This window comes from Talpa occidentalis, unplaced genomic scaffold, assembly GCF_014898055.3.
Source record: "Talpa occidentalis isolate TD23 unplaced genomic scaffold, MPIMG_talOcc4v2.1 talOcc4.6, whole genome shotgun sequence".
Classification (NCBI taxonomy): Eukaryota; Metazoa; Chordata; class Mammalia; order Eulipotyphla; family Talpidae; genus Talpa; species Talpa occidentalis.
In genome coordinates, this window is record NW_023604972.1 from 25,415,222 (window position 1) to 25,559,400 (window position 144,179).

General features: G+C 35.5%; 3 protein-coding genes across 7 annotated transcripts; 1 reads left to right on the forward strand and 2 right to left on the reverse strand.

The window, feature by feature from the left end:
- Window positions 1-18,403: 18,403 nt before the first annotated feature.
- YIPF7 (Yip1 domain family member 7) lies at window positions 18,404-50,041 on the reverse strand. Of its 2 annotated transcripts, none has more exons than XM_054688241.1 (7): window positions 49,942-50,041; window positions 45,271-45,362; window positions 38,512-38,628; window positions 32,922-33,086; window positions 26,096-26,240; window positions 20,633-20,814; window positions 18,404-18,789 (listed from the first exon to the last, which is right to left on the reverse strand). In XM_054688241.1, exons 2-7 carry the CDS (start codon window positions 45,339-45,341, stop codon window positions 18,627-18,629), a joined length of 843 nt encoding a protein of 280 aa, XP_054544216.1. In that variant the 5' UTR covers window positions 45,342-45,362; window positions 49,942-50,041; the 3' UTR covers window positions 18,404-18,626. The 2 variants fall into 2 exon arrangements, with proteins under 2 accessions (XP_054544216.1, XP_054544217.1); XM_054688242.1 differs by lacking the exon at window positions 49,942-50,041 and adding an exon at window positions 45,644-45,785.
- GUF1 (GTP binding elongation factor GUF1) lies at window positions 50,041-73,007 on the forward strand. 3 transcript variants are annotated; one of them, XM_037529435.2, is made up of 17 exons: window positions 50,041-50,084; window positions 51,850-51,961; window positions 52,117-52,265; window positions 52,527-52,607; window positions 53,595-53,672; window positions 55,368-55,451; window positions 58,109-58,173; window positions 58,664-58,867; window positions 60,457-60,596; window positions 61,696-61,819; window positions 62,150-62,282; window positions 64,250-64,393; window positions 65,449-65,582; window positions 66,580-66,681; window positions 66,775-66,894; window positions 68,365-68,401; window positions 69,134-73,007. In XM_037529435.2, exons 2-17 carry the CDS (start codon window positions 51,862-51,864, stop codon window positions 69,269-69,271), a joined length of 1,833 nt encoding a protein of 610 aa, XP_037385332.1. In that variant the 5' UTR covers window positions 50,041-50,084; window positions 51,850-51,861; the 3' UTR covers window positions 69,272-73,007. The 3 variants fall into 3 exon arrangements, with proteins under 3 accessions (XP_037385332.1, XP_037385333.1, XP_054544215.1); XM_037529436.2 differs by lacking the exon at window positions 50,041-50,084 and adding an exon at window positions 50,091-50,271; XM_054688240.1 differs by lacking the exon at window positions 50,041-50,084 and adding an exon at window positions 50,364-50,395.
- On the reverse strand, window positions 69,333-91,452 carry GNPDA2 (glucosamine-6-phosphate deaminase 2). 2 transcript variants are annotated; one of them, XM_037530713.2, is made up of 7 exons: window positions 91,301-91,333; window positions 88,133-88,271; window positions 86,746-86,847; window positions 85,634-85,816; window positions 80,044-80,228; window positions 78,580-78,754; window positions 69,333-71,089 (listed from the first exon to the last, which is right to left on the reverse strand). In XM_037530713.2, the coding sequence occupies exons 1-7, from the start codon at window positions 91,313-91,315 to the stop codon at window positions 71,028-71,030; spliced, it is 861 nt and encodes a 286-aa protein (XP_037386610.1). In that variant the 5' UTR covers window positions 91,316-91,333; the 3' UTR covers window positions 69,333-71,027. The 2 variants fall into 2 exon arrangements, with proteins under 2 accessions (XP_037386610.1, XP_037386611.1); XM_037530714.2 differs by having other exon boundaries at window positions 70,072-71,089; window positions 91,328-91,452.
- Window positions 91,453-144,179: the final 52,727 nt, after the last annotated feature.

Here is a 144,179-nt window from a genome sequence, read left to right on the forward strand (position 1 = left end):
ATAAATAAACAAAAAAATCTCTAAAAGATAAACAGAAATGGTAAAGTATATGCACGAGAATATCTCAAAACAAGCAGTAGGAAAAGGTTGAATTCGAGAGGTGAGAATTATATCTATATCTTTACATCACACTATCTATCGATCTACCTACCTATCTATCTCTCTTTTACACAATTAAAATGGGAAACACAAGGAGAAAAGATGTGAAAACAATGCATGGGGAGGGGGTACCATCGGCTAGTGGTGAATGGCACTAAAACCATGGTGGTGAATGGGGTTGATATTTTTATCAAGGTCTGAAGCTATACTCCTGAAATTTACATAGTAACGTACATTGTAACTCAAGAATACATCAATGAAAAAAATAATTACTATAACAAAAATATAAGAATAAAAAATCTTTATGACTAGCAATAAATTAGGCAGTTAAAATATTTTTAAAAAATGAACTGAAAATCATGTATCCAATAAACATAAATTGGTTAGGTTGAGTTCAAATCAAAATTATGCTTTAGCACATAGGAAATAACAAGATATATAAGAATGGAAAAGCTAGTTTTTATAAAGTTAAATTTCCAGCTTTTCTAATTCTATATATAATAGATACTTTTTGAAGAAAATTTGAAGATTAAGTAGGTTACTAATAAAATGCTTGTAGTTTTCCTCCAAGAGAATTAGATTTTTTATATTTTTTGCATGTTCTTTACTACCTGAATAATATCAGAAATTTAAAAGGTATGTGACTTTTATCATTTCATATTACCATTTAAGCTGAATCTAAAACTCTGTGCCATTGTATTTGCAAAGAATTGGGACACAATTAAAAGTGGCTGAAGCAAACAGTGGTAAATTTTGGCTTGTATGAATAAAAAGGTTATCGAAAAGGCCAGAAGCAAGCTTGTTTGGGCTTATATACTCAAATGCATTTTTGAAAACCCATCTTTACCCACCTCTTAGTTCTTTTCCCTGTCTTGATTTTATTTTGTTACTTCTTCCCATAAGATGGCAAAAAATCTCTAGAAGCTTTATTTAGAAAAACATTTAGAAATACTCATGGAAAGTTTGTGCCTCTTCAGCAATACTCCCAGAAAGGGTTCTCACTGGGTCCTTCATTCTTCCTAGGGGGATATAGCATTGACTGTTCAGCCCTCAATTGCTTGGGAAATTTGGGAGTCATTGGCAAAAAGCTGAATCTAAAACTCTAGGACTGGATGAGATTACTGCCTAGGGAACAAGCATACATAAAGAAGAGTCCAAAGAATGAGCCCTGGGTCACATCATCAGACTTATAAGTAGGTAAACATTTGGTATAGAACAACAGCCATGGGGTATGAATTCCACAGCCCCAGCAAATCTTCAGGAAGGTTATGGACTAGAAAGTTCATGTATTCCAACATTTACAGAGCTTAGGGTGAGAAAACATATTTTCAGAAAAAAAAATATTTCAATGAGTCAACACCCATCAATATCAGTGGAAAACCAATATCACAGAAAACAATTAAAATAATATTAAATATGTTAAACAAAAACCTACGTTCACTTTAAGGAAAATGATTCATTGCTCTTCTACATGATGACTGTGAATTCCTTCCTAGTCAAACAATGGTCCAAAAACAGCCTGCTCAGCTCCAAAATTCAGTTCAATATTTCATGGAAAACCATGATAAAAGAAGCACTGTCATCCAAGATTAACATGTATAGTTGCACTTGACATAAAGTTGCCATAGTGAAGGACAGGCAGAGTCTTTTGAAAATTTTATCACTAAGAACAAACTGCAGGGCCTCCCTGGTGGTGCAGGGGTTAAAGTCTCAACACCATAAGCTCAAGCTATCTCCAGCCTCTGAAGCATGAGTGTGATCTCCCCTCCCTTTCTCCACTCTGTGCCAGGGAGCTGACCCACATGGCACAACAGACCTCTCCTGTCTAGTCTACTGCTCCCCTCAGCAGCAGTATCTTTCAGTAGATCTGTCTGTTCTGCTCCCCACTCTGTCTCTGGTGAATCCTCTCACCCCCAGCACCTCTGGCCTACACCCCAGTTCTTGTATGCATAAATAAATAAAAATAAATCTTTGGGGGTGACAAACTGCATGAGACCAGAATTTTTAAAGGCAATTTTTATTCCATAACAATTTGCAGTGAACGTGGCATGACAGAAAATAAAATATGAATAACTTTACTACTATGTCCAGCTCATGTTATAGTGAATAATTTGCAATATTTTCTTTTGAATGAATAAAGCAACCTGTATTAAATGTTTTATACAAGTGGTATGTAAATATTCTTATTACTAAGTTTAGAACAAAGCATGATGCATATTCTTTATTATTGTGTAGGAATCCTTAAAATTGTAAAAAGAACCCAATTTTTAAATTTAACAGATTATTAAAATAAAAAATATTTGTATTAGCTTAAAGTCTTGATATAAAAGATCATATTTTAGACCCAATATGTAAGACATAATCAAACTTTCACTGTTATAGAAAAAATGTCTTGAATTCAATTAAAATTTCTTAATAATAGTCTCCTGAATAAGAAATTGGAAAATAATTTTTACATTTATTTTGTATACTTCTATTTTGCAGGACTTTTTCAAAAGATAATCTCCTTTCACAATTATTTGAAAATTATTTGTAGTCTTAATGAAGTATTAGAAAAATAAACCAACTATGTCTAATTCCCAATTTGCTAATTGGGAAAAAAAGACAGATTATTTGGGTCTCACCTTGAAAAGAAATTTAATAAAATAATTCTGGGAAGGGGAGCCAAGATTTTACAATTTAAATGAGCAAATCCAGATGATTCTGCTAAGGTTTGCCATAAAGAATAGTCATATAAAACTGGTTATATGGAATAATTATATAACAGCCTAGACAAGGAGACCTTCCTTGAGCCTAACAGCAAAAAAAAAAAAAAAAAAAAAGATGAATTGACAAGTAAAAATTTTAAAACTAATGTCAGAAAACACTGATCCAAATTAAAAAGCAAATAATATATTGGGGGAACCATTTTTAAATTAAAAAATAGGTTCACTGAATATTGAAATGTTATAAAATAAATAAAAGAAAAATAAACTTCTTAATAGAAAAGATTATAAGATTCTTAATATCAATAATCTTATCTGTTAAATATAAAAAAGAAATAAGCACTTAACTCTGAGAATTAATACTGTTGAGAAGAAAAAGGAGTCGCTTTAAGGATTAGGTGGGGCCAAGAATTGTCTAGAGCTGGAGTGCTATTGTGTCCTAGCAAGTAGAAGTTTGGTGGAAGCAGAGTTAGAAGATCATAGGATGGAAAGAATACAAGTCAAACAAAGAACAGAATACTTCTATCAAGTTCCTGACAATTCATGAACTTCTGTTGCTGAACTTATTAGCAATGCCTTGGATCAAATTCCATTTGTGTAATGGCCAGCTGGACTATGATTTCCATTCTTGGAATCCTGCTCCATCTCTGTCTCTCTAATTGCTCTGAGTGTTTCCTTACTATAAATTCCTCATTATTAAGATAACTTGAGTGAATCTGTCTCCTACAGTAAAAGTTCCTAACTACCACATCTGTGAAATTCTACCTAATATGTGTCTTGGTGACTGAACTAATAAGCATTTGGCCTTGAAAGTCAGAAGTGTGCCCTCACTTTCACTTAGAAATTGATAGTAGTAAGGATATCATCTACTACCATGTTTCATATAATCAGCTAACAAATTCCATTTTATATTTATAAACAAGATTTCATTACATAGACTTTAAGCCTTTTATAGGGAGGCTATGTCTTTTTTTCTTTTAAGCCACCAAACATACATAGTACTATATAGTTGATAGGCTATGCATTTGAATTTTTTGTGATGTCTCCATGTTCTCCCTTTTCCTAGCTTCCCTGGCATCATAAACACACATTATAAAATTGGGATATAAAATTTGCATATGTTCCTTCTCTCTTAATAATATTATTTTAAATCAATTATTTAAATCTTATAGTTTTTCAGTAACATAATCAAGAAGTAACTTGGCTCTATCATATCAATGACATTCTACTTAATAGAAAACACTCCATAAAGTTTTCAATATGCACACTTAATCTTAAACAAGTTTAAAATGTATATATATGAATATATTTATAGTCTAACATACATATCACAATTGGTCATTCATATCAAATTATGCAGTTTCATATCATGGTGCTTTGTAATACTTAGTTACTTCAGCCAATTCTTCAGTATATAATCTTATAAAATGGAAAATTAGATAGATGAATGAATAGATACATAGATGTATATACACAAAAATATTCTATTTACTTGATATTCTAAATTATTGATATCATATCCAGAAATTAAATCAGAAGCACTTGAAAGTGTTTATTTGACATGTTCACCTGATAAAAACAAAGAAACTAAAATAAATCACACTAAAGCAGGTCAGCTTTTCAATATTTGTGTAGTGAATGTTCTTTTTAAGAATCACTTTAAGGAAGTTTATAAAGTGTTTCTCAGGCATTCCAGGTTAAATGCTTGGTGTAGCTTTGTCTGCATTTAAGTCATTTCACTGTGGCATTTTACTGCTGAGGCTTATATGGTAGGATTGTAGTAGATTATCTTTTTCTGATAACGAACTTGGGTTTGTCAAATTCCACTGCTGACACACAAATATAGCCTTCTAGCACGGGGCGGGGGGGAGGGGGGCGGCGAGGAATAGAATCATAAAAAATAAAGCAAGATTTTAGAATGAAATAAAAATGAATATTGTTGGGCCTCCCCTGGTGGCGCAGCGGTTGAGTGCTGGGTTGCAAGGCTGCCCACAGCCTCTACAGCGCCGGTTTGCGCCGGTTTGTTCCCCAGCCGCAGGCAAGGGTCCCACACACACACAAAAAAAAGAATATTGTTTCCATTCTGGAATTTGAGCAGAATCTGTGTTTAAGATAGTAGCTTTGGGGCATACTGAAGAATTTAACATCTATGAACTTATTTCCTAAAAATTGTAAGCTAAAAGCATCTCAATCCATTTTAAGACTGAAGAAAACACTAGAGAGAAATGTTTTAGGGTCTGTGGTTATACGTTCTAAATATAAGTTAGGATTACCCCTCACTTTTATCTCTGTTTCAAGTAGAACTAAAACCTCATGAATATGTGGACTATTGAAAGTATACTTCTTACTAGCACTGTCTGGTATTAATAGCCTGCAGATGATATGAGAATACTTTGGCAGAGAGGCACTATCAATACCAATCCCAAACTTGATTAAGAGAGAGCCCTCTGCATCATTCTCATGAAACACCTCGTGTGACCAAGCCAAATCTACATTCCTAATAAACTCACGGAAATGCCCCCACAAATTAAAGGAGCAGTTCCTCGTATAGGTCTATTCATAATTCAAAGACAAAGATATCTTGCCAACAGGGTCATCAGGACACAGGAAATGCACTCTCTTAAAATGCATACTGATCGATGCAGACATTTCAGTTCTCATTCAGGCTTCAGAAGCTTCTATCAGCATTCAATTTGCAAACTCAGGGGTATTGGTAAATATTCTGCATGAAAGAGAAGCAAATTGACAGTGTGTGCTATTCAGAAAACACCCATCTAGTCTAAAAAAGTCAGAGAATATAATTGTTTACATGGCAGTAGGGCCCAATTATTGACTGTTTCCGACAAGGGTAGATTACTTAGGATGTTACAGTACTTAAATTACTATTAATAAATGCAAAGTGGAGGTTAGTAGGTGACTTTTTTTTAAAAGATTTATTTATTTATCCATACAAGAACCAGGGTACAGGCCAGATGAACGGGAGGGTGAGAGGATTCACCAGAGACAGAGGGGGAACAGAAACAGAACAGGCAGACTGACGAAACACGCTGCTGAGGGGAGCTGGGGGAGCAACAGGAGAGATCCGCCGCGCCATGTGGGACCCTTGCTGGCCGGCCGGGATTGAACCGGCGCTGCAGAGGCTGCGGAGCGCCTCACAGAACTGTGCTCAACCGCCTGCGCCACCAGGGGAGGCCCAGTAGGTGACTTTTTAAAAGAATTTCCCATCATTTTTAAAAAAGTTTTTGGTCCAGGTGTTTGAAACAAACTTTCATTAAAATCATAATGATCACAGAATTTTTATGAAATGTAGTTTCAGCTCCACTCAACAACATTTAATATTGTTAAGGAAAATTAGACTTGGGCAGTAGTTTAAGCAGTAAAAATGTTTTTATCCAGAAACTATTGCAATAGGGGAAAAGAAACCTCAGGATAGAATTGGAACCCATTCTGAATACAAGAACAAATAGGGATTTATAGCCAAGAATCAGGGTGGAGGGCAGTGGACAGAATTCTCGCTGAAGGCAGGTCAAGATGATCAGATATTATCTAGGGGACAATGAGGTTGAGGAATTGATCATATATTGAAAGTTATCAGATATTGTCAATGGGGGTTCTTGGCAGGTTGACCTAGCAGGGTTTTTCTAATGCCAGCAATGCAAAGAGAAACACAGAAGGCCAGAGGTTGGGACCTAGTTCAGAAGATGGCTCAGAAGACCTTGTTTAGAATTTGGTCAAGGGTTAGGGTCAGATACCAGACACAAAGTAAAAAAACAATTCTAGTAAGAAGTTAAAAGAAAGTTATGATGGCTGCCTGGAAGTTTGCACTCAAGAAGGGAAGACAAAACACCCAAATACACTAGATTTCATCCAAAACTAAGAAAGACAACTATTAAAATCATATTATGTCACCATTAATGATACTTCACCTGCAAATTCTACTCCATCGCCACCTCTGGTGTGTCTGTAATGGAGGTGGTCCCTTCCCTCATACTGTGTGAGTTCAGCAGCTGTGAGCACCAGCCTTTTACTGATGGCCTTTAGCAGTTGTGAGACCACATAGCACCTTGTTCTTCCTCAGGTCATTACTGTTGTCACCAGCTGGTTTAGAAGGGGTATGAAGTGCCTTATATCCCCATAGCAGAGCAAGTTCTGACATTTCATGAGACTTAAGAAAGTTTTAATATTAGATGGAGATTTTCTCAAGCTCATAAAATCAATCCGGGCTACAAGCTGGACTAAAAGATTGTGTGTGGCAGGGGCCAGTGTAATCCCACTTCCTAATGTACCAGCACCTTTTGTAAAATGTTGGATCCTACCTCCCACATTAATTTTTCCTACTCAGCTTTGCATTCCAAGTTCTCATTTTTTCTATTTAATTCCCAGGAAAACTTAGAGAGAATATTGTGCACTAGTCAGGGAAAATACCAGTGCTACTATCATCAGTAATATGACCTGATTCTTTATCCACAGCAGAATAATCTGCTCAAAACAGAATGGTTCAATATCTCCTATTTCCCAAAGCTGAGTAATTCACCATATGTAGATTATCAACAGTAAATCCACTTTGAGCTGCTATTAGCTAACTTTCTATCATTTTATTTTTATTTTCTCCAATTATTTTACTTTGAAAACGTCAAACCTACAGAAAAGTTACTAGAAAATAATACAATCACACCAATATACTCTATATTTGGATTACTTGTTAGCATTTTCCACATTTTACCTATTTATATACATTCTTTCACCATTTTAAAACTGATCATGGGCAAGACATAAGACTTCATCTCTAAATATGTTGGTATATACCTGCTAAGAACAAGGGCATTCTCCTTCATAATCACAATGAATTATCACACTTGAAAAATATAAAGTGCATTAAATTTGTCTATAATTTTCTTTATCAATTTTACAATTTTGATTCATGATTTCATTCATGACTGTTTCAGCACCATGTTACAGAAAGATTTTCATTGTGATGGGTGCTTTAAAACTGCTCAGGAAACTCATTTTGTTAGTTAACAACTTCTCTCTACAATATTCTTCAATAATTTATGATTACCTTCAAGAGTAAGCCCAAACTCCTTATAGTGTATGCATTACAATTGTGGGCCACTGCCTCATTTCCAGAGTCATTTATCTTTTCTCTCGGCTTTTACACATTTCTGGTCAAACACCCATGGCTGCCTCTATACATTCAGCACTTCTCATTTCTTTATCTTGACTAAATATTTCCCATCTCCTTTGTCTTTTCCTACTCTCCTGCTTCCTATTTTTCTCAACCTCAAAACCTGGACAAGCTTCCATTTCTATTTAGCATTATTCAACTAATTATTGTATGATTTCTTTTTTTTCTGGGCCAAACTATCCCCTCTACAAATACTTAACTACTAGCTAGATTTAGTGACCTTCTTTATCGCATCCTGGGTCACTTCTGTGTCCATTTGTGTCTTGGGGATAAAACAATGAACAATTTGAGAGTAGGCTAACTTTTCATCTTGAGTTCTCAGGAACTGACAAAGTGTCAGTGATGATAACATAATACCAGAAGTTTACTGAACATGTCTAAATGAATGGTTGAATAAATGACTAAAAATATGAATTATTAACCTTGAACAGGAAATGTAATCTTTCTTCTTGGGAAATGGAAGGGAAGGAACTAAAATACTAGATTATGTGCATCAGTAAGGATTCTGTCATAACAAAGGAAACAACTCTAGGTATTTGATGTGGAAAGGAATTTACACAGAGTATTAGAGCCCAGGGGAGCAAAGCTCATGTGTTGAAGCTATCAATTAGGACATCAAGTCAAACAGAAAGTAACAGTCAAATTTTTATTCAGCTGATGCAACAGTGCAAGCAAATGACAAAATGTGACATTTTTTGTTTGTTCTCCTATGATATGGCACTGGGCACAGGTCATTGGTTGATGTGGCTCGGAGGGTATAATCATATCACTACTGACCAGACCTAAACAGAAGACTTCTACCTCTTTAAGTTTCCATGAGCTGGACGGAGGGCTGGGGGAAGCACTAGTGGTGGAAATGTCAAAGTGGAGACAAAAGATGTCTAATATATTTCATAAAAGGAAATACTAAGACACCATTCATCCTGACCCAATCCCACCCCAGGTAGCCTCTTATATGCTAATGATCAGGGCTGGCCCAGAGATCATGACTCTTTGACAAGTCATTCACTCCAGAGAATTTCCAAGCCCTAGCTATGCAACAAGTCTCCTAAAACCAGGGTAACTTATCCCTAGGAGGCCTGCTTAGCAAATTCTTGTACAGGTTTCCCCTATTATATTAAAGTGTAACTTTTCCATTAAATCTTTCCTAAATCAAAATGGCATAAAGAAAAGCAAAGACCAGGAATTTATATGGAAAATATTCCAGCGTTCTCAGACCCAAAACATAAAGAACTAAATCATATCAAAAACATCTAAATTTAAAATAACACTAATATGCAGTAAAAGTAGGAATGACATGGTAAATACAAATCCATATAAAGTAGTTCCTAGCTAGCAGTGTCACCTGCACTGTTGCTCAGAGTACAGATGTGTCTGAGATGCAGGCTGCAAAACAGGCCTGAATGCTATTTTCAGGTCTTTCATTGTAAAGGCAAAAATCCTCTTGAATTCCTTTCAGCCAGTGAAAATGGGTACTGCTAGGGCCAGAAAAGGGACTCTCACATACTCCCTTAGAGGAGTGCAGTTTCATTATTGCCATCTCACCATCCTCCTGTGGCAATCATTTTATTTCAAAGACCAGAGAAGGCCTCGGGTCTGGGAGGCATGGGAAGAATCTTTTAACTAGTTTCCCTTGGACTCCAAAAGAGGAGAAAGTGAGGGGTAGTTTCAATTAGTCCAGGAATCAAACAGGGAGAAGTGATGGGAGCAAGGTATGCATAATGAAAAGGGACCTCTTCCCACCCAGAAATGAAAAACAAAACAAAACAAAACAAAACCAACCCTTAAAAACCCTAGTGCTTGATTCTCAGGGCAGCCCTCCCGCTTTTCTGTCCTTTGCGGTGTTCGGTCCTATTGCTTCTTCATGTTGCTGGCTGTATTCTGGTGTTTTGTGAAATTCTTTTCTCCAGAGACAACAAGGATAGGTCTTTTGTAAAATCAAAGTGGCATAACACAAACTTTCAAAATGCAGGGATGTCTGTCCTTGCCTGTGGTCCCTCTTGAAAGATTACACCTCGTGAGATTTGGGTCTGGAGCTGGACCACTCCTAAGGAAACCTCTCGCTTTCAAAGTTTAACTTCCATGGAAATTGTAGGTAAACACGAATGATAATATCAGCTGCACCCTAGCATTAAGACTGATTGACACCTAGGAATATATCCAGAAACTGGAAAAACTTCTCAGCTGCTGTTTGCCAAAGTCCATGTTTGCCTATCCATTGCTTGGAAGGTTTCTTTTCAGTCTGCTGCATCTCACATGAAAGACTTGTGGGATTCTTTTTTTTTTAAAGATTAATTTTTTTATTTATACAATAGCTGGGGTACAGGCCAGAGGTGCAGGAGGGTGAGAGGATTCACCAGAGACAGAATGGATTGCAGAACAGGCAGTCGGGCCGAAAGCACTGCTGAAGGGAGCAGCAGGCGCGACAGGAGAGGTCTGCTGCGCCATGTGGGAATCACCTTGGCCGGCTGAGAATCTAACCCGCACTGCAAGGCTGCGGACAGCTTCACAGCGTTGTGCTCAACCCACTGCGCCACCGGGGAGGCCCTAGACTTGTAGGATTCTTATGTGGAATTCTATTGGTGGAATTTTGGTAAATATAATTCCCAGGTTTTTACCCATGTGATGCAAAGTAACACATATAAAGGGACATAATACATATATAGGGCTGAGTTGTCAACAAGCAAACCAGCACAGTTTGGTAGAATATGGGGATGGAAAAGAGGGAATAATTTTCCTAGACAGATTCAAAATAATCTAAATATAGAAAACAAAATTGGATAGGTGTGGAATTGTAATGGGTGACTAGTGGACAATAAAAATCAAGAGTGACCAAGAGGAATGTGAGAATGAGAAGGGAGGCAACAGAACACACATTTAAATATGTAGTTAGTTTATAAAATCAGAGACGCCAAGAAATGTGTAAAGTGAAAAGTTCAGAATCATCAGTAATCAAAAAGATGAAATGTACACATCCAATTTTTGCTTACTAAAATTAACACTTTTAAATGCTATCAGTGCTACTTTTATATAATAAGCTACTCAGTGTGAAGTACAGGGCAAAGTAGTTGTTCTTGTTCCACCAGTGGAATCTATTCTCAATTTTCTCAAAGATAACACATCGGGAAACCCAAAACTACTTCTTTAATTATTCATTAGCACACAGGTTCTGTCTTTAGACATTTGTACTAGAGAAAATTTTTAGTAGCTGGTCAATAACAATCTGAATATCCACCAAAAGGGAGAATTAAAATAAACCATCTTTGTCTAAAGAGAGTGTATTATGAAGCCATAAAAAAGTGGAATTGGAAATAAATTCCATTATATGGACTAAGTGCATTATGTAATATTAAGGGACATTTTGTAAAATAATGTGCATGGGTTAATCTATTTTATTTATGGAAATGAGATTGAAAGGAAGAACACCCAAGTCTTAATTGCAGCGTTTCTGTGTGATGGTATTATAGATGCCTTTTCTCCCTGCACTTGAGTTTTCTGTTCGCTTTTGTGAGTTCTAAAATAAGCATGCTTCTCTTTTATAAAAATTGAGTTGCTTTGAGAAACCATGTAATGTTTTAGTTTACAAATATGAAATCAAGTTAGTCAATATAGTTGTGTGATTCTCCAGTTTTCCAGTAGCTTCCATCAGACCAAGTAAATAATTATGAAACCAGAAGTTTGTATTAATCTAAAGTTGTATACAACTCAGCAAAGCAAGTCAGAAGAAGGGCAAAGGGCTAAAGGAGTTGAAAGTGTGAGACATCCAATATTTGGCTTAGATAGATATAAAAGTGAAAAGTTTTAAGATGGGGAAAAGAAAACAGAAAGAAAAGACCTGAGACTGAGAATGTTCATGACATTTTTCTTTTGAGATTGAAAAGTTCTAAGAAACAACAAAGTTCAGAATGTGGTGTGAACGGAGTAGAAATAAAGCCTGTTATAGTCATTAAGGATCTGGGAAAATTAAGTGCAGGACACTCTATCCACACAGATATAGAGGTTTGTAGGATAATCCACACATCCGCTATTGAGGATCCTAAGTCCCATAGAGGAGGGGGATGCCCAAAAAGGGGGTACAAGCATGGCCTAAGAAGCATGTGGAAAGTGAGAGTAAAAGAAAGATGAGAATTTCAGTATTGTTTCCAAGTTTAAAATTCCCAGAATGTTTCTTTTTTTAACCAAAAAAGAAAAACCTCTGATTTTAAACATTTTAAATTATCATCACTCCTTAAAGGAATATGTTCAGATGTAACCAATTTTCCTGTGGTACCTTTATGATTACTTAGCTTCTGAAGGAGAAGAGGTTATAGTATCAGTTAATTTACTTCCCTGGTATCATTACAGTGATTAATGACTGGCCATACAGAGAAGTGTGTTTTTAATTTTTTTTCTCATTAAAATTGTTCAAGGAATGTTGACAGTACCAATTGTACCTTAACAGGCATGTCAGGTTCAAGAATATTTGAGAATCATTCTGTGGATGGTTGCTTCAGTGAATAGATTTCAAATTATGTGAAATTGGTTTTATGTTAGACATGCATGAGTTTGTCCTAAAAATGCATTAATTTTATTAAATTGTTTAGAACTTGGAATTTTCTTAGGACGAACCCAGCTAACCTCTTGGGTAAGAACAGAAGAGAAAACTGCTCTCACTGCCTACTCTATATGCTGGGCTAATGCAAAGTAATTCTCCAAAGTTATAGAAATCTATTCATCCTTCAGATGACAAAATGGGGCAGGGGAGTCAATGAGCATCAAGGTAGTTGCGACCCAAAGGGTCAAGAATGAATGGTGAGATGACATTTCTAATTAGAGTTCCCATCAACATATTCTCAAGGTAGAAACTATCTGTCCAAGACATATTCCTCCCTAACATTTCCAGCACCTCGATGCATGGTGTCTTATTGCAGCAGAAAAGCCTGAACAACTTACACAGCAATCAATCCTCTTAAAGGGTGGGCTCAACTAGTAGACTGTCATTTCCACCATGTTTTACTAGGCAGGGGGAGACCAGATTCAAAAAAGAAAGTGGTACCTGTGCACATGAGATAGTGATATCTTTCTTGATAGATTCTACACAAAAGTGGTAAGGAAAATACTTATTCCTATAGATTGCAGAAGACATTGAAAAATTACTTGGGTAAAAAAGTGGTGTGATAGAAACAAAGCATAACTTCAGCATCAGTTTTCTTTTACTGCATGTTAATACATACCATTTTCTATGCTTGATGGTGAAGATATAAAAAATGATTAGACATGAAGTGTTATGGCCTGAATTGTACCTAAATTGAAATCCTAAGCCATAGTACTTTTAGAATGCAATTGTATTCAAAGATAGGATCTTCAAGGAGGCAATAAAGGTAAAATGAGGTCGTATCCAATATTGACCTTAAGGCAATGTAAATGGTGTCCTTACGAGATGAGGAAATTAGGACACAGAAATGCATACCAAGGAAGGCCTGGGTGAGGACACAGGAAGAAGGCAATCATCTGCAAACCAATGAGAGAGTTTCAGAAGAAAGCGACTTAACCAATACCTTGTTCTTGAAAGTTTTAGCCTGCAGAACTGTGAGAAAATAAATTTCTGTTGCTTATGCCATCCAGTCTGTGGTAGTAAATGTTGGAAATCATAACAAATTAATATAGTCATTGTCCCCAAGACACTTAACTCCACTAAAGGTATAACCAAGTAGACAGGCACCTGCACCAAGGGTAGACACAGGATGCTATGAGAGCATATAGAAAGGGCACTGTGTTCTCTTACCTTACATTTTTTTCACTGATTTAATGTCTCATCCTCTCTGATGGTGAAATGAGATATGCTATTTAAAATACTGAAACATAATAGATGCCTACTACCTATTAGTTCTTCAGACATTTCTTTCATTCCTATTATATACATCTATAAATACATAGTTTTTGTTTTTTTTCTTCTTCTTCTACCTATGAAAAGAAGAAAATTAGAAAACCAGAGTACGAGTCTTAAAAACCATTGGCCCACACCCATGGGCTCACACCCAAAGTCTTGGTAAAAGCCTGTCCCTGGCAGTTCTGGGTCACTAAAAAGAACGGCTACTAGTTCTAAAGTTCTATGACACTTGCATGCAATCCAATATAGTTATGATGATTATTTTAAAATATTTTATGTTCATTCTTAGCTCAAGTTTAAAAATTTATTAAGAATAGGTCCTCCCTGGTGGCACAGGGGTTAAGTCTCAGTACTATCAAGTATCACCAGCCACTGTGTCATAAGTTCGATCCCCAGTCAAGGAGCTGTCTCGCATGGAGCAGCAGACCTCTCCTGTCTCGTCTGCTGCTCCCCCCAGCAGTGTATTTCAGTCAATCTGCCTGTTCTGTTTCACACTCTGTCTCTAGTGAATCCTCTCATACCCCACATCTCTGGCCTAGACCCCAGTTCTTTTATGTATAAATAAATTAAAATAATCTTAAAAAAAGAATTTTATTAAGATTAGCTTAAATTATGATTGAAAGCATAGATCAGTAAACAAAATTTATAAATTTCATATAATAATCTATGAAAACGTAATGTTTATGCAAATTCTCATGGCTATTTACAGAATCTATTTTACCGAAGTATGCTGAAGGGGATTTAACTTGGGCAATCTTCCTGGATGTGGTATTTCTAATAAGATCAAGTAAGTATTGATGCATGTCAGTGCATCAAGGACAAGTTATTTATGGCTCTGATTTATCATTTTAATTAAGCATTGTTTCTTCACAGCACTTATGACTCGGCATGGTTACGTAGGATATAGATTATAGATGTGTAAAGTATTACACTAGGTTCTATGATTCCTTACAGAGGGGCAATTCCAGGGTCATTTCCAAACAGATATAAAAATAAATGCATTTGTAGTCAGTGTTAACAAAAATAATGCATCCTTCATATTTTATTATTTTTTGGACTCACTCCAACAATATCTGTGGGCAAATGAATGAATATCAAACATAGAAACACTAAACAGGATTTGGGGACCTCTATAAACAATCACATCTGACAGAATCCAAGAAATTTGAAATGACTTTATGAAAGTTCCTCTAATACACTTTTGATAAGAGAACAACCTGGCTTGCAGTGGGACAGGCTTCTGTCACCCATCTGTCGACAAATAACTCTCCAAGGGAAGTTCAGAAGGACTTTAAATCCACAAGTTCCACAATTTTTATTAAACAGGATAAATTCTCTGCTGTCGTATCACTTTCTCAGCATTCCAGGTGCTAATAAAAGGATCTAATTGACTGATCCTAATTCATGTGCCACTGGTTGCCAGGTTGCCCAAAGAGAGGGTCTCTTCTTTGGGAGATAAACAATACCTTTGATATAAGAAGTAAGTTTAGATGCTTGGTAGTAAAAAAAATAAAATTTCTACAAAACCACTTTTCTCAAATTCATAAAATTGTGTTAATATTTTTAGAAACACTTTCAAAAAGTTTACTTGGCCTTGACATAACCCCTTTACCAACTGCACTACTAGGCCAAAGTACTTAAGAATAACACCTTCAGTACTCTAAGAGAAAGAAGAGTCAGAGATTGACAATATGGCTTTGCAATTGGCATTCTTCACTTGAAACCAGAGCAGAGTAGAAAAGCATCGTCAAATGTTGCAAAGGCCACTGCCCTACTTAAACTGTTGTGAACTGGGGCACTTGAGTCTGAGTAATTCAGGACTTTTATTTTCAGCACATGTCCCCAATCATTCCTGTAGAAATAAAGGCCATCTTTTGACGCCAAATGTGTCATCTACCCTTAACACATAATATGTAACTTTTATCCAACTTGTAAGGACGGAAAAGTGAAAAATGTTACTTTCTCAGATAAAAGAAATCTTTTTGAGGAAAAGACAAAGTGAAAAAGTTTACCAACAACAACAATAACAAAATACATCTCTATATATTTCTAGTTGTGTGCCCTAAATATGCTTTCTTAACGTTAACATTTGTTCTATTATGTACTCTACTGACCCATAATTAAATTTCACTCTTTACAAAGGAAAATAGTATAGAATGATGTGATGAAAACACTTAGAGATTAAAAACCTCCAGCAGGGCCACCCTGGTGGCGCAGGCTGTTGAGCGCAGCACTGTGAAGCATCTATGGTGAGGGTTCGATCCCCCAGCCCACAGCAGAGATACCCAAATGGCACAGTGGACCCTCCTGTCTCACCCACTGCTCCCCTCAGCAGTGTATTTCAGGTGTCTGCCTGTTCTGTTCCCCACTCTGTCTCTGGTGAATCCTCTCACCCTCTCGCACATCTGGCCTGTATCCCGGTTCTTATATGCATGAATAAATAAATCTTAAAAAAAAAACAAAACCTCCAGCAAATTATCCTACAAGGATGTCCTTCAGATATGAGGGAGAAATAAAGGGTTTTTTTTTGGATAAACAGAAGCTGAAGAACATTTCAATTACTAGATTTCCCACCCTAACCCAAGAAATGTTGAAAGAAGATCTTGTACCTAAATCAAAGAACAGGCTACACACACACACACACACACACACACACACACAAAAAAAAAACTGGACAAGGAAATAGATAGAACCAAAAACTTAAGGTCAAATGGCAGTAGCAGACTATAAAGATCCTGAAGTGGATTAACTTGATGGTTAGAGAAATAGCCAAAAACGAACAAACAAAAAACAGTAAGTAAGGGAGAGAATGGTAGAAGATGTAGTTGGGAAAGTCAAACATGGTTAGATCATACATGCAAGCAGAGGAGACTTCTCTCTCAGTTGGAGTTTTGCAAACTTTGTTATGCATACAAATCATCTGGGATCTGACTATAATGTAGAATCCAGTTAAGTTGTTCTGGGGCAGAGGCTGAGATGTGCATTTATAACAAGCTTGACCGGGCATGGGGTTGGTGGTGCATGTTGTTGTTCTGGGAACCACTCTGAATAGCCAGCTTCCCTGCTTTGAAAAGATTGTTTTTTCTGTCTATATGAATGAAACTCACAGATGGGTCTTGGGCTTGTGATGACACAACTGATTTACATTTTTAAAGGATCACCAAGGCTGCTATGTGTAGAAAAAGTCTATTGTGGGGAGACTATGGAAGTGGAAAACCAGCCAGGAGACTGCTTCTGGTAGGCAAAAGATGATAGTGGCTTGGAGTAGCATTGGCAATCAAGTAGCTCATGAGATATGGTCAAATTTACAATGCATTCTGATTACTGAGTCAACAGGAATGAGTAAGATGTTGGATGTGAAAGTAGGAGTGGTGAAGACAGGCAGATTGCTAGTTTTTAGAATGAACAACTGGGTGATTTGTGCTCCCTGTAATAAAGGTGAGGAAGTCTGGAGGAGGAACAGAATGGAAGTCAAACATTATAGCTGAGCAATCATAAGCACAGATGATAACCTGAACTTTCAATTGGTGTCAGAAGTGGGGAAGGCACTCTCGTGGGACTAAGCCCTTAACCTATGGAGTTTGGACTTATATCCAAGTAAATAGTGTCATAATTGATTTGGGTTGTAGGACACTGAGATGGTATTGGAGTAGTGCATGGTGTGGGTAAAAACCCTTTCATATTGGAATTGGAATGAGAATGTCTATAAGTAGAGGAATGTCTATAAGTAAAAAATGTCTATAAGTAAAAAATAGTCATTAGGCAGGTGGAGGGGCTGGCTGTGAAGGAAGAAAAGATAGTGCATATATGTACATACATCTATATATATGTGTAAATATACATCTAGGATGGTAAGCTGGTCATGGGAATATGAAATGCTTTTCTTCTGGAGGTTTCTACTCTTCCATAAAAGAAGAAGAAAGGTAATCAACTAACTATAAAAAATTGAGGAAGGTATAGTGGGGATTCGAGCAGTGAAAAAATAATGTGACACAATTGTCTCAAAAACTGTGAAAGCAAATTTAATAGGGTAATGCAATAGATTTAAAAGGTAGTTACTGAGGAGCCATTTAAGATATAGTAATATAATTAAAGTGAAAAAAATAAGATTTTCTCTAGTTATATTCATCTACTTAGAGAGCAAATGGTATGATTGCTGAGGATCACACAAGGGAGAGGATAGTAACGAATCATGGTATCTAAATCAAGAAGGAAGTCAGAGCTTTAAAAAGTGGTGAGTTAATGTATTGACCATATGGGACAAAAATACTCTGGAAAATAGTTGCTAAAGTTAAATTGACAGACAGGAGTTCTTTGACTCTTAGGTAAATCAAACCCTATATAACTCACCCCTCTAATTCTCCAGAGGTGCTAGACAGTGGGACATTATTCATGTGCACACAGCTAGAGCCGACATGAAGTTACCTCAAAGGGTTCACCATATATCTCCTTCATCCAGTCAAAATATGGCTTTATTTACTTAAATTTTCTCAGAAATATACCTACTGAGTAAAGCAGGGTTCAACAACTACATCTCTTTTTATTTTAAAAGCATTTTTTATTGTTTTAATGTTCCGAACAAAAGCAAAACATTAGTCAAACACAACAAGCTATTAGAGCATCATCCTTAAGTGCTGTTTTGCCTCTCTGCCTATTATTCTTTCAACAGAAATAAAACAGAGATCCTGTTACCAATTTGAATGCTAATACATTTCCAGGATTATCTAAATAGCAAACAAATAGCTTACAATGCCATCTCAAACACACTTTAGAAAACTGTCAGGAGAGCAAAAAGTCCATAAAGTAAGGCACAAGGGTAGGCAATGAGAAGCTGCTGTCCTTCCATGTCCAAGGCTGAAATGAAGATTTTGGAAGCTGAAAGACTACACCAGCCAATGATAACCAACGCTGACACAGGGCCAAAGGTACCCCTATAGCAAAAACAACAGAGATGATTACCCTACACAAAGAGAAAAAGACATTACTGAATCAGTGCTGTCTTACAAATGTCCTTGGTATGAAATTTATAACTGCTCTCTACATTTGTAAAATGAGACTGAGGAACCATTTGGACTTAAAGGCCAGTTAGAAAAATTTTGAGTAAAATTCACCATTAGAGATACAACATTTTATACTTCAATACAACACAAATAAATAGAAAAAGAATAATTCATCTGCAGTTACTCTCATGTATCAATATTCAAATCACAACTTCTGAAATCCTTTTATACTTACAATGAATTTGAATTTATTAGTTTGATTTATATCAGGGAAAATTTCTAGCGTGATATAACTTAGAGATTTTTGTGAACAAAACATAAAATCATATATGCTTAATTTGAATGATACTGTGATATGCCCAAATGACTTGGTCTTAGGGGCTAGATAGTTTCTTCCCCTTTAGTATAATTTAGATTATATTTCTAGATTATCAGTTGTAATTTCTGATGGAAAAATCTAATGAAAAAGGTCCAGATTTCTAATGATTCTTAAAATCTGGGTTTTCATTTTCATTTTCTTCCTCATATAATCTAGTTATTTAATCTGCCCCAAATCTCAAATTTGCTGGAAATAATGTTTAAAATATAGAATTTTTAAGTGATGGCTCATGATGGTATTCTTTCGCAAAAGCATATTACAAAATCAAAGTTGTAGCACTGAACTCTATTGTCAAACATTTGACAACACAATAATGAAACAAACTGCTAAAGAATATGATATCCAAAAAGTGAAATTTTTCTATAGAAAAGACTCAATAAATCTACCTATTATATATTACAGATATCCCTCTGCATTTGTATTCCTTGTTTTTATATTGAGTACTCATTGATAAAATAAGGGTTTGCTCTGTTATCCTCAAAAAAGCTACTTTCAAAAGAAATCATATTAAAATCAAGAATTTCCAAATACATGGTTCTCAATGTTATGAAAAAAATTATATCTAGCCAAAAATATTAAAGACTTTTCTTAACGTCTATCTTTTGCATTGATAAATTCCTTATACAATATCCTATCCAGTATAGTGTTAATAACCTAAAATGTGTATCATCCAAGAAAAAATGTAAATTTGTCTCCTTTGGATGTGGAAGTATGAATGTGGGTGGCAAATGTTTAATTCTAATTGGTTTTAGGGCATGGCAGGTGACAAAGTACGATGTAATTACTTGGTCCATCCAAAGAAAGTGCAAAAGTGATATTCAAATGCTCTGGAAGAGTCCCCTACAGAAACACATCTACTGTATCCTTATTAACTAATTTGAATTGCAAATACTAATTGCAAATAAAAAGGAAAAAAAATATTGACTGTGTATATATGCTATAAAGTTCTCTAGCATTAATATCCTCATCAGGGTTCCTCCAAATTTTGCAATTCAAGGAGCCCAGCTGAGAAAGAACAGTTGCTTCCTGCCTGGAAAGCAGCATGCCTGGGAGCTGAAGCAATTTGTCAGTGTTCACCAGGCACTTACTCTTCCGAAATCAAACAAGTGAATTTTCTGTAGTTATTTTATTACCCATGACAATAGTTCATATTGAAGAATGTGACAACTTACAAAGTGCTGGTGTTAAAGAGAACTTGGTTTAATTCATTTTTAAATCATTGAAATAGTACCAGCACCTGCGCCAAAACTGTCCTACTTCCCTGAATTTATGTGTAGCTTTTAATAACCATTGTTCTCTAATTGTACCACCAAAATAATGTGAAGAAATAACAAGGTGGAGCAAACCTTAACCATGATAGTGGGCTAGGGTGAATCAGCACATAGAGACACTTACTGCAGTGAAAAGAAGATGGCACAGCTGGACAGGATGACCATGGGCAGCAAACAGTAACCCAGTACACTCGCCACACAGCCATAGGATACCCCTGAAGAGCTCATCAAGTTTAGTAAGGCATGAATCCCAAAGCAGCCAATGGCACTCATGCCATACACGTAACCAAAATGGATTTTTCCTGCCTGAAATGATGGGAAAAAAACAGTTTACACAACAAACATCAAGAGAAAATTGGAATGTCAACAGAACAGAGAGCATTTTAGAATCGATGCGGTTCTATGCTGTTCCCCGTCTTTGTAGTACAATCATCAGGGGACTGGGAATTCTGGAAAAAAAAAAAACAGTGCTATAATGTGAATTCAGGTGCTAAAAACAAAACCAAAAATGGATCCAATTATTCTTTGGATGTCACAAGCATGATACAGAAATGATGAAATACTTCTAGGCTTACACTTTTTATCCTAAATTATATATTGGGGAACAAAGCATAAGAATACATTTCCTCTTTCTCAAAATAGTAAAAGTGATCCACCGCATGATCCAGCAATTCCACTCTTAGGTGTCTAACTAAGGAATGCAAAAACACTAATCCAAAGAAAAACATGCATCCTGCATTCATTGCAGCATGATTTATGATAGAAAAGCTACAGAAGCAACATAAGTGGTCCAAAATAGATGAGTGGATTAAGAAGGTAGCGTCTATATACAAAATTGAATACTACTTAGCTATAAAAAAAATAAGATGGAATCTTGCCATTTGTAACAACATGGATGAAACTGAAGGGGATTTTGCTAGGCAAAATGAGTCAGAAGAAAAACAAATACTGGATGATTTCACTTATATGTGGAATACAGAATAAAAGAACAAAGGAGCAAATGAAACCAAGCCAAACAAACCCTAGAAAATTGGACTGTAGAACAAAGGCTGCCAGAGGAGGAGAGTGGGGAGCCAGAGGGGGAGGGGGGAAGGGGTCCAGTGGACTATGGTGGAGATTTATGGATGTTATGGCGGTTGGTAAAATGCATGTGGTTGGCAAAATAGGTGTGAACCTACACTATTAAATCATACACAGTATTGTAAATCAACATTATCACTATACAAAATAATTCAGTTTTAATAAAAAGAAAGAGGTGGCGCAGCGGTTGAGCGCTGGGTTGCGAAGCTGCCTGCAGCCTCTGCGGCACAGGTTTGATCCCCAGCTGCCGGAGAGGGGCCCACATGGCATGCAGACCTCTCCTGCCTCCCATTGGTCCCCTCAGCAGTGTACTTCGTCAGTCTGCCTGTTCTACAATCCGCTCTGGCTCTGGTGGATTCTCTCACCCTCCTGTGCTTCTGACTGTACCCAGTGCTTGTGTAAATAAATAATCTTTAAAAAAAATAAAAAGAAAGAATATATTTTCCTGGGGCCTCCCTGGTGGTGCAAGGGTTAAGATGCAACCTATGAAGCTGTCAGCAGCCTTTGTAGCAGGAGTTGGATCACTGGCTGCCCAGGGAGCAACCCACATGGCACAACAGACCTCTCCTGTCTCACCCGCTGCTCCCAGTGTATTTCAGTCAGTCTGCCTGTTCTGTTCCCCACTCTGTCTCTGGTGAATCCTCTCACCCCCCACACCTCTGACCTGTACCCCAGCCCTAGTATGCATAAATAAATAAATCTTAAAAAAAAAGAATATATTTTCCTGTAATTGTTGAATAATTTAACAAAAAGATACATTAACAAAAAATACAATTTAGTCTTGGAGATTTACAGGTATATTATCAATATTAGCAAACATGCATAGTATTTACTATGTTAGGTTTAATTCTAAGCTTTTCAAATATATTAGCGTGGTCAATCCATATAACAACCTATGAGATAGGCACCGATGTTATGCCAATTTACTCATGATGAAACTGTGGTGCAGAGAAGTAATTTGTCTAAGGTAAAATAATGCTATGAATTGGAACTCCACTCTGAGACTAGGCAGTCTGGCTCTGTAATTTAGGTACCAAACATCTGCAGAAGCTTGAAAAAGTCCTAAAATAATCTCACCTTTGTTTTCATAAAGTCTAATACCAGTTTAACTGAACCAAACTTAGGAAAAGCTAATTTATATAACCCAGCTACTAATGAATCATTAAAAAGAGACTTTGTTGACGAGAGTTCAGGACACAGTCTGCTAGACTTCTGAAGACTCATAAAACTAACCATCAGCAACAAAGTATTAGGAAGTAGGCGCTGAAGGAGCCCCGCTAAACTCATCCAGACAAAGTCAGAGTCTACTATTAATTCAACAGGGATATTTTAATGTTTGGTACCTGAGGATGCCAAAGCTTCAGTAAAAAATGCATTCAGTTTTTATATTTAAATTAAGCTGATTAGAAACTCCAGATGAAGTTTAAATAGGTTATCTTTTTCATGGGAATTATACAGAAGCAACTAAGGATCTGATAAATTAATCCTGAGAGAGAGCTTTTGGCTGTCATTTTTTCCCCATCTCCTCGATGATTATCCATGAAGCCCTTCTGTCTTAAAGAATAAAGAGATATTTATTTTGCAATTAATTAAGGGTAATGGAGAATGTGACCACTATTTTAATCTTCTAAATTGTCCAACTATTTTTAATTCCTCTTCCTCTGCAGTTGGGGAGGTTAGTTACTACTAACTTCCTTCACAAAATGTCCCTGGGCTATACTGACTGAATTCTCTTCTGCATTAACCATAAGTCCTCACTGAGTAGCTTTGTATTTTTATGGCTATTTTGTGAACTAATCCTAATAATGCTAATGGATCTGCTAAGAGAAACACATCAGTAATACACTGCTCTGGTGAGTGAGTTTGCTCTACTTGGAAAATAGGACAATTTCAAACCACTTAAATCTATTAGAGTAACATTCTACTTAATATTTTAATTGGATGGTATAATTCTGAGCTGGGGTTAGTTTTAATGGTGAAAGGCAACTCCCTTATGCCCAAAGATACAAAGCTGGGCCTTCTGACCGCAAGCATTTTTGCAAATGGGGTGGGATAAATTAAACTAATTTGGTAGTAAAATTGTCCCTTTCCATATTACAGACCGCCTTCTTTATCTCTTTCCCTTGTTAGTTTCTCCAGTTTAATTTGTAATTCCATTTGGCTGGAGCAACTGCCACATTTTAATTTGTTTCTAATTCTAACAAGGGCCTCTAATCAAGATGGAAAATAAGTGTTCCATTTCTTTTAACCTCAAATTTTTTAGGCTCTTTCTGTACCACTCTCATTACTACATCTCAATTTGAATTATTCTTTTAACTATATGCTTTAATGTTGCTCATGCATGTTCCTTTTCCAGGTTACTCTTAGACTAACCAGAAAAAAATACAAAAACTCATAGCTTTAAACTACTTGTCTTTGTTGTTTCTGGGTAAAAAAAAAAAAAAATTACAAGAGGGAAATAAGTAAAAGTAATTTGGTATAAAGCTATTGTTTCTATTTGCCTCCTTCAACATAAAGAAATATCACTAAAAGGTCTGTGCCTTTTTTAACATAAATCATAAATGTGATGTGTATATGACTATGACTTACACTCCAAGATAATGAACATATTTTTGGATATTGTTGCTATATTTAGTTTTGCTTTCTCAAGTACAATGCATATAATAGCATACAGGAGCATTATCCTTTACATTGTAAATCTGGATATCCAAGGCAGGATTAAATTAGCTTCAAATGGATTCTGAGTTAAATATAAATTCATTAATACCCAGTTGCTTTTCTTGCTTTGTTGCTCTAGATTTGTAAGAGTCAATTCTGAAGTAACCACACCCAGTGATATAATTGAAGTTATAAATTTAGCATTTTCACATATTCCCCAAAATTTCAGAACTGGTGGGAATCTTAAGAACCACTAAATAAACACTTTTTGTCTTCAGAATGAAGAAATAAAGGCCTAGAAATATGAAACAGAAGTTTCAAGATGACAGCCAGAAACAAAATTAGGGCTTGATCCAATTTTTTCATGGTTTCTGTTTAATTTTTTCCTATGTTACTGTATACTCAAAACAAAAGAGAGGGTATTTAAATAATTCCAACTAACACATATACCCAAAATAGATATTAATGACATTAATTCTTTCCTTTAAAGAACAATAATGGTAGTATTGTCTGCAGAAGAGCAAACCACTGTTATATTACAAACCACCTGAAAAACAAAGATGAATTAATATATTAAATTGATTATTTATGTTTGATTAACTGAGATGACCTTATTTAGCAGTTTAATTTAAGATTATCAAATTATTGTGACAATGACAGGAGATGAGAGACTAAATTAAAGCTCTAGCTGATGTTTAATTTATAGAGTATTTGCATTTCTGTGGTACAAAAGAAGTTAGATGTTATCACTAAATACTATTACATTGGATAAATGTGATATAATTATTGACCACATTACCATGCACAAACTAGATTACTATCAGTATTTTGGCTGGTATCATGTAATTAATAAACAAATGGTGAAAATGTATTTCATTTCAAATACATTTTACAGCTATTTTTGAAAATTGCAACACATTAGGAAATACCAGTTTTGTTATAGGCAGTAGGTAGTTATAAGAGGGGGAGGTGGGCTAAATAGTCATTTTAAGTACTTTTCCTAACTTCTTTAATTTCATGTATCATTTCTCCTGACAAGATTATCTCCTTGTGCTTAATGAAATTATACTTTTCAGATTGAATTGACTATCTTCTCATCCTCTGGTTTTCCTCCTCTGTTGTCACTTCCTCCTTCATATAAAACCATAGGCTTTTTCTCATTTCTTTCCTTTTATAAATAAAGAATAGTTTTTTCCTAAACTATAAGCTTTAATATCTTTCAAGTACTTAGGTGGATATATATTTTTCTTTACTTTTTTTGGTGACTCTTAATATTAATACTCCCAGATTTAAAGAATGAAAGAGGTCCATGTACAAGATAAATGTTGAAGGAGGAAATGCCTCCATGAAAAGAAGACTAAAAATAATTGTGGAAACATAGAGGTTGAATAAATATATCATAGGTTATCATTACAAGTCAATTTATTCATAGCAGCCTAACCAGATATGAGAACAATCTCATATTTCATAGGATATGAAAAACTCTGGAAATACATCCCAGCAAAGAGACACAAAGAGAAAGAATTTGTCCAATGTCATTATAGAAATTTCACAGAAATAAGAAATAAAATAGTTTATAGTGCCCAAATCCATGTGTTGCCTCAATTTTTCATATTTACAGTGTGTTATCTACAAACTGTTGATAAATTATCTCCAGATTTTCTGAAAATTTGACTTGATTTTAAAAAAGTTTATTTAAATTTATATTTCTATCTGTGGTAGTGCAGTTTAAATTGAACAATTTTCGCTTTACAAAGTGGTATGCCTTCTTCTGTATTACAAAGATATCTTCAAAAATGGCATTAGAAAGAACACACACTAAAATCTTGTGCTTGCTGCTGACACTTACCAGAAGCAGAGTGGCTCCCAGGGCGATGCAAAACAAAATGGGTCCAGTTAGGTCAGTTTCATTCATAATGCTGCCATCTGCTGGCTTCAGTGGGTTTAATACTGTCAAGGTTTTTTGCCATATGTGATCAAAATTAATTCCAAGTTCTGCAAAAAGAAAAAAAAAAGAAGAGACAACATAAATATAAAAAATTAAATGAGTAATTTTATTTAATAAAAGGTTATCATAGCTGGTTAATTTATTTAGTACTTTAATCTGGTTGTTAGACGATGATAAACTAGAGGTCTATGTAATGTGCAGTAACCTTAAAAAAAAAACAAACAAAATAAATTTTGTTTCCAATAAATTAAAAGAAATATTTTAGAGAAATGATTCTGTCAGGGAAAAGATCCTCTGCTTTATGCTGCAAATAGAAGTGTGAAATCTAGTACATAATAGGAAATGGACAGTCCATATAAAAATTAAAATTATAGCCATGAACTAAAACGTCTTCTTATCCATTATTTCTTTTTCCTGTATATTCCATTTATAAAACGTTTGATGTATTGTCATATTTTGAGAATATGGCAGATTTTTTCCATGATTAGTATTATCTAAACTAAAGATATTTAGCCCTGATGTGGGATTTTACTTCTGCCCTCTCTGATGAGGAAAGCAGTTCTACGTTAACTGACTAAAACTCCACAGGGAAAGAAAGCAAGAAAAAGTAATTATTCTGTGCACGCATATTTTAATAAGGTCACTGCTCTATGTGTCTGAGTCTGTGTATTCAATGATTAAATTCTTGAGGCAAGTTAACCTTTCCCTTTTATGAGTAGTGGTGGAGAACAAAATATGCACAATCAGTCGGATTAAGTGCCAATGAGTGCAAACTCATTTAGAAATTTCTATTTTTTTCTCCAATGCCTTGTTTTCCAAAGAATTTTGTACACTCCCAGACGCTTCTGCTAGATCTTGCATCTCTTACATCTTTTTTTAATAAATAAAATGCTAGTCAAATGACATTCATCCAATTGTATCTGATTATGTTATATGATTTACTATATGACTATAGAAAGGAATATTGATGCCACATCAGTTTCTTTTCTTACCACTAATAGGAAGATGAACTTTAAGATGTATCTTGAGTAGAAAAAAAGACATTTCAAAGGAGAAGAACATAGCTTCACTGTTTAAGAACCAGTAATCAAACTGGTTACCCTCTTCTACCACTATAAGTTTCAGAAACAGTGAGAGAAAAGGTAGAAAACACTGGAGATAATTTACAATAAAGTATATGCATTTAAATTAAAAAAAAAGTGTTCTTCACTGAATGTTTTACTGAATTTTATAGTGAGTCTCACAGGATTTTCGTATGTTGATCATACAAACAAACAAAGAGGTTCGTGTTGCTACTGTATTGCTATGTTATGCATGAAATGACTGAGGTTTTGACAGATTAAGTAAGCTTGTTCAAAGTCACAAAGGTAATAACAGAAAATCTAGATAAGATACTGGCACTGGACAGTCTAAATCAAGAACTCATGCTTTCAAAATAGGCAGGATAGCTTTCTTCATTGACATTTTCAAAAGAGGATGTATAAACTGCCAGTAGGACATAAAAAGGTGGTAACGTCATTAATAATCAGGAAAATGCATACCAAGACCACAGTGAGATATGACCTGACACCTGTCAGAAAGGTTATTATCATCAAACACACACGCACACACACACACGCGCACACACACACACACACACACACGAGATAACATTAACAAGGACATCAAGAAAAGGGAATCCTTGTGTACTGTTGGCAGTAAGGTAAGTTCATGCAGCCACTAAGGAAAACAGTACTGTGATTCATCACAAAATTTAAAATTGAACTACCATATGATCCAGCAATTCTACAACTGCATATGTATAGCCAAAGGGAATGAAAACAGGCTATCACTCCCATGTTCATTACGCATTATTCACAATAGCCAACTATGGGGGAAATAAGTGCTTATAAAAGGATAAATGGATAAAGATTTGGTGCATAATATAGAATGGAGTATTATTCAGTTATCAGAAAGAAGGAAATTATATCATTTGTAACAACATGGATGGACTTGGAGGGCATTATGCTCAGGAAAGTAACAGAGATGGACAAATACTACATGGTATCACTTGCATGTGGCATATAAAATATAAAGAAACTCATAGACACAGAAAGTTGAAAAGTGTTTGTTAGGGACTGGGATAGGGAAAAAAGGAAAAGGTTGTGAAAGGGTTGGAAAAAAAAAAGAACTCATCCTTTTACTCTTACAGCTGTGGTCAAGTCAATACATATTTAATCTAATCTCATAATTTTTTTTAATTTAATTGAGCCCAATTCTCCTCAATGGAGGAATGTCTCCTTAAATCATTTGCATGTGTCCTAGATGAAGCAATCCTCTGTGGTCAAATGCAAAGCATAGTTCAGCTTCTTTTACAGTGGCACATACTATCTAAATACCTTGCAAAACTGACATTCCACACACAGAATACCAGGTGGGCTTTTAATGATCCCATGACATAGAGTGACCTTACTCTAGCAGGGACCTTGACATTTTCAGAAAGTCAGCCAGACATTGTTCTGAACTAGGAAAGTATATTCTTGAGTTTATTTCACATCCAGACTGACAATAAATTGGATTGGCTGAATTAAAAATAAAAAAAAATCCTTTACATTTCAACTTTCATGTTACATCCTTTTTATTTCCAAAATATTTATAAATTTCTTAATGAACATATACTTTGAACAATACAAACAGTTCCCCATGTTTAAAATGGGGTTTGAATGTTTTATGCAATTTTTTAAATTGCAGGTGATTTTAAAAATTGAAAATGCTACAGTTTAAATGGATTTCATTAATGGCTCATTGTTGTTTTTTAATCTTAATTTTCCATTTAAACATTTATGTTAGCAATGTTTTTAGTATTTACCACCATAAAGTGGGCATTTATTCAAAATACCTTTTTTCCTCAAAAGGTATGGCCATTATTCCTCAAGAAACTCAGATGAAAAATTCCTTGTGAGATATTATTACTGATTTCATCAATTATTTTACAGCATAATTAACTTCTGCATGTTTCAACATTGAGTCATGAACCAGTGAAGAACATAACATCTACTAAACAGTTTCATAAGAAAAAGATCTTATGTTTTCTATCAAAATATACCTCCATAAATTTTGTTTTAAAATTTATTATAAAGTATGTAAATGAGATTATAAGTATTTATTAATTGTAAATAGTCTAATTTGACACCTTTTATCTCTATTTTATAGAGATAAAATAAGATACAACTGCTATGAAATTTAAATGTAGAATTTATTGTTTTGCTGTCATCTAGTGGCAGTAAAGTATATGATACATATGCTATAAAGTACATTTGTTTTCTATGCAAATTATGGCACTGGCCTTTCAAAATATAAACATCAGGCTATACCTCAAATACAAATGCCAAATATCCTAATCATTTCTCTGGTCTTACAGATTTGAATAGACTATTGTTTTTCAAGATCTATTTGTTAATATATAGATTGCACATTATCAAAGTTTTCATTTTTACATAAAATCAAATAAGTATTTTATTAAACAAAGTATTTAAGATATAAACAAGCACATTTTCAGTGACATGTTTTGTGCATGAGCCATTATTATAGCTTCATGATTTTATAGGCTGCTTTGGTGTATGCTCAGTAAAAACTAGCAAATGTCATTTATCATATCTTATCCTAGAAATCCTGCTTACAGCTTTTTCATATCTTTTAGACAGATGATACTGGAGGCTTTCACAAAGTCACCCAGCCTGAAAAACATATTGGATAAGAGTCTGGAAATTTCATAACTGCAAAATGCAAAATTACATTAGATCCTCTCTTTTCTAATAAACTATACATTTGGCAGGGAAAAAAATCACAAAAAGAAAAAAACAACCTGGAAATCTTCTCTAAGCTGTATAAAGTGAGAAGGAAATCTATATATTTCCTATTTAAATTTTGGAGGAGGCTGTATTAGCACTTAGAATACCAAAATAGAAACATTTCAGATAAGTAAAAGAGAAGAAAAACCATTTTCAGTAAGTGTCACAGAAAAATCAGTTAATAAGTAAAAAATAAATTTACATTCCTATTTTTCATATTAACCTAAAATAATACTTAAGTGCAAAACAAAAAAGTACTTTAAAAATTTAAGAACCCGCAGGAGGATATAAGCTATAAACTAGAGCTGGAAAAGTATATTCTAAAAGAACATTTGGAAAGAAAAGTTACTGAGAAAAATACTGTGAAGTCAAAAACATAAGTACAAAAATTTCTATATGCCTTAAAGTCCATATGTAAATCAGATGGCAAACATAATCTAGGGGGAAAACGTTGAATTACATATTCCAGACAGTAGTTAATATCTCCACGGAAAGAAATATGTCTGTAAATAAGAGAAAGAAAATCTTAAGATACCACAGGAAATCCGACAAAGAATGTAAAAGATAGTCATGAAAACAACTGATAAACATATGAAAAAAATTTTTGTTAATCAAGAAATACAAAGTATTACAGTTTGCCTATGAAATTAACAAAAACATCACATCTTCCTCCTTGAAGATATAGTGGATCATCTTTTTTCTACGTAAGTCTGACAGTGTAGATACTTTTGACCCAGAAATCTCACTGTTATGGATCTAAGGGCAGACTCTAAATAGATCAAAGATATTATTATGGTAATAGTGAGTTTCAATTAACTTTTATATATTAAAATATTATGATGCCATTACGCATGTTTTCAAATAATATTTAATGACACAGATGTGCTCATGATATAACTTTAAAAATAAAATTCTCTGTTTATACTATAAACAAACATTCATTTTAAGTATTCATAAATAAATTCATATTCGCAGTAATATAAAACTTCATTTTTAAGTGCATAGGCAAGTTGTCTATGTGTACAGTTTGGAAGAAAATATATCAACTTGTTAATTGTAGTCATGTCTCGGAGATAAAATTTTAGATGATATTTAAATTTTTATTCATGTTTCTGTGTTGAATATAGATGACGTTTATAATTAGACAATGAATTGTTCTACAAAAGTACAGAGATGTTGGTGGAGTCAAGAAAATGTTTAATGAAAATAGCTTATAACTTTCAAGTGTTGATTAATTGCACAGACAAAAGTGAACGAATTGGTTAAACATAACCAATTTTAAAACTTTATTGGTTTCTAAAGTGCCAAAAAAATCTTCCACTTTTTAAATTTTGAGGCAAAGAAGTGTTTCAATTCCAATTGCCAGACTGTGTTCCTATGAGGTAAATAATGATATTTTGATGTAAAATATTGGGAATTTTAATCCACCACTTTTCACTTGACTGGATGTAAAGGGTTTGGTTTAATTAATCTGTGGATGTTTTTTTCTTTGCTCTTAAACATAATTCTATTTAAGTTTTTGTTTTCTTGCACCTATGCTTCGAGAATCATCTTAATATTCCTTAAGAGAAAAGGCAGCAGAGCCTCCCCGGTGGCGCAGCGATTGAGCGCTGGGTTGCGAGGCTGCCCGCAGCCTCTGCAGCGCCAGTTGGATCCCCGGCTGCTCCCCGACACCGGCGAGAGTCCCACATGGCACGCAGACCTCTCCTGCCGCCCGCTGCTACTTCGGTCCTTCTGCCTGCTCTGCTCCCCGCTCTGGCTCGGTGAGTTCTCTTGCCCTCTCGCGCTTCTGACTGTACCCAGTGCTTGTATAAATAAATAACTAAATCTTAAAAAAAAAAAAGAGAGAGAGAGAGAGAGAGAAAAGGCAGCAGATGTAGAGTGCCTCGATTAAAAAAAAAAAAAATCAATGAAAGGAATAGCTTGAAAAAATCCCTGAAGGAGCTATAATTGCAAGGGTCCTGGAGTTTCCATGTTATCGGTTGTGCTATTTACTGTGATTCAGATCATATTCCTTCCCTTTTATTCATACCCAGCTAACATGAGAGGGCCAAAATAAATCAAGGAAGAAAAAAAATATTGGCTGTTTTCAAGACAACAAACATTAAATTAAGACTGCTCTTTTTGTGGGAAAAAAGGGGGGGGGGCTGTTATAAGCACTCTGTCAAAAGAGGTCTTCACTGTTGTCTACACAGGATCATGGAGTCCAAGTTTAAGAAACAATGAAGAGCCACTTAGAGCCTGTGAAGGTCTGCTGAAACTAGGACTTCTAAAACAGGGCCAAAGTTTGTGGTCCAAGGCCTTGTTTGCTACAACTAGGGTCTCTGGAACCAGTGAAAACACACTGCTCTTCGAAAACACACTGCTCTTCTTAAAATTGAAGGTGTGTAGGCTCAAGCTGAAGCTTAATTCTATCCAGGCAAGAGATGTGTTTATGCACACAAAGCAAAGGAAGTAATCTGGGGAATGGTAAATTGAGCTGATGGAAACAGTGGCACCCAAAATTCTGAAGGAAACTTCTGCTAAAGCCATAGCACATAGAATGTGCATGATGATGTACCCCTCAATGATTTAATCTTATTGCAAAGTCAACAAATAAATGTGTATTTTGTTTAAAAAAAAAAAAGAAAACAATTTAACAACTGCAGCAATAGCATCTATCTACTGCCAATCCACCTCCTCCACCACCACCACCACCTGTCCACACCAGCACACACACACAACAGGCTTCCAGTGGTTTAAGGGTTTTGGTTTGGCAGCCTCTTGTGTGTGAAACAATCACACACACACACACACACACAAACACTGCTCACAGCATGCTGACAGCACACATTAAGTGCTGATTCTTGCTATTATTATTTGAGCTGTACACATATTAACAGTACTTCCTTAACTTATCTTCTAGTAACGGAGGCTCTCCATCAAAACTGTCAATGTAAGGAGATTGTGAATAATAATCTGGGTTGGACGCTGGTTGAAGAAATTGTCCTGTGTAATCTGTTGCCATGAGCATCTCTGGTGGCACAAAAGAGGCAGACTGAGGCTGCTCACCAGCTTGTTGACTAGAAAAAGGAAAATACTGCTATTAGACATCTAAGAAAGGACAATGACAGAAACTATCATTTTGTTTTTATGAATTCTTCTAGTTTTTATGAGTTTTTACTAATGAAAGATAGAACTTGCCTCGTGTTTAATAATAAAAAAGGAAGTAGTCATTCATAAAAAAACTTTCAGAGTAATGATTCACATCAACCTATATTTCCCGATCATGTACATTGTGCTGAATACTTCCCCACACATTTTGTCATATAATGAAAAATCTACAAGGAAAAAACTGTAGTTTTTAATCCTATTTTACAGAAAGAGAAATAAAGAAGCATGGAAACAGAATGTCTGGCCAGCAGCATAAAACGCTTTTGGTGTTGCACTGGGAACAGAAGTTGTCTCTCCAGAGCCCTGCGCCCTGCACAGATGCTGCTTTATCACTGATTTTCATGGAAAATCACAAAACAGGACAGTCTCTACAAATCTGTGGAAGCAGCACATGCAAACTACAATTTTATATTTATTTAAGTTTTTTAAATACTTGCGTTTTATTTCAGGTCAAATTCCCTCAACTTATTTATCTTTAAAGTTCAAAATACACTGTTATTTATTTTTCTCATTCAGAGGCGATGTTTTTGTTATTGTTTCACATCTTTGTTAATATTTTGACAGCGTAGGATTTCTCCCCTCAGGAGCGGTTACTATGACTACCACCGAAACACCCATAGTTCTCCACAGTCCATTTTGTTCTTCCCCCTCTTAAAGTTCCTCCCCCCACCATTCTCACCCCTACTTTTTCCGTTCTCCTTCCCCTCTTTGATCAGTTTTCAAGAGTTGGTTTTAAAGTTTGTATTTGTCGAATCCTTGCTTGGTTTCTCTACATTCTACATACAAGTGAGATCATTCAGTATTTATCTTTCTCCTTTTGGCTTACTTCACTTAGTATAAGCCTTTTCAGTGCCATCACTGTTGCTGAAAATAAAATGAGTTTATCTTTTTTGATTGCTGAATAGTACTCCATTATGAACATATATTACATCTTCTCGATCCATTTGCCTATTTTTTGGGCGCTTAGGTTTTACATTCAATTAAAATGTTCTTCATAGTGAAAGAGACAGTACGATGTCTCTTTGAAGACACTGAATGGGAGAAAAGATTTGTATACCATAAATCTGACAAGTGACTGACACTGAAGATCTATAAAGAGCTTCTACAACTCACTAGAAAAAAAAAAAAAAAACAAATAACCCAGTTAAAAATGGGCAGAAGAGTTAAACAGTCACTTATCCAGAGAATATACACAAATGTCCAACAGGCACATGAAAAAATGTTTCTCATCACTTGTCATCAGGGAAACACCAATCAAAACCACAGAGAGATGTCACTCATATCAGTGAGAGTGGCCCATATCAAAAAGATGAGAAACAACAAGTGCTGGAGAAGGTGTAGAGAAAGAAACCCTGTTACACAATTGTTGGGAATGTAGACTGGTCAAGCCCCTACAGAAAGCTGTGTGCAGCACAGCTGCAAACTAAAAATATACCTTCTATATGTTCCAGAACATATAGACTAAAAATGTACCTTCTATATGTTCCAGCAACCCCACTCTTAAGTATCTACCCACAAAATACAAAAATATTAATTCAAAAGGAAACCTGTACTTCCATGTTCATAGCAGCACTATTTACAATAGCCAAGATATGGACACAACCTAAGGGCCTCAAAGACATTTTAACAGTATAGTCCATTCATAGGAAAAAATTAATACATAGGGCCTCCCCGTTGGCGCAGCGGTTGAGCACTAGGTTGTGAGGCTGCCCACGACCTCTGCGGTGCCAGTTCGATCCCCGGCTGCTCCCCGGCCACCGGAGGAGGGTCCCACATGGAGAGCAGACCTCTCCTGCCGCCCACTGCTCCCCTCAGCAGTGTACTTCGGTCCTTCTGCCTGCTCTGCTCCCCGCTCTGGCTCTGGTGAATTCTCTCACCCTCCCGCGCTTCTGACTGTTCCCAGTGCATGTATAAACAAACAAACAAACAAACAAATAAATAAATAAAAACATGCCTCTTAAAAAAAATAATATATAAGCTGATTGGTGATCAAATAGACTTTCCAATTCTGATCATCCCCAGACAATTATTATCAATAGAATTGTCTTTGATTGCCTTACCTAACGAAACGTAGTCTGTCATTAGCTCTAGCATGCATCCTTGGAAATATGCAATGTACTGTTGTGGAAACATGACGTTTCAATACTTCTTTGACCATGCTTTTGTTTGATTTTTATTTTATGATATGTGTGAGAAAGATGAAGAGTCACAATCTTTGTGAAAAAAAAAAAAATAAAAAAATTGAGCCAGAGAAAGAAAGGAAGAAAAATGGGTGAGGGACACTCAGGTGGCACGAGGGGTTAAGTCTGCAGCAGCCACTGCAGCAGGAGTTCAATCCCAGCCAGTGAGCTAACCCACATGGCACAGCAGACGTCTCCTGTCTCATCAGCTGCTCCCCTGAGCAGTGTATTTCAGTCAATCCGCCTGTTCTGCTCCCTACTCTGTCTCTGGTGAATCCTCTCACCACCCCTTGCACTTCCGGCCTATACCCCAGCTCTTGTATGAATAAATAAATATGAAAGCTCACTAAAACATACCTCTGAATGATACACAGTGTTAAAAACTAATGCTACCTCCATTTAAAAAAATCTAGAAAATAATATAAAATATTACTCTCTACATTCAAGGGGAGTTTTCCAGTTATCACCTTTCTACAAAAATATCTGTTTCTTGCCCCCAACAATTTACAGATTTCTCATTTCAAAAGCCAGAAACAAATAGTGGGAAAATATAGACTAGTTAACTGACTATCAGTGATTAGAAATAATTCCTATCTGAAAGTCTGGATTATTAAGGTTTTGGGAACTTTTTGAGATATTAGGATGAGAATGCCCCTTCTTATTAATTTTAAAGTAAAAAACTTATTCTTTAAACATAAATATCTTTATTTTCTTACTAAGTATAGTCAACCAAGTTTCATGTCAGTATGCCATTGAGCTAAGCAAGCTTTTAAAACAGGTTTCCATGCATTCCCATCTATTTGGAGATGGGACAGAGGCAGAAGGAGAGTAAATGATTAGAACTATTCTCTAATTCACATGTCTTTTACCAGGATGACCAGCATCTCATTTTGACTTGGTGTATATTTTAATTGAGTATTCACTGTATGAATAAAAGATCAAATATCTGGAGTTTGTCTGATCTATACTAGTAAATCATTGACCTGACTTTGTTTCATGTGCCTTGTTGGGAGAGACCCCACGCAGTGAGCAGAAGGGCCTTGACCTGAGTCTCTAAGGCATGCAAAAACATATGCATCTCGGAGGAAAACCTCTGAGTGACCAGACCTGGTGTTGAGTGCCCAGAAAGTGACCTGTGAAGAGTAATGCCTCAGTATCTCCACAGCCAAAAACCAATCAAGAACAAAACTTCTCTGCTCTTGCTAGTGGATGATTAGATTACGTGCTCTAGCTAATGAGCAATGAGATTACATATAGGAGCTGACCACCTGGCACCCAGAAGTTGGGAGTAGGCAGATATCAGTAGCAAAGTAAAACAGTTAATCATTTAAGCTGTCACTGTATGGTGCACTTTGATGTTATGCCTAATGCACTCAGAGAAAGTATATAATGAGCACTAAGACAATAAAGATTCACTGCATGCTGGACATGACAGTCCCCCATGTCTGATTTCCCTCACCGTCATGTCCCAGGTCCAGGACTCACTAGATGTCAACAGCACCTCATAAAACTACCACAGCTAATATATCCTCTTCTAATTCCTGAGACTTGTGGTATGGGTTGAAATTTAAATGTTACCACATCTAAATTAGGAATTACATTTAAATACTAAATGTCTGAAGCAGGCTAGGCCATCAACTGATACAATCCAATTTTACTTTGGAAGGTCAAGTGCAAACAACAAAAAAAAGTGTTTGAGGTAGTAGCTTGATCATTAAAGATATTGTTGAACAGTAATACAAAATATATAGCCCACAATGAGAGCTATCTAACAGGATTTTCAGCTGTTCACCTATATAACTGAAGGGAACCAGTCACTTAAACCTGTTTCTTGTCTGCAGTGATAAGCCAATTTCACAGTTTTATCTTTTCCCATCATTTTTTAAAAATTTTTTAAAGATTTATTTATTTATGCATACAAGAGCTGCGGTACAGGCCAGAGATGTGGGGGATGAGAGGATTCACCATAGACAGAGTGGGGAACAGAACAGGCAGACTGACTGAAATACACTGCTGAGGGGAGCAGTGGGTGAGACAGGAGAGGCCTGCTGCGCCATGTAGGTAGCTCCCTGGATGGCCGGGGATTGAACTCATGCTGCAGAGGCTGAGGATTGCTTCATAGTGTGGTGCTCAGCCCCTTGTGCCACCAGGGAGGCCCTTTCTTTTATTTTTAAAATCACTTCTATTTGCCTAGTGATAACATTTGATAGATGATTGATTAATAAATACATAGGCAGGTAGGTAGGTAGGTAGGTAGGTAGACAGACAATAGATAGAGAAAGGTATAGGTATAGATTGTTTTTCATAAATTCTTATGGCAGCCTGATTGATACTGAACAACATAGAATAAGTGCATGAATGAAATAAGATTCCAGGTATTTAACTTTATTAGCTTTAAAAACTTAGATACCAACACATTTCTCTACCTCCTTGGAGCAGTGGCTCAGCAATACAAGCTAGAGGGCAGCTTGTGAAAGCAGCATCTGTCTTCCTGTCACTGTCAGTCTGATCAGCCAGTGACAACAGTGTCCAAATTGCCCTCGGAACAACTGGAACAAAGGACCCACTGCCTGTGGTATTTATTTGTCTTTGTCTACTTCCATCTGGGGCTTTTAAGGTACTTATCTGCGCTTTAAAAGTAAACTTCAAACATTTGTGAAATATGCTTGTCTTCATTTCATTTAGGAGTTATCACTCTGTGTTATAATTGCATAATTAATTGCCCATCTCTCTAACATAAACTCTTAAATTTTGGACTAAAAAGAGTATGGATATTTCCTTTATCTTGGGTTTGAGGGTCCTTCTTAATTCCTGACACACAACAAGCAATCAATAAATGTTTACTAAATTAAATAAAATCTGTTTCTAGGGCAGTGTCTTAGAAAATATCAGGTAAAAAATGCTTTCTGTCTGAATTTAGGCTACTGTAAGTGATCTTTTGAAAAGAGGAGAAGATTCACCTTTATGTGGGTGTGAGTTGATAAAACTGAAATAATTCCTCAGCTCTTTTCTGAGATTTTTTCTTGGGTACTTTACTGAGACATGTTATGGGGAGCTTTGGTTTCCCCTAAGGAAATTTCTCCACTCGAAACCCCTTGACATAATATTATGCTTTCTTAAACTATAACACATTTTCTCAATGTAAAGTACTTACATTCTGCATCCATGAAGACTTCCATAGACATTAGGATCATTATGGCTCTGCTCCTGATTATCAATGGTGTAATTAGATTGGTAAAAATCAGAGTCATATTGTCCCAAGTTTGACATCCTGAAAAACAAGAGTGTTTGTTTGTTTTAAGATTTATTTATTTATACAAGCACTGGGGTACAGTCAGAAGCACGGGAGGGTGAGAGGATTCACCAAAGCCAGAGCCTGGAGCAGAACAGGCAGACCAAGTAAATACACTGCTGAGGGGAGCAGCAGGTGCGGCAGGAGAGGTCTGCGTGCCATGTGGGACCCTTGCTGCGGGCGGGGGATTGAACCGGCGCTGCAGAGGCTGCAGGCAGCTTCGCAGCCCAGGGCTCAACCGCTGCGCCACTGGGGAGGCCCAAGAGTGTTTTTTTTTTTTTTTTTAAAGAACTTCTTTTGTGATATTTACAAATTTGAATTGAATTGTGATATTTACAAATTTAATATGTGATTGTATATGGATTCCTACCCGAGAATGAGATGTTCTTTGGTTGAGGTAAATACTAGGGGAGTGTATGCAAATATATGCCAGAAAGTCACTTTTTAAAAATGTGCATCATCTTTTTTTTTTTTAAGATTTATCTATTTACCCGTACAAGAACTGGGGTACAGGCCAGAGGTGTGGGAAGCGAGAGGATCCACCAGAGACAGAATGGGGAGCAGAACAGGCAGATCAACTTAAATACACTGCTGAGGTGAACAGCGTCTAGACAGGAGAGGTCCCCTGCGCCACGCGGCCATCTCCCTGGCTGAGGATAAAATCTGCGCTGCAGTGGCTGTGGACAGCCCCTTGGTTGCGTCTTAGCCCCTTGCACCACGGGGGGTAAAAAGTCTATCATCAATGAACTTTTTGGAAGTTTTCACTCAGGAGGGCTTATGACTTTTACTAAGTTGATTTTAACATTCTTCTTCAAATACCTTATTCTCAGCAATTTAAGAGGTAAAGTTGAAAAATTTTCAGTATACATACTGAAGGTTTTCCTTTGAACAGTATTAGTTCCTCACTTTAAGCACTGAGTATGTGCAAAGCCAGTGTATACTCTTGTTGCAAAGCCAGAAATCAGAAGGCTTCTGATGATATTAAACAAACAAAAACACCATACGCACCACTTTCCTGTTCTAATTTCCAATTCTTAAAAAGTATTTGGGGGCCTCCCCTGGTGGCGCGAGGGTTGAGCAGCCCCGCAGCCTCTGCAGCGCCAGGTCCCACATGGCGCACAGACCTCTCCTGCTGTGCTCACTGCTCCCCTCAGCAGTGTATTTTGTCAGTCTGTTTTTCTTTTTTCTGTTTTCTGTTTTTCTGTTCCCTGCTTTGGCTCTGGTGGGTTCTCTCACCTTCCCGCACTTCTGACTGTACCCAATGCTTGTGTGGATAAATAGATAAATCTTAAAAAAAAAAAAAAAAAAAAGAGTTTTTGGAACATTTCTTTTTTCTCTTGCTCTGCCTGCTGTACCTGGGCTTCTGGCTCAGTCCTAGGAAGAAAGGCTTAATTCTGCCAGTGGGACAGAATCTTTCTTTCTATACACGCTCTATGTATTTTCTGCTTACTCCTGGGAGAAAAGTACATGATCTTGATTTAGAGCTAATGGCTAAAACACCAGAGGGAAGAAGAAAATTTGATTGGAGAAAAAAGTGGGGGAAGAAGGTGGTAGCTAGCTAATAGTAATTCTTCAGATAAAGATTAGAAAATGGAGTAGGGAATCTTTTCAATTGAAGAAATATGATTATTCAGCTCAACATTCTAATCTTTTAGTTTGAAAAATTTTTATTTCCAAAGAGTGAATTTAAGAATCACTAGGAGTAATCCATATAATTACAATAGCTTATTGAATAATTCTTGTAATAAATTTCAAATAAAATTACACAGCCTTAGTTCTAAGAGCCTCCTTAATCAGAAACATTCAAACAAAAATTGTCAAATACATCAAATTATTTCAGTTCAGTAAAAATACAGAAAGCTTTCTAAAATTAGATCCAACAATTTATACATCTGATTTAATAAATCAAGATTTTTCATTACTGGTATGTATAAAATTAGCTATGAATTATGTAAACTAATATCAGGAGCAGGCCAGTGTTCAATTTTTTAACAATTTATAATTTAAAGAACTTAAAATTTAATAATATAACTTTCTCAGTTGAAGAAAATGTTATTATAAAACATAAAGAGTAATTTCATTTCATAATGCACTAAGCTTTCATAACTCAAAAAACTTTATGTAATATGACTATTAATATTGTAGTCCTTACATAACCCAGTTGCTTCACATTTTATTTAGATGCCAAAATTTACAGAAGAATCAGATACATACCTCTATATTATTTTGTGTTGAAAGATCTTCCAACAAGCGTATCTTTGGCTTAGAAATTTGTAACAAATCAGCTGGTGGAAAGATGACCTGGGTCTATATATGTGTGTCTAAATTTATACTCTGACACTCTAAACAGATGCCACAGCCGAAATGGGGTGGGGCTGCTAAAAGCCAAACATATTACTTATGACACTTGTTAAAGTGTACAAGCATAGTGAACATACAGTTTCATAAAGTGGAATAGTAGATTTAGTTTCTTTGTGTGCATGTATCATGAAACTCTGATTTAAGACCATTTATTTGAGGCAAGCAATAGAAAGTAAGAGGTCTCAAAAGTCCCAGCTGCTTCATAATCTATAAGAATATACTCAATTTAGGGCCTCCCCTGGTGTTGCAGGCAGTTGAGCGCCATACTGTGAAGCTATCTGCAGCTTCTGCAGTGCTGGTTCAATCCCAGCCCACAGGGAGGATCCCACATGGCGGGGCAGACCTCTCCTGTCTTGCCTGCTGCTCCCCTCAGCAGTCTGCCTGTTCTGTTCCTCACTCTGTCTCTGGTGAACCCTCTTACCTCCTGCGCATCTGGCCTGTACCTCAGCTCTTGTATAAATAAATAAATAAATATTTTAAAAAAAGAATATATTCAACTTAGAAAAGATTTTCTAATGCGTGAAAGCATATATTTTTAAATTTTATTTATTTATTTATACAAGCACTGGGTACAGTCAGAAGTGCAGGAGGGTGAGAGAATTCACCAGAGCCAGAGCGAGTAGCAGAACAGGCAGACTGACAAAATACACTGCTGAGGGGAGCAGTGGGCAGCAGGAGAGGTCTGTGCACCATTTGGGACCCTCCCTGGCAGCAGGGGATGGAACTGGCACTGCAGAAGCTGCAGGCAGCTTCGCAACCCAGCGCTCAACTGCTGTGCCACCGGGGAGGCCCCTTATGAGTGAAAATTAATAAATATGATAAATGGTCTTCTAATGACAATTTTAGCAACAATCTGAAAATGGGGTGCTGTCAATTGTATCCAATTCTGAACTATTCAATTTACATAAACAATATTTAAGAAATAGGCAAACTTTGACTTTTTCCATTTTTTATTTCTCCACCAGAAAACAAGATGAATATACTAATGTGATCTAGTGCTTCTTACAAGCAGGGCAAATTCTGTCTAATTTTCCAGTAATGCCTAAGCACTGGAAGGCATCAGTCATTTCCAACCTAGGAATCTACCTGAGTAAGCTCCTCCTACATTTTTGGGTCACTTCCACGGGACTTCTCCTTAGTTTATCACCCAGGTAATCTGGCAAATAGATCCAATTCCTATCTAAATCTGGTGCATTTGCCCCTAAAAGCATCTCCATGGCTCGAGGTGAAGATTCCCTGTGATCTGCTTCAGGACAATTCTTCTTTTTAGGACTTGAAACTTCCAATGTATTCAGATCTCAGTAACTGAAGCCTGCAGTTCAAGGGTAGATTACTTGACATTTAAGAACTTTCAAAAAGAGTCAAAGGCAGAATGGTAAAATAATTCTTTTCTCATTAAAAAAAATTGGAATTTGAATTTCTTTAATCAGGGGTGTCATTTCCAGGACATTAATCAGCTAATACTACTGACAGGTACCAGACTGTATTCTAGAAATGGTAGTTACAAAAGTAGACACACTAAACAAATTTGCATTTCAAGAGCTATAAATTAGTGTTGATTCTATTGTATCTACAATAAATAATGACTAGCTAGGCATGGGTCTATGAACTTTAGGTTTAAGTCACTTAACTTTTGCAACTACCCTTTGAAGTTTTATCCCATTTACAGAAAAAAAAGAAGAGAGAGCATAATTTTTCCAGGTGGGGAGCATAATTTTCCCACCAGCAAGTAGGTGGGGAGTCCAATGTTTGCAATCTGGTAGACTGAGTCTAGAGCCCACATTATTATCCAAGATAATTTTAGTAATAACCAAATTCTATCATGAAGTTAGCACACACTATTAAGACAGAAAATATAAATATAAAGTGAAGGTCTCTTAAGAAGTCCATCTGACTTGAGACCTGATTAATGAGAAGGAACTGTATAAAAAGTCACTTGAAAGACTACATAAAGAAGACTTAAAGAAAATGCTTTGAGATATCAAGGAGTTTTGTGGTTTGTGGCTTAGAAATAAAGCCATATGACTTTCATGATTTTCAATGCACATTATCAGGAAATCTTATCTAGGTTGAATATATTCTTACACTATGAAGCAGTAAAAAAACATCCACATGGCTAGTAATTTTGAATCGGGAAAGGTTGTAAAGAAAAGAAGAGGTCAGAGACACAGGCAGAAGCCAGATCCTAAAGGCCATGCTAGGCACTCTCAATCTTATAATCAAAATGGGATGCCATTGCAATGGAATATGACCGTTTTTTGGTAAGTGAGCGAACTGGTAGAAAAGTCATGGCAATTGAGAGAAGGATGAATTGAAGGAGCTGAGACAGGAGTAGGCGTAGAAATAAAAGTTCATTCCAGGGAAATAATTGTCTAACTGGAGAAGGTCCACTGACAACAAAAGTGTGAACAGGAAAAAAAGATATGGAAATGTCTTATAAGGTTCAGTTTCATTAGATGGAGGAAGAAGATAGGGACATTTATTGAGGATGATCTAGCTGTTTTACAACATATAAGAAAAGATCAAATTGTAACATAATAGCTAAATTTAGATCACCATACTTTCTATTTCTTCTTTTCAAAGTTCTTTTTTTTTAAATATCTAGTCTCTTTCTCTTTCTTTTTTTTTTTTTTTAAGATTTATTTATTTATTTATACAAGCACTGGGTACAGTCAGAAGCGTGGGAGGGCGAGCGAATTCACCAGAGCCAGAGCAGGGAGCAGAGCAGGCAGAAGGACCGAAGCACACTGCTGAGGGGAGCAGCGGGCGGCAGGAGAGGTCTGCGCACCATGTAGGACCCTCCTCTGGTGGCCGGGGAGCAGCCGGGGATCGAACCTGCACCGCAGAGGCCGCAGGCAGCTTCGCAACCCAGCGCTCAAGCGCCGCGCCACCGGGGAGGCCCCTTTTCAAAGTTCTTTATGTGAAAACATAGGCCTATCCTTTCATCCCTTCCTGACTAAGGGTAAGGGTGCATTCTTTTTTCTTCTTCTTAATCTTTTTTTTTTTTTTTTTTTGATAGAAGAGCTGGCGTATAGGCCAGAGGTGTGGGGGGTGGGGACAGAATGGGGAGCAAAACAGGCAGATTTACTGAAATACATTGCTCCAGGAGCAGCAGGCGAGATGGGAGAGGTCTGCTGTACCATATGTGGGTTAGCTCCCTGGCCAGGGATGGAACTCAGGCCATAAGTAGCAGTGATAGCACTGAGACTTAACCCCTAGACCACAAGGGAGGTCCCACATTTTTCCTTCTGACAATAAAATCCAAAGAAAAGTTTATCAAAAAAAATATTTTCAATCTTGGTATATTTAATTGAAATTTAAACTTATTTCATGACTTTGTACTTTTTAACTTAAGTTTTCCTGCATAAATACTAGCATATAAAAATACAATTAATCTAAGCCTCAAGGGATTTATAAAGCATGAAACACTAAAGACCAAATGATTTCATTCTCATGACAAAAGCATAAATAGACCATAAATACATATGCCAGAATACATGGAAGCTACTTTTATGCATGCAACACTGTATGGGTATAAAATATACATTTAAATGCTTTGTTCCACTAGTGAATTATCTGTTACAGTGTATGATGGACAGAATTTAAAGTAATATCAGCAATAGCCAGTTTCATCATTTGATTATTTTAGTTTCTGTATTTATATGATTATATAAATATGTTATAAATAAATATTTTCATTTGCTATAAAGAGCATCATTTTCTACTCACAAACACTTTCTTTCCTTTTCTTTTTTCCCTTTTTCCTTCTCTCAATTCTTCACTCCTTTGCCTCTGTTCTCTCCCTAAACTCTCCCAAGGTAATCTCATCAACTCCCTTGGCTTTATATATCACATACATACAGTTTCTGAGGTCACATATGAATACTTCATTTTTCTTCTCAGCTCTAGTCTATTTGGTATCTCATATTGATAGATAATCCAAACCAATTTTTTTTTAAATCTATACTCTCCCCAACCCAATGCTTTATTATCCAGTTCAGGAAATTACTCACTTACTCAAATCAGAAATCTTCTAATCTGTCAATGACGTCTATCAATTCTATCTCTAAAATAGATATACCACTAATCAATTAGCTGCATCTCCATTCTATCAGCTTGGTTTAAGCTTACTACACTCTCCCACATAAACTAATTTTCAATAAAGCATAACATTACTTTAGAAATACAGACTTACAAAGTGGTAATAAAGTTTATATTACAAAGACTGTAAAAATTTTATCTTTAATGACAATGACTTACCAAAAAACAGGGAAGTTTCTTCTGTGCTTGTTGATTACAGTTAATAGTGGGAATAAGGAGAAAAACTCCATTTGTAGTTTCTTAATTTCTCTCTGGTGATTTAAAAAACGTTGAAGAGATTGTGAGATGATCAACAGTTATATCTGAAACAATTGCCCTATACCTCACAATTATGCGTACATATGTACATTAAAGGATGAATGATAGCTTGGATGGATGGATGAAGAATCGCTGCTATTAATATCCCCTACTCAGAACTCAGTATTTCAATTGTTGTATATCAATCTAGGAGTTATTTAAGATTATAACATCCATTACTACAATCCTTTGATGTAAAAATGGAGGTTCTGTGACGTGTGCAATGTTCACACACCTGATAAGTCACAGAATCTGGTCTAGAACATCTATCCTCTCACTCAGCTCAATTTCTTTCATTACTTGCACCTTTTTTCTCCCCAAAGGCTATGGGCTCTCCGAAATACTGCTGTTTTGAGTTTACCTGTTGGAAATACTAAAAATGTTATTTATTCACAATTTCCAAAAAATACTATTCAGCTGAACATAGCTGCTAATGAGCCAAGAGAAAAATATGTCATGTTCTGACTCTCCCGACAGAGAAATGGGGTTTTTGCTGCCGTTTTCTCAATTACTTTTTTTTGGGCAGTCTGTACTAGACTTTAATGTGTATTGATTCCATTAAACCTATGAATTCTACTCTCATTAATACAGAAAAAATATATTCTGCTTTCCATTACTTTAAAAAGTAATTTTGGTCAGTATTTTAAAAAAAATACATTTTGGTCAGTATTCTCTATATGCTCCTTTTGTTAATACCACATAAGATTTGTTTCTGACTATCTGCCCTTTAAAAACCATGCTGCTTCTATTTTATAAGCCTATAACTGCAGACTTGAATATTACACAGTCACATGAAAACAGGCATAAAATTCTGTTTCATTGAATGAAATTTAAAGAGATCAATGTATTCTATGGCAAAGAGGGAAACAAAATTACAGGGTTTTCCTTCATTAATACCATTGTAATTATCTTTGACTTTTAATTTGGCTATATCTTGTTAGCTTTTAAAAGTGGAAGCTAGAAGAATTACTACTGAACATTTTGTGAAGCTTTTAGCATGGAAATATCTAAATGCTAGCAAAACCATAATGCATGCCTGAAATTATGAAAGTTGATATGAGTAGTGGTTGAGTTGTAGATTCTTTGTAACCATATTCATATTCATGCATAACCATAATCATATTAATCATTTTAAAATACACTAATGAATCAAATTCATATATATTTAGTAGACCTATATAACTGTATTTTATAGAAAAATCTTTCCTAGGATTTTATGAATTTCTTCACAAGTTATTCAAATCTATATTCAGTTTATTAGAATAAATTTTTTCCTCCCTCTTAGGTACTATTTATGACCTCAATTTAAATTTATTTTTAAATGATTCATAATGTACCTAAATTATTAATCAATACATATATGAGTTATATAAGCATATACGTGTGCTTACATTTGTGTATAAAATTTGAGGACAGGATTTTATTATAATAGCAATTAACATTGAGGGCAAGTGGTAAATACTCAACAAATATTATGTGTTACAATTATGCTTCTAGGTAGAAACAGACTTGGATCAATAGAAGGTGTTTGTTTTCACACTGTGTCCATTATTTACAGTCACTAAATGCACAGATTTTTTTTAGTGAACTCTACTTTAGCATTATATAAGTCTACATGAAAATAGAAAAAGCTGTTTTACCAAAAAAAAGTTGTAGTGAGAGAAAGAAAATTTGCAAATGCTGTGGCAGATTATAATTGGACATTGTTTCTTCAGAATTCATCTCTCAATTTTTAATAAATAAATATAATTTCTAATGATAGAAAGACTAAGAAAGAATTTGTTGCCAAGATACCTCTTATTACTTGATTAGACACCTTTAGGAATCAGTAAAGATGCAAGCATGTGTTGCCGGTCTTCCAGCAACAAAAGCAAAATCCTCTCCAATGCTCTACCATCACTATACCTTTGCAATTGTAACATTATTAAGACTTTTTTTTTCAAAATATTACAAATCAAATCTCATTCCAGCCTAAAAGTCTACTGTTAGATGAGTAGTTAAATAAATCATGATACACATCTGCAAATAAACACTTTGCAATTCAAGGTATATTAAGGATATTTGCAAGTTCTTTAACACTGCTCTTAGTGAGAATTGGGGATCTAATTGCCTTCACGTTGAATATGCACTGATTGAAGTGACTTGTTGAACAATGGGTTCTTCATAGGATAATATCAAAACGCTAATATGTAAGACCTGATCCAAAAAGTCCTTCACAAACTTGGCTGAAATTGTCTATTCTATATATCAAACAGTTGTCAATTTTCTTCTCCTTTCCCCAAGCACCTTCTATTTTGCAATACAAAATATTTATAAAGCCATAATGTATGTCTATTTTTTGAAAACAACAACAACAACCACAAAACAAAAAACAGGAGATTCTAAAACTCATCTGAAAAATGAGTTCTAGGCTGTACTTTATACTGTGGACACCTGGTGGCACCACTAGCAGCCTCTCAGCAAAACCAGACACCCTATTAACACTGAGTGAATATGCCAGAAATTTGTGTCTGTGCCTGTGATGACTATTGTGATGTTATTTAAAACATTTATTAATGGCATTGACAGTGTTACAAATGCACCACAATATCAATATCTTTCGAACTGGATTTTTTATTTATGCTTTTATTATTTCCTTTATTAGGGGCTGAATTGTGTTCCCTTCAAGTTCATACATTTAAGTCCTAACTCCTGTACACTTTCAATCATAACTAGAGTTGAAGATAATTTAAAGAGGCAATTAAGTTAGAATGAGGTTGTTGGGTTGAGCCCAAATCCAATATGACCAGTATTCTTGTACGAAAGAGATTGGACACAGACAGGTACAGAGAAGGAAGACCATGTTAAGATACAGAGAGAAGATGGCCATCTGAAAGACAAGGAGGCCATTAACTCCTTGATCTCAAACCTCTAGTCTCCAGAACTGTGAGAAAATAAATTTCTGTGGTTTGAGCCATCACGTCTATGGCACTTTATTATTGCAACCCAAACAAACCAGTAGACCTTTTAAAGAAGTTTAAAAATATAAATACTGGGTCCTCCCTGGTAGCACAAGGGGTTAAGATGCAACCTATGAAGCTATCCGCAACCATTGCAGCACGAGTTCGATCCCTGGCCTGCCAGGAAGTAACCCACATAGCACAGCAGACCTCTCCTGTCTTGCCCACTGCTCCCCTCACCAGTGTATTTCAGTCAATCTGCCTGTTCTGTTCCCAACTCTGTCTCTGGTGAATCCTCTCACCCCCCACACCTCTGGCCTGTACCCCAGTTCTTTATACATAAATAAATCTTTAAAAAAATAAAAAAAAAACCTAAATACTACCTAAGACTACAATCCCCCTATAACACATTTATTCCTAGGGAAATGAGTCTTGATTTATGTTAATTTTTAATTATGTGAACTCTTCAGACATTTTTGTCTCAAGTAAAATGCCACTGTCCCAAATTTTGGCCATTTTCCCCTATTGACCACTAACTCAATATCTCATCCATTTTTTCTTCATTTACTCTTGGTCAACAGAGTTTAATGGAGTAATTAAGGGTGGAGACTCTGGAGCTAGACTGCCTGGGCTCACAGTCCATTTCATCAAGAACTGTATGACTCTGGGTAGTTACTTTAAAAAGGCCTAGACTACATTTTTCTCAGATATCTGTACAACAGAAACAATCATAAGAAACCTGCATTAGAGGGAGACAGGCACTGAAAGTGAAATCCAGATCTCATTCTCTCTTATCAGTATCTCCTACACTGCCTGGCCAGAGTTCTACCCTTTGCAAGGTAAACATTAGGTTGACATTCTGATTTAAAGATGGAGACATTATGGCATTCAGGGTGTAACTTTTTGCTTTTTCTTTTAAGATACTTTCCTAGGACACATTGTTGCAATCAATTTTACCAACTGTTTCAGACATGATCAGCGTGAGTGGTATCACTAACAGGGGAATATTTCCACTTCTACATTTTACAAAGGTTGCAATATTATTTTACCATGTGGTAAGAGTTCTTAGAAAGTTGCGCTAGCAGCATCTTTATGTTTAATGTCTTAGACCTCAGTCCTCACTCCGATCTCCGTGAAGAACAGCGAAGAGAAGAGCCCAAGCAGGATTTAGAATTCAGACTCGCTGAGCTCACCGCTGGCCACCTCTGGGCTTGGTGCTCCTAAGGTGGCTGAGGGATCCCCACACCAGGGCCGTAGAAAGAAGGGACATTAGGCAAAGGACCTGGAACTGTAGCAGTTATAACTAATGCTTTTTTTTTTTTAATATTTACTTATGCATACAAGAACTGGGGTACAGGCCAGGGAGAGGGGGAACGAGAGGATACACCGACAGAGCGGGGAACAGAACAGGCAGACTGACTGAAGTACACTACTGAGAGGAGCAGCGGGCGAGTCAGGAGAGGTCTGCTGCGCCTTGTGGTTGCTCCCTGGCAGGCCGGGGATCGAACTAGTGCTGCATGAGGCTGCGATTGCTCCACAGCGCGATGCTTAACCCCTTGCGCCACCAGCGAGGCCCACTAATGCTTGTTATTACCAAACATCCAGCTTTAAGAACGCGGCAACGAGGCCCCTTCTTCACGTGACTTCCACACGGCCCGGCGCACTCCGCTGACGTCACGACGTCGTGCAACGTGAGGACGTCGATTTACAGCTCTGCGTTCCTGGTGTCCCGCGGAGGTGGGCTCTGCTGCCCGCCGCGCCGTGTGCCCTTTGGTTCCGCGGGCCTCGTGGACACCTCCCGCCAGTCCCAAGGGGGCATCCGGGAGAAAGCCCCGCGGCGGGCGATGACGCCGTCGTGTCAAGGGACCGTCTCCTGAGGCGTCCCTCCGGGGGGGATGTGGCCCTTGGCGAGCCGCGGCGGCCGGTGCGGGCGTGCTCTGGCGCTGTGGGGCACCGGGGTCGCGCGGCCGGAGCTGCCGGGGCGCACCCGCGGGACTGCTCTGGGGTCCAGGGCCCGGGACAGGCGCTACAGCTCAGCCGACCGCAAGGTGACCGGGTTTTAGCCAGTTTTAAAACCCAGGGAAGGTTAAGGACTTTTGAGGCTCCTGCCGGTGAGCAGGTGCCGCCCGTTAAAGGAGGCTGCGGCGAGCGCGGGCTCCGCTCGATTTTCTGACCCTCCATGGCGCGCCGGGGTGACCGTGGACAGGTCACTGCCTGAGATTCCTGAGTGGTGGCGGCAAAAGCTAATGGGTGGCATGGAACGTTCAGGCCGGTTCCTAGACTATTAGAAGTGCTGGGTGCGCCCTCACCTTCAGTTTGTTTTATGTTAACCTTAGCTAAAGCACGGTTGGGTAGTTCAGACGCCAAATCTAAAAATTAAAAGTTAGAGTATATTTAACTTTTATTAAGAGATAAACGTTAGGCAGACTAGTGAAGCAATTGAATGCAAAGTTAGGAGTAATTGGAGAAAAAACTTTGAGTATCAGTTTTACTTTTTTTGAAAACGCCTGTGGAATTTAAAATTGGTTAGTGTGGCAATTCATAGTTCTTAAAAATGATATGGGCCTCGTTATCTTTGAACTGATTGGGGTGGGAGCATGGGAGAGAGAATTCAAAGGACAACAAATCAGGTCCCTTTTTTTTCAGGTTCCTTTTTTTTTTTGCAGAATGTCTTTCAGATACAGTTGCATTGTTCTTGTTTTATATTGGAGAACTTATAAAATAGAAATTTAAAGCTCATGACAACTTTATACATGTTATTGTAATTCCACATATATTTTTTGCTTATTTTGAAATATAGATTTGATTGAAAAAAAGTGTTCAAAGTACAAAATACCTGGCATTTTACTTGTATGGTAATTTTTAATAGTTTGTAATGAGTTGCAGTACACTATTAAAAAGAAGTATGCACTAAAAATCAGTAGTTTCATTTTTAAATATTTTTGAAGTTTAATGAGGCCTTTTTTTTGGGTTAAGGTGTTCATTTTATCTATGCCCAGAGAAGTTGCTGAGTAACAGAAGTGTATCTAAATTAAACTTTTGAAGCCTTTTTTAGGAGCACAAATTTTTAAATAGATTTGATTCTGCTGATAAAATGTGTAATAGGGATAAAGAGTTTCCTTCCTCCCTCAACCCCCCAGCTTTTTGCCTTAAAAAGGTTTTATTAGATAAGTCACTCTAAGGTTGTTTAATAGTTATGGGTATCTTGTTTTCTTCACTCATGAAAATAAATTCTCTTCCTCATTGGTCCTCTAAGTAGTGGAAATACTATCAGCAACTTTTATTTAGCTGTATGGTCACCGTCGGCAGTGAAACAGATATATTTGATGAGACATCAAATATGATACACTGCTTGTAATATGAATTTAACTTTATTGTCAGAGGAATAAACATTACATATGTTAGAAATAAAATTGTTCAAAGAAGACTAAAAGAATATTCTTTGGCTTAGAAATCTTATGAAAAATTAATGCTCATAAATATGTTTCTCTTTCTTTTGTAGGAAAAAATTGACATGTCTAGATTCCCTGTTGAAAACACTAGGAATTTCAGTATCATTGCACATGTGGACCATGGCAAAAGTACTTTAGCCGACAGACTTCTAGAACTAACAGGTATCCTCACTTTATGCTATTTTAATAATTGATGACAATGAGTAGTTGGTAATTACTTTAATCCTGCTTTAAAAATTTTTGGTTCTTAATTTTAGATGTTGTATTGTCTCTTCTTAAAAGCCCAAAGAAATGTCAATAACTGTGTCTGTTTATAGGGACAATTGATAAAACAAAGGATAATAAGCAAGTTCTTGATAAATTGCAAGTGGAGCGAGAAAGAGGAATCACTGTTAAAGCACAGACAGCATCTCTGTTCTATGCTTGGGAAGGAAAGCAGTACCTTTTAAATCTTATTGATACACCAGTAAGTTTAATGTTAATTTTGTCTCTTGTTAAAGACAGCCTTGTACCATTAGTGTAAACAAATCCTTGTTTAGTTTCTAAACTGAATATTAAATATTTAGCATTTTTTTTATTTGCTCAGTCTTAGTGTAAATTGTTTTACAAGCTTACGCTTAAAAGAAGAAACTTAGTAAGTTTCTATTAAATGGAGTTAAAGGATTTGTGATAATCCTGAAAAATACTACAGCTAACATTAGGGGTATGACTATTTTTTCTTTCTCAGGGCCATGTTGATTTTAGTTATGAAGTATCCAGGTCACTCTCTGCTTGCCAGGGTGTTTTACTTGTGGTTGATGCAAATGAGGTAGGTACTTTTCATTTTGTATAACATGATTTGGCTGTTTGGTTATCTCAAGAGATTATACTTAAAAAGTGTTATAGGGAGCATTTTTGTGTTTGAAAAAAAATAAGATTTATTAATAAAAATCATGTGCTTTATCCCTCTTAATTTAAGTTTTATTATACTGAAGCATTCTGTGAAACTGACTAGTGAATCTTCTAGATTTTTTAAACTGATACAGGAATTGTACATGAAATTGTACTTTTTATTGATTTACGATGTTGTTAGTAGATGTTTTCACATCAATTTTTAGCAAAACTTGAAAATAAGTCTTAAATTTTCAGTTCATTTTGGTTATTGTCAAGTATTAATTTGGGAATTGTTAGGTTTCTTCCTTTTTCCTTTTTTTTCCTTTTCCCCCTGGTTCTTGTTAGTGAACCTACCGGACCTTTTTGGTAATCTACCATTCTGGTTCTTGGGGAATAGTTAGGTTTAAAGGACACATGTATAATGTTACTGAGTTCTTTTGTGGCATAGACATAACTCTAAGAGACATATTCAGTTCTTATTTGATGAGCATACCAGAGTTATGATATATTATTTTTTAAATTAAGCTTTTGATATATTTCAATTTCTTATGAAGTCTATACGGAATCTCCCCAATTTTTTTTTAATTTATGTGAAATCATCCCTGATTCTTTCGGGGAAAGTTAATATGCACGCGCACACACACACACACAATACTTCATTTTATAAACTGCGTCACATGACTGTGACCTCTATTTTGATGACCTTCATGTTTGACCTTTGTGTGTAGTGCCCTAGCATAGAGCCCCCAGTAAATGCTTTCAAACTGAAAGGCATTTTCACAGGGAATGGATGCATAATAGTATAGATACCATTGTTTGTTGTGTGTCTCTGCTTTTGATAAAGGTGTATCAGGTGGTCTTGATTTAGAAATTTTGGAGAGATGGTAGAAAATCTCAGTATCTTATGTTTTGACTTTTCCAGGGTATTCAAGCCCAAACTGTAGCAAACTTCTTTCTTGCTTTTGAAGCACAACTATCAGTAATTCCAGTTATAAACAAGGTAATTATAATGAAAAAACAATGCTATTTATGATTTTACTTTCTAAAAGTATATTTAGCGTTTAAATATCAAGTAAAATGTTTTGTTGTGATCCAATTTCTAATGTGAGAGGTTTCATTTTTCCCATACCATCAATAGGCAGTGCTTGGACACCAGCTCACTGTCCAATAATTCAACTCAATCCTGATAGTATCTGGAGTTAGAATCTGATTTTACAGATTCTATAAGAGTGCCCCCTTGCTGCTGTTCTCACCCCCTAATTCTCTATTCCAGTCGCAAGCCAGGTTGTTCCCTGGGCGTCTGATGACCAGCTATAAATTGGAGGTTCCCATGATCTCTTCCTTGGACATAGGACACTAGTCAACAGTCAGGGTGTTACCAGTATTTCTGACTGACTGGCTTTAAGTCAGAGGTTCCAACAAACTCTTCTTTGGGTTCAATTAATTTGCTAGAGCAGCTCACAGAACTCAGATAAGTATTTTGCTAGATTACTTGCTAGATTACTGATTTTAATAAAAGAATATAATTCAAGAACAACTAAATATATGTTTAGATGTATAGGGCAATGTATGTGGGAAGGGACATTGACCTTCCATGCCCTTTTTGAGTGCACTATTCTCCCCAAATCTCCAATCTGGAACTCTTTGAAACCTTTCCTTTTGATTTTTATGGAGTTGAATGAACAAGTTAAGGATAGAGACTGTGGAGCTAGACTGGTTAGGCTCAGAGGCATGATTGATTAAATGAGTGGTCAACTCAATCTCTAGCCCCTTTCTGCTCTCCCCAGAGGTCAGTGGAACTGAAAGTTCCAACCATCTAATCTTATGTTTGGCTCCACTGGAAGTCAACCACGTTATGTAGATGAGGTCCTGCAGTCATCATAAACATAATAAAAGTTGTTTTGCCACTTATATTTTAAGGGTTTTGGGAACTGTGTGCCAGAAAGGGGGCTAAGAACAAACATATTTCTTACTATAAATCACAGTATCACATAAATCCACTCTTTATATGAAGGATCTTCAACGTTTATTAATATGTTGTTGGGTGGGATTTATTTCTTTGGTTTCATGGGTAGAATTGCAATTCAAACACCTGTACATTTTTATGTAGTTGAAAAGATATTCTCCTTGAATTTATATAAAGTGATGAACAGCTTTTTTTGTAGGGAAGGAATGTAGGGCAGCCAAAATATGTGTTACACTATATAGGAAATGAAAAGGAGCATATCACCTAGCAGGAAACAATATATAGCCTGAACTATAATAGGTAAGTGCTAAACTGAGTAACCTCAACTTTTATATATTTTTAAATTAATAAAGAATCAATTTAAAAATCTACATTGTATCCATTTATATTTTTTATATTGAAGTTAAGTTTTAAGAGAAGCAGACTTGCCCAATTGTGCTGGTATGCTGTCATAAGTTATCTCTAACTTAATATTAAAGTCAGTTTACATGATAATAATTGATAATTGTTATTGAACAATTGAGTAACTGTTAAATTTTCTGCTGCTCTCTATTGTTCAATTGCCTTGCTTATTAAAATTGTATTTTCTAGATTTAGAATATATTAATACTTTAGGAAAAAAATCATTGTGGGATAAGTTAGGTTAAAAGCAGTTACACTTTCATGTCCAAATACTGTTAACGCAGAATACATTTATCATTATAGTAAGTGATAATGTCTTTTTTTAAGATAGATCTGAAGAATGCTGATCCTGAAAGTGTTGAAAAACAAATTGAAAAACTATTTGATATTCCAAGTGATGAATGTATTAAGGTAAAATACTATTTTTTTGAAGAGATGTTTATACTTTAAAATTTCAGATAATTGTCCTAAATAAAAAAAGTTCATAGCTAGCTCTTAATTGTTAAATGTTTTTGTAGTTTTACAATGTCATTTTTACTTACTTGTGTGGTATGATGTCTTTGTGGCAGTACAATATTTAGTGTCTACTTTCAATATCATTTGATTTTTGAAAAAGCAAGCTTCAGGTGGTAAATTGTTCTTTTTGTTTAACCTTAACACAATGATGATTACAAATAACTTGATAATAACTGAAGAAGTAGTAATTTTCCTTTTTGGATACATACACACACAGAGAATGTAATGGTTTTTTTTATGAATAGGACCTCATTTTAAGGCCATCCTGGAATCCTGGTAACGTGGAATAGTAATTATTGAATGAGACATATATTGGCAAATATATTCATTCAACAAATTGCAGTCTTCCAGATGGAATACCATTTTTAACAATGGAGAAATCTTTTTATTTTTTTTTTCCTCTCAGATGCTATCAGGCAGAGTAGCTTAGGGAAAATCTGTTTGATGAACTGAGACATGAGAAAATGAAGACTTAAGAAGAATGCATTCCAAGAAGAAAAAAAGCAGGAGTAAAAGGCTTGAGGTGTTTGTCAAGGTTTAGCATGCTTTAAAGAAGAGAAAGGAGGTAAATTGAATGAGATGGCTTTATAGCAGTAGGTAGGAATTTTGTAGGCACAACAGATTTGCTGATGGTTATGTGTAAGGAAGTAAAAGAAAAGAGTCAAGAGAACTTGGATTTGAGCTACTGGTTGAATACTAGTACTTATTAATATGGAGGTGACCTGTGTAGGAACAGATATGAAAGGAAAATATAGGTGTCAAAGTAGAGATATTTTGTAAATCTGCAATTCTGGCATTTGTGGAAAGGTTTGGGACAGTGGATAGATACTTAGGAATCAGCACCTATGTGATATTAAGGGCATGGAATGGATGCAATTTCCTAGGGAGAAAGAGTAGGCAGAAAAGTGGCCTAGAAGTCAGACTACATTATTGGGTGTTGAGTACAAAGTTGAGAAGGATTAGAGAGTAGGATTCAGAATAGAAACTTTGAAGGATTGACTTTTTAGAGAAGTGGGACACATTCTCAGGTTGTAACAAGTAAAATCGAGGTTGTGAGTGTAAGTGCAGATTAATTTGTGTATTTAGAGAGGGAACTTTTTTAAAAAGATTTATTTATTTATGCATACAAGCACTGGGGTACAGGCCAGAGGTGAGAGGGATAAGAGGATTCACCAGAGAGAGTGGGTTGCAAAACAGGCAGATGTATTGAAACATACTGCTGAGGGGAGCAGCGGGCGAGGCAGGAGAGGTCTGCTGTGCCATGTGGGTTTCTTCCTGGTGGGGGATTGAACTTGTGCTTCAGTGGATGGCAATAGCTTCATAGTGCTGTCTTTAACCCCTGCACCACCAGGGAGGCCCTACAGAAAGGAATTTTTGATGTGTTCTGTATCCTTTGATGAAATAAAAGGCAAAGTCATCAATGAAAGTGAGTTGACCAGAAAGGAAAATATGGATTGAAAAGGAAGGTGGTATGAAATAGTCTTACTGAGTGGTAATGTGAATTTATTATGGATGGGTCCTGGAACTGCAGAATTTGTTAATTGCACAATTGAGATCTGTAGTCATGAGAAGTGGTCACAAGAATCCAAGCATACCAGGTTCTTGGTTTTTCTCCGGTAATGTTAAGCTGCTCAGAGTATAAGGATGGAAAAGGAACATATTAAGGGAAAGGGGCAGGGCAGGAGGATAACAGATAATGTAAGAAAGGAATGTTAATGGATTTGAGGTTGTGATTTAAAGAATTATTGCAAAGATTATACTGGAATCCTGAGCAATGGTTCTTATTAGGGAATAGTTTTTTGCTCTGCAGGTGACATTTGGAAATGTCTGGAGATGTTTTTTTGTCACATATAGGGGGTAAGTGCCACTGGAATCCTGTGAGTGGATGTGAGTAAATACCCTCCAATGCACAGGTTAGCCTCCAAAACAAAGGATCATCCAGCCCAAGATGTCGCTAGTGCCAAGTTGAGAACTCTCACCTAGAGTGAGTGAAGCGTAAGAGGTGATATTCAGGAATGGGTTTTTAAATTATGGTTCAGAGACAGTCTAATTACTAGTGATAAAAAAGTTTAGATATGTGCATGTGTTATGGAGTCTTTGGCTTTCTCACTGTGAGAGCAAAATAGTAGTAACATGTCTCACAGTTACCTCTGTGCCATCTACATGTATTGTTTATTATGTCCATAGAAAGTTTTGAGGTTTAGGTAAAATGTGAATAATCATATATCTGCTAAGGAATTTGAAATTCAGAGAACTATGTATTGGTTAAGGCAGTACGTTTCATGCACAGTCATGTTTGTTATCCTGAATTTTTTAACTTAGTCCATTGTTTTTTCAGCAACATAATCAGAGTATTCTTATAATTTAATCCAAGATCCATTGCTAATTGTAATTGAAGGCCATTTTATCAACATAGGCTTTGTGCTTCTTTTTACTGTATTCTTTCAACAAAATTATTTATGATTCTTTTATATTTTTATGGTCAAGCATAGTCACCAGAAAAGTAGCATCTCAACTGTAAATGTTTATTTGTTTCACATATATATTTGTAGATTTCTGCTAAATTTGGAACAAATGTTGAACGTGTTCTTCAGGCAGTCATTGAAAGAATACCCCAGTAAGTACTTTTCTATTTCTGTACCTTTTGTATGTCTTTAAAAGTATAAAGACAATCAATTTGATCTGTTGTTTTAGCTTCGTAATTATGGCTGATATACTCTTGTAGTGAGGAAAACTTTCAGTTTTTAGTAATATTTAGAAGGCAGGTTCATTAATGTAAAATAGAAGAAAGCAAATATAATAGGGTTCTCTTCTTAACAATCATTGAAATAGAGATTTGAAAGTTGGCAGCTATTTTTTTTAATACTGAATAAATACATTTTGTCAATTTCATAATTTATAAAAGGCTATTTATTTAAAGCTCAAAGTTGAATTAAACTACTGTAGATATAAGCATCATACCTTATAGAGAAGTCCTTTTATTTTGGTGTTCCATAATCAACCTTTCTCAAATACCAGGCTAAATTAAACATAATATTTAATTTTAAAATAGGAATTTTATTAGATTTTGTTATGTTAATTTTTACATTTCTAATTGTTTTTAATAGTCCTAAAGTGCATCGCAAAAATCCTCTGAGAGCTTTGGTATTTGATTCCACCTTTGACCAGTATAGGGGTGTGATAGCCAATGTAGCTTTATTTGATGGAATGGTTTCCAAAGGAGATAAAATTGTATCTGCACATGCTCAAAAGACATATGAAGTTAATGAAATAGGAATTCTCAATCCTAATGAACAGCCAACTGATAAACTGTAAGTACTCTGCATTAGTAATTAAAATACACTTAAGTGTTTCTATTTTTGCCTTTCTCAATACGGTATAGTTAACATGACTAGTTTGGTAACTTGAAAAAAGAAACAATCTGGATTATTCAATTCAAATATAAAGTGAACGTTCTTTTGAAAGATATCTCATGTGTGAAGGGCAGTAGAAATTTGATGTTTTTTATTTCTTTTGGTTAGCCATAACTACTTTTATGATATGGTGAAGACTGGGTTTGATGCAGAAATATTTGATGAGACAGTGAAAGGTAGTTTATTTACTCATTTGTATCTATACTGGATATTTTGATATTTACTTTTACAATTAAAGTCTTCAACCATAAAAGTAGTGTAGAAAATTTGATAAATCTTATGTAGTGGCGATCATGGAGAAACCTAGATTAACTAGAACTTATGGTATGTGGGGTTAGTAAGATAAGGTGCATTAGAAATACTGAGTTCTAAGTTGACTTAGAACTGTATTTACTGAGTGCTTCCTCCATCAGTACTCTAGGTACTGATAAGATGGTTCACTTTGGGCACATAGTTGAAGCTTTCTCAGTCTTGGTTTCCTCATCTAAAAATTAAGATATTGTCCAGATGACTCTATAGTCACACTTACTTGAAGTTTTAGACAAAACTAGCATTTTGCTCACTACATTTTTTATTTGAGAGTCTTTTTTTTTTTTTTTCAAGATTTATTTATTTATTTATACAAGCACTGGGTACAGTCAGAAGCGCGGGAGGGTGAGAGAATTGACCAGAGCCAGAGTGGGGAGCAGAGCAGGCAGAAGGACCGAAGTACACTGCTGAGGGGAGCAGCGGGCGGCAGGAGAGGTCTGCGCGCCATGTGGGACCCTCCCCCGGTGGCCAGGGAGCAGCCGTGGATCGAACTGGCGCTGCAGAGGTTGCGGGCAGCTTCACAACCCAGCGCTCAACCGCTGTGCCAATGGGGAGGCCCTATTTGAGAGTCTTAAATATTTTTAAAGTCTGTCTGTAGTCTGCCATACATTGACCTAGTATTATCACATCTTTAGTTAGCATTCTTGTTTGTATGCTGCATTCTAAACGTAAATCTGATCATTTCATGTTGGCAATTTGCTATTCTAGCTTTAAAAAAATAAGGTAAAATTTTGAAATCTGGGTATTTGCCCTTTTCTTCAAAGAGAAACATAAGATAGATGTGAGATTTGTTGAGAATTCATTTTTCTTCTCTTTTTTCCTTAAAACACATTTGTAACACAATTCACTAATGAAACAGCAGTTACAAGGAGTATGTTGTTTTTGCCAGTTTCACTGTGTTTACAAAATAGTTTACAAGTGGCTTAATATGCAATGGTGGGGAAATTCATGAAGTTCTTAAACTTATTGTGGTGCAGAGGTTCTTGGTAAGGGATTCTAAGTCATGGTATGTTGTTTTGCTGACAATCATCAGAGTTGAGAATTACTAGGTTGCACTTTCAGTTTGATTAAATTTTGTTTGGAAAGTATGACTATTTCCTGGGGAGGTAAAGCTAATTGTGAGTATGCACTTTGCAACATTAAAGCAGTAAATATATCCATATAATAATTTTATTTAGATATGCAGGACAGGTGGGCTATCTGATTGCTGGGATGAAAGATGTCACTGAAGCACAAATAGGAGATACATTATATTTACATAAGCAACCAGTGGAACCCTTGCCTGGGTTTAAGTCAGCGAAACCAATGGTATTTGCAGGTGAGAAGCTCACAAATCCAAAGGATGAGGGACTTATTACTTTAAAAATATGTTTGTGAATTGAAGGACAAATTACTGGAAATACTTTAAATAACTCTAGGGCATTCTATTTATTTTCATTGTGTACTGTTTGCATATTAACCGTTTCATATGTATGGTGAAACTTTATGTGAAAATCATTCCTAAATTTTTTCAGTACTTTTTAAGAAATAGGCTCGTAAGAAACACACTCTCTGATACATAGCAGTAATATGAATGCCCTTTTTGTTTTCCTATGGAGTTAGTCATTATATTTAAATTTTTTTCTCATTACGATGTCTTTATTAGTAATTGTCAGTGGACACTTACTGAGTGTTTTCTTTTTAACTCACCTTTACTGTTTTACTGGTATGGACATGACAGAGAATAGTGTCATCTCAGGGATGGATGACCTCAGAACCTTTACTGCTGTGTGATAATAGACATTTGAAAAAGAAAGACCTGATTGTAGGTCAGGTTATTCTGTGCTGAGTATTCAGCCTTTGTTTTTCTCCCTTTAGTTTTAATATCTCTCAGTGGGAATTTAAGAACATTATTTCTTCTGACATTTAGGCAGAGTCAGTCATTTGGATTTTGGAGGGCTAGAGGTGAGGATTTGAGGTGTCAGAATTAAGAGACTATGAATCAGACAATTTTTGTCAGTGAATTGAAAAAAGCAAACCTATCTTTGATTTTAATAATCCTAGTGAATTAAAAAGTACAGAGTAGTTTTCATTTCTACTCCTGTTTTTTAATCTAAGAATGGAGTTTCATTTGTGGTATTAGATTAGCTTGCACTTTTATTTCTTGAAGTGTATACAATATAGTTTCCTGATAACCCTAATTCCCATTATTCTTTTTTGTGTTCCCTGTATTATTGCAAAAGCATAAAAGCATCCTTTGAGATGTGAATCCAGTTGAAACTTGCAAGATACACTGAAGTTATTGTAACAATATTCAGATTTTTAGCAAAGCAATATTTTAATCTGTGAAATATTTAAAAGCTAAATGATTGTCATGTTTAACTTAATTCTCTAAGCAAGTTTTCACATGTGATAACTAGGAATTATTGTGTCTCCAGGAATGTACCCTATAGATCAATCTGAATATAATAACCTGAAGAGTGCAGTGGAAAAACTGACTTTAAATGATTCCAGTGTGACAGTTCATCGGGATAGTAGCCTTGCCCTAGGTGCTGGCTGGAGGTAAGATTGTATTACATTGTAGGGTCCCATTTTTAGTGGAAAATAAAATTTAAATGACTTGTTGCTCTTGAATGTTTCTGAACATAAAGTGAACTAACACATTTCTGTCTGCCTATTTCACACTGTGGAGTTACATTTTGTGGATAAGTTTTATAGTGATTTTATCCATGAACGATTTGACCCAGATTTAATAATATTATGTTGCTGTCTTATTACAATGTGAATTGCTTAAGTGACTCTTGATTCCATCCCTACTCCACACAGTAATTTACCAAAGAAAATAGACCCATGGGACATAAAAATTTTGTAGTTTGTTTTTTTCTCTCTCAGGTTGGGATTTCTTGGACTTTTGCATATGGAAGTTTTCAACCAGCGACTAGAGCAAGAATATAATACTTCTGTTATTTTGACAACCCCTACTGTTCCATACAAAGCTGTTCTTTCGTCAGCAAAATTGATAAAGGTACTGAGGTACTGTTGTGCACCAGTATAAAAGGGAGAACTAAATAAATGTGCATGTGTATGTATGTATGTAGAATGCAAGAAAAACTTAATACACCAGTTGCTGACTAGTATTAAAACTAAAATTTCTTGAATAATAGCAATAAAAGTTGTATAACCTTAAGAATAATGATGGAGACAGTCCTTAGAGAAATTATGTGTTATTTTTCCTTAATCTGATAGGATTATCACATTATTAATAACTAGACTTTTACTGAAGATAAAAAGTAGAATGATGAAAATATTATTCAAAATTCAGCACACAAAGATGGAAGAATAGAGTTTTGTTGATCATTAAGTTATCTTTGAAAATTGGGTTATTCATTCCTACATGTATACAGGAAATTTTGGATTTCAAGTTAGTGATAGAGACAATATTGTATTCTATCTTGAAGGCACTCTTTTCATTTTAAACAAATACTGACTTTGGCATCTATAAAAATTTTTGGCAAAACCAAGGCAACTAATTATAATGCCTTTTAAGGGGCAGATTATTATTTTTTTTTTCAGTGTCTGAATTTTTATTTATTTATTAATTTTTTTATTTTAACATTTATCAATTTTTTTACTTTTTTTTAGACAATATTTGCTTCTCCCACCCTCTCAGATTGAGTCCCCATAGAATTTCCTTCCCAAGGTACCCGTGCACCATCACTTCAGTCCCCTGTGCTCCTCCCTCCCTCCCCCTCCCCCCTCTCCCTCCTCCTCTCCCATAGGATGTCTCTGGTTTATAATTGTCTGTTTTTGCTTTGTTGTGGTTTGTACTGTTACTATTATTTTTTTACACTGATGTCTTATTTGGTTCCCCTAGATTCCTGTTATAAGGGAAACCATCCAATATTTTTCTTTTTCCTTCTGGCTTATTTCAATGAGCATAATTCCTTCCGGCTCCATCCACGTTGCCGCAAATGCATGAGTTTGTTTTTTTTGATTGCTGAATAATATTCCATTGTGTATATACACCACATCTTCTTGATTCAGTCATCTATTTTTGGACATTTGGGTTGTTTCCAGGTTGTACCTATTGTAAATAGTGCTGCAAAAAAAAAAAGTGCACAGGTGCTCTTTTGAATCACTGTTTTTGTGTCCTTTGGGTAGATCCCTAGTAGTGGAATTGGCAGATTGTATGGTAGTTCCATTTTTAGTAGATTGAGGAACCTCCAGACAGCTTTCCACAGTGGTTGGACCAGTTTGCATTCCCACCAGCCATGTAGGAGAGTTCCTTTTTTACTGCATCCTCGCTAACATTTGTTGCTTGTTTTTTTGATATGTGCCATTCTCACTGGTGTAAAGTGGTATCTCAGTGTGGTTTTGATTTGCATTTCCCTGATGATAAGGGATGTTGAACATCTTTTCATATGCCTGTTGGCCATTTGGCAGATTAAAATGAATTTTTTTAAAGATTTATTTAAGTGTACAAGAACTGGGGTGATGTAGGCCAGAGGTTTGGGGGATGAGAGGACACACCAGAAAGAGTGGGGAGCAGATCAGGCAGATGTACTGAAATATACTGCTGAGGGGAGCAGTGGGTAAGGCAGGAGAGGTCTGTTGTACCATGTAGGTTAGTTCCCTGCCTGGCCGGGATCAAACTCGTGCTGCAGTGGCTGGCGATAGCATGATAGCGCTGTTTTTCACTCCTTTGCCACCAGGGAGGCCCTGAAATGTATTCTTGTATCAAACTCTTTTAAAATTGTGTATCAAATGTGTTTAGTAGATGTTAGTAACCAGAATATGTTACTGTAGTAAATTCTTATTAATATTAAATGATTTTAGTTAGAGGGATTTTTAAACCCAAAGCCTATTAAGATAATATTCTAATGATTGTTTTTATTTATTTCATCAGGTTCAGTGACATACTATATAGAAGCAAATTTTATAACTTGACATATGTTAAGATTTCTTTTTAATGCTTGGTGATACTTCTTTTAGGAATACAGAGAAAAGGAAATTACAATCATCAATCCTGCACAATTCCCTGATAAATCAAAAGTGATAGAGTATTTGGAGCCAGTTGTTTTGGGCACCATTATCACGCCAGATGAATATACTGGAAAAATAATGATGCTTTGCCAGGTATAAATACTATACAATTTTATTTATTTATTTATTTATGAGGATTTATTTATTTATTTATTTATATAAGCACTGGGTACAGTCAGATGTGTGGGAGGGTGAGAGAATTCACCAGAGCCAGAGCAGGGAACAGAACAGGCAGACTGATGAAATACACTGCTGAGGGGAGCAGCGGGCACGGCAAGAGAGGTCTGTTGCACCATGTGGGACCCTCACTGGCGGCCAGGGATTGAACCGGCGCTGCAGAGGCTTTGGGCAGCTTTGCAGCCCAGCGCTCAACCGCTGTGCCACCAGGGGAGGCCCAATACTATACAATTTAATACAGAAATAAGTTTTAGTCTTCTCCATTGCTGGTTCCCAGCTCAGGTTTTGAAAGATTCATCTCTGCCCACCATGGGTTTAGGAAATTTTCAAAAAGATCCATATATATACCTACATGTGCTTCTAAAATTATTTTGATTTTAAATAAAAGTAGAGCCAAAATTTTTGACCATCTGTGTTAATTACTGAATTGATATTTTAGCCCAAAGGGAAGAAATTTGATTCTTATTTATCTTCAGTAGCCAAAATAATCACTCTTTTTGCCATCTTAAGTACTTGACATTGAATATAGTTTGAAAGATAATTATAATACTTCAGAGACCTTTGATTAAAAAATATTCCCATTTCCCATTTTGCTTTCATTTTTGTGCCACACTGTAATGCCCAAATTGGATATAATCATCCTAAAAAAATGCTTATTTGAAACACTCCAATATGAATAAGAATAGGAAACAAGAACTTTGATTTTATTGTTAAGTGAAATACTATATAATCAAAAAAGATAAAATTGATAAAAAGGATTAAAAGCTCTGGTAACAAATATAGTATAATTGAGTTATAAACTGATTCTTCCTGTATTAGATAAACTGCTTGCATATTTTTGCTCAACCATTAAAGAACTATTCCTTCATTTTTGCCCTCGCTGTATTAGGATTTGTAAAGAAATTTTTAAGTTAGTAATTGACATTCGTCAGTAATCATTATTTGAATAGGTTATCATTCTTTTGCTTTAGGCTCGAAGAGCAGTTCAGAAGAATATGATATTTATTGATCAAAATAGAGTTATGCTGAAATATCTCTTCCCTTTGAATGAAATTGTGGTGGACTTTTATGATTCTTTGAAATCCCTATCTTCTGGCTATGCTAGGTAAATATATAAGGGGAAATTTAGCTCCTGAACAATTTTTTTAAAAAATATTGACCAATATGAGTATACTAAAATGTCACTTATTTATTAATCTCTTGAAGATAGTTGAGAATCACATTCTAAGGTTAGAAAGGCTTAGAGCAACCTTATAGGTGTTAAAGAATACTTGTATGTTGCTTCTGGGAGAATAAGTTCCTTTGATTGACTAAACTGTTACCTTTTTTTTTTAAGACTTTATTTATTTATGCATACATAAACTGGGGCATAAGCCAGAGGTGCGGGGTATAAGAGGATTCACCAGAGAGAGTGGGGAGCATAACAGGCAGATTTAATGAAATGCATTTCTGAGGGGAGCAGTGGGCGAGATAGCAGTGGGTGACTCGAGAGAGGTCTGCTGCGCCATGTGGGTCAGCTCCCTGGCTGGGGAGTCAACTCATGCTGCAGTGGCTGGCTATAGCTTGATAGCACTGAGATGTTAACCCCTGTGCCACCAGGGAGTCCGTATTACTGTCCTTTAATGAAAAAAAAATTTACTACCCCCTTCATGAAAAGTCATGTTCTTCTACTTATTAATTAAGAATTGTACATAATTTTAAAAAGCTACTGAGAGCTGAGTGGAACTTCTAAAATATATTTGTTATGTAGTCCTAGGAACATCTGTATCCATTAAAAAAAAAAAAAAGCCATACTTAGTCTATAAAAACATTGGAACATTGGGAAGAAGGTGCCATTTGCTAATAGGGATCCAGTTTCTTTTTCCTCCCCTCATAGAGATGTTCCCCCCTGGTTTCTACCCCTCTTTTCATAAATACAAAAAGATGAGGAATTGTGTTCCTGATTATGGCTATTCAGAACCACTTATTCTAAAATGTGTATGCAATATTTTGCTGGAAATATTTTTTTGGGTGGGAGGGAATAGAAAATGAATGTTTTGAATAAAAAATTGTCATATCTTTGGAAGTATAAACGTTTATCATTTGGATATTTTTCTTGTTAGTTTTGATTATGAAGATGCAGGCTACCAGACTGCAGAACTTGTGAAAATGGATATTCTATTGAATGGAAATATTGTTGAAGAGCTAGTAACTGTTGTACACAAGTAAGTTGAAAAAAACTTCATCATGGAATATGAATGTAATAATTTTGACAAGTCTTTATGTAATTATTGGTTGTCATTTTTTTCTGTCTCAAGAGACAAAGCGCATTCTGTTGGCAAAATCATATGTGAACGTCTGAAGGATTCTCTGCCTAGGCAGCTATTTGAGATTGCAATTCAAGCTGCCATTGGAAGTAAAATCATTGCAAGAGAAACGTGAGTTGAAATTATTTTTGTTCCAGGTTTTGTTTTAGAAATGATATACCTTGGAAATAAAAGAAAAACTTAACATTGACCTAAGCTTTATTCCTGTTTGTAGAAATATTAAAGTAATTCTTCTCATTTAAATGATGACTTAACTTTGATTTAATTTTCTAATACTTTTGGGTGATGTTATTTGCCATTATTAATAAATGTAAATTAATGGGTTTAAATAATTGCTTTATTTTCCACTCATTTGACTGTACTGAATTTCCTGGATAAGGCGTTTTTGTCAGTTTTTATGGTTTTAATCCTTTCAGGTAAAATATAAGCTAATAAACTGTGGTTCACTTGAAGCATTTAGCTCAGTTGCTCATCTAGTCAGATTGCAGTCAGAAAGGTGAGAGGGGAATGCTAATGTTAGATTTTACATTCTAGATTAGGGACTTCACAAATGATGTGATAGTCATGGAAGATACGCTGATTTGTGTAGAAAACTGGTCTTTTTCATGAAACAAAATATGTATAAGTCAGGACTTGAATAAGGTGTAGGAAGTATCTTACACGATTTCCTATTAACTTTCCTTAATGGTCTTAAGGCCTTTGGGAAATCTAAAGTATCTCAAATTGCCATTCAGTTCTAGCTTAACCCAATTCTAACATATAAGTAGTAGTGAAATACAATTATTTTTTTATATAGTTATGGAATAAATTTTATGCATGTATTTGTAATAAATTTCATTTCCTAGCACACCATTTTTTTCAGTAAGTTATTTGTGGTTAATGAACACTAAGAGGTTAGGTAGAGTGGAATTGATAACCAGAGATCATTTTGGGAAGTGCAATTTAAGATAGTAAGTAATCATTCTAACTTCAGTGTTGAAGTAGACAATATCTCAAAGAAAATAAATGACTTATGTATCTTCTTATGGAATATACAGAAGTGAATCTATTTTCAAATTTCTCAGAAACATTACAGATTACTTTATATCTTCTTGGATGGCTAACTTAAAATTCATTTTACCCCATGGTGGGTTTTATAGAAGCAGTGTAGAGCTCATTTTATTCCTAGTCACTCTTTACCACATTCAGTGGAGTTAATAAGGATAATAACCATTTTTAATTTTTTTGGAAGTGGTAGTGATAGTAGTATTTTCAGGTGAGCCAAAGATGACTTTATATAATTATTATAATCAAGGTCACACACACCACCGTGCCTGTATTTGGCCTACCACCTATAAGCCTTCACTTTTTTCCTAAATAAAATTTATGTTGCTTTCATATTGAATTTATTTTCTGTATTATCCCCATTATATGAAAATAAAAACAAGAACATTTCAGCTACCTAATTATTTGCTTATGGCTATTTAATTATTTTATGCAGGTATAACACAAACATTAGAATCTTTAGTAAAGGGCAGATTGTCTTACAAATTTCCTTTTAAATAGTATGAATCTACTTACATAATTTTTCCTCTTTTGCAGTGTGAAAGCCTATAGGAAAAATGTTTTGGCAAAATGTGTATGTATCTACTGTATTCTATCTTATAATAATATATTTTATGTTTTTAAGGCAAAGGGCATATGTACATATATTGAATTTCCTTGTTGGTTTTTATAATACCCTTTATTTCATTTGTTTGCTGTAAATTTCATATTTTGATCACATTCCTAAGTATTATCTCATTTATAAAAATTTTCATAATAGTACTAAGAAAGTATTTTACAACAATTATGATGGGGAAAACTTAATTTTTTATAAGATTTTGAAGACAATGGTTACCTGTATTGCAGTGGGAAGCATGGGAAATTCACCTCTCCTGCATTGCTTTGATGAGCTTCCTTATCTATTTAGAAAAATAATTCTTAACTCAGTTACTATGAAAATTAAATATTTTCTCTAAATCCTTAGCAGAGAGGCACATTTATGCACATGTGACTGTCTGTATTCGATTATAGCTATATATTCCAAAATTTCAACCATTGTATTAGGAAGAAGATTGAGAATTACTCCTGACATGCATAATGTAGTATACAGAGTATCCTTAGGGATCATCATCTCCATTCAAAAATAAAGACCTTTACCATTCTTTAAGGAAAATTAGGATCTGTTTGAAAGGGGATTAGACAGAGAACTTTGTAGATGTCTTTCTTATGGGTAATTACAAGATGGTTGTAACTATATTGTGTCTTTGTAATTACATGATTTTTCTATGGAGTGATTTGAATTTCCAACTTTTAAAATATTTTTCAGTATGGTGGTGATATTACTCGAAAAATGAAACTTTTGAAGAGACAAGCAGAAGGAAAGAAAAAATTGAGGAAAGTTGGCAATGTTGAAGTTCCAAAAGATGCCTTTATAAAAGTTCTAAAAACACAATCTGATAAATAATTGTTGGGAAAATAGAAGAAATTGCTATCAATTAAAAATTGTTTTGCTTTTTTATTTTAGCAGTTTATATTATGTTGACAAAGGAATAAAAATTACAGCATTTGCTTGGTACTTCCAGAGATTTCAGGTATAAATAACCTGTTTACCTTTGAAGGGCGTAATAGGTGGGTAAGAGCTTGAATTCCATTTTCTTTTTAAATATTTATTTATTTATTAGTACAAGAACTGGGATGTAGGCCAGAGGTGTGGGGGATGAGAAGATTCACCAGAGAGAGTGGGGAGCAGAAACGGCAGATGTACTGAAATTCACTGCTGAGGGGAGCAGCCAGTGAGGCAGGAGAGGCCTGCTGGGCCATGTGGGTTAGCTCCCTGACCTGTATTGAACTCATGCTTCAGTGGCTGGTGATAGCTTGACAGCACTGAGACTTTAACCCCTGAGCCATGAGGGAGGCCAAAGAGCTTGAATTCTAAAGCCATATTGCCTGGTTTCAAATTTTTGTTCTACCACTTAACAAGGTGATTCTGGCAAAATTTACTTACCCTGTCTACTCTCGTAGTAAAATTGAGATTATATTATTTATCAAACATTTGAGGTTGTCACAACTCAGGTCAGGTAGGTTTATAAAATGCCAAATATGCAGAAGAAAAGGGAATATTTTTCACTCCTCATGGAGCATGACTAAGGAATTCTAGGCAGAAAAAATCTTTTAGCTAGAAACTAATTGTATGATTGCAACAGACAAAAAGAAGGCTCAGCTACTAATTGTTGGGTGGAATCTCTTGGATGCATATGTTCTTTTCTGGAAATAAATTTTAGATAACATTTGTTTATTCATAAGCTTTATTTGAGTTAAAGATAAGCAATAAACGTATTTGCAATTTAATGATGCAAGTTATAGCAATTTAAAATAGTTTACAGGAATTTTATATAAACTAAATCATTTTATCCTTTTAGACACATTTATATATAGGGAATAAATCTAATCATTATGAAATTTAACAATTGGAAAATTTTCTTCAAAAGAATTTTCTTAAGTATGTTGCTAGGTATAAAGCTCATAATTGCCAAAATATTTATATTAAGAGCAGGAACCCAAGTCATTAAATAAAAATAAGCACATTTGTAAAAAAGTGCTGTAGAAGAAGGTGCACCAAAAACATGCACTTATACATACTTTCCAAAAAGACGTAAACTGTACTTTTAGGCACTGTCAACTCCTAGTTTTCTGTACCAATGATATGAAGCAGGACATTTGATGTCCAAATGCTACTACAGGACAATAAACTAAGGCAACCACGTGCAGAAAGCTGTGTGTAATATAAAGCATAATGTCCCAAAGTAAAGACTTGCTATGATAGTTGTTTGATACCTGAAAGGCTCAGGGAGTGACTTCATGTGATTAAAAAATAAAAATCTAAGAATGCCATGGAAATAATTAATGGTACTTGTACAAAACTGTTACCTTTAAAATGACTTAAAATTTTTAAATAGGCGGATATTTCATCTCTGTGCTGTTGCAAAGGGTGGCCCAGGCGTCAGTACTTCATCATGATAATAAACTAATCAATGGAGAGCTAATTACTACTTCTAAACCATAGTATAAAATGGACATTCTAAATATGGAATGTTTAACACATAGGTACTGGACTTCAATATGACAATCTTAAAAAATCCCATTTTATCATATTGCATAGCTGAGAATTCATCTAATGAAAGTGTCCTGTTCATTCAAGCAGAATTTGGCGTCAATCTCCTTCAGTTTCCTTCTTTCATACTGTGTAGTGGATCCACAAGTTTATTGTGCACATGCATTAAACCTTAAAAAAAAAAAAGCACAGTTCTGATTGTATTAATCTTGAGTTATTTATTTTAGAAAACAAAAGATTTTATAAGTATAATGCTTCCCATTTGATATAGTTTACTTAAAAAAGGTTCAGAATATTTTGGAATGTTTTATCTACCTAGTAGATACAATTTACTGGTATTTATGAAAATACAGATCTAGAATATGTGTATATAGGTTCTTTGGGGGCAGCCAGAAGTTGGAGTAGGTGCTTCAGTATGACAATAACAAATTTGAGTATTGACTTGGTTATTCTATTCAATTAAATCTAAAAATCTTATGTTGATTTTTGATTCTCAGGCAGTTCTTTCGCCAGATTTTAGCAAGGGTCTAAACTGCTGTTACACTAGTATGACCTATAGTTCTTCAAAGTTACCTTTTTCCATTCATCTGGCAAATTATTTTCCACTATTTTGACCTATATATTTACAACAGAGGTTGCTTATAGGCCGTACTGAAGGTGGTTTACTAAAATAATTCAGCCTATATTAAATATTTCCAAGTAAATTTAAGTTTTATAATTGGTATGCTTGAACGCTGTATATTAAAGCTTGAGAACAAAATTGTCTTCTAGTTACTTATAAGTCAATACATATACACTGTATTTTGGGGAGTGGGGGATAAAATATCCCAACTAATAATCTGGATAAAGAAATCAGTTAAATTTTTCAGATTAAAATATGGTAAGGAACTGTGGAAAGAAACTCAGTATGGTGGTCTCAGGTAATGGAATTATTGGAATGAGAGAATGGTACTTGTGTGCAAAGTGGATGTTTTTCCAGAAGGCAGCAAAAAGCACTCTAAAATCCAAACTGAAGAAAGTGGGACCAATTTTTAGAAATGAGCAAGGGATGGACTGTACAAAGAACACTGAGAAATGTTCATATGGTAGGCCAAAAACTATAAGTCTTGAAGGAAGAGAAACATACATTGGTTCAACTGAAAGCGAGAGAATGCAAACTGCAATAGCCTACCCCTGGTGTCTAATTGGCACTTCAAACTTAGCAAGTTCAGATCCACTTTTCCCTTCCAAACCATTTCTTTGTTAATCCTGGTATATTGTGTTATGCTTCAATCAATTGTGAAAGCCAAAAAACTAAAACTCACACTTGATTTTTCTTCATGGATAACCACCCTAGTCCAAGCCACTTTTATTTCTAATCTGGCTACTGCCAGATAAGCACCCTACTTTATTTACCCATTCTATAAAACAATTTGGTATACAGGCAACCTATTATTTTTAAAACCTAAAACTGATTATGTCATTTCCCTACTTAAATCCTCCAGTTGCTTCTGGTCACTTACAATAATTTGGATTTTATGCTAATGTTTTCATTTATAGTTATGCTATTATATCCTGTCATTCTCTGCCTCTGTGTACTCCATGCTGGGGTTGTTGCTTTTACCTCAAAAAGGCTAGTTGGCTCCAGTGTAGGGTCTTCATACTTAATGTTTCATTCGGCCTGGAATGCTCTTTTCCCTGGGCAAAGCATGACTCTTTCTTTTTTGCTTATTAGGTCTCAGTCCAAATGTCACCTTAAAATAAATTACTATTTCACTTTCTTTTCAGCAATTTTCATTATTAGAAAATGCTTTTCTACCATGTATCCAACTAGAAAGTGAGGTACAGGGCCTTACACTCTCTGTTCAAGTCCTGTTTCTGTAAAGGCTCATTGTGAGAGCTCAGTAAACATTTGGGAAGTCTGAAGGTTCAGACAGTGGCTCCAGAAGCTTTTTCTTTTTAAAAATGTATCTTGAACATAGTGATTAAAAAGAGGCAGGATTAAAAAAAGGGTGAAGAGACAGGAAAGCAAGATTCTGTAGTTCAAGGTCCTTAGACAAAAGAATTAAGAGCAGGCAAAAATGGCTAGAGCAGGGCCTCCTCGGTGGCGTGGCGGTTGAGCACTGGGTTGCGAGGCTGCTCACAGCCTCTGCAGCGCCGGTTCGATCCCCGCTCGCCGGGCAAGAGTCCCATATGGCGCGCAGACCTCTCCTGCAGCCCGCTGCTCCCCTCAGCGGTGTGTTTCGTCGGTCTGCCTGTTCTGTAACCCGCTCTGGCTCTGGTGGGTTCGCTCACCCTCCCGCGCTTCTGACTGTGCCCAGTGCTTGTATAAATAGATAAATAAATAAATCTTTTTTTTTAAAAAATGGCTAGAACAGAAAATAAAAGTATACTTGAGAATTAGGTTGACTTTAAAGTCATGGACATAGGATTTTGGAGGGAGAAATTTTAAGCCTTCCATGCAGTTGGAGGGAAAGAAGAGTCAAAAGGATAAACTGAGTAGTGTGAAGTTTGCAAACAGCAAACCTTGGAGCAACAACCCAGGAAATACAATGATTTTGGTATAAAAAGTATCAAACTAAGGATAAAGGCACTTGATTAGGTCTGCCTCTGTGTTAGGTAACTGGCAGCCACTTGACTGCTATTTGACTTTATTTATATAATGGAGTAATCTCAGCTCAAAAACTCAAAACAGAAAGCAGTGTCTCAACATATTGTATAGCAGTTTTCAGTTTTATAACAGTATCTAATATATGGTTTGGATGATGTAATCTCTAATACTTGAATGATTCTATAATGATAGTTCCTATAAAATTATTAATATATATAACCCCCTCCATACATGCTTACCAGTGCTTTGAAGACAAAAAGCTTATAAAATCCATGAATATATGGGTAAACCTGAGTATTTCATACATTTTTATGCAAAGCTGTCTCTCAGGACAGATGTGAAACGTACCAACATGTTAGCATTTGTTCTTCCTCAGAAAAAAAGTCATTTTGTAAGAATGTTTTTCTCGGCTAACAAAGACTCCTACCCCATACACCCATTTGGTGCTGCAGTTAACTTTACACCCTCAAAGGGGAAAAAATAAGATCTTAGATGTTCAAAGGCAAGGGTTCTGACAGACGCATTCCAGAGCCTTCCTGGAGCCTCGTCTAAAAGTACACTAGCCCATTTGCCTTTGGCCTAATTCTAAAATTAGGATTTTCAAGGGTTAATACCCACAATATCACCATGATTAAAAAAGTTAAACAGTAACCTGTATTTAAACATAAGACTTAGAATGCTGTAAAAAAAAGGAGAGCAAGTTGTACCGAAACCATCTCTGACTTAAGAGTGGTGTCAATTAGAAGCTGTATAGTTATTAGAAATCCAATGCAGCATTTACTCAACCTGGAGCCTAAGGATTTGATATAACTATAAAACTTTAAAGTCCCCAATTTAATATACAAATTTATATATATGCACAAATATGTGTGTTTGTGTAGGCAAACACATATATGCACATCCACTTTTTCTGAGAGGCTTTTTTTGCTGGATTCTTAAAGTGATCCATGACCCACAAAAGGTGAAAAGTCACTGACATTAAAAAAAAAAAAAAGTCAGTGACAAACTTGGTTTCTCTTTTTGTTCTTAATCTATAGATTCCCTTTTCAAAAGGGAATGTATTTTCAAAAGATAAGAATTTAGCCCCATTTTATCAATGCAATTTACTGTATTAACAAGAACTCTTTCTGCTACTACCACCCACCATTCAGGGTTCTCAATCCTATCAGCATAAAGTTTTCTCAACTAAACTTCAATTATTATCTTTCCATTATTTAATAGTCTTTGGACTTCATAGTCTGATTTATATAATTTAACACTTAAACTGAAGTGATCCGCTATTCCACCTACCTACCCATCCACCCATAATTTGTCAAGTACCACCAATGTACCAAGCACACCTCTCAATGCTAAAATAATGCAGTGAACAAAACTAAAGTCCCTACCTTTGAGAACTTTTTATTTTAATGCTAAACATTATATTTTCTCAAATCACTTAGTGATAACAACCAACTTTTTATGAAGAATATATCTATGAGACAGGAATACTTCTTACACTTCTTTTGACTCACACCAATGTGAAACACTGTGATTAAAGGCACTTAAAAAACATATTTCTTGACTGAAGACACTAACTGGAAAATTTCCATTTATCAAATGCCATATTGAAGTGTAAGCAAGTTTTAATGGTGCAAAAGAAATACTTGCTAAAGATTTACCTGAGGATCTTTCCAAACAGAATCAATCTTACATAAAACAGAATTTAATTCAAAAATCCATTTTTAATAACCAGTATGTGAAGGGCAGTAAAACGAAGACTGGAAAGATCCAACAAGGAGAACACTGAAGATAAAGGTAATTTCAGCCATGTGGTTTAGAAAATATAGTGCCAAAGTCAGATTTTAGTGGCTCATTCTACTTGATACAATTATGTGTCATTTTGTAACACCTTTGATCATGGAAAGAATACATTAGAATTAAAGAAAGTACTAGGATAAACAATACAAAAATTCAACTTCATAAAGTTTTTTAAAAATCAAACAGTGGTTACTAGCTTTTACACATAAAACTACTTCCAAACTAGAAGTTACTTTGAAAATTCTATAGTTTTTTTGAACAATTCAAGACTTTATTAGATTCTAAGTTGTAAAAATTGGCAACTTCTTATGAAAGAACTTGATAAATACAAATATTGCTTAAATCATCAGCAGAAATAAGTAAATTCTTAAGAGTACTGATAAAAATGCACACAGTACTGATATGTTGCCAGAAGAAGAAAAGTTAAGCACAGTGGATTATAAATGTGTATTGATGGTTCTGACTCAATCTGAACTCATTTAACCTATGTCAAGCTACTGGGATAGGGCCTTAAAAGGATGAAACAAAAATATGTTTACCAAGATGATGATTTACTGAAAATGTGTTTTCTCAAGGGCATAAAACATGTTTTATTTAAGCAAAATCAAAAACTAGAATAATAATAAACTATATTTTCCTGTAATTATGTCTTTCAAAGGTATATTTTGAAATAAACTTTCATTGACTTATTGTTTTGGAGTACACTGCCTAGGTTTTCTTTGGAATCTAAATAATTAGACCTCTTAAGATTCTGGTTGTCACTTCTTAGTGATAACATAAGGGAACTTTTGTGAATGTAATTTGAGCAATTACTGATGATAATTAGAGGATCCATACCCTCCATTTTGAAATGAAGATGGCAAACATATAAAAAGATTTATTATGTATAAATTAACAAATATTTATTTCTACCCTATATCAAAATACAGGTAAAATGGTCTCTATATAGACTAGAACAATACTCAATTACATTTTTTTCCATGTTGAAGGAGGGGCATATTGACAGAGGCTAATATCCTGCACCTCTTCAAAAATATATACACCTACTAAATAGAAAATACAGTGTTCCCTAAGAGAAAACAGCAATTCTCTCATGAAAAGTCTATACTGCAAAATGTTTAAGAAGAGTTGAGAGTCTGGATAGATGAAAAGAACTAAATACATATTATCATATACTTCCCTTGGTTTAAACTGTCTTTAATATATGTCAGTGACTTTTGAATACAATGATTTTGTGAAGAAACAACAGAAATATGACTGGTATCACATCATAGCCAGAGCTTACTCCTGAGAGGTAGTATCAAGAATGAACAAGAAAAAGCCCATACTCTAGATAAGCCTGGCTTTGATAAGCCAGCTGTATGACATCAGGTAAGTGACTTGAAAATCTCTATTAAAACTGTCAACTTATATATAAAAAGGATTATAATAGTACTTACATCACAGAATTGTGACAGGTAAATCAATATGTATAATGAGTTTTGAATAGCACATAATCGTAAGTATTGGCTATTAACTGTTATACTTCACTAAAATGTAAAAAAAATTCGATAAAATCCAATTGACAAATGTGTACAAGGGTTTATCTGAGGCTTCCTGGAACTAGAAAATTGCTATGTTAAATGAAACTCCTTAAAACTGGCATTAAAGTAAGTGGTAGAATTTTTTCTTTTTTAATGGATCTAGTATGAAATCTAAAAGACTACATGTTTCCAAAAGCTTTGTCTTACAACCTCACATCTGAGATTTTCCCTGCTTTTAGCTGTCAAATTAAGAAGCTAACAATTTTTCAGTTTGATATATTATGACTTGGTTAAAGGTAATCCTGGTAATTTCACTGATAGAAATATAAATGACTGGAAATAATCTAAGTTTTTAACAATAATGACATGTCTAAGGAAATTATAATATTTCTACTTGGCTATTATACAACCATAAAAATGCTTTTGAAGAATGTTTGTAAAGCAGGAAAATGCTCATAATAGATAAGTGCAAATATAAAACTATACATTAATCAAAATTTTGTTTTTAAAATTAACTATTTCCACTGTGCCAAATTTCAATCACTTGTATATCATATTCAAGATTTTTGCCATACTTGTATTTGCAAAATTATGACTTATTCATTCTAAATTGACATATAAGCTTTACATTTAAATACTGTATTTCATGAAGGTAAGAAGCAACAGACTATAAGACACATTGTTATTTTATGTACCACTAAGAAAAAGCTGTATCAATTTTAAACAAATCACAGTTTCAGACAAGATTAATCTAAAAAAAAAATGTGTCTTAGAGGTAAAAAAACGTTAACTTCTTTCATCTTGTGATAATGATACACATAAAATATAAGTTTGTTTGGTTCAGTATATTTTTCTAACGTGTCAAATAAACACCTAGTCACTAAAGTAAAAGATTAAAAATAAATTCATTCCTGTAATATCAGAAGATATACTATATATCTTGAATTCCTGATCTATATGTATATGACCATTAAAGAATGTTTTGATATCAGCTATATAAATAAAGGTGTTTATAAATAGTACCTACTCATACAGCTTATGTGTGTATATATATGTGGAGTTGACTCTTATGTGGGGAATGGATTCTAGATTGAGTATAGTCAAGACTTTTCTTGAAAATTTCCAAGCAAGCATATGTGGTTTTATATATACACCCTCATCTGGGACAGCAAAGTTTAAGAATTATTGAACTAGACCAGAGGAAGAAGCAAAGGAAAATACAAATGTAGAAGCCTGGGCAATTAAGCTCCTGCTTAGTTGCAGAGTTTATCCCATACTATTTCATCTTTAGCAATAATAAATTTAATATATGAAAATTTGTTTCAAATTATGATGATTAAAGTGACATTGAAGGAAACCCTAAACATAAATTGGGGAGTGGACTAGGACAGGTAAATAATGAAAAGAACATCAGAAAGAACATAAATATATATTTCCTATTGGGTTATTTAATCTTATATTTTCAATATGAAAGTAAAATACTAAATTTTAGATTTCAAGAAAATCTAAAAGAGATTCTTTACTGAAAATACTAAAGAGATTCTCTTCATGAAAAAAAAAAATTAGGAACTTACTCTGAAAAGCTACAGAGGTGGGACATTTCTATTCCTTGAAAGAACTGGCTAACGTGAGCAGAATGCCAGTTTTTCAATAGGCCACAGTGTAGGAGGTTACTTCACAGTTATAGTAAGTTTTAATTATCATTTACAATGAAATATTCTCATAGTCTGCTGTGAAATTTCAATGCTCACCTTTAAAGTATTTCACAGTTTTAACTCTTAATTCTAAAGTAGCATCTTCATCACACACAAAAATAGTTCGGGGATGCTGTTGGAAGGCTGAAACAGTCCACATGTGATTGACTCCTTCTTCTATTGCTTTGTACAGAGCAAATGCTTTGTGTGCTCCTGTAATGAGGATCATTACCTGAAATATCATGAACATAATCTGTTAATAATTAAAACATGCTCCAACTGACTAAACACTTTAAAAAAAAAAACAAGGACTTTAGCACCACACCAATAATGTCTGGAGGGGAAAATAAAAATAAATATCACTGTACTTCTTCAGTTTGATATTTATTTCTAGTTTCTTAAGAATATATACAAAGTGTATCCCTTTTTATGGTTAACAAAGTAAAATGGGGTATTATTGAATATACCATAATGCCTATAATTGTTAACACAATAAAACTCTAGAATAGTTTTGCCATAATGATTTTCTTTATAATTATGTTGGGAATAAATGCTGTGAGGTTAATGTTATCATATTTTTTTTTGAAAACTTGACCAAAAACAATCTATCTGAATAGTTCTTTATAAGAATTAGTCTTGTTACATTGTAACAAATCTTATAAATGTGATAAATCTATTTGTATAACTTTCAGTTTACTATTTTAGAAATCAGATTGCTCTAAAATGTTTTTTTTTTTTTTTGCCTATTTACTCTGAAATTTCAGTCCTTGAAAGGTCTTTTTGATGTATTTGTGGTTTTTAGATTAAAAAATTCTACATATAGAATGACAGTTCTATTTGTATGTTCAAGTCTAGATATGTCAAGATCTATTACTTACCTTACCTTGTTTGTATTCTTTCCTCTGAACTTGTCTGATCCTGCTGCCAGAATGGAATGGAATTCCACAGGTTTCCATATAATTTAAGCACTTAGAATCACAAACTGACTATATTTTGCTTTTTTATTTTTAGGGAAGGAAGTGACAGCCTAATTCAAAATTCAATGATTAGGCAAGGTCTGCTGTTCAGAATTCTTGCCTTGTTAAGTAGACCAATTTTATAACAGATATAGTGCTCCATGGGTTCCATTTCTTGTAAAAAACAACTGAGCTATCCTTTCATGGTCAAGTTGTACTTTAAATTATTCGGAGGCTCCTAATACAGTTCAGTGTTAACTGGCATTGCATCTTGTACCAACAGACTTTAACAAGACTATTTCACCTAAAAACAGATTATCTGAGTATCATGATTTTAGGAAGCAGGAATAGGTAAGTGAAGCTGTAATTCAAAAGGTGCCTAATTCTGAGTTCACAGATCTAAAAGATTTAATGTAATTGAGCCCTAAACACATCATGGGACTGGCAAAAAGCAAGCTATTATTTTGAGTACAGTGCTACCAAAACATCACTTATTCAGTGCCAATAATTCTTACAAAATCTACAGACATTGAAGAGAAAACCTCAAAGAATATGTCATTCTTACTTCTCTGGCATCCATCACAGTCCCCACACCAACTGTTAGAGCCATAGTTGGCACTTTCGATAAGTCACCGTCAAAATATTTAGCGTTTGCCAAAATGGTGTCCATTGCCAGAGTCTTTAATCTTGTCCTTGATACTAAACTGGATCCTGGCTCATTGAAAGCAATATGACCATCTGGACCAATTCCTTTCAAAAGAAATACACACACACACACACACACACACATAAACATAATATAAATACAGTTTTTCACATAAAAGAAATCAAGAAATAAGGTTTCTCAGAGTTTAACATGAGGAATGGGTGACAAAACACTTACCTTGTTTTATTTGATCAGTGAATTTATAAAGTATTTGTTCCTGTACTTGATTCAGCAAGTATTTCAATGTTTCCTATATGTTTAGCATTGAGCTAAGCACATGATTCTAACAGCAGTAAAATTTTGCCATATATAAACTATCTTCGTAAGTATCTTGTCAATGGTGATAATTTAACAATCTCCTAAGATACACCAGGCATATCTGTTTTCATCAACCCCACTTTTTTTAAAGTTTAAAAGGAAACTTGATATTCAAGGATAATGTGATTTGTCTAAATAATTTAGTAAATACTGAGTCAAGATTTCTAAATCTTTTGATTTCTAACCCAGTGGTCTTTATACTCATACACTTTAACTTGCTTGATTCTAGTCTAGATAGGTTAGTCTAGCTGGTTAGTCTAGATAGGTTAGTTAACTAGTGGACCCATCTTTTGCAAGTTTTCTCACTTACAAAAAAATGTATAGATTAGAAAAAATATGGGAGTGTTTTCTTCAAACTTTTTTTAAACTACAACTTGTAATAAGCAGGTTTTGGCAATGCAATTTAGTATACATATCCACAAATAAATACAATAAAAGAACTACATATAGCAATATTTATCCTTACTAGGAACATGCAGGTTACTTTCAATTATACTCCATTTCACTAACAGAACATACAAAAGGAAATGCTAGATATGACAGAATATATTTATTTCATGATTTCATGGGTGACAGCTACAATTTGAAAACAATGCTTTAAGAAGACCTACTGTCAGCTCTGTCACTCTAGGATTACCTGTGAAATACAGATAAAAGTGTGACATCCCTTAGTGAAGCAAAGTGCAGCTATATCTTTTTTATAAAATGAAAAATCTTTCTATGAGATAAATAAATCACATTTTATATACATGTACCCTCCTAGATGGTCAGATTCTGACAAGCACAGCTAAAATAATCTTAAAATATTTGTTACATTTATATTCAGCATATTTAATGATAAAATATGTATATTTTACTTAACATGCAGTTCTAACAAAAATTTTCCCAGGCTACAGCAAGGTAAAATATGCAGAGTTTCTCAGGAAGTAGTATAAACTACCAAAGCATAACAATCTAGACATTTTTAATGTGGACACATAAAATCAGACCTACATATGGTTCATACGCCAGGACCATTTGCACTATTAAGTATGAATCTGCTTATAAATGTATATCTTAAAGTATAGATATATATCTCTCTCAAGATTTGTAAACTCTTCTGCTTCCTGTTGTAAGTATACTCTGTCAAAAATTTTATGTTTATCTCTTTATGTATGTACAAAGAGGAAATGACAGAACCAGAAAAATACAAGTTCCAGAAGAAGAAAAAAGTAAAAAGATCAACACTGGTCATCTCACTAGTGGTTTCACTGGTGGTTTGGGAAATATAAAGTGCATAAGCAAGCTGAAATTACCAGCAATGATTCATGTCAGAGAAGAGTCAATACGTTCCCTTATTGACCACAAGTAACTATCTAAAATTGAGCTTTCTGATGAATGTTTTTTAAATGTTCAGAATGTTTCAAAAAGGTTTACAAAACAGTCTTAAAATAACCAGGAAATGTAAAAATCATGGCCAATTTTTATTCAGCCTTTAAAGTAAGGACTCAGGACTTTTATGACTCGTCTCTAAAAATATAAGTTTGTATTATTTGTCTTTCCTGTGTTCCTAAAATTCTGTGGGTAGAATATGAACTTCATGAGAGTGAAGATTCTGTCTTCTTCATTACTCTATTCTTATTTAAATGACACATAAAAGACCTCAATAAATAACGGGTGAATAAACAGGTGGTTGCTGTTCTTTGGTATGTTCAGTGTAGTTTCTCCTTTTATCCTGCTCTGCCTCCCTTTACAACAGAGGACAGAACACTCATAAAACTCCTTATCTCTCTGAGGCAGAGTAATTGTGGTCTAGGATAAATATGTATCCTAAACTGAAGAATTTATGTAAGTTCTTTCCTTTTCTTTTGTTTGCAACACAGAACTTTCATTTCTGATTGGCAAGTTTGTTGAAGTTGATGAGTGTTGTTCCAGAAGACAGAACATTTTTCACTTTTTTAAAAATTTATGTACTTTTTATAGACCACAGATACAGAAAAATCGATCACGTAGGGCTGAGGCATTTATTGATACTTTGTAGGAGAGTTGATGAGTTCCTAATTTGGAGATGTGAGTTCCTCTATGTTCTTGTGCTACCAGAGATTTGGTTGTTTTAAAGCTTCTGTAAATTTTGTGAGTTACCCCAGAATCATACAAATTAATTCACTTCTGATACTACTATTAGATTATTGTTACTTACAAACCAAAGACTCTAATCATGTTACCAAAGGATAAGGTTAACGTTTTTACAATTGTCTTATTTCTGCTTTTAAAAAAGTCTTAAAATCATTTTAAAGTGAATAATGCCTTTACAGTCCAATTATAAAATCCCATGTTTGTGTATTTATTGCTGGAGGTGGGTCAGGGATTGCATGATACTCTTTATTCTTTCTCTCAATACTTCTGCTACTAGAGGAAAAATGAGAACTTTTAAGAGTATATATTTCCTACTTTCTCTTTTCTACTGACGGGAGGGAACTCCTGCTCCATTTGCCAGTAGTGAACAATGGTGGATTAATATTTTTGAGGTCTTCACTTCCTACTATTTCCAATTTAGTGGGGATGAACAGGAAATTCCATTCTGGCCTCAAACCCAATCTGCAATCTCTAATTCAACTTTACCTTTAATAAAGCTGATATTTTGATCCCATTTGGCTCAGTTCTTAGTGTTTTTATTAACCAAACCCTGGAACAAAAGAAGGGTAAGTAGTAAGACCCAGACACCAAGCCTCATCTTGAAAATCCAATGATAACAAACCTAGATCAACAAACCAGAGTCAAGTAAGATTCTCCTGTGAGAACACATCCAATAACAAGATATCCCAAATAGGAAAAAGTTCAAAGAAAATGCAATAAGCTAATAGCCCTTTCTCCCTATAGAAAAGGTTATCATGTCCTTTGGATGATAAATATGTCAGACCCTGAGTTATCATGTGAAGATAATGAAGATGTTAATGTAAGAGGCAAGGAAATACTCACATTTTGTGTGTGTGTGTGCGCGCGCACATGCGTGAGAATAGAACAATCACAAGAAGGGCAGAACAAATTACAAGAAGCTTAAGACAAAATTGGTTAGAAAACAAAGTAAAATTCTTTTGATAGTAAGTGCATAATAAACATAGTTATACTTATGTTCCATTCGTTTCAATGGGAGAACTGAGTGGCAGAGTATAGTGAAGAAATGTACCAAAAATCTTTTGCTAAAAATGAAAAATTGATTTAAAACTGTGTGAAATGAAGAAAGTTCTACTAGGATTTCTAGATAAGGAAGTTATAGCATTAGAAATCACAGTAAACTATAAATGCTTTCTGGAAAATAGGCAAAAGGGCAAAGTGTAGTTAAAGAGGTCTTATCAATTTCCCCCTGTCAATTCTATTTTCTGTATTGAATCACCAAGGTATTTGTGACATGAATCCTGATATAAGATAAATAAATAGGAAAAAAGTCCTCAAATTAGTAAGTTAAAAGAGGTATTATTTATGCAACCATTTTAAATCATAAGCCTCTCATAACTACCATGTTTTATTTGTGTAATGGTAAAGCAGGCAAAATACTTCTTGATAAAACTAAGATAAACAGTTAAGGTATATAATAATACATTTCAGTAATTCTACTTGATTTTGAAAATCTGAAAAATACATGGGTAGTGCATGCCTTAAAAGTTCTCTAATATCTATTACCTTAGCCTTGACATTGGTAGGTAGAAATGGTAATTATTTCAGAATTGAGTCATACAGCCAAAACTGGAGTGCAAGTGTTTACAAGATATAAAAAAGTAGTATTAGTAAATTTTATCTGAACTATAGAATACTTTATTTTGAAAAGCAAAGTAATCTAACTTGTATTCTTTCCAAGAAAAATAAACCTCACATCTTCAAGATAATGATATTGGTTCTTCTAGGGAAGAGATAAAATTTGCTCAAAGAGATATCTCAATCTTGCTGGACACCCTCAGAATTAATTCAGAAAAAAAAACACAGGAAATTCAATGAATTAAAGAACAATTATTCCAGGATCTACAGTTCAGAGACAAAGAGAAGACTAAAGTACCACTAATAGAGTGCCATCTACATGGCAACCACTGTACAAAATATTTATAAAAGCTGTAATACAGTTAATTCTCAAAAATTTGAAATGGGTAATATTAACCATTTTAAAAATGACTTAATTATACTGAAATTCCAAGGTCATAGAGAAAGTGGCCAAAATAGAATATGAATTAATGTTTGACTATAAAACACAATTTCCCCCAATGGCAACCAACTAGTTTAACCATACTTGGTCACCTCAAACATACATTAGCCTCAGTATAGCTCTACTAAAGATCTAAATCATGTAAGTCTGAGCAGTCTTCTAACTATAAGAGAACTTAATGTGAATTTACAGGTTTAGTATGTTTAGTTGAATACTAAAGTATCTGGCAAAACTATTTTGATTTCAGTTTAGTTGGTGTTATTCTATTCAGATAGTATGAATTAGCTGTCTCAGATGTTTCATGCTAATAAAACTGTTATTATAAACGTCCCCCTTATATATTCAATGGTAGATTATACACACACAGAGTCAAGGATATACATAATTATATATGGATATATATAAACTTAATGTGGAATTTAACAAACATTTATTCACTTTGGAGTTTAAGACAATATATAGTTTAAAATTCATATTAATACAAGGCTAATGGCATCTTGTATCATTCTCAATACATTTCCTAAGGAGATAAAGCAATTTAAGTCATCAGTAGAGATATACTAAAGTCCATCTGTCCACATACAAACCCGCAGAAATTTAACCCTGTAATTTGAAAAGAAAGCTGTGCTGGAGTTTTAATGAAATAATAAAAGGGTAAGAATAACACTTACAAAAACACATATATCACTGTTTTTATAATACGTAGTAAGCTGTCAATTCTAGAGAGGTATTTAGAAGAATTTAGCAGGGATTGGGATCTATTTCTCAGACATAATTTGAAAAAAAAGCCAAAAACCTGTGATCTTATTTTTTTATGAAATAAAGCAAAAGAGAAATTATTAACTGAATAAATGGGTATTACGGAGTCACAGGTATTCTTTACATTATAAAATGATAATTTCTTTTAAATTTGAAGCTCCTAATTCAAATATTAACAGTGACAAAAATTTTACATACCTCCAACAAAAAGATCAATTCCTCCAGCTTCTTTTATTTTCTTTTCAAATTCATCACATTCTGCTTGTAAATCTGTAGCATTCCCATCAAGGATATGAGCATTATTAGGATCTATATCAATATGCTTAAAAAAGTTATTCCACATGTAAGAATGGTAGCTCTCAGGATGGTTTCTGGGAAGACCTAAATATAATGTTAATAAAAATGTAACTATTTCCAGAAATAAATCTATATTTTACTTTTCTGATTAAGCCACAAATGCTACTTAAAATATACAACCTTTTTATACCATATTCAAAGAATTTTTATGTGGATTATATGCTTATATACCCAGACATTATTTAACCACTGTATGTGTATGTATTAAGACAATTTGTACAACATCTATGGAAATGTTATTATCATTCCCTTTTATAGAAGAACAGAAGCACAAAAAAGTTAAGTAACTTTCCTAAATTCACATAGCTCACAAGGGGTATTTAAGCACTACACTCCACATCTCAAACACACAAAATTTTAGGCAGTATTACTGAAATGATAAGCTGTACATAAATTAATTAGCTATTCAACTAAAATGTTGGCTCATGTATGTCTTCTATTCTTCCCATATGCATGCAAAATATAATGAACTACAATGGTACTTAGGCTGCCACTAAAAATGTATTCCTCTATTTAAATTTTAACACAGTTCATATGTATCATAAACCTTTCCACTAAATAAAGTTGCCAATCAATGATAACTTGACAGCTACAAATATAAACAGCCTTATATTTGACTAATTTTGCATACATATTTCTTAATTTATCATCAAAACACTGGTTTTAATTTAGGGGAAAGAGAAAGAACAAGAAATGTGAACAGACTGGCTCAGTTACATAAGTGGTAAGTGGTCGAACCCAAGACAAATACAGATCTTCTGATTTCTTTCATATTCTTTCCACTATATTGTGCTACCACAAAAATATTTTTGATATAAATTCCCAACATCATCACAAGGCAGTCAATATATTATGCTCTAGAAATATACTCATAAATTCAAATAGTATATTAATATTCTCAAAATATAGTCTTCTATTTAAAACATATAACAAATCCAAATAATAGGGCTTACCTACATATTCATCCATGTTAAAGGTCTTTACATATTTAAAAGAAAGGTCTCCATTCTTGTGATATTCTATTAGCTTTTTATAACATCCTAAAGGTGTACTCCCTAAAACAGATAAAGATTCCATTTTCTAATATAACTTGAAATCTATTTTTAAAGATAAACTTACATTAACTTTATTCTCTTAAATAAGACATTCAAAATTTCTAATTTATTAAATAATTATTAATTTAAATACATATTCAATTAACAAATATTGCTAAATTAGTCTCTTTACAATGTACTTTGACGTTTTAGTAAATGGGAATTTAATGAATAAAGCTAGAAATCTATCAATAAAAATCATAGTTTGGAAAATTATTCCTGAGTTGTTGGATACCTGTAATTAATGTTGTACATTTCAAGTTTAGAAACTTCTAGATTTTGAGAAAAATCTTTGCCAGTTAGAGATTTATAGCATAAATAATACAAAAATAGGGTAAGTGTTGACCATTTAATGAAATCAAAAGAGAAACCAGAGCTTAATTTAGTGCCCCTACTTTCAGATAAACTCTTGAAATTGGCAAGGATCGAGTGAAGAACATTAATTTTTGGCATTATTTTTTAACATGAGCCACTAATATATTCTGTCATCTCAAATGAGAGTCAGTCTTTTAGCTACTCCATCCATGTTGCTGCAAATTGCATGAGTTTATCTTTTTTGATTGCTGAGTAATATTCCATGGTGTATATGTACCGCATCTTCTTGATCCAGTCATCTATTTTGGCACACATTGTACAAAAATGAAAAATGATGTAAAAATATATATAAAACAAAAAAATTAAAAAAATAAGAACTCTCTAACCACATCCCCCCAAAAAATAAGAACTCTCTAACCTCACCCCCCAAAAATTAATGCTTGTGTTTATTCTGTTAAGGAGATATACTAGTTTTCACATTTTTCACTTACAATACTTCAATAATAGAACAAAAGAAACATAAAAATAGTAAAGGGTTAATACAATAATATAAGGTGGGTGAAATAAAATTAAAAAGCAAAAACAGCATATATTTTGGGTACCTCTAATGATTAACAGGAAGACTAAATTACTAAGAAATTATGTGAATAGCAAAAGTGACATCCCTACAAATAAACAGAAGTGCCAGAAGTAGATACAAAACACACTATGGCCATCTTTCAAGTCAGGATATTGCTTTTTGCATTTTGGAACAGTAGGAGAACTAGAAAACAGTAATGAAATGTAGACACTAGATCTATGTGTATATACTAACATACTTTATCAGTGATGCATTATCAGTAAAAAATAACAGGAAGACTACTTTATTAAAAGAAACGCTTCAATTCCATAAACTTGAGGATTGAAAATGGAAAAAAAAAAAGTGTATTACCTGTTGGTAAACCCAGTGTAAAATATCTGTCTTGTCCAGGTTTAAACTGAATGATACGGTTACAGATATATTTGGCAGCCCATTCACTAGCCAGGTCGTAGTTATCAAGAATAACGAGCCTCATGGTGATGCACAATTTCTAGGATAAAAAGTTCAAATCTAAGAAAATTCCATTGTAGAGTACTTTAGGTAATTTACAGACAAACAGAAGTGTAATACACTCAACCCTTCAAAAAAATACATTAACTTAATAAAAACATACACATATACAAATAGAATCCGGACTTTTAAAATAGTAATAACAACAGCTTTTCTCTTTTGAGTAGACCCTGTTCCCAGGTAGTAGGATGGATCACTAAAGTGTGTGTGTGTGTGTGTGTGTGTGTGTGTGTGTATTCGTGACACTCTTCTGAAATAATTATAACACCAGATTTTACCTGAGTGGAGGGATTCACAATTAGACTGTGGTCATACTCGGTTAACAATCACTAAGCAACAAAGCCAGAATTCATATCATGGTAAACTATCTGTAAGACATAGCACTACACTGTCTCTACAGATACACTACATAAAGGGACATAAAACAAAACTTGAGAGAAAAAAAAGTGCTCAATTCCTGAGCAGTAACAATTACTCAGCAATATTTGAGTTAGGTACTAAAATTTAGAACTAAAAACAAAATTCTGTTAAATAATGTTTTTATATAAAATGCCATCTGTACTTTAAAAAAATTCAATCAATATAAAAAGATACAGGAAGTGAAAAGAAACTGACCCAAATCCTACCACTTAAATAATTCTCATTATTCTTAGGTATACAACATTCCAGATATCTACTTAATGTACACATGTACATAGAAGGCACACAAATAATTTTTAGCATTGGTATCATAGTAGATAAGCATAATGTTTAATTCTTCTTGATTCAACAGAAGAAAAACAAAGTGCACTAAAGTAACTGCTGGTATCATGGGGAAAAATTTTCTCTACAAAAAGAAATTTAAGTTTCTGAAAGTCTAAGAAAAAATATTATGCAAATATTAAGTAATCAGAGTCATTTGAAAACTATAATTCCATTTTGGAAAATATGGATCTACCCACTACCATGAAAGATGTGAAAATTACATTCTTACACTTCATCACACCTTCTAATTTAAGATATATTATTTTTATATTGTCAAGATTTATAACATGTACATTATGTTCTAGAACCACAATTCTCACATTTTAATTCTTACAGTTTTAACTTTATTTACTTATATTTAATTCCTATTTTATATTTTAATGGATCCATCACCCACACCAATCCTTTTTTATAATGACATCAACCATTCTGAATTCTGTACCCATACTCTTTATATACAGTAATATGTCAAGTTCTTTAAATGAGTATATATTAGTACAACAAATATATGGAATTTAAAAAGATGTCTTTAAGAACACAATGATTTAGTATTCTGGCAGAACAACCATTAAAATCCTATAATCATCATGATCAAGAATCCTGGCACAGTAACAGGAGATACATAGCATTTATGGATAATAATTTACATAGTAAGTTATAAATTTAGTACAACAAATGGACCTGGCCTCCATATAAACTCATTAATGATCTCATACTAGAAATAATTTAAAAGTTAAGCCAAAGAAACAGAAATATTTGCGGGTTGTTATGACCATCAAAAAATATACTTACTTCCAATAAGAATATTCAGTAGCTGATTATTATTAAAGAAGGAAAAAAAAACTGTAAGTCAAAGAGGAGGTATGACATTGGAGCTTTCTAAGTGTATGCTGTGTTCTGATCTTTATATCTCGTTCCTCAATTCAACATATTCATGAGGGTTTATCAAATGCCAACCACTAAGCTAGGTTCTGTAGACACAAAAATGATTAAGCACTTAAGCACTAGAAGGTTTAGAATCACTCAACAGTCTCTGAGGTAGAAATGATCACTTTTCAGATACAGAAACTACAACCGAGTTTATTACCAATGTTATGAAGTTTATTAAGTGGTAGAGAAGTTGACTGAAAGATCCTTGCTCCAAAGCTGTCTTTATCAGCAGAACCTCTTAGGAGTCTTGTTAAAAATACAAATTCCTAGGTTCATTTCACTGGACATAGTGTTTCAACAGAAATGGTGAAATAGTGTCAAATAATCTACACTTTTACAAATATCACAGACAATTCTGAAAATCAGGTTATATTTTGAAAAGAACACCATACAGAGACTGATTCATCTCAAAGAGGAAAGCTCAAATAAGTATCTTAGCCCAGAAAATACAAGCAAGTTTTTTTTGAAACGCTTTGCAGTGCTCCAAGTTTATTCAAATGAAATCAACAAACTCAGAGGAAAGCAGAATGCCTGGGGCACATTTACTCTGAACAGATTTTTGTTGTTGTTGTTGTTTTGCACCAGCTTTTGGTAGTTCTCAGAGATCCAAACATGTAGAGCTCTGGACAATTAATTCTCTGGCATCCAGACCAGACAGTACTCAAAAAAGCACACAGCATCACCACTTCCCTCTTCTTCCCCTGGTGCTGATTCATTTTGGATGTGCATCTCTTGGAGAATGGGCTGCCAAACACAAATCTTAGAACTTCAGAGCAGGATGGGAACTTCTACACAACTTAGGATACAAACTAATGCAAAATTTGGAGTGCAGACCTTCAGAATCTCTGCACTGAGCTTTCCCCTACACCACATTACACTTGTCCTGAAAAGGTCTCTGAAGCCCAGGTCAGAAACGAGGAGCACAGAACAGGGGTGCCCCAAACCCACGAGGGGTGAGGACCAGCTGAGACTTGTGCTATTGCTAGCAAGGGAGGGGTGCAAGTGCACCTCAACTGCATGGCCACTGGGTCCCGACACTCTGCAAGCTAAAGCCAGTGCAAAAGAGAATTTTTATCAAGTGTCAGGAGTGAGCCGTCAAGAGAGGAGAGAACAGGAAAGCCTCCCCCGCGGGAGGCCCGAATCCTTAGATGGCGGGGGGCAGGTTTGAGGGAGGGAACGCTAGATGAGAGACGCCGCGCACCCCCCCTTCCCGGGCCTCAAGGATCCCGGGACCCCAATGAGCTCTGGGCCCCGTGTGCTTGTCTCGGCACAAAGCCCACCCGAGGATGCAAAGATCCGCCGGTCACCCCCACTCAGTTGCCCTTCTTGGCTCACCCACACTAGACTCATCTTCCGACTCACCAGCTCTTCCGGCACTGAAGCCGACGGAACCACCGACTCCCGGCAACCTCGGTGCGACCCCAGCCGGTACGCGAAGCCTAAGGACCCGGATGCAACTCGGGCGTGGAAAGGACTACGGCGCGGCCTGGAGGCGCTGCGCATGCGCGTTCCTCGCACTCTCTAGGGATGAGCTACGTAGAGGGGACGTCAGAGTTCCAGGAGGGTTAAACCGAAATCTTCTCCTGCGAGTCTCCATTTCCCGGCCCATTGCCTTGCCTGCTACTTTTTTTTTTTTTTCTTCTGGAAGATTGAATTGCGGTAGTTTTTTTTTTTTGTTTGTTTGTTTGTTTTTTTTTTTGTCATTAATGAGATTTGGTTTTAGGACTGTGGGTGCTTGCTCTTACTTAGAGCATTACGTTAGTCGTCGTCATGGATATAGACATCCCTCTCTCCATCCCGAGTTGTTGAATGCTCTTTACACGTGTAGTAATGACCCCTAAGATTTTTTTTTTTTAATAAGCTCATTAAGTTAAGTTTGTTACGTGCTGCAAAAACACAAACTGTAATGCATGGGAAATTTTAGAGTAAGAAGGAAATTTTAATGGGATGTGGACTTGGGCTGAAAAGGACTGTAAGTTAAAGATTCTGTTTTGAACTGGGTATCACAGAGTTTTGGTCAGACAAGGGGAGGAAGGAAAGGAAACACGACTGGGGGAGTTATTGTTAAGAAAGCACTTAAAAGTGGGCTTGCGGCCTCCTTCTGTGTTTCTGGCATTGAAAACATTTTTGCTCATGCTGTAAGTACTATGGTTCATTTTGCTTTGTTTGTACTATTTCGTGACTTACTTTACATTTCTCTTAAGTTGGTGTTTCCTACTTCTTATAACCCATATGACACACTCTTTGTAACAGGTTACAGGAAGAAGTCGCCATCAAAAGCAAAATATTTAATACTAAGAAAAATTGTTTTTGACAAGGTGCTGGATAATCAATAAATATTTACCTGACCATAATGAATGAGGCACAACCATGAGTAAAACACACTGTCCTTGCCTTTAGTAAACTACAAGTTTTATGGGAATCATCCACATCATCCTAATACTGTAAAGTAGTCCTAGACATGAGACTCTGAGATACTTCTCTGTGTTTGGGGATGACCTGAGCATCTTGCTCTTCAAATAAATCCTCAAGAAATGGCAAGGTTAACAGCAAGTTTCCCTGAATCTTGAAGAGCTTTGTAGAAAAGTTTTAACAGGCTGTCTGCCAGAGGAAGTAACAGATTTACATTAGTATATGGGGCAGTAAGGTACAGGGAGCTATCTGGTGACAGGAATATGATAGCCCTGGTCTACTATATTTCATAGAGAGAAGCATCAAACAGTAATCATACCCTGTGATCCTGAATAGTTGACAGTTGACATAGAACCTGAAATAGTGTTTCAGTCAGCATGTATCATGCACATGACAGCCAGTGGACAAAAAATGTTTCAGCAACAGATAACAATGGGGATATATGCTGAAGACTAAAACCATACAAGAATAGATACCTATCTGTTGCACTCAAGTATCAGAGAAAATAAATCAACTCCAGATCAGATGCCTCTGCTGATGTAGACACCATAGTGAGCTCCCCACCTTAGATGCCACACTGAGTCAAAGGTAGGGCCAAAAATGATACCCAGAAATGACTAAATTAATGCTTGAAATGACTAAGAAAACACTAAACCATGAACATGAAAAATGATTGATTTAAGTTTCTTGCTTTCACAGAATAAACCTGGAGGGAAAAATTTACGTGAAAGTTATGATAAAATTGTATATCATATGGATATATTACAGGAAAATAACAAATGGTACATTGGAATTTATGACTTCTGAAATTCCCATGTGCTTCCAGATGTTCTAGCAGTGTGTACATGTTAAACAAAAATCATCCTGTGTGCCTGTAAAAAATAGATTGTAAATGGGTCAAGGGTTGATCCGGGTAAACTGGATTTTTCAAAGAAGAGAATACTGAGGAACTCCCTCTAAGCAGAAAATAGCTTGCACAAATGTGTGCAGGCAGAAAATTAAAAGGCATACACATGGAATTCTGACCGACTGCTGTGTAGCTAAGAGTTTTTCCCACTATCTATCATTAAAGTTTCTATTTGGTATGATTTAATACATTGTTTGGGGTGCCTGAAAACCCTGTTACATTAATTTATATGGATAATTTTTGAGCATTCCCAAACCTCAGAAATAATCTATGAAATCATACCAAATAGGAATGCCCTATTTTCAGCTAGCAGGGGAAACGATATTACAAAAACTCACAAAAATTGAATCTGGAAAGAGAGGTTGAGGTGAAATAAAGTACCTTGTATGTTATGCATAGATGTTGCACTTTATATTGTAGACATTAGGGAACCAATGACATTTTGTGAAAGCAATAGAGGCTAATAGAATTTGTTTTAGGAATTAGAATGAGGGGAGATAGTATTATGGCAGGAAAAATACAGACACAGGAAGACTAGGCTCATCTTGTCCCAGCCCCAGTTATTGCACTTATGGCTTAATTTGTTTCATTTGTAATTAAGAATGGATATTAGATTTTACCAAACACTTACCCTCCATCTATTGAAATGATGGATGGTATTGTTTTCCATTTTAGCCCATTGGTGAAATGCAGTGAATTTTAAACATTAAAAACACCTTCAATTGCTAAAGTGTACCTGATGTGGTCATAGTTTTCCTCGGACACAGTTATGTCTTTCAGCCAAAGGCAACTAAACATTTGTAAAGTTTTTGACAAATACACCTTTTCCTGGAAGTGACTTTAGCACTAGATGAGAGTTCTGAGCTGGACAAAATAAGGACAAGGATTTCAATGTTGTTATTGCTGTTTTTTGGGGGGTCCTTATCACTGATATAGGACTATCCTTAACCATAACCAAATACCCCTCTCCTGCCACACACTGAGGTAGAATATGAATATACTCTTACTAAGAGTAAGAGTAGGAACCATTGGGCAATTCATTAAGTGAGAAATGTACAGTGGTCTTCACACTTAGGAATGAGGGAATAATCTCCTGACATAAATAGGATGATTTTACTGTTAAGGATGCAATGTTGCAATATCAGTTTTTGGGTAATAAAAAGCTAGAATGGATGATTATTGATTTAAGTGTTTTATTAAAACCAGGTTCTTCCAGATCTGTCCAATGTGGTTTACATCATATTATAATTACATTCATTATAGGAAGGTTCATTCTAGGCAACAAAATATGTCTTTTAAATGCACTTATCACAATTAAATCACTGTCCCTTTAAATTAAAAAAAAAAAACCTTTTGTTTTTGAAAGCCACAAAAACCAGACAGTAAAATCTGAGGAATTTATATCAGCTCTGAGATTTTTAGAAGATTTCTTTAGATAGGAATCATAAAAATGCAGATGGTAAGAATATATAATGAGATTTAGGGAATTTCAATTTTAATAACATAGACAAAAACTCTATCTCTTGTCTGTAATTTAATGAAGAAAGTATTCCTGTGATCATAAACTATAAAATTACAGTCTCAGAGGTTTTTCAGTGACAACTAGCACATTAAGAGTAAATAAGAGCTTTACAAGGAAACATCACAATACATTGTATTGAAGAATATTTCTTTGTAAGTAATGCTATAGAAGTAAATCAGTGTATTATATATGTTTTTTGTTTTTTGTTTTTTTTTTTTAACCACTGACCGTTAAGGAGACAGTTTGAGGGGCAAACTGAATCAGTAATTTGATTATAGACTAAAGAAATGATTTCTAGTGTTTCTTCTTTAACCCATAAAACTATTTTTTTTTACCATATAATGAATTGCTTAATCTTCAAATGGAGATTTTCAAATAAGATTTAACTTTCTATAATAATAAAAGTAAATCCTAAATAATCTCTGGAGATATTGTAGGTCTTGTCCACAACTGTATCCTCAGCACCTATTTTATTTCATTTTAAAATGAGAGCTGCGGGCCTCCCCGGTGGCGCAGCGGTTGAGCGCTGGGTTGCGAAGCTGCGCGCGGCCTCTGCGGCGCCGGTTCGATCCCCGGCTGCTCCCCGGCCACCAGAGGAGGGTCCCACATGGCGCGCAGACCTCTCCTGCAGCCCGCTGCTCCCCTCAGCAGTGTACTTGGGTCCTTCTGCCTGCTCTGCTCCCCGCTCTGGCTCTGGTGAATTCTCTCGCCCTCCCGCACTTCTGACTGTACCCAGTGCATGTATAAACAAAACAAACAAACAAACCAGCAAACAAATAAATAAAGCATGCCTCTATTAAAAAAATAAATAAATAAAAAATAAATAAATAAAATGAGAGCTGCTATGCTATACTTATACACAAGAGGGCATGATTGAATCTGATATAGGACAGGTTGTGCTGATAGTATTTTCATTTTCCTAAACACTGAGGGTTTTGGCTTTTGCAGTTCTTTATGGTAGTATGTTACTCTGGCTGAAGTATAGACTAGTAGTAACAAACAATATAGTCTATTTAAGAAGCTATCAAATTGAAATTTACCACAATATAAAACTTCCTATTCAGTGTTATTTATAATATTTAAAATATGTATCAGAAAGAATAGATTTATCAAATAACTGGATAAAAAATAAAAAGTGATATAAAATTTTAGGATTTTTTTTCCCTTTGATAGTAGCTTACACATGAACTGGGACTTTCTCTCAGATCTCTCCCACAGGAACTATTTTAATTTGTATAGCACATTCCTTAACATTTAACACCTCCTCCTCCCTACCCCCAATTTTCTGAGTAGTGAATTGAAACAAATTAGTGTAACAGAATTAACCTTAATAAAATGTATTATTCATAGTAGAAAATAATGGTAAACGGTGAAATTAGGGAAGTGGTCCCAATGTTTTATATGCTGGGAGAGAGAGCTTTACTTAAAATTCCTGGACTCTTAGGAAGTGGCTGGTTCTACAAATATCTGAGAATATTAAAGGTTTCTGAGAAAAATCTTCTACTGAGAAACAGAGATGTTTGTGCAATGGGCTTTTGCTTTGCATTTCCTTCCTATTATGAACATTGCTGCTTGAAAATGTGAAGCTCAAGGCTACTGCTTGAGACCATGAATGGCACAGGCACGGAGAAGTCAAACATAGTTCTTATAGGAATGTAGCAGCTACGCCTTTCTCCATTTTTGTATTAGAAAATTACCCCAACTTATTCCCTTAAGTGCAGTTGAAATTCTCATTGAAAGTGATAAAATGCCACGCCATTTGATTTTAATTCCCATCTCTTGGATCTGTGTCCTTTCAATCCTCTTTGTTAATACCTTTGTTTAGACCTTTGCCATTTCTTGCATGGATTATTGCAACAATAGCCTGACTGTAAGTTTATCTGCTTCTACTATGACAGCTTCCTCAGTCCAACTTTCTTTCTGATATGGACTGACTTTAATTTCAAATGGCCATTGTTAACAAAATGTTTAATGTTTTCTCTTAAGGAGTAGTTATTGTAAAGTGGCCAAATAGTTCCTGAGCAGCAATTAATACTTCAGCTCCTATATCACCTTACTTCCCATGTTTCCATAAATTTGGTCCCGTAAGGAAACAATGAGCTAATATGGAATTTGCTTATTTATTACTCATGGGACCTCAGGCAGCATGAGCTTTATGATTGCCATCTTCCCCTCTTTGTCCCCTTTGCTTAGAAAATAAGCCTTATAAGGGGGTTGCAAACTGCAAAACAGTCTGTTCAATCATTGCTTCTAAGAGAGACAATACCTTTATTATTTTATAGGGAACAAATCTGCCCTTCAGCCGGAATGGAGACATTCTTTCTAGTTTTCAAGGATGTTTGCACATCTGAAAATGTAATCTGAGACATGTGGAAACGCAATGGAGAATTTCTCCCAACAGTTAAGAGGTAGGTTTGGGAATAAAACAGAGCTAGAATTAAATTTATATGTTAATGGCTTCCAAATCTATCTCTCCAGCCCAGACTCTTTAAACTCCAGTCTGATATAACCAACTTCTTACCTGACAAGTACACTTGAATAGCTAATGAGAATATTAAACCTACTGTGTCCAAAGCTAAACTCGCAGTACTTCCCCTGCAAAGACTAATGGCAATTTATCTCTCTTGTTACTCAGGCTTCAGACCTTGCTGACACTTTTCCACTTTTCTCACTCATATACCCCATGTTCAATCCATCTGTATATCCTTTTTTCAATCCATCCATATATCTACTTTCAAATATATTGGCAAATGTACAACTTACCTTTCCTTTACTGATATCTCACTTGTACAAGGTATGACTTTCTTTTATCTTGATTAGTGAAGATGTGTTCTAACAAGTCTCCCTGCATTTTTCCCTCAGGTTGCTCTCAACAGTCAAAGTGATCCTATTAAAATTTTAAATCCTAGAATATAAAATCCCCATTTTCTTTTTTTTTTTTTAAAGATTTATTTATTTATGAATACAAGAACTGGGCCACAGGCTAGAGGTGCTGGGGGTGAGAGAATTCAACAGTGACAGAGTGGGAAATAGCCACTCAGTTTTTTCCCCTCAGTCAGGTGTGTATACTTCCACCTACAGGATTTAGCTCTTCCTTCCACACAGCCCCTGACTCAGCTGGCAGACCTGTAACCTATATCCCTCTACCCCAAACCACAGTCTTTAGGCATTTCTCTCCACTCATCTCCTGTTCAGTGAAGCATAACTCTCTTCTCTGTGTCTTCTGTCTCATTGTGTTGCTCCCCAACATCCAAGAGGTGTTCCAGTTATACCCCAAGCCAGGGAACTCTCTGGGTGTAGTGTCTCTCTACTTAACTGTTAAATTGTCCTTTGGGAGCAAAACAAGGAAGCTTGTCTGTTGCAGTCTTGGTCTTTAATCATTATCCTGACCTTATTTAAAATTTCGCTCTCTAACCATTTCTGTTTCCCTTTTGTGTTTCATTTATTTTTGTGGGCATTCATCATTAGCTAGCATACTCTTTGTATGTTTTTACTTTTTATCTTTTTCTATTTCCCCTTCTAGAATATAAGTTTCTTGATAGTAAGTAACTTATCTGTCATCTTCACTATGGTAGTGCCACCATCTGGAGCAATGCCTCACACACAGTTGGTGCTCAGTAATCATTTATTAAATGAATGGAAGCATGAATGAAGCTTGGCTTTGCCCCTTGTTTTTCTTAGGCCTTGAACAAACAGTTAACCTAAGATGGTCTTTTTTATCAGCAAAATAGAAAAAAAAACATGTAGCACAATCTAATAATAATAAATTATTATGAAGGTTAAGTAATGTAATGTGCCTAAAATACTTAATATGCATTGTGACTGGCACACAGTAGGCACTCTGATTCTCAGGAGTGTTGCCACCCCCCTCTTTCTAATTTGTGTTAGTAGTGTGATTTATAGCTTTCTGTGTCATATATTGCACATTGTGAGTTGTTACCTAATTCTTGTTTGTGTGCCTAGCTTGTTTGTGCCTACGGTAGGAACAGAGAAAAATAAAGAGGCTTCAGTAGTTACAAGTGGCTCTAAATACATTATGTCATTAGATCCTCAAAATAAAACCATGTGGAAAAGAGGATAAAAGTCACTCTTTTATAGATTAAAAAAAAATGAGGTTCAGAGGTATTCACAATATATTGCCATATCTTAATCTGGTGGTGATTTTTTGTTGTTATTTAGATGAAAAGAGTCTAATATTTTCTAAAAGGTTACAGAATAAAAGCACCTTTGAAACAGAAGCAATCTATATACCAATAAATGTTAATTTGATTTCTCCAATTCCCAGTTGTGTTTGACCTTTGCAGGCATTTAAACACAGTTTCAATATCTTGTATTAGACATGAGAGATCACCAGTATTTTCTTTTTTTTTTTAAGATTTATTTTATTTATTTGTGCATACAAGAGCTGGGATGTAGGCCAGAGGTGTGGGAAGTGAGAAGATTCAATGGAGATAGAGTGGGGAGCAGAAAAGGCAGATTGACTGAAATACACTGCTGAGGGAGCAGCTGGTGAGACAGGAGGGGTCTGCTGTATCATGTGGGTTATCTCCCTGTCTGGGGATCAAATTCCTGCTGCAGTGGCTGCTGATAGCTTCATAGTGCTGAGACTTGCACCACCAGGGGGCCCCTGTATTTTCTTTATTCTCTTATACTTCATTTATATACCTATTACTGGATGGTCAATCAAACAATACCTAATTTTTGTAAATAGTCTGTTCTTAAAGAAGAGATCAGCTCATAACACAAATAGCAAGGTCATCTTCTCAAAAATAAAATAGCTCATAAAAGTTATTATGCGCTATTTGAGGATTTAAAAATAGATTTTGCTTCTAAATTGGCGTCTGAAATGACATTAATTAAAATAGCTGTATAATCATCACTTAAATATTCATTAAATCTTTGGTAATATCTTTCCTAGTAATTGTTTTGACAAAGCAATTTATAGAAAACATCACTATCTTAGCAAATTATAATTACCATCTTACAAATAAAGATAGTTTGGGAGTAATGACAGGTGATTGAAATAGGACAGCTATTTGATAAGGAGAGAGCAGTTTCTGGGCATCTGGGGGAAGATTGGAACAATTTTTGTGGGTATATTATTGCTGCTGTAAAAAGTTAGCACAAATTAGCTTAAAATGATGCAAATTTATTATTTTAAGATTCTAGGACTCAGAAGTCTGAAATGGGTCCCATTGGGCTAAAATCAAGGTGTTGGCAGAGCTGTACTCTTTCATGGAGGTTCCAAGACAGAATCCATTTTATTTTTTATTTCTAGCAAATAGTTTCCTAGATTCCTTGGCTCATGATCTCTTTCAGTCTTCAAAACCATTAGTCTTTCTAATAATGCTATATTACATGTTCTGACTCTACTGCTTCCCTCTTGCTCATTTAGGGCGTTTATGATTCAGTTGAGTCCACCTGGAAAATCCATCTGATAAGCCACTTTAATTTTATATGCATCTGTAATTTTCTCTTGCCATCTGTATATCCCAGGTATGGGGCTGTGTGGATCTTTGGAGGTATGTTATTTCACCTACCGTAGTAGATATAGCAAAGATAGAGGCCTACGATGGTGTAAGATAGTATAGTTATGGCGTTTGTTTAGGTCAGGAGTGAGGTATGAATATACATTATAGTTTAATACTATTTCACATCTCATCTCAGTTCTCTATTTTAAGTTTTGGTCTCTTTAAGAATTTCTAATTATGCCTTTCTATGGCTATTTGATCCATTTTTGAGTCCATCACTAGCAATTAACCTCAGTTACTTATTTTTCTGCCCACCTGCCACTTTCATTGTTTTAGCAAATGATTTTCTGACTGTCAGTAATATATGTTAGATGATTGAATATGAATTTTCTCATACTACAGTTCCTTTTATGGCTACTTTCTGGAGGATAGAGGACAAGCTTATTCATTATTCTAATTTCAGCTCGTATTTATTATTAACCACCACCAGGTGAAAGTGATTGTGTTTGGAATAGCAAATGATGTAAAATTAAACAAACAAAAAGCCTACAGAGCTTTTTCTTCAAATGATGCCTTTCATGGAAGGCTATAGGACATTATGTGAAACACATGAAAATAGAACTTTTTTTTGGCAAAGAGAAAACTAATATCAGTCCTTGTCCTTTTCCCTAAAAAAAAAAAAAAAATGAATTCAGGAGCCATTAGGAATTGTACAAGGAAGTAGAGATAAAACAAATGAAAATTTTATTTTTTATCAAAAAATTTATATTAAGTGAGATATAATTGAATGTAACATTGTGTAAGTCAAGATGTAAATGACAAAGTGGAACACCCATTCATGATAAAAGCCCTTGAAATTTTTGGAATACAAGGAACATACCTCAACATCATAAAGGCCATCTATGACAAGCCAACAGCCAGTATCATTCTCAGTGGTGAAAAGCTGAAAGCATTTCCATTAAGATCGGGAACAAGACAAGGATGTCCACTCTCACCACTGCTTTTCAATATAATACTGGAAGTCCTAGCTAGAGCAATAAGACAAGAGAAAGACATACAGGGAATCCAAATAGGAAAAGAAGAAGTCAATCTATCACTATTTGCAGATGATATGATAATATACATAGAGAACCCCAAACACTCCACAGAAAAACTAATTCAACTCATCAATCAGTTCAGTAAAGTGGCAGGATACAAAATCAACATGCAAAAGTCAGTAGCCTTCCTATACACAAACAATAAATCTGAAGAAGAAGAAATAAAAAAAAAACATCCCTTTTATTATTGAAACAAAAAAAAAATCAAATACTTGGGAATAAATCTAACAAAAGAGGTAAAGGACCTATACAAAGAAAACTATAAAGCACTGTTAAAAGAAATAGAAGAAGACACAAAGAAATGGAAAGACATCCCCTGCTCATGGATTGGAAGGATAAACATTATTAAAATGGCCATCCTACCAAAAGCAATCTACAGATTCAATGCTATTCCAATAAAAATTTCAATGTCATTCTTCAAAGAAATAGAACAATTATTGATGAAATTCATATGAAATCACCAAAAACCCCGAATAGCCAAAGCACTCCTGGGAAGGAAAAAAAAAAAAAGGGAATGGAGGCATCACACGCCCAGACTTCAAACTATACTACAAAGCCATAATCATCAAAACTGCATGGTATTGGAACAAGAACAGACACACAGACCAATGGAATCAAATAGAAAATCCAGAAATAAACCCACAGATTTATGGTCAACTAATCTTTGACAAAGGAGCAAAGAATATGCATTGGAGCAAAGAAAGTTTGTTCAATAAATGGTGCTGGGAAAACTGGGTCGCTACATGCAAAAGAATGAAGCTTGACCACTACCTCACACCATACACAAAAATCAACTCAAAATGGATTAAAGAACTAGACATAAGACCTGAAACCATAAAATACATAGAAGGAAATATAGGCGAAACACTATGTGATATGCACATCAAAGACAACTTTACAGACACATCACCCAAAGCAGTGATAGTGAAGGCAAAGACAAACAGCTGGGACTACATCAAATTAAAGAGCTTCTGCACAGCAAAAGAGACAATAACAAAACAAAGAGAAACCCCACCAACTGGGAGAACATTTTTGCACATAACACTAATGATAAAGGACTGATCACAAAAATCTACAGAGCTGATGAGACTCAACAACAACAAAGAAAATAATCCTGTCAAAAAATGGGCAGAAGAGCTAAAAAGAAACTTCTCTGAAGAGAAATGCAAATGGCCAACAGGCATATGAAAAAATGTTCAACATCACTTGTAATCAGGGAAATGCAAATCAAAACTACCATGAGATACCATCTTACACCAGTGAGAATAGTACATATTAAAAAAAAACTAGCAACAACAAATGTTGGCAAGGTTGTGGAGAAAAAGGAACTCTCCTGCACTGTTGGTGGGAGTGCAAACTGGTCCAACCACTATGGAGAGCTGTGTGGAGATTTCTGGACCTACTAAACATAGAGCTTCCAAATGATCCAGCAATTCCACTCCTAGGTATTTACCCAAAGGACACAGAAACATCAATTCCAAAGAGCACCTGCACCCCTATGTGTATAGCAGCACTATTTACAATATCTAAGCTTTGGAAACAGCCCAAATGCCCAAAAATAGATGACTGGATCAAGAAGATGTGGTACATATACACCATGGAATATTACTCAGCATTCAAAACAGATAAGCACATGCAATTTGCAGCAACATGGATGGCACTGGAAGGGATCATGCTCAGCGAAATAAGCCAGAAAGAAAAAGAAAAATACCGGATGGTCTCACTCATAGCAGGAATCTAGAAAACTTAAATAAGGGACCAGGAAAATGAATAACTATAAGAAAATCAAAATCAACAAACAACTATGAACTGAAGATACTCTATGGGGGATGAGGGGCAGGGAGGGGAGGGTTTGGGGTCAAAATAAAGGGGTTGCAATTGTATGGGGAATATAAAAATAAAATTTATTTAAAAAAGATGTAACTTTATATTTATATATATATATATATATATATATATATGGCAAATTGATTACCACAATAAGCTTCGTTAATTCATCACTTCACATAGTTACAATATTTTTTTCTTGTAGAGAGAACTTTTAAAATCTGTTTTCTGAGCAACTTCAAAAACACAACACAGAATTCTTTATCTACAGACACTCACTCTGTTCAACGTTACATACCAGAACTTACTCATCTTAAAACTGGAAGTTCTACTCTTTGACCATGTTCTCCTACTTTTTCCACTCTCTGTTCCTCTGTCCCTGGAAACAAATAAAACCTTTAGTAGAATAAACAGTGGATAAGTGACAAGAGTGAGGTAGAGTGGAAGTTCAGGAAATAGAAAATTCACTAAACTCTGCTGGAATCCATTGGTAGTAGAATTGCATTTTGAAGGACAAACTAAAATTTTGGATGAATCAAAATAATAAGAAAGCAGCAAAACAAAAAGCAAAGAACTACACGAGGGCCGAGAAACAAAGGAGGACAGGGTACGTTTGTGGACATAATGTGGACAATAACATTAACTAAATTGAGAGAGGATTTAAAAATATGGATCAAGACTTGAGTTGGTAAAAATTGGGTAAAAACATTAAATTTCAGGGAGAAAGAATTGAGTTTATTTCATTTGCTCATGGAAAATTGTATTAACGTAAGAGTTAGAAATTGAAGCACATTAAATTTAAAAAATGTACCTTGTTTGCGATACCAGTTGATTGTCCAATAATCATTTGTGCGCTAAGTAAATAATGTGTATTGAATTGTGACACCTACTTTGATTTCCTTTCTGTTATCTGTAGTGTGTCCTTGTTTGTGACAATGCCCTGATCCCAAAGATATTCTCTCTCATACCCACACCAAAGATATTCTCTCTCATACCCACACTTCTGTAATAGTCCATATCAAGTTTTCCTATTTTCTAGATGGCCTTTAATTTTATTTAAACATAGCAGAGATCAGTATGAATATAAAGACTATTTATACAGCATTCCTGACAATGGTTTTATTTCAGTGAATTCCCACAAGAAGGTTGATTTGACAGATGTGAGTGGACTTTATATGGCTTCAGACCTCAAAGGAAATCATGGCTTATTTTCACAAATCTGTCAGTGTTTGCTATAAACTTTCAGTACCTTCTGCTGTCATATCATTCAGCATACAGTTTTCAATAACTTTTTGTTAAATTGAGTCTTACATTGAATATTCTCCCGCTGCAGTTGTTATTGTTGTGTTATTTGTTTAGATTTATCTTTTGGATCACTGGCACAAAAATCTTAATTCATTTCTTGGGAAAACCAGTGAGGTACCCTTCTGGATCCATTTCTGTAAATAGCATAATTTCTTAGGCAAGAAACCAAGGAGTGTCATTATTGATATTTTCTTTCTCTTGTTCCCATCAATTATATTTCAAAAAAATGGTGACAATTATCTGTTCCTCTTCTTCTTCATGCCCTTTACAGTGTAACTTTCCATCTGTTCCCATCAAGAGACTAACCTAACTCCTTCACCTTGAATCTGAGTAGATTTTGTGACAAAGATATGTTATAGACATCATATATATCATGTATAATATGTATACTGTTTATGTTTTTCTTGTATTATTTACAAATAATTATACATTAAACTTAGAACTTTTGTTTAGTATCAAGTATCATAGCCACATTAATTCCAAGATATCTCAGTTCTCTTTCATCTTTAACCCAATAAATATTTTTAACCTAATGACTTTGAGATACAGGTTACCATTGTAAAATTTAGCCACTCAAAATATGTAATTCAGTAATTTTTTAGAATGCTCACAGAGCTATACAACACATTAAAATAAATTTTAGAACATTTTTTCACCCTTAAAAGAAACTTTGTACTCACTATCAATCACTCTCCATAGTCCTCCAACCCTTCAACACTAGACAAACACTGACTTAATTTTTGTTTTTAATGATTTGCCCTTTCTGAAGGAAATTCATATGAATGGATCAAACAGCATATGGTCTTTTATGTCTGTTCTCTTTAACTTACCATACAGTTTTCAAGGTTCATCCATGTTCATCCATGTACTAACAATGTCTTAGTACTTTATTACTTTTAATGCTGAATAATACCTTATTGTATGACTGTGTTGTATTTATCCATTCATCAGTTAATAGATATTTCAGTGTTTCCCTTTATTATGTATAATGCTACAATGCACAATTCATGTACAAGTTTTTCCATTGGTATATTTCTCTTTGGTTTATACCTGAAAGTGGAATTGATCACATAGAGCTATGTTTGTGGGTCTGCAGGTTACTAATATACATTTTAATTATTGATAAGCATGGAGATAATCTTGAATAATAATTTATTGTCCATATAATATTTATTTAACAAGTATTTAATACATATACTACAGTAGTATTCAGTAGTTGTGGCCTCAGATAACAAGAAAGAGTAACACATTTGTATATTCTGTTGTAGTTGTCAGTTATAAAATTCAAAGGCTTGTTTATTGGTATTGGACCTTCTAGGGGAAATTAGAATATGAAAAGTGGGATAATTGACTCTGAATATATTTTTAGAGTTAAATCAACTATCAGTGTATTTTATTCCTTTTGTTATGCTTCTATCCCAAGGAAATTAAGTGACCCTAATGATTATTAGTTCAATGAATAAACCTAACTTAGCTGGAAATAGAAATCCAGAAATTAAAACTACTGACTATACCAGATTGCTAGATTTTTTAAAAATGGAATTCTGTTAATTTGTAAATAGGTTCTCATATACAAAAGACCTATTCCTTCCCACATCCAGCAAAGTAACTTGGACACTTGAAGAATACTTATTAACTAAATAGAGTAAATCAATTACTGTCAAAGTCAGAATTAGTTTTCCTATGTCTTACACCATTCAGCTTCAGTTTTGTCATTGCTTGCATTTTGCTTTTCTCTAAACCTGTCTCTGTTTGTGTTATAAGTGTTTTCTTTCAAGGCGTGTTGATATCTCATTTACTCTAAATGGGAATTTATGCTTATTGATCACCACATACTCAGTGTGGTTTTTCGATATACTACCTGTCTTTAAAAGTGAATGTTTTGGGCCTCCCTGGTGGCGCAGCGGTTGAGCGCTGGGTTGCGAAACTGCGCGCGGCCTCTGCGGCGCCGGTTCGATCCCCGGCTGCTCCCCGGCCACCGGAGGAGGGTCCCACATGGCGTGCAGACCTCTCCTGCCGCCCCCTGCTCCCCTCAGCAGTGTACTTCGGTCCTTCTGCCTGCTCTGCTCTCCGCTCTGGCTCTGGTGAATTCTCTCACCCTCCCGCGCTTCTGACTGTGCCCAGTGCATGTATAAACAAAACAAACAAACCAACCAGCAAACAAATAAATAAAGCATGCCTCTATAAAAAAAATAAATAAATAAAAAATAAATAAAAGTGAATGTTTTGATGTATGTTTTAAATACTAACAATAATTCAAAGAAATCATGTCATGCAAAAGATTCTTGATATTTGTAAATCAGTCGCACACACAGACACACACACACGAATTTCGTAGACTTAGTGATTTTGATTCATCTTGATCTGATAAAAGATGTCAGTTTATTCTGTTAAAAAATGGACCTAGGGCCTCGCCGGTGGCGCAGTGGATTGAGCACAGTGCTGTGAAGCTGTCCTCAGCCTCTGCAGTGCAGGTTCGATTCCTGGCCAGCCAGGGAGATACCCACATGGCACAGCAGACCTCTCCTCCCTCGCCTGCTGCTCCTCTCAGCATTGTAGTTCAGTCAGTCTGCCTGTTCTGTTCCCCACTCTGTCGCTGGTGAATCCTCTCAACCCCCACACCTCTGGCCTATACCTAGCTCTTGTATAAATAAAAATAAATCTTTTTTAAAAATGGGCCTAAAAAGGAATGAAGTGTTATTATTGTTGATGGAAATAATAGGACAGTAAAGAACACTAATAAGTGACTTAGAAGATGGGGACCCAGGCTAAATTAAAACCAGGCAATCAAATTCAGTGGCCACTCAGCTGTAGATCATGAGCACATTCACCGTACGTTTTATATAAAAACGTGAACCTATGAGCCATGAAATATTTCAGTGAATGCCCTGGGAAAATTAATTTTTATATATTTATAGATGTAAAAATTTTGAGATATTTTATAAAAGTAGTGCTGGTTTAAAACTTTCTAAATTTTGACATTTAGTTTTGATGTATTATGAACAAATTCTGTGTGTTACAATATTTAAGAACTTGGAGTGTTTATGACTCAGCCTCTGTCCTCTGGAATGGCAATGGTAATTTTACAAAGACATAATCATTTCACTCACTGCTGGTTTCTTACTCATTAAACGCATGTTAGTCTGCAAATCTAGATACATGGATGGTGTTCTGTGTCAATTTTGCAGTAACATTAAAATGTGATTTAAGGTAAACTATTTTGTAAATTATTGTTTATGTTCATGATTACAGCTTTTAAATCGATTTTCAATATATAATTTTTAGAAGAACAGGAAAATGAAAAAAGTGTCACTATAATTAAAATTAAACAGCAATATTTAACAAATACAGAGCTAGATCACAACTTTCCACTTTTGTTAGATACTTCATAGAAAGGTAGGAGAGAGTCATCCTTTTATTTTTATTTTAATAAAGGTATTTTTATGGATATTAAGTATTCTACTATTATTGAAAACTTCCTGATTAACATTTTATAGTTCAAATTGTCACAATTTGCAGCTACTAATAAGTTTCACCACTAGAGGTCAGTGTTTATCTACAGTGAAAGCCAGTTGCTTAGAAGTGCTTAGAAGTGATGTAACTGAAAAACTTATAGTGTGTGGCTTACAGTTTAAAGGAACATTGCTGCAGGGAAAGTCTAAATTTAGGCAGAGGTTCCTACAGACTAAACTACCATCCTTATTAAATTTAGTGATTCCACAGAGCTAATGATTTTTCTAGACATTTTATTCAGAGATAGCTAAATAGTAATTATGTTCAAAATACCCATGTATGTATTTTAGGAGAGTTAAAAATGCTTTACCAAAGAGGCTGTTTCTGAAATAGATGCTTTTCAAGGTCCCTAGTGGTTGATGGGCAAGAGTCATTCAAGAAATTGGGTGAGTAGAAAGAGAATTAGTTTCCATTATGATTGTATCAATTACAATCAGATTATATCAGATCAATTGAGGATCTGATGCAGCTTCTTAGTCCCAGCATTTTTCTTTGCAAAATGAGGGTGAAAGGCCCCATGGTTTTAGTGGTCCCTTCTTGTCCTGCCTTGTTAGAAGTATTTGTCAGTATGTCAGATTTTGAAGTTTTAGAATGAAAGGTAGTGAAACTATTTTTTCTCTTTTGTCCCCAAAATAGGCAAACACCAAGACAGCAACAATAAAAGTTGCATTGAATATTTTATGATATTAGAATGAAGTGACACTTACTAGAAATTTTTCCCTTGTAGTGATGTGAAACAAAAATTGTGTAATGATTTTGGTCAGGTTAATGTATTTTCGATCATTTGTGTGTAATGTTATTATTTTATCAATGCCTGTTTTAGAAATTAAGTTGGTACCAATCGATGCAAAGAGTAAAAATTTCTGGTCCAGAATTTGCTGGATTCATTTTCTTTCCCATCCTTTGACCCAGAAGATCCACTCTCAGAGGAACCCTGCAACCCTCCATGTTTCAGTCTCTAATACTAGTTCTAAGCCAAGTGTCCCCTGATCTTGTGTTCAGAACTGTCAATGATAAAAATATCTAGACTTTGGTGTAAATTCTACAGAGAATTTCACACATATTATTTTATCTTTGTAATGACCCTGCGAAATGAAGCAAACGATATTCCCAACCCCATTTTGGAATTCGGAAGATCAAGATTCAGCTTTGAGTCATATTCCAAGTGATTTGTCATTTTGTAAGCTAACCATGACTGGAATCTCAACCCTTAGTTTCATATTGTTTTCTTTTCCCTGAAGACCCAAGTTCTCTTTTGTGTTAAAGATCAGTTCACAGGTTTCAGTTTTGAGATATTTCCTCTTGTTTTAGAGTCCTGACTAGTAGATTGTTTTAGAGTCCTGTCTAGTAGATTGTTTTAATATACCATCTGTTATGAACTGAAGATGACTTAAAGAGATGAGGTCATTAGGGTGTGCTCTAACATAATGTGACTGGTGTCCTTATAGGAAAAGGATACTTCAACACATAGCAACATCAGGAATGTTAATGTACAGAATAAAGAGCATGTGAAAGAGTGACTATTTGCAAACAAAGAGACATGAGAAGAAATCAAACCTGCCAGCACCTTGATCTTGGACTGCTGCTCTCCAGAACTAACTGTAAGACAAGTAAGTCCAGTGTTTTAGATCACTCAGTCCATCGTATTTAGTAATGGCAGCCTTAACTGACAAAGACATCATCCATCCCTCCGTCCTTTGCGAACATATGCTAGACATTATGTCACTCTTTGAAATAGATAAAAGGAATAATCCATGTCTTTGAGGCACTCAATCTGTGTTAAGTATGATTATAGTGGTGTTATGGGTTGAGGGGTAGGTAGATAATTGATACTGAGTTTTCACAAGGTATACACAGGGACTCACAGGAGATGAATTGAGGAATAACACAGAGATGATACACGAGTTCAGAGCCAGGAAATAGCCTACCAAATATTCCCTATTTATGAGCATCACTATGAATTCTCACAGCTCATTTTTGTCTAACTGTCCTTTGAAAACTAGAGAAACAGAATGTTATCAGTATGCTTCACTTTTGAATACAGAGAGAATATTGTCTACTATGAAATAGGTTTTTGATACCCATAAATAATGTAGGACTTGAGAGAAGGCAGCATTATGTAACTTATAAGTTCATAATGTACCCAAATTTAATATGATCATTCTGTGTATAGTTCAACACATTACATCCTTTTCTGGAATATTGGTAAAGTAAGAGATTATACTAGATGGTTATTATAAACTATTCTGATTTCTTTTGATGTATTATTTTCTCTCCAAAGGTTATTTTCCCATAAGTTCAAAACATCAATCTTTGTTTCCAGAAGCAACCATTATTAAATCCTTGATTTTTAAAAAATTTACATCCTGCCTTTAAGATACATGTTCTAATAATACCATCATTACAACAGACCCATCTTAAGACCCTGTTTTCATGAGACTCTTTTTGTCACGCTTTTCAATTTATACCTTTTTGATAAATCTCTAGGTAGTTCCAGTGATGGTAGAGTACTACCTAAAATGCAATAACTCTCTCACAGGTAGCAATTTAAAATAAGATAAAATATAAAATAAAACAACTAATTTAAGGAGAGCAGCACTAAGCAATCATTTGACAGTTGAAATAAAGGAATCCCATGGGGTAAGTTTAAGTGTCTTTTCCTTGGGGAGCATCCTGGTCTATGAAGTATAGGGGAACTCAACTTCAGAGAACCTAAGTTTTAAAAGTTTAAATGGTGAGGTTCAGAGTTCAGGATTGCTAGACCAGGTGGAAATTGAGGAGGAAAATATTAAAAAGGAAGGAATCATAAAAAGGCCTGCAATCTTGTTCTGTCTTTGCATGAACTGAATTATGCATCAACAGGGCATATCTCTAGGGATGCAGGGGAAAACAAAAACTCATTGGCTAAAAATGCTAAGCAAAGATTTGAATCTATCTACTACCTGGATGACAGGAATTGACATTTAAATCTTTCCAAATGAAAAGCGTTTTTAATTGAAACCCCAGAAGAGCTATGATTTAGGAATAATGATTTTTTTTTTTCTTTAGAACTGAGCAGTCTTCATAAAACTAAGGCTAAACTTTAACAAGCCCTCCCTAACAGAGCATCAAACCAAACCTTTACAAGTTCTGGATGTATAGTAAATTAGGTATTTGCAAATAAAAAACAAGCACTCTTTAGAAGAAGATTCTAGGTTATGCAGTTTTTCTATGATAATCCACAATGTGCAGTATATAATTGAAATTGAAAACCCATGTGAATAAAGAAACAGGAAAGTGTGGCCCATACTCAAAAGAAAAAGTAGATAGGAGAAACATTCTTGAAGAAGATTCAACTGTTAGAACTAGAAGATAGGGTTTTAAATGATCTATTGTAGGGATTTAAAGGAACTGATGCTGAGTAGATGAAGAATCTCACCAGAAAAATGGATGTTATAAAAAAGAAAAATTGAAAATTCTACTTAAAAGTATGTGTTTGAATTGTAGAACTCACTGATGAGTTTAATAGCAAACAAAAGATGGGCAAATGAAAAGATTTGTCAGTGAACTTAAAGAACAATTGATAAAAAAAATATTAAATCTGAAGAACAGAGAGAAAATTTTTAAAGGTCTTTTTTTAAGATTTATTTATTTATGATTACAAGAACTGGGGTACCGGCCAGAGGTGTGAGAGGTGAAAGAATCCACCAGAGACAGAGCGGGTAACAGAACAGACAGGTAGACCAAAGTACACTGCTGAGGGGAGCAGCAGGCGGGTCAGGAGAGGTCTGCTGTGCCATGTGGGTAGCTCCCTGACCAGGGATCAAACTCGCGTTGCAGAGGCTGCGGACAGCTTCACAGCGCTGCACTCAACCCCTTGTGCTACCATGGAGGCCCGAGAGAAAAATAATTTAAAAGAAGTGACTGGCACCTCACTGTATTAGAGAACATATCAAGCTCTCTAACATCAGTGTGTCATTGAATTTACAAAGAATACAAAGAGTAGATGGAGGAGAAAATATTTAAAGAAATGCTGGCTAAATGTGTAAAATTTGGTGAAAAACATCAGCTTATAGACATATAAAGGTTAGTAGATACAAGCAACAAAAAGACAATACACTTATAACTCTAATTACATTATAGTCAAATGATTGAGAACCAAAGATTAAAAAAGAAATCTTTTTCTTTCTTTTTTTTTTAATTAAGGTGACATTGACTTCTAACATTGTTTATGATTTGAGATATAGGGTCTCCCCCTTCAGGTGTTATTTCCATACCATACTCACCACCAAAACACATAGTCCTCCACCATAGTTCATTGTGTGCCATCTCCATTTTGACCTCTCTGTAACCCCTCAATTCTACAGCCATATTCCTAGGAAGTAAACCTGTGCTCAAAAGATAAACATAGGCTCAAAGTAAATGGTTAGAAAATAATCCTACAAGAAATGAGATACAAAGAAAGACAGGGGTTGCCATACATATATGAGATTAATTAGATTTCTAGGTAAAAATAGTAGCAAGAGACAGGGATGGGTATTATATAACTTTTAAGGAAACTATACATTAGGAAAACAACACTTTACAAAAAATATTCACCAAATGAAAGTGCATCAAAATACATAAGGCAGTTATCAAGTCTGAAACACACATTGGCAGTAACACAATTGTTTTAGGGACATCAACATCCCACTTTTTCCAATGGACATATCAACTAAATATACAACAAAACAAGGAAATAATAGCCTAAAACAAAGATTTCAACCACATGGACCTCATAGACATGTATAGGGCACTGCTCTGCCCCCAAAAACTGCACACACATTCTTCTTAAGTGCACACAGTACATTCTTCAGGGCAGACCACATATTGGGCCACAAGACAAGCATCAATAAATACATGAAGATTGAAATCATGTCGAGTATCTTCTCTGAACACATTGGTCAAAGTAAAAATCCCCCACAAAAAGAAATAGTAAAACCTCTAGTGGGACCTCCCTGGTGGCTCAAGGGGTTAAGATGCAACCTATGAAGTTGTCCACAGCCACTGAGGTACGAGTTCGATCCCAGGCCAGGGAGCTACCCACATGGTGCAGCAGACCTCTCTTGACTTGCCCACTGCTCCCCTCAGCAGTGTATTTCAGTCAATCTGCCTGTTCTGTTCCCTGCTCTGTCTCTGGTGAATCCTCTCATCCCCCACACTTCTGGCCTATACCCCAGTTCTTGTTTGCATAAATAAATCTTAAAAAAAAAAAAAACCTCTATTATGTGGAGATTGAACAACACTACTGAATGACTCTTGGGTTAACAAAGAAATCATAGAAGTTAAAAAAATAACTTGATACAAATAGAAATGAGAACATGACCCTCCAGAACCTATGGGATACAACAAAGGCAGCACTAAGAGGGAAGTACATAACATGTAGGCTCACATCAAAATACAAGAAATAGCTCAAGTAAATAATCTTATCTCTCATAAGATGAACAAAACCAAAAGCTAGTAAAAGGAAGGAAATAATAAAAATCAGAGCAGAAGTAAATGAAATAGAAATTAAAGAGACAGCTCAAAAGATTACTGAAACCAAAAGCTTTGTATTACTGTGATGAAAATGTGTGCACATGTGAGAAATGGTTATGTTATATGTTCAGAAGCTACGTGTATGTCTCAAGTTGTACATGAGAAACTACATCCTCTATCAATATTTGAGTAAAAAATCTATATGTACCACTTGTTTCTGGAGTGGCCCTTCAGTTAAGAGTTCATAGGTATAAAACCAGAATGAGACTTTAAAAAAGTCTTTGAATATTGACATTTTCATGTGAGGTTGGGTGGAGGTAACAGGACTCCTGAGGATACTTTGCAACTTGATGTACCTTTACTGTTGCTTTCTGTTGTTACTGTCCCCCCACCCCCATGCTGCTTATTTTGTTTCCATTGCATGGCTTTTTTTAAAAAAGATTTATTTATTTATGCATACAAGAACTGGGGTATAGGCCAGAGGTGCGGGAGATGAGAGGGTTCACCGGAAACAGAGTGGAGAACAGAACTAATTGAAATACACTGCTGAGGGGAGCAGAAGGTGAGACAGGAGAGGTCTGCTATACCATGTGGGTAACTCCCTGGCCAGCCAGGGATGGAACTCATGCTGCAGAGTCTGTGGATAGCTTGATGGTGCTGTGCTTAACCCCTTGCGCCACCAGGGAGGCCCCCCATTGCATGGCTTTACTTGCTTATCCAAATCATCTTTCAAGCTCAGTTTTGCTGGTAAATGTTAACTGTCATTTTATAAACCTAAAGAAATGTTAACATTCCAGATTCAAAATACCTAATTTAATAAAATCTGTTAATACCATGGATTGCCTGGATTTAGGATACTTTCTGTTGCTTTCTCTTTATATCCAATTAATCATTTTTAGTCCTTCCTCCATTCCTAGTTCATTCTTTCTTGCTTGCTAAAAATAAAAAATATTTATTGAGAGTCAGTTATTTCCTGAGTAATGAGAGTACAGAAGTGAACAAAATGAAGTACTTTATTCTAATAGAAGGATATGAATATCAAATATTAAAGTGTAATATATTACACAGTGTAATGTTGTTAGTGGAGTTCATCAAGAGGACTTGACAATGGTTGACCAGTGAGCAGGGCTCTGGCAATTTGAGGCTCCCTACTCTCTCTTCTGTCCTTCAAATATATGTTTTACACCACTATTTCCATACTGGGAACCACTTCAAGAACTTGACCTTGAGAAAGTATTTTATAATTGAGACCATCTGGACTATATACCCAAATAGATTTGTGTGTGTAAGCTCCTTTACTTATGAAAACTGCCATCTACCAATTTGAAGTACCTCTTTCTTTGGTCTCCTCTTGCCCTCCCTCCATTGGGATAGGGGGCAGTTTCATATTTCATCCAGGAAGCTTCCTAAATTGCAAACCAACAATTGTCTAGCTAGCCAAGTGGCCAAAGAAATGGGTCTTGGGAAAAAAGCATTTGTAGAGGAAATTCCAGTTTGGACATCAAACTGTATGTGTAGAAGGGGACCTGTGTTGTCAGATGTTTATAAATCTCTGCATGAGTATGGGGATGCTCCTAAAATGCCAGCTGGTTTGATTCATTTGTTTGAGAAACTTCACATAATGAAAAAGAAGGGAAATGAATGGCTGCTGAAGTGGGCTGGCCCTGGCTGTAGGCAGTTTGGTTGACCACCAAAGCCCAACTAGAACCTTTAACTTCACTTAGAAAGTTAGAAGAAAAGCCAAGGTTAGAGAAGGCCTTGAGATGTCTGTTATCTGTTACCACTGAGCTTTGCAGGCAATGTGAGAGAACAAGGTCAGTTGGAGACCTTACGGTGTGTTTTGCAAAGGTAGGAGGGTGCAAGCTGCAATGTATTAAAGTCCAATGGTTTGTGATAAAACATGATTGGGATGCTAAGTCAGGGAATTCCAAGGAAACTGAGGAGAGTAAAAAGGTGGATGTTGTAGTGATTGAGAGTGAAATAGACAAAGTGTTCTATGTCTTCTGACTCCTAAGAGAAAAGAAGGGAAAAGCACAGCAATAACAACCCCAGTCAGTGAGGCATCCCCAGGTTAGGAAACATTCATGATGAGAAACTGTGTGCTTGCTGAGCTTATTGATATAGCTGCCAAGTTTCAGAAGTAGGCCAGGGGAAATAGCCAGATATTTAGCAACCACTGATTATAGGTGGTGATGACATTTCTCTTACTGGGCATGAGGCAGAAAAAATGAACTACATCATCCCACATCCTGTCCCAGGGCAGCGACTGCATATTGTGTATTTGGAGGGGAGGTTGTAGTTGCTCCCTTGTAGGTTAGATTATCCTATTCAGGAATCCTTGGTTCACAGAGGGGGAACTTGCTAGGCTCTATGGCCTTGTAAATCTTTACAGGAGGTGCAATGAATTCTTAGTGAGTTTGGAATGAAACAGTTCATATATGTCTTCATTATTGAAAGCCCTGATTAGGCCACATTCATTGCAGGAATTAATTCTAAGATACTCTAGGCCAGCCCTAGTGCTTGGTATGGACATCTGATATTCATTATGAGACCAGTTGCAGGACAAGACATTTCTGATATTGGTCAATACTTTGATGATTTGAGGGAAACATATATCTCAGGTCTGGGATAGGCTATGTGAAAGACCTGGGAGAGAGAGCTCAGAAAACCAAGAGGCTCACTGAATAAGTTGTAAAAGGTTTGGTTCCACTTGGCAGGCACCCTAACTGAAAAGATACATCTGCAACCCACAGGTGTGTTGGTCAACCAGTGAAAAACCTTTAAACCTAAGCAACAGTCAGGCCTGCCTTCACCACCCTGTTCCTAGTGTCCCACTCATCCAGAGGGGGCTTCAGGGATACCAACCTATTAGGGATGGATGCCTCCCATGCCATAGGTATAAGATGCAGACCTCTTAGGTAAGGGCCACTGGCTGCTCTTTCACGAAGAGTTCACTATTCAGAGCCTCCCTGGTGGCACAAGGGGTTAAGACACAGCACTGTGAAGCTATTCGCAGCCACTGCAGCATGGGTTTGATCCCCGGCTTGGGAGGTGACCCATATGGTGCAGCAGACCTTTCCTGACTCGCCCACTGCTCCCCTCAGCAGTGTATTTCAGTCAGTCTGTCTGTTCTGTTCCCCACTCTGTCTCTGGTGAATCCTCTCACCGCCCCCCCCCCAGCACCTCTGGCTTGAGCGCCAGTTCTTGTATGCATAAATAAATAAATCTTTAAAAAAAAAGAGTTAACTCTATACTGGTTCTCTTAAAATAAACAAAGGGTAACAGCTCTGTTTGGCAAGGAGTTGAATGTGTGTTAATATATTGTAACACTCAGAAATTTTCCTGCCTTCTCAGCACCATCCATGGTTATGTAGGGCAAACACTTATGGTCAGGAAGAAAGCTTTGACACTACAAATGATATGTTTTAGGGTGAGAATGCTATAACACAAGAGAACATATTGGGCATTGATAGCCTACAGTGTTAAAAGCTGCAAAACCCTATAGGTGAATTCAACCTCCAGGCTAGAATACTCAAATAAGTGTTGGGAGAAACACCAGTAGGGAACCACTGTTGTCTTCCCCTGTGCAAAAAAAAGTAACTGTCAAACAATGCAAATCATTTGAGGGTCGGAGGGGGCATAGGAAATAAAAACTAGTGTAGAATGGCATTGAAAGGTTATTGTTTGTCCTGCCCATAACCATGTGTGACTGTTGAACAACAATTTAAAAGCTCCATTTGCAATTGTAAGGCTGAATAAAGGAAGGTAAAGAGGGAATGATTGGCAGAGACAAAGGGCTATTTGGTGCTACTTTATAGATGGTTGTGAAGAAGGTGATATTTGATCAATACCTGAAGGTAACTAAGGAGTGGGATTTATACATACCAGGAATCAGAGGATGATGGCAAGTGACAATGTTCCCATGTGGGAGTTTGCTTGGTGTATTAGAGCAAGAGCAATGGTGTCCTGTATTCCTGTATTCCAGGAGGAAGCCAGAAGACCCAAGAGAGGTCATGGATTATATGTGATGGATTTGGGATTTTACTCTAAGTGAAATGTTAAGGGGTATCAAGGGAAGATTTTGCAATGTATAGAAAAATTTGTTAGAGAGATTTTTGCTAAACTTTAGAATTCCTAAAATTAAGCATTTTAGTTTTAATTCTGCTGGGTTCAATATTCAGAAGTAGAATGAATTAAAATTTTATGTATTAAACAAATATAGATAAACAATATTCTGAGTAGGCATGTGGTTTCCCGAAGTAAATGATAATAACATCCTAAATTGATAAATAATAGCAATAACTCTATTTCGGCTGTTCTGAACTGTGTGTGAAAACACTATGGGCACTGTCAGTTACTGCCAGGAGTTAGTTTGAAACTTGAAAATTATTTCTTAATATTTCCTCTCATAATAAGCATTGTGTATTTAAGCATTACCAAACACTGTCAAAATAAATGTGGTGTTTATAGTATTGAACTTGCAAGACCAGACTTGTTTGAATCTTTGCTCTGCCACATACTTACTCTGTGACCTTGAGCAAATTTCCCCAGCATTTTAGTCTCATTTTCTTTATCCCTAGTGTAGGCATAATGGTCTCCAATTCACAGATAATGTATGTTAAGCACTTACCCCAGTTTTTACCGCATAGTAAGCATTCAGAAATAATTATAGCTATAATAGCTATATTGTTTTTTGCCTTTGCTAGTATTGTTACATATTGAGCAGGCTAAAATAAGTTACAATGTTTGCATTCTCTTCACTAAAGCATAGTTATTAATGTTTATTAATGTACTGTTAATTTTTTTATATTCTAAAAACCTAAATTATGTATAAGAACTAAGAAACAAATCCCATAAATGCAAACAGTTTAGAAAGATAAGCAATGCTTTTTTTTTTTACAAGTCAATTAACATGAAATTTTAATTTCAATTTACCCAACCTCCACTCTGTATTATCAAGATTTATTGTTTGTTCAAATATTTTTGTTCAAAGTATGTTTGACAATGCCTTATTTGTTCTTGATTCACTATGGCATCTTGCTGATAATATTTTCAATAAATGCTTACCAGCGAGTGTATATGTGTGTGTGTGTGTGTGTGTGAAAGAGAAAGAGAGAGAGAGAGAGAGAGAGAGAGAGAGAATGTAAACTGGTATAAATGAACAGACTGGTTACCAGAGGGAAAGGGTTGGGGGCATGGGTGAAATGGGTAAAGGTAGCCAACTTGTAGTGATAGCTGGAAACTAAACTTTTGGTGGTCATCATGATGTAGTGTTTATATATGTGAATTATAAAACTGTAGCTAACAATGTATATAGTGTTTTAAAGTTACCTCAATAAGAAATATTAATTTTAAAAATGACAACTCCTCATAAAGTTAAACATGGAATTACTACTTGATCCACTAATTCCAGTTCTATGTATATAACCCAGAGAAATGAAAGTAGGAATCCAAACAGATATGAGTACACCCATGTTCATAGCAATGTTATTCACAGTTGCCAAAGATTGGAACAAATGAATGTGTAAACAAAACATGTATGCATATAGTGGAATGCATGCATATATACATACAATGGGATATGATTTATTTTTAATTTTTTAAAGATTTATTTTATTTACTTATGCATATAAGAACTGGGGTGTAGGCCAGAGTTGTAGGGGTAAAAGGATTCATCAGGTACAGAGTGGGGAGCAGAACAGGCAGATCTACTGAAATACACTGCTGAGGGGAGCAGTGGGAAAAACAGGAGAGGTTGGCTGTGCCATGTGGGTCAGCTTCCTGGGTGGGGATCGAACTCCCTCTGCAGTGGCTGTTGATAGCTTCATGGTGCTGAGACTTAACCCCTTGAGCCACCAGGAAGGCCCAAATATGATTTAGTTTTAAAAATGAATGGAGTTCTGGGCCTCCCCGGTGGCGCAGCGGTTGAGCGCTGGGTTGCGAAGCTGCCCGCAGCCTCTGCAGTGCCAGTTCGATCCCCGGCTGCTCCCCGGCCTCCACCAGAGGAGGGTCCCACATGGCGCGCAGACCTCTCCTGCCGCCCGCTGCTCCCCTCAGCAGTGTACTTCGGTCCTTCTGCCTGCTCTGCTCCCCGCTCTGGCTCTGGTGAATTCTCTCACCCTCCCGCGCTTCTGACTGTACCCAGTGCTTGTATAAATAAATAAATAAAAATAAATTTAAAAAAAAAAAATGAATGGAGTTCTGATGTGTGTTACAGCCTGGATGACCCTAAAAAATATGCAGGGCCTCCCAGTGGCGCAGCGGTTGAGCGCTGGGTTGCGAAGCTGCCCGCAGCCTCGGCGGAGTCGGTTCAATCCCTGGCTGCGCCCCGGCCATCGGAGGAGGGTCCCACATGGCGCACAGACCCCTCCTGCTGCCCGCTGCTCCCCTCAGCAGTGTACTTGGGTCCTTCTGCCTGCTCTGCTCCCCGCTCTGGCTCTGGTGAATTATCTCACCCTCCTGGGCTTCTGGCTGTACCCAGTGCTTGTATAAATAAATAAATAAATCTTAAAAAAAAAAAAATGCAGACTTTAAAAAAAAAACAAAGGCAATGTATTGGAGAGTTGACTGTATGATAGATACTTTTATAGCCTGACATCAAAAAAATATAATCAACCTATACTAAAAACAATGTTTCAAATAAATTCAATGACATGTTATTGAAAATTAAAGGCTCACCTGTTCATTGAAAAGGTGGGTCAGGATTTTGGCATTGTTTTAGAATTTAAAAATAACTTGAGAGCTACTAGAAAAATCACAGGCAAAAAGGAAAAGCATGTGAAGCTATAAAAAAATTTACATTTCCTTCCTCTTTGTTCAGTATGCTAAATGAAGATTAGTGCTGGGTTCCTAGGTACATATAAGCTAAATTCTGTAATTCTGCCCAAGAATGTTCAAAATAGATAGTCTCCATCCAAAACCCCCAACACCCTTTAGTTAAAATAAGAGAAACTGCTGCAGCAAATAGATACAAATTGTTCCTAGTCTGAAACTAAATCACCTTTGCTGGAGGAAAGGGCCTTTGACTAGAAAGAATACAATAGCCGAAGTTATTTTGGTTCTGCTGCTCTGCTCAGTAAGCACAGGCTAGCATCCTCTCTCCTCCCTCCTGCCATTTCTCCATTACCTGTTTTTCAAAAGAGAAATAGAAAAAATAAAGAGAATTTTTTTACAAAGATGGAGACAAACGGTTGCATCAGATAGAAGCTTAAAGAGTGTTTAAATTATGGTTTTCATGTTATACAAGTGTATACAAGGTGCGTTTAGTTTAACTTTTGTAAAGGGGCCTACTTTTGTATTCCATCAAGTATTAAACTGGAACTTAGGAGGTAAAATTGACTTCTGTAAATATATGGAAACGAAGCTATATTGGAAAGGGCTACCAAAAAGGAATATTATTTTTGTTTTAAATATTATTTTTATTTATTTATTTAGACATAAAAGAACTGGAGTGTAGGCCAGAGTTTGGGGGGTGAGAGAATTCACTGGAGATAGAAGGGAGGCAGAACAGGCAGATCTACTGAAATACATTGCTGAAGGGAGCAGAGAGTGAGACAGGAGTGATCTGCTGTGCCATGTGGGTTAACTCCCTGGCCTGGGATCCAACGCATGTTGCAGTGGCTACTGATACTTCATAGTGCTGAGACTTAACTCCGTGCACCACCAGGGAGGCCCGGGATCAGCAATCTTAATGTTCTAAATCTCAGAATTCAAAGCTTTCAATCACTGTCAGCCTTATTGTGGAGAATACATTGCTCAGTATCATTATACATTTTTCTAAATATTGCTTTAGTAAGTCAGGAAAATGGCATTCAAGGGGACACTAACAGTTGAAGGTTTTAAAAGAGTAAATAATTAGAAGAGGAATGACTTAGAACAAAACCGGGACTAAGTTTTGAAGAGATGTGAGAACTACCCTTTGATAGGGGTTTTGGGGAAATATGCTCCCCAACTGCTTTCGTTGTTTCTCAGTTTATGTAATGCACAAGATTTCAAGCTTCCTAGAGCCAAGGGCTATTATAATATAGGGTCTGAATCTCAAAATTGCTAACTTCCACTGGAGTAGAAAAGTTTCACCTACAACTCAAACCATCGTGTGTAGACACAATTTCTTTTTTTTGAGGGGAATCCACATTACAATAATATAAGCATATGCTTCAGTTGGCAATAAAAGGATGAGGTTCTGGAAACCGGCCATGGCAAGTGACTACAGTTGTTAAGAGCTTCCCTAAAGTGTCAGTTTGTCAGGGAGGGGAGGGGCTGCTTCTCTGGCAGAGCATCTGGTTAGCTTTCTCCAAAATCTGGAGTCCAGAGTATCTCACATTCACTTAATTCAGCCCCTGCTGAATTATACTGCTTTAGAGGTATCGCATCCAGTCCACCCGCTAGGGTTAACTCTGGCTTGACTTCTGGTATAGCTAGATACCTTCCTGTCCTTATCAGTGTCTTCATAAACAAGTGACTGTTTTAATTGATAGCATTTCAATTACACCCATTTTGCCATCAGTTAGGATCATTATGGTATCAATACTAAAAGTTACATATTTAGAAACCATAATAGTATGGCTGTAGGAATTTTTCAAGGTCTGGAACAAAAGGTGGATGTGTGGCTGATGAGTAGAAACGTTTTTATTCCTTCAGATGATGGACTAAATATACTATTAAAAGATACTTTGCAGCACTGCAGCAAATGTATGGGTGGGTGTGTGGTTAAAGGGGTCAGGGTGGGTGAACTCAAGTTCCCTTGAGGATCTCTTAATCTAAGTTATCCATGGGTTCTTAAGACTCTGGGTAAATGACTTACTGTGCTTCTTTTATAACTCCTCTTTCACCATATTTCCATTTAAATGTATTTATTAGCAGAGAAATAATAAAATCAATAATTTTGCTTTTATTAACTCAAAAATCCATCTTCTAAACCATTGTTTAATGTTTTATTTTTTCCTTCTACGATATTTATTGTTCTTATGTGCCCAGGTCATTTTTAAGTAGCTGCAATCAATCACTTCATACATAGTTTTGAATTCAGAGTGTTTCCACCCCAGCAATTAATTGTTCATGAAAATTCTGCCATGTTTTTGTTATTTTTAAAATAATCTCATTATGATTGCCTGTTGCTTTAGTTTTTGATAATTAAGTTTTACTAATCTTACACAATCATAAGTAATATTAAAAACAGGTATTAAGATCCCTTTTAGAGAGAAACTGTCTTTTATAAAAATATATTGCAGAAGCCTGAGGCATAAGGTCAGACATTAAAGTTCAGCTAAGATCACAATTTCTGAGAAAAATTGAGAGGTAAAGGAGAAATCATTAAAGCACCTTTTGAGACAGTGGAAATGAGTAGGGAAAGGAGAGGTCATGTCGACTTTAATTTTTTGCCTTTATTCTTTTTCCTTGTTCTTTTATTTGAAATTGCTTGTTATTTTTTTTCTTATTTTATAGTCTTATTATTTTGTTTTCTTTGCTTGTTTTCATTTGGTAAGATTTAAAGAGAAAATGGATGCCTGATAATAATTGTTCATAGAAATTGCCAAATTGTTGCTGAAAGGGTTTCTTCTTGACTTTGCCATCAACATAATAGGTGTAATCTATCCAAATAATATTAGCAGCCTCCTTATATTTCACATCATTTAAATGAAACCAATAGAAACTATCATGGTGAATGTAGAGTGAGCAAAGTGATTGCCTAAAGTCATGCTTTGGAGATAGAGAACAGGGTGAGTATATGCTGAAAATGTATTTCTTTGTTATACTATTGACATAGCCTATGCTTAGCTATTGTGTTACTAGTTAAAAAAAAAATCTCTTCTTGGAAAATATTCCCTAGTCCATTTATATGACTGTAGTGAGAGTTGTTATTGTATCACTATAAAATTTTGTCCTCTTTTGGATCATATGGAAGCTCCATTTTTAGTATGTTGAGGAATTTCCACACAGCTTTCCTTAGTGGTTGGACCAGTTTGCACTCCCACCAGCAGTGCAGGAGAGTTCCTTTTTCTCCACATCCTTGCCAACATTTGTTGTTGCTAGTTATTTTTTTTGGTTTTTTTTTTTTTAATATGTGCCATTCTCACTGGTATAAGATGGTATCTCATTGTAGTTTTGATTTGCATTTCCCTGATTACAAATGATGCTGAACATTTTATCATATGCCTGTTGGCCATTTGCATTTCCTCTTTGGAGAAGTTTCTTTTTAGCTCTCCTGCCCATTTTTTGATTGGATCATTTTTTCATGGTTGTATCAACTATGACACCTTGACCAATGAGCTATTGAGTTTATTCCCAGGAATTTGGATGAAAACTAGAGTTAATTTATCCTTGGTTCCATGATCATAATATGAACCCATTGACGACCCATGGGTTATTGGTTGTTTCATTACATGGTCTATGAAGGTGATGAAATTTGTCTGTGGGAAGGTCAAGAATGAGGAAGATGTAGAGAGAAGCAGACACAAGTTGGAGAAAAATGTAACAGCAGTGGAGTACGTTGTTCCTTTTCTTTCATGATATTAGTATCTTGAATTCACTCCTTTTTCTTAGTCTCTTCTTGAGGCCTCCTGGATATATGTATAGTATTTTTTTAAAAAATTTATTTATGCATACAAGAACTGGGGTACAGGCCAGAGGCGTGGGGGTGTTAGAGGATTCACCATAGACAGAGTGGGGACCAGAACAGTCAGATCGACTGAAATATACTTCTGAGGGGAGCAGCAGGCGAGACAGGAGAGGTCTCCTGCACCATGTGTCTATCTCCCTGGCCAGGAATCGAACTCGTGCTGCAGTGGCTGTGAACAGCTTCATAAGTTGTGTCTCAACCCCTTGCGCTACCAGGGAAGCCTTATGCAGAGTATCCTTACGCATTTTTCTGCTGCATTGTGGTCTTCTGTGGAGTCTCACCTACAAATCTTATTCTATACACTTGGTTAAATCTCCATTAACTACCAGTTATTTCTGTCAATCCCTTGCTCTTTGAAGATAAACTAATTCACAGTGAGTTCTAAATAACACGTTCTCACATGTACTGAATCAGAATTTTCCAGAAAAAAAATTAAATTTCTGTTTCTGTGTTTGCTAGTTAGTTCAGAGAACTTAAAGAGAATCACAACAAAATTCAAAGTTTTGATATAATCAAATAGCTTATCCCTGTTTTCTGACTTCATTTCTGTCTGTCTCTTCTCTCTCTGTCTCTCTCTCTTCTTTGTGTCATATGTGTATGTCTTCTTTTCCTTGACTGCCTGTATCTTTTGAGGTAAGGAGAGGGAGGTGTATATAAAATTTGACAAATAACTCATATTTGATCAGAACTGAAAAAATACAACTTGCTCTAAAATGATTTCGTCAAAAGTAAAGTAACATGCCAACCTAGTAACCCAGCACCTTGCTTTCATCTATGTACATCTTGCTTTATCCTGATGTAGCCACATGATACATTTCATTTTTAAATCCACCGCTAACCTGTATGGTCTCCCAGTATCCTCTGTTTCATTGACTGAGGGAGACAAATATGATGAGCAAAATTTATTATTTCACCTGCCATGACTCATGTATAAACTTAGTGATTGTCTACCTTTGTATCAGGTACTCACTTCTTGTCCAATTCAGTGGCATTTGTAACTACAGATTTACAAAGCATAAACCATGGTTACTTAGACATAAAATAGAGAAATCTCCTTAGTAGAGGGACTGAACAGAAATGATGTTAAATGATTCAATTCCTCTTAACCACAAAATGAGGTAAGAAGAAAGATCATATTTTAAATTTAACAGGTCATTTAATAATTTTTCCTTCTGTTCCTCCTCCTTCTCTCCCCATTTCTTTCCTTCTCTTGTATAAAAGTACACACGAATGAGTTTATAGAGTTGCAGCTAATGATCCTAATTTTTCATAATTAACCATGTAATAACCCACTATTATGACCTCTGGTGTTTACTCAGCATTTTAGAGGCATGGTTAGTATTAGTTTATTTCCTTTTTGTTTTCCCCTTCTCCATTAGGAAGTAATATGGAACAGAAAAATAGAGTATTTGGAGGCCAGCAAGTTAGATTCCCTTACTATCACCAACTTGCTAAATGTCTTTGTAAAGTTAATTAGGCTTTTCTGTCTTCCTCTCACAATATAAGTGTATGCATATATTTATATTTTAAAATATATAAAAATAGTATTTATAAATATATTTATTTTAACATAGAATTTCACAATTTCAGTATGCAAAGTGTAGATTTATGAAATTTGTCATTTTCTCAAATATCAGTGACTACAAGTCCAGTCTTTTGAGTGGCAATATAAAAATGAACAAAAAAAAAATCATTCATACAACTTAGTGTCTAGAAAATGAAGAATTTCTAACACCAAAGGAGAATAACATTTCTTATTACCGAGATTAAGTAACTATTCCTTCTAGAAGTAGTAGTTTCTATGATGATTAAGAGTCTGAAAATTGAGTTCAGATTTTTATATCACCAATTACAAGTTGAAGTATCATGGGTAAATAACTCAATCTCTTCATGACATATCTTCCTCATTAAAATATTTAAAACAATATAGTTAACGTGAGTGTGAGTGTGTGTATGTGTGTGTGTATAAGAGAGAGAGACAGAGGGGATTAAATGAAATCTTGTGCACATGAGTCTTAAAATAATCCTTGTGACATATCACCACATAATAAACTATAATTATTACTGAAATATAATTCATTATTTGAAAGTCAAGGTATAATAAATAACCTAACACCAGATGACATTTCTCTCAAAATAATTATATGTTGTGCAAGTCAAAATTTTCAGAGTTGTGTAATGATCAGACACATCCCAGGGAGATGCTTTAAGGTAGATGAATGAATGCTCTACATGTTCCTCAGACAATCATCCGTAAAGTTACATTCAGTCTAGTTTGTGATAGTTATTGATCAGCAGTGATTTTGTGGTTATACTCTTTGACAAGTACATGGAGTACAGGTTTTTTGAGTTGGTGATTAAGTGCCAAATTCATATTTGATATTTGAAATGGCTAATAGAATTCAAGTTGAGGCACTTGATAAAGACTTGGTTGAATAGAAACCCAGTATCTCTTCATGGAGGTGGGCTAACTATGGAAAATTTCAGAATTCTAGTTCAAATATAATTTGCAATTTGATCATCATCTAGATGAATGTGCAGTTGGGGCTCACACATTTTAATCAGAGAACAGCGGCACAATGATTTTACCTTGTAATGTCTTGAAAGCATGTGTGAACAATGCTCACCTGAGCCATAATAAGAGCTCAGTGAAATACTTAGAATGCTTATCCTTGAGCAATATTCCCTTCTTCAAATGTGTGCTCCAAATGTATGCTAAAGTAACTAAATGGATTTAACATGTTGTGAAGTTTTACTGATAACAAATCACTTAAGAATTACAGAATATATACCCAAAGTAATTTTTTGGTTATAGGATGTTTCATAACTCAAAATATGCTTATAATTACTCTGGCCAGGGCCTCTCCTGGTAGCACAGGAGGTTGAGTGCAGCGCTGTGAAGCTGTCCACAACCTCTGCAGTACTGGTTTGTTCCCGGTCGGCTGGCAAGGGTCCCACATGGCGCAGCAGACCTCTCCTGTCATGCCCGCTCCTCCCTTCAGCAGTGTGTTTAGTCAGTCTGTCTGTTCTGTTCCCTGCTCTGTCTCTGGTGGATCCTCTCGCCCTCCCACACATTTGGCCTGTACCCCAGTTCTTGTATAAATAAATAAATAAATCTTAAAAAATGCTCTGGCCATCTGTACAATAAATGTTGGATGGTAATAGTGAGCTCAGGAAAATAAATTAGAATGCTGTAGCAAGAATATAGGTGAAACATTTGTGGCTCAAGGTGAATCCCTTTAGATATTTCTGCAGTTCTCAGTATGGGACTATAAAAAACTTAAAGCCATCAATGCCTTTTGATGCACCTATATCACTTTTAAATACCTGGGATTGATAAACTATTTGGTATATGATATACAGTCCTGATATTCATACTTCCAGGTTCAGCAAATTTCCTCAAGGAGAATATCAATAGGAAGTGATAGTTAAAAGGAAATGAGCTTTTCTATTTTATCAGTAGATGTGTGCCTTGGCATGAGCAATGTATATCTTTCACCAAAATATACACAATCAGTCAGGAATCTGAACTGAGATCAAGAGTTTTCCAAGGAGCGAGACAGGTGGATGTACCTCCCTTGCCTTTGACATATAAGGATGACCAAATTACCCTTCTTTTTGCCAATTCTTCTCTCAGAATGCTAGAGATTTAAAAGTTTACATAGTTCTCAAAGGGAACAGAAGTCCAATTCCTCAGAAGCCCAAGTCTCTTGCTGGAAAATAAAAAAAAAAAAAATCCATCAGAGTTCTTATATTTGGTTGTCCAACTAACCATATTTTGGGAAAGAAACCGCAGTCCTTGAAGGTTATATGCTAGGTAATCTACCGCTAAGAAAATTAGGCAACTTCTTAATCAATGGATTTTTATCGCTCACCTGGCAATAAAGAGAGGTATTATCAATGCAGAGCACTCTCTAAAGGCATATGTAACCCTATGTGCCAAAATGCTGATTTTGAAATTCTAAAGTTTATCAAGAAATGTAAAAGGCCTGAGATTTTATCCTATTTGTAAACTAATAAATTAGCCTGTCAATTTCATGGATAGTAATAGAAGACGTGAAACTCTTGGGTCAGACACAAGGTTTTATTATTCTTAGCATGGCAGAGAGCGTGAGTTTCAGCTTACATCTGACCACTTTGCCCTGTTCCCCAAAAGAACAATGTATATGGACCTATGTGTATGTTGTGTACTCAGTGCATTTACATCACAGTTGAGGGACCCTAAGCTTAGCAAACCCCAATGTTTTGTAAGATGGTTGTAAGCAGACCTAAAAATATTTGCTCTAAAGGAGGATATTATTTTTATTATACGAGACTACAATCAAATCTGCCCTCTGCTTCAGGAACAATATATGTCTTCCATGGCTGCTGTTCAAGCATCATTCAAAAGGTAGTCTAGGAAAACATCTGTCAGTCAACTTGCTCAAAAAACATACAGCAATCTGACAGCCCCTCAGAGAATTTTGTTGCAACAATATTTACAATGAAAACTACACAGATAATATTCAAATACAATTTTAACTGTGGTGATTTTGTCATCATTGTAAGAAAAATCTGTAAAAATATATAGTCATCAGTGGCTTATGATGCATGTCTATCCCATTTATCTCAATCCCTGGATTGAGAAACTATTTTTATAAGTTACAGTTATCCTAAATTGGGCTTTTTCATCTTGATCAGTGAAGAACAGACAAATGTTCTTTTTCGGATCTTTAAGGCAATAAAATTAATTCAGTCAGGCTTCTTTGTGAGTATTCCATTCCGTCCCTTCTATCTACTTCCGCTATTCTCTGCTTGGTTTTCACTCCATGTGGTTATTAAAGGTCCTGCAGCCTATAGGGAGGTACTTCCACCCCTACAAATAGAGGGAATGTGGTGTTTTTAAATTCCCACTTTATGTGAAGTAGAGATAATTTATGATATTATTGGAAATAATACAAGGGAAATCAAACATCACGTCCCAAGAAACAGCAGTTTTCCTGAATTACATCCTTTTTCATTTCACTGGTCTTGGAAGGCATTTGGTTATAAGTTAATGATGCATATTGTTAGCAAATACTTATATCTTAGGTATCTTACTGTGAATCTCAGTGTTGTAGCTATTAATTTATACTTTTCAGAATCAGTCACATATTAAGCTTTAGTTTCATGGTGGCTTTTGGTGTTTACTTGACTGTTTGGAGATATGTTTTGATTTGCTATTTTTTCTACCAACTTTTTAGCACTGTATGATATAAATTGTAAATGGTCCTTCCTCTAACTTTACTTTTTTTCTCTATCTGACCAGACTGCTAATAATATCACACATTTAATATTTTGGTAAACAGTAAGTTAAACTAAAATTAAATTTTTATTGATTAATGAACTACTAGCAGATAAAAATGTAGTTACTTTTATTAAAGCCTAAATTGAAAGCTTTGGAAACAAATGATACTGAAAGTTACTAAAAAATTGCCATCAAATTAAGACTGGTTGAGTCAAACTAGAATGATTTAGAAAGAAAGGGAATGAGAAACATTTAAACAGTTGTGATACTTATATTATTTAGTGCTGACACTAAGTTGTCCTCTAGTTTTAAAGACTACTATACTGGAAACCATGGATATTTTATTTCCTATATAATATATTAATGAAGACACTGAATTATAGTTAGCAAACCTATATACTAGGATTAGTCTTTGGTCATATGTCAAAAGATTGGTGAGAAAATAGCTGAATTATTCATTTTAACCAATATATTCATCTAAGTTGCAAATTTTGTTTTTAGAAGTTATGAGGGGGTTTCCTTCTACCCAGGTGGCATTTGGTGGCATAGGCAACCTTCTGCTCCATCAGAGACATTTGTATATGTGTATTCTGATCTAGTAGATGATGATTTTCTAATGTTTTTTAAAAATGTATTGTTTATTAAGGTGGCATTAGCTTATAATACTCTATGATTTAAGACTGAGTTCATACCTCTTCAGATGTATGTTACCACCACCAAAGCACCCATAGTTTGCCACCATACTCCAGTTGGGTTTGTCCTTCACTTTGCTTCCCACTCTTCCATCTGGCATCCTCAACTCTGCAGTCAGGACAGTTAGTCTTTTCATGAGTCTCCTAGGATAGAGGGAACTCTCTCACACAAAGTTGGTCAAACTATTTGTGTAGTTTTGTTTTTGATTTTAATTTTTTTAAAGATTTATTTATTTATTTATACAAGCACTGGGTACAGTCAGAAGCATGGGAGGGTGACAGAATTCACCAGAGCCAGAGCGGGGAGCAGAGCAGGCAGAAGGACCGAAGTACACTGCTGAGGGGAGCAGCGGGCGCCAGGAGAGGTCCGTGCGCCATGTGGAACCCTTCTCTGGTGGCCCGGGAGCAGCCGGGGATTGAACCTGCGCTGCAGAGGTTGCAGGCAGCTTCACAACCCAGCGCTCAACCGCTGTGCCACCAGGGAGGCCCTTGATTTTAATTTTTATGCTTTATTTTGCGTTGCTTTTTTACTTGATATTGAAGTTTGAGTATTTATTTATATCAAGAAGTCTTAGAAAAAGTGATTTTTGGATTGCACATCATTTCACCAAATATAGTCCCTTTAGATTTATTTTTGTAAATGAAACTAGGATATTCAGCTTACTAAAATTTTTAAATTTTATTAAGTTAAAATTAACAGAGGTTTGTAATGATCATCATTTGTGCTTTTCCAATTTTTCCTTTGTATAAATGACTAGAGGTGGAATTACTGTATCAAAGAATATGAATGATTTTTGGCTCTTGATTTATGTAGCCAAATTACTCTATAAAGCTCATCACATCTTATATTTCTTCTAGCTAGTTTATTACATCATTTTGAATAATAAACATAAACATTTTTATGATGGTTGTCAAATTGGTAGTCAGAAATGATGTTATACCATTTTTTTTTAAGATTTATTTATTATTTATTTATTTATACAAGCACTGGGTACAGTCAGAAGTGCGGGAGGGTGAGAGAATTCACCAGAGCCAGAGCAGGGAGTAGAGAAGACAGACTGACGAAGTACACTGCTGAGGGGAGCAGCGGGCGCAGCAGGAGAGGTCTCTGAGCCATGTGGGACTCTTGCCCTGAGGCTGAGATCGAATGGGCGCTGCAGAGGCTGCGGGCAGCTTAGCAACCTAGCGCTCAACTGCTGTGCCACTGGGGAGGCCTGATGTTATACCATTTTAATGAACATTGGGTTCTAGGAGAACTGTTTCCCTCATATGTTTATTAATCATTTGTTCTCTTGTGACTTGCTTGAACACTGCATTTCTCAGGAAGCTACAATTGTGGTTTGTCGTATTTACTGTAGTTTTCCTACCTTGTTGTTTTTTAGAGTTATGGTATTTGAAAGTACATAACACATCTAGTAACAAAATTAGAAGTGTAGAAAGCTTCAATGTTACTATTTAAACACAAGATTTTTAAAAACCAGGAAAAATTTAAATAGAAGATCCTGTGTAAAATCATGTCATCTATTTGAGTGCTTCTTGAGTGTTTCTTGCCCACTTGTGACTGTAAATGGACAGTTTACATTCAGCTTAAGAAGGGCTTAGTCACCATGGGTCAAGAATCTCAGACATGAGTCCGTATTAATATTTTGTGCCATCAGACTCAGCTGTATCTCCCACTTGTCCCTCAAATTCATATGCTGAAACCCTAACCATCAAAGTGAAGGTGTTGGGAGAGAGGGCCTTTGGGTGATAATTAGGTTTAGATGCTGTCATGAGGATGAGGCCTCACATTGGGATTAGAACCTTTATAAGAGGAGGAGGAGACTCCAGAGCTCTCTCTGCTATGTGAGGACAAAGTAAGAAGGTGGCTTTTCTGCAAGCTAGCTGAATCAGTCTGAACCTTGATCTTTTACTACCAAGTCTTCAGAACTCTGAGAAGTAAATAGCTTTTGTTTGAACCGAGCATATGGTATTTTGTTATGGCAGCTCATCAAGGTAAACAGAGCTAGTTTATGAGGGTGAGGGGACTCTAGAATGGATAGCATAGGGGAAAGACAATGAATATCAGTTGCTTTTTTTAAAAAAAAAGATTTATTTATTTAGGCATATAAGAGCTGGGGTACAGGCCAGAGGCATGAGGGGCAAGAGGATTCACCAGAGACAGAGTGGAAAACAGAACAGGCAGATTGACCTAAGTACACTGATGAGGGGAGCAGCGGGTGAGTCAGGAGAGGACTGCTGCGCCATGTGGGTTGCTCCCTGGCTGGCTGGGAATCGAACTCGTGCTGCAGTGGCTGTGGATTGCCTCATAGGTCGTGTCTTAACCCTTGCGCCACCAGGGAGGCCCTCAGTTGCTTTTCTAAAACTAATTTCCTCTTTCCTTCTTCTTGAAACATTTTATGCAATATTATTGGCAAGCACTGTAAACACCTGTACCTAACTATTGGTAAAATTCTGGAATAGAGCCTTTGTATTAATTTTCTAGGTAGCAGTTTATTGTAGTTGTCTTTCTTCTAAAACTACTGAACTACTGCTCAGAATTGGCTCAGTTTTGATGGAAGAGATTGATTTCTTGGCAAAATTTTCAATTCTTCTGCCCCATGCTGATAGCAGCTGGGGCAGAAACACACTCAGCATTGCTTTCATGCTTGACAGTTATAGTTGTGACCATGTTAATTACCATCCTGTCTAATAGCACAATGGGGACACTGTATAGAGAGTGATTATAGCCTTGTCTTCTGCAGGAAGACTTTATTGGAAACCATGTGCAATTTGTAATTAAAGTTCCAGTCATCTTTGGTAAATGTATTTTTTTTCCTAGTATAAAATTCTATTTCACTTTCACTTTGGTTCAGTATTTTGCAAGTTAGGTATGTCTAAGGATGGGATCCTAAAGATCTCATGTACTATCTGGCTACAGGGTATGTGAAAAGAGCATTGTAGCCCAATTTTTAAATTTTTACCTTTATGTTTAGTGCTTTTTCTGTCCTGTTTAAATTTTTCTTCTACTTCCAGGTCATAAAGATATTCTTTTATATTACATATTGAAAATGTTTAGTTTTATATTTTATCTTTATATCTAAGCTACATTAACATTTCATATTTATATATGAGGTGAAATTGGGGCATGGTAAGTTTAGTTTATCCCGTATTTTATCCAGCTATTTTAGGGCCGTTTATTCAAAAATCTGTCTTTTCCACATTACTCTACAGTGCTGCTTTTATTATTAATGATACTTTAAGTATTTATATATGCATTAATCTATTTCTTGTATATTTTACAGTTAATTCCAGTTGTTGGTTTATATATCTTGACATTAATATCATGCTTTCTTAATGTTGTTTTAAAATAAATCTCTAAAATTATTCATAAACAATGTTTTAAACCATTAACTCAATTAAAATATATTAAATAAGATTTAGTATATATAAGAATAATATATATATACACCTTATATATAAGGTATATGTATGTATGAAATATATATTTGCTGGATTTCATAATTTTGATGGTACTGTAAATGGCATATTCGTTACCATTTTTATTTTCTAATTATTTGTTGTGGTACTTTATAGAACTATAATAGATTGTTCTGTTATTTCCTTAAATAGATTCTAAAAATGTATGTGTAAAGTATTTTATATTTCCTGTGTATGCAGTCACAATATGGGATTGTATATGGTGTCATAGTTAAGAGTGTAAGTTCTGAAGCTGGGCTGTCTTAAGTTCCATTTATAGTTTTGCCAATCTGGGGGAAGGTCTTTTGGTAGGTTGTTTAAACTTTGCCAATATGTTATCATACGTGTTTAATGTTAATCTTGATCACCTGGCTAAATCGTTTTTGTCAGATTTCTCCACTTATATTTTTTATCTCTTTCCATACTGTTCTTATCAGAAGGAAGTCACTGTGAACAGCCTACACTTGAGGAGTAGGGAGTTATGTTCCACCTTCTGGAGGGCACAGTAAAAACATAAATTACTGGAAATTCTTCTCCATGAAATATTTGTCTCTTCTTCCCCATTTATTTATTCAATAATTTATATCACTATGAATTTATAAATTTGTTTTGTACTTTGGATTATAATGCATTATTACTTTGCTCTGAAGTTTAGATTGTTCTAGCTTTGGCCATTGGAAGTGGCTTTGTTATTTCCTGTGTATATGTATCACCACCAATGTAGGTTTTTCTCTTTTATTTTTGAGCTCTGGTATAAAATGTAAAAAATTTCAAGTGTTTCTAGTGGAGAACAAGAAAGATAATAAAGCAATATACCCTGAAGAAATTTTAAAGAGGTACAATTTTATGTTCTGTGGAAAGAAAAGGTGAGAGCCATTTAATTAACTTAAAGTATATGAAGTGCTTTATCTTAGCTGTTAGAACCGCTACTACTAATCACAGTTCTAAGGAAAATGGCAGGAGTTGTAATATTTTTTGAATATGTAGCTGTGAGATTAGGATTACCAAAACAATATTTTTCTGATGGTCATAGAGAGAAAAGTTAAAAAAAAAAAAAAGAAGAGGTTTTAGGGTGACTCTGGAAGTAAATAAATTTTAGCAAGATTACACCAACTGAAGGGTTTCAGAAAGCATGAACCATCAATTTTAGAGAAAGAAGTCATGTTATATCCAGATTCCATAGGAATGGCTTTCTTGCTACTCTGCTACTCTTAAATTTCTAATATTAAGCAATGAGGTAAAAAGGAAAGGCTATAGAGCACAGCTTGTTTCAAATACATCAATTGTGAAGTGTCCTTTTCTCCTCAGTTACCAAGATCACATCACTAACTTCTGTATTCTAACCTGCTGTTGCTGATAAACATGATTCACCAGTGAAGAGAGTGGTTCCATGGACCTTTGACTTGCGTGTTGTATGATGCTTAGAGACTCCAACTGGGATCAATCTATTCTCTCTGCTGTGCTTCTGACCTTGGATTATCACCTGTGTTTGGTCCAAGTAATGAGATTCTTAGGTGGAATCACACATTTATTTTCCCCTAGAATTTAAAAGATCTCATGGACTAGTTATGTTATTACCAGGCAAGGCAGGGGTCCTTAGTTTCTAGGTCTCCTTTTCCCTCCTGTCAATTTAATTTTAGTCTCTTGGTTTTTGACTTGAGGCCCACTAAAAACAGAAGTTTTGGGTTCCTGAATATCATCCAAAACTCCAGACATGCATGTTTTCCTTAGAAATGATTCTTTAATTCACATTTAGGGAGAGAAGTACCCTCCTGCATTTTAATGAAACTTTTAAACATAATTTCTATAATTCTGGGTGTTAGATTCCTAAGGCTGTGTTAACAAATTGGTGCTCAATTTGGTGGCTTAAAATAGTAGAAATTTATCTCTCAGTTCTATAGCCCAGAAGTTTGAAATGGTGTTGTCATTGACAGGCCTTTTCTGAGGCTCTCTAAGGAAAAATCCTTTTTCGCTTCTCCCTAGTGTCTGGTGGTTCTCAACAATCTTTGTTGTTCTTTGGCTTGCAGCTGCACCAATCATTGTTTCCATCTTACATGACTTTTTTGTGTGTCTCTCTGTGGTCTTCTTTTCTTATTAGTCCACTGGTCATTGATGAGACCTCATTCTAATTTAGTATGACCTCATCTTTCCTAACCTGATCATATCTGCAAGACCTTATTTATAAATAAGATTCCATTTTCAGGTTCCACGTGGGCATACGTTTTTAAATACACTATTCAATCTATTGGCTGTTTCTTTTCTCTGAGAAATAATGAGAAATTGCTGGCTGACAAACTGTCACAGTGAAAAAAAGGTGAAAAATTCTAAAACACATGTGGGATTTTTTGTGTACATTACATTAGCGCCCCCAAATGTATGTATGCAATTGTTCAATCAAGATCATTCTTATGTGGAGGCATTGTCCCTTAATAGTTTTTAGACAAAATTTTATAAATATGAACTTTTATCTTCCATAATGAAACTTATAAATTTTACATAAAGTATTTCTGACTCAACTTTAATCTTTTTTTATCTTTAACCTTTTTAATTGACTGTCCAATAACTTTTTTTTAAAGATTTATTTATTTATTTATTTATTTTTTGTTTGTTTGTTTGTTTGTTTGTTTGTTTGTTTGTTTGTTTATACATGCACTGGGTACAGTCAGAAGCGCGGGAGGGTGAGAGAATTCACCAAAGCCAGAGCCGGGAGCAGAGCAGGCAGAAGGACTGAAGTACACTGCTGAGGGGAGCAGCGGGCGGCAGGAGAGGTCTGCGTGCCATGTGGGACCCTCCTCCTGTGGCCGGGGAGCAGCTGGGGATTGAACCAGCGCTGCAGAGGCTGTGGGCAGCTTCGCAACCCAGCGCTCAACCGTTGCGCCACCAGGGAGACCCTGTCCAATAACTTTTTATAATAATATTCCAATCAGGGGCCTCCCTGACGGCACAAGGGATTAAGATGCAGCACTATGAATCTATCCGCAACCACTGCAGCATGAGTTTGATCCTCGGCCAGGGAGGTGACCCACATGGTGCAGCAGACCTCTCCTGACTCACCCACTGTTCCCCTCAACAGTGTATTTCAGTCAATCTGCCTGTTCTGTTCCCCACTCCTCTCACCCCCAATACCGCTGTCCTATACCCCAGTTCTTATATGCACTAATTAAATTAATATTTTAAAAAATAATATTCCAATCACTTGAAACATTGCCAAAATGACATAATGATTATTTCAGTCTTTTTTTATATTATGGCAACATGAGTTTACAATACTGCATATGAATCAGAAATATAGGCTCTTGCCTCTTTATGTGTATATTACACCCCACATCACACATACTACCTAGGCAAACATAGTCCCCATGATAGATCATAGATCTCATTTTCTCATCTAAAATGTAAACCCCTTAAGAAACAAAAAGATGGGGCCTCCCCGGTGGCGCAGCGCTTGAGCGCTGGGTTGCGAAGCTGCCCACAGCCTCTGCGGCGCCAGTTCGATCCCCGGCTGCTCCCCGGCCACAGGAGGAGGGTCCCACATGGCGCGCAGACCTCTCCTGCCACCCGCTGCTCCCCTCAGCAGTGTACTTCGGTCCTTCTGCCTGCTCTGCTCCCGGCTCTGGCTCTGGTGAATTCTCTCACCCTCCCGAGCTTCTGACTGTACCCAGTGCGAGTGTAAACAAACAAACAAAACAAAATAAATAAATAAATAAATAAATAAAAACATGCCTCTATAAAAAAAAAAGAAACAAAAAGATGATACATGTATTATTTACCACATCAAGTAGCATGATTTTTCAATATTGTCAAACATTTATGAAGTATACCGAAATTAATTTAGAGATGCTTATATCATAATGGTTATGAGTGCATATTCTGGAAATAGATTTTCTAGATCTGAAACTTGACTTTATCTTAATAGCTGTGCCTTAGTTCTCTCATCCTTGGAATGAAAAATATAGAAGTACATATTGTAAGTATTATATGAGTATATGTGTATATGTCAGTGCTTGTATATGTGTGTATATCTGTATTTATGTGTGTATATATACATATTGTCATACAATGATATGCTTGCCAATTAAAGTTCTAAGCGTTTTATTGAATCATGTCACATAATCTTCATGATTAACATTTAAGTTAAGCATCATTTTTATCATCTCCTTTCCATAAATGAGAGAAAATGATATCTCCCCAAGCGGTAAGAAAGAAATTTGCTGAAGCTTACACAGTAGAGTTGTTAGAATACTAACCCAGGTAGTCTTAAATTCCAAACTACCATTAATTATTACATAATACTGCCTCACTACTTTAGAGATAATAAAACACTTGATTAATTATGCCCTAATTCCTTCACTTTTGACTTGTTCATAATCTGCTCACATTTATGTTCCTCTTTAGTAGCTCTAGGCTTTATTGGTTTCTATGTAACTAATTACACAAATCCTAATATCTTAAAATAGTAATTATTAGCTCCATTTATGTGGGCCAGGAAATTGGAATAGTCTGGCTATGGGGGTTCTGGCTCAGGGCTATATCAAGATTGAAATCAGGTGTTGACTGGGGTCAGAGCCATCTGAAGCCTTGGCTAGACCTAGAGAATCTACCTTCAAGGTGGTTTATTCCCAGGCTGGCAAGTTGAAGGGAGGCCATGGTTCCTTTTCAAATGGTCCTCTCCACAGGGCCATTTGAGGTCTTCCTGACCAGCCAGTTGACTTTTTCCAGAGTAAATAACCTACAAGATCAATGCAAAAGTTCCAGTGATTTTTATGGCTGGACTTGGAAGTCACAAACCTTCAAATTTCTATTATATCTTTCTGGTCTGTCAGCCCTGATCAAAATGCAGAGAACAATACAAATGTCTGATGTTTTTATTTAATGAGTCATTTGGAGGCTGGTTATCACAGTCATGTGTTCACATCATGGTCCTGTCTCTAGTTTCAGTTTTGGCAATACCTTCCCTTCCTCTGGGGATATGCTCCTCTGGATTCCATAGTAACCTAACCCCTGAACTCATCTCTGCTCAGGTCTATAAAATATGAAGATAATCTGCCCAAGGACAATCATGTGTCGCTCAGAATTCTCACATTGTCTCTCAGATTTTCACATGGAAATAGATTTCCAATGAGTACATAAGAGGTTTAACATATATTTCCATTACTTCCCTGGTTTATGCTCTTTTCATAGCCTACATGTTCATTTCTTTCAGGACTTTTCATCTTCTTAGGTGAATTGTCTTCTTCTTTGCCCAAAATTCCTAATTAATATATCCACTTTCAATATGTTTCATTCCTCCCCTTCCCTCCAAGGATTAAATATGCATTATGTATTAAGTGGATAAAAGAAGTCAGGAAGCCTATCTGTGTTGTTTTGGTTTCTTGGTCTTTTTAGCAGTTGGATCATTTTGCTCAAGGACACATGTGGTCCCTGAGATGGACTTTGGAGACCTGCACTGAGACCTGTTTTACATCTTCTTTGGTCATGTTCTGTTATCACAGATCCAGTATTAAAATACTATGTTCCCTACAAGTCTGGGCTTATATTAGTGGGAATTCTGCTTATGGAGAATTTAATGCAATTAACATTCTACACTCAGGACTAGTCCTGCATCTGTAATAGCCAAAATATGTCTCAATCGTGTATACTATTATATTATTCTGTATGTTTCAATAGGTATCCTGAAAAAATCAGAATATTTGATATTGAATGTCTTATATGATGAAAAAGTTCTACATACTAATGTGTACAAGAACTTTTCTTTGTGAAAAAGCATTTCTTTAATGTAAATCCATTTCAAATGATCTAGTCTTCTTGATTTCATTATTATAAAACATGAATACCAGCTTCTAAAATGTTCTTTCTCTGCAGGAAATATATCTTATTAGTTTAGTCTTCAAGAGTAATAGAAATAGACACTGTGTTCCAATCTTTTTACAACCTGAAAAATAAGCTAAGGGGAAGAAGGGATATAATTGTGCGTGGGAAGGTAAAAATAAAGATAATAGTTTCTGGCACATGGTTAACTAAAAGTGTATGGGTGGGTATTCAAGAAACAAATACAATATTCATGTGAAGTGCTTCTTAAACGTATTTTTTCCAAATTAATATGTTGAGGTCTTTTCCTGAAATGATTAATTGGTACCTAAATCTCATTCCATGTAAATTAATCACATGTAAAACGCAGAATCAGGGGCTAACAAGATAAAAAGATACTATTTTTGACCATATTTTGTTGGAAGGTGGAATTTCACTATACTGTGTAGAAAAAACAGCTACCTCCTGCCATTTATTTGTCATTCTGTGTTTTGCTGTACAGATTGTCTATAGTTTGAAACATCCTTGCACACACAGGTACACATATAAACCATTGTAGAGGTAATCAGCTTTTTTTTACAACTAACAAGGTGCTTGACCACTTTATTATGTGATGACTGTGTCCTGTTAGGGTTTGCATTTTTACACCTTTGTGAAAATACCTGTGACCATGTATACATATGTGTATTTGTGCTTTCATTTCATATATGTATGGGCCTTGTATGTGTCTTTATATTTGTGTGTTTTCTTACATGGCTATCTTTTTTTTAATTTTGGTGTTGAAATCTTACTAGAATGAGCATCTGTAAGGATTACTTTTCATTCATATTTCTGGAACAAAATAGGATTTTTAATTCTGATTTGTGGTACATCTTTTTAAAAATATTTTCTCCTTTTCCCAATTTATGTTCTTATTACTGGAATGCCTCTTTGGCAGATATACTCCTTCCTATACTAATTCTCCCTGTCTCCTTACTTTAATAATTTATTTTTTTTGTCTTTTTGATTTACAAATATTCATTAATATATTAATATATCAATAAATATTTATTGAATGCTTCTTAAGTAAATTGAGGTCTTGACTCGATGAATGCAATAAGATGCAGGCTATCTTTACATTATAGAGTCTAACACACCTGTGTCTAGGTGTTCTGGGAGATTTTTGCAGTTCTGTCTTAGCAAATAGTAATTTTTTATTCATTTGTATCTGTTATTTTTCTTCTATTGGCATTTTAAATTTTTGTTAACACATTTCTAATGTATAAAACAATTTTTCTCTTCTTTAGTATTGTTTCCTCTAGTTTTATGGTTTTGATACCTTCTTGAATAACACCAAGATTTATAATTATATGTTTCTCACAAATACCTAATTAACAGAGATATGATGTAAAAGTTTTACAGATACACATGACAAAAATCATATATGCTCACAAATGAAAGTGAAGGCAGATAGCTATTCTGTCTTTCATTGCTGGAGCTGACATTCTAAGGATGTGGCATGATTTAGGACAGAAAGGAAGGCAATTGGTACTTCTCCCTTTTGTGTTGTAGCTATGTACACCACACTCTTCAGGCTATTATTCACATTTAAATGTATGATTGGATTACAGTGAGGCAAATTTATGATCCAGGTAGGTCTAGTTTACAGCAATGACTGTAACTTGGCTTAGTCTCCTTCCTCCAGGAATCACAATATGAGCCTGGTTATTAATAGTAACCTAGAGGTCAGAGGAGAGGGAATCTATACACTGTATGATACACTTTTTTTGCTGGTGGGAAGTACGAAATAAACATTTTGGGGATCACAATGCCATGGTGCACAATATGGTAAGAAGTACATTTCTTCTCCTAATCCGTGTACTTATCATGGTGAAGGTTATTGTATCATCTGGTTGGCTGGCTCTGCAAACTTCTGCTAAAGAAAGGAATCCATCATGAGCTCTCTAAGCAGACATGACTGAGACGTATATGACTGTATGGAACTATATACAAGGAAAGTACTTAATATTAGTCTGGAATTCTGACAGTTCTAATTCAAGTCATTTTAAAATCTGACAGAGGCAGGTTTGAAGTACTATCTATCTAATACGAGTGATCAAGTTAGTGTAGATTGGGCACTCAACTCTGAACATACATATAAAATTTCTACAAGAAAGACATGTTTCATAATCAAGGCTGGTGTGACTGGTGAAGAGGGAGTTGTAGGGTTTTGGAATTTAGTTACAGGTTAAGGGTCTAGGAAAATGTAGAATGTGACATGTAGACATCTTACTTTATTAAGCAAATACTCCCCACAAGCACAAGATAACCCAGAATTTGTTCTCTAACATGTATGTAGAAAATTAGGCTTTTAAAAAGACTTCTGAACTTATTGGTCATCTTATAAATTCGTCCAAAGCTAAATCATGATTTCCCTGCCAGTGGTATTGTGCCCTTGGGCAATGTAATTGGCAAAATTTTCCTTCTCAGTAATACACTGCTCAGGGTAGAAGATCTAGTGGTGAGTGTCAGTATGAACTTCATCAATAAGCATGGCCTCAGGTCTACAAATACTACTTTGGAGACATGCTCCCTGTCACTCATGGAAGTTAGTAAAGGAATCACTACCCTAAGCTACAATAGTTGTGTTACTTGGCTAGATGACATGTTCCAGGCAGTAGAGCTTGCAGCATTTAGTTGCTTGTCTGGGCATCAGAGTGGCTCACATGTTAGAAATGAATATATGCATGTAGCTCTGGGTTAAGAGTTGAAGCTAGCTGGAACAGTTGTGGAGTTCTGGTTATCAAGCCAAAAAACTAAGGTTTGAGGTAAGTAATTTACTCAGAATATTTTTGAAAGTTTGATTTTATCTTCTAAGTGATGGGTTTTGATTTAGAGTGTGTTACTGTATTTGCTTATGTTAGGATTTATTTCTCAGCATAAGCGGTCCACATATCATCTCTAATGATGCTCTGCTATTTGCTTATGTTTTTGAATGGTGATTAGCCATTAACCATATTGGTTAACAGGTATATGATATACAGATTTCCTTGATGTGAATGTAAATAAAGTCAGAAAAAGAAAATGGAAAACACCACATTAATTGATGCAGAATATCTTAAATGCAGACTATAATAGCCTTATTTAGAAAGTAGTTAAAATAATTAAAGATTCTCTACTGTTTTTGAATGACACTGTTGTTACCATCATTATGATTGACCATTATTTCCTTCTCTGTAAACTTTTGAGTTCACTATTTATTGATTAGTTCCAATAGAGAAAGAATTTATTGGGTTTACATTTTGGTTTAGATGAGATAGAAACTCTGTCATAAGATTTACAACCTAGTGGATATAATTATCTTTCAGTAAATTTGAAAATGTATCAACTTGTCAAACCTGGCATCAGTTTAGCACCAAGGAAAAATATTAAATATTGATGATAGTTTATTGCAAAAATCCTATGAATAAACTTATTAACTTCTTTCACAAAGATTCTCAGACAGGGCCTCCCCTGGTGGTGCAGTGGTTGAGCGCTGGGCTGTGAAGCTGCCTGCAGCCTCTGCAGCAAAGGTTGGATCCCCCGCCGATCCCCGGCCAATCCCCGGCCCCCAGGCAAGGGTCCCACAGGGCACGCAGGCTCCTCCTGCCGCCCGCTGCTCCCCTCAGCAGTGTACTTTGTCTGCCTGTTCTGTTCCCCGCTCTGGCTCTAGTGAATTCTCTCACCCTCCCGCGCTTCTGACTGTGCCCAGTGCTTGTATAAATGAATGAATGAATCTTTAAACAAAAACAAAACAAAACAAAACAAAAAAAAGATTCTCAGACATACTTAGGACATAAATGGAGCAAAGTAAATGTGAACAGTTTTATGACATTTCTTTCCACTTTGCCACAAGAGCTGTGCTCCATTTATTGCCTTTTAAGCACTGATTTTAAAATAATGTGTTGCCATATTTTATTTGCTTCTTCATACTTTCAGGTATTAAGTACCAATATCAAAGCAATAAATACTACACAGAAGATACTGATGAAAATAGTGGTGTAACAGAAAAATATAACTAACTTTTCCAATTACTTATGGATGTTGGAAAGTAAAGCACATAGAAAGGGGAGAGTGTTCCGAAAGAAGGGATAAATAAAAAAAATGTGCTAGTTAAGTTTTCTCTTTTAGTTCCTCTTCTTAAATACCATATATATTTTTTAAGATTTATTTATTTATACAAGCAATGAATACAGTTAGAAGCGCAGGAGGGTAAGAGAATTCACCAGAGCCAGAGAGGGGAACAGAACAGGTAGACTGGGAGATACACTGCTGAGGGGAGCAGCGGGCATGGCAGGAGAGGTCTGCGTGCTATGTGGGACCCTTGCCTGGCAGCTCGAACCGGCGCTGCAGAGGCTGCGGGCAGCTTCGCAGCCAAGCGCTCAACCGTTGCACCACCAGGGGAGGCCCTACACCATATTTCTTTTTTATTTCTTCACTCATCACCAGTCAGGTAAGATTACAACAAAAACCAAAAAACCCTCAACATTGCAATTTTTAATGTTGCTGTGCATTAACAGATATTTGGGAAGGTTGGAAATAATTCCCATTCGAATGGGAATTTCAAAGTAGAGTGTTATGAGAAAATAAAGTAGACGATTAAAAACAATCTAATATTTTTGACCAGTGTAAGACTTTATTAAGGGAGAAAACCTACCCATCTTGTTAAACTCACAGACAACCATATTTTATGTTGAAGCCACTTGATCAAAGTAAATTCTAATAAAAAGACCTTAAGGATGCAGTCAAGCCCCCTAACTCTCTTCAGTGGATTACCTTATAGTCTGCTGTCCTTGCATGATT

Coding starts and splice junctions, on each gene's coding strand:
- YIPF7 (XM_054688241.1), bottom strand. CDS start 45,341: ATGGAGTTTTTCTCCTTATTCCCACTATTAACTGTAATCAACAAGCAC. Junction 26,241..32,921: donor GAGCCTCCGTTACTAGAAGA/TAAGTTAAGGAA, acceptor TCTTTTTGCAGA/ACTTGGAATTAATTTTGATC. Junction 20,815..26,095: donor TGGGAGCCACTCTGCTTCTG/GTAAGTGTCAGC, acceptor CCATCATTTCAG/GCAGGAAAAATCCATTTTGG.
- GUF1 (XM_037529435.2), top strand. CDS start 51,862: ATGTCTAGATTCCCTGTTGAAAACACTAGGAATTTCAGTATCATTGCA. Junction 55,452..58,108: donor CAAGTGATGAATGTATTAAG/GTAAAATACTAT, acceptor ATATATTTGTAG/ATTTCTGCTAAATTTGGAAC. Junction 64,394..65,448: donor AAATAATGATGCTTTGCCAG/GTATAAATACTA, acceptor CTTTTGCTTTAG/GCTCGAAGAGCAGTTCAGAA.
- GNPDA2 (XM_037530713.2), bottom strand. Junction 86,848..88,132: donor TACACTGGGTTTACCAACAG/GTAATACACTTT, acceptor TATCTGTTTTAG/GGAGTACACCTTTAGGATGT. Junction 85,817..86,745: donor TAACATGGATGAATATGTAG/GTAAGCCCTATT, acceptor CATTATATTTAG/GTCTTCCCAGAAACCATCCT.